At 36.0% G+C, this 144,179-nt stretch overlaps 1 protein-coding gene across 1 annotated transcript; it reads right to left on the reverse strand.

Moving 5' to 3' along the window:
• Window positions 1-17,145: 17,145 nt before the first annotated feature.
• Window positions 17,146-94,580, reverse strand: LOC149789652 (uncharacterized). The gene is made up of 14 exons (XM_089971673.1): window positions 93,795-94,580; window positions 90,574-90,648; window positions 82,021-82,109; window positions 71,313-71,394; window positions 66,432-66,698; window positions 65,122-65,706; window positions 64,399-64,613; window positions 62,130-62,378; window positions 61,350-61,471; window positions 53,276-53,439; window positions 50,606-50,733; window positions 30,597-31,166; window positions 28,421-28,439; window positions 17,146-22,708 (listed from the first exon to the last, which is right to left on the reverse strand). The coding sequence occupies exons 1-14, from the start codon at window positions 94,273-94,275 to the stop codon at window positions 22,071-22,073; spliced, it is 3,684 nt and encodes a 1,227-aa protein (XP_089827799.1). The 5' UTR covers window positions 94,276-94,580; the 3' UTR covers window positions 17,146-22,070.
• Window positions 94,581-144,179: the final 49,599 nt, after the last annotated feature.

Here is a 144,179-nt window from a genome sequence, read left to right on the forward strand (position 1 = left end):
AACCCGAAGATTACATCGATTTGAATAGCAGTTACTTGTACTTGAAAGTCAAAGTTCTAGATAAGGATGATGGTGGAATAGATGACACTGAGAATATAGCTCCCGTCAACAATTTCATGCATTCCTTGTTCAGCTCAGTGGACTTGTACTTGAATAACAAACTGGTCAGCAGCAGCATGGATACTTACCCTTACCGTGCCTACCTGGAAAATCTCTTGACGTACGGAATAGATGCCAAGGATACCCATCTCAATGCCTGTGTGCTGTGGGAACCTGACGAAGCGGGCAAGTTTGACCTTGTAGATGGAACCAATAGTGGCTTTGAGCAAAGAGAAATCAAAATCTTAGACAAGAGGAGTTTAGAACTGATGGATCGTTTGCATTTGGACATGTGGTTGCAAGAGAAGTATTTGCTGAACGGGGTCAATGTCCGCCTCAGACTGAATCGAAGCAGTACCGCTTTCCATTTGTTGGCTGATGCTACTAAGGCTCCTAAAAGCAAAATCGAAGAGGCCAAACTCTACGTACGACGCGTGGAAGTGTTACCCAAAGTAGGTAACGACATCAGTCAAACATTGAGCAGAACAACCGCCAAGTATCCCATACGACGTGTGGAAGTGAAAACGTTCACCATTCCAGCTAACCATCATTCCATGATCGAAGATCATCTGTTTCAAGGACAGTTACCCAAACGTTTAATCCTTGGCATGGTCGAGAATTCAACCTTCAACGGACACTTCGCTAAAAATCCTTTCAACTTTCAGCACTTCAACGTGAAGAAAATCGAAGTCAGTCGTGATGGCAAGACCTTGTGTACCAGACCTTTCGAACCCGACTTTGCCAAGAACAATTACTTGAGATCGTACTTGTCCTTGTACGAAGCCACGGGCCAGTTAGGAACCAACACCAGTCACGGCATTACGTACGACGATTATGCAGGAGGCTATGCTTTGTGGGCTTTCGATTTCACTCCAGACCAGGGCAGCGACGAGGGACATTTCCACCCTATAAAATCAGGCCAGATTCGTGTGGAACTTCAGTTTGCAAAGCCACTGGACGATACAGTGAACGTCATCCTGTATGCAGAATTTGATAATACCATAGAAATCAACAGTTTGAGAGAAGTCATTCTAGATTACTAGAAACCATGGAAGACTGTTATCCCTCTTTACCCAGTGGAGAAACTTTGGACATGGAATGTGAGGAGACCCTGGAAAAAGAAGAAGTAATCATGATGAAGTCGAGATGGCCAGAACAAGAAGCCCATTTAGTCTCCTGTTTTGCCAAACACTTGGTCGACAAAATGACGGAATTGATCAAGAAAAATTGTTATGGATGTCAAAACGATCATCCCAGTCAAATTCAACACGATAAATGCCTGATGTTAAGTCAAGAAGAAAAATTGGACGAGTATCTGGACGAAGCTTGGAGTCTCATCTCGAACAAAGACGTGTTGCACCAGTGGTATAAAGACTTGCGTGAACATTCTTGTCCACCATTAACCACTCAAGAGATCCATCGTATCGAAACTCTCCTGAATCAGAGTGAGGAAACAGAACGAATAACCGTTTATTCGTCAGACATTTTCAAGCAAAAAGTCAGGATCGAATTGACGACTTATTATTACCTGTGAAGAAGAAAAAAACACACAAAACAATGGATACCTGGGAACTTTATTACCTTTTGAACCACAGTTCGTATACGTCTTCTTGGAATCCTGTCGTCTGTGCTAAAGATGAACTCCCTCATCGCAAACCTAAAGACCATCAAGCTTACGTGATCAACACGGACGACAGTCATCTCCCAGGAACCCACTGGGTAGCCGTCTACTTTCCTCAAGAAGGATGTGTGGAATATTTCGATTCGTACGGATTGCCCCCTTTGGAAGACGATATCATCGACTTTATGAGAAGAAATGCTCAAACCACCCGATTCAATAATGTGAAATTACAAGGCACAGATTCCTTGGTGTGTGGACAATACTGTGTGTATTTTCTGCATCATCGCAGCCTGGGCTATTCCTTAGAACATTTAGTGACTCATTTCGATCCTCGTTCTTCTGCTAGAAACGATGTGAAAGTAGATCGATGGTTCTGTGACCATTATGCTTATCTTTTGTCTCAAGCTAGGAAACGTAGTGTCCATCAATGGCCTAATGATTTCCAACAGTGGAAATCACAATTTCATTCACAACGTTGTCAGCCTTGTTTAAAGTAGATTGTAATTGAAGAAAAAAATGTTTGTGATTTGAAAAAAATTGTTTGATGTTATAGTGTTGGATTATTATTAAAAATGTTGTTGTTTAGTTTTAAGTGATTTTTTGAATAAAAAATGTTGTGTTAAGAAAAAAATGACTTTGTGGTTTGTTTAGCTATAAGAATGTTGGATTGATGCTCTTTCATTTCTTACTATCCCTCTCATGAACGTTGCGGCTCGAAAACCGTGGGGGATGTTTTCCTTCACGTCCGCGCTTTCACTTTAAGAACCGGGTTGTTCCCAGTCTAGCTATCCATTGTCGACTCATCCTCCAAAGAAGATGTGCTCCAAACTAGCTAAACTCAACGAAGCCTACGTGAATTTGCATAGGGTCAGACACAGTCTGATACCGAAGCCAGAAGAGATAGAGAATGTGAGAATGTTAAAAATCACTGAAGACCTGATAGAAGAGCTCTTCAGAGAAGAAATGAACAGGGAGAAAGAAGAATGGACAGAGAAGTACAGACTTCAGAGACAGCAGCAACAACAACAACAACAACAACAACAGCAGCAACAGCCTGAAGCTGACAGAGGCTTTGTGGATTGTCGTATCGACACCAAAGAATTCTTCTTCTCTTTCCGAAGAAGCAGACCTATCGCCAGAAAGTCTATCCTCAGAGGACATCGCATTCTTAGAAACTAAAAAAGAATGCCATAGCAAAAAAAACAAAAAAAAACAGCCCTTTTCAGGGCTACCCAATACTCTAGAAAAGAAATAACTATTAATTTGCCAATGTGAGTAGGTAGAGTAGTGTGAAAATAAACACTAACTCTTTTATAAAAAATGTGAGAGCATGTGTTTGTGTGTTTGTAAGAGCTAACGTAAGTTGGTGAGGATAGTAGATTAAAATTATGTCTTTTTTGGTGTTTGAGGTGTATATTTGGGGTTAGATTGGATTGCTTTGCTTATGTGGATAGTCTATTAAAGTGATTTATAAAAAATTTTACAATAGTGATGGGTAGCATAAAAAGTGAGTGAGTGTTTCTTTTAGGTCCGCGCGTTGTTGTTGTTTTTTTTGGTCATGATCTAGGTAAGATCAATTTTATATTAGGGGGATGTTTTCCATCACGTCCGCGCTTTCACTATAAATTGAAACTCGTTCGGCAGTCCAGCTACCCTTGTTGATTGATCAAGACCAAAAATGAACACGAGACTTGAGAAACTGTTGGCGCTTCATGTGCATCTGGAATATGCCAGGCGCATATTAAATGAACTGGCCGCGGAAGCCATTGTCGAGGAGGGAAGGATAAGAGAGGAGGAAAGAAGAAACAAAGAAGAAGAAAGAAGATATAAAGAGGAAAGAAGAAACAAAGAAGTGGAGAAGGAAAAGGAGAGAAGAAATTTCAAAATCCCAGAGAGTGAAAATTGGGATTCTGAAGCAACATATCCTGCCTCTGCTCTCTCCCCCCAAAAGGTAAAAAGTAACTGGGGGATAAGATGTGTATGTGGCGCCAGGCCTGGAAGGTGCCACCATTAACCAGGTGCCCATGAAGTTCCAAACAAAACAGCCCTTTTCAGGGCTACCCAATACTCTAGAAAAGAAATAACTATTAATTTGCCAATGTGAGTAGGTAGAGTAGTGTGAAAATAAACACTAACTCTTTATTAAGATATTGTGAGGGTATGTGTTAATGTGTTAGTGTGTTTGTAAGAGCTCAGGTATGTTTGTGTGAATAGTAGATTATGGGTTTCTTAGCAAATGTGGAGAGTATAGTTAGGGTTATATTATATGAAATGAGAAAAGTGGGATGTTTTCCTTCACGTCCGCGCGATGTTGGGTCATCATCTAGGTAAGATCCATTTTATGTTTTAGGGGGATGTTTTCCTTCACGTTCGCGCTTTTCGTATAAGAACCCACAGTATTCGTCGTTCAAACCATTCTGCAAAGAATACAAAGAAGATGGCGTCAAACCAAATGGACAAATTACAAACCTTGCAAGACGTTTTAGACAACTTAGGAATAATGGAACAGATGCTATTAAGACTGGTTGAAGACCATTATTCCTATAGTCCCCATCGTGTAAAGATGGAAATTAACAATTTAAGGAAAGCAAAGGACAAGATTAGTGGTGTCATGAAAGAGATCAAGGAGGAGAAGGAGGATGAAGAGGAAAAGATAAGAATAAGAACATGGAACGAAAAAATTGAAAAAGAAGAGGAAAATGAGAAGAGGAAGAAAGAAGAAGAGGAGGAAGAGAAGGAGAAAAAAAAGAAGAGAAAGAGTGTTGGAGATAAAATAAGAAGTTGGTGGAGGAAAAGAAGAAATTAGAAGAAGAAAACCCAAAGGCCCTTTTCAGGGCCAGCCATATTTCTCGAAAAGAGATAGTCTTTGAATTGCCTACCCCTTTTTTAAAAAATTTTTTTAAAAAAAATTTAAAAAAAAATCCCATGTTCAATTTCCCTTGTCGCTAGAGTGACCCAGGGTTTTTTCCCATGTTAATTCCCCTTGTCGCTAGAGTGACCCACGATTTTTCTCCATGTTAAATTTCCATTGTCGCTAGAGTGACCCAGGGGTCTCTGTAATGCTAATTCCCATTGTCGCTAGGGTGACCCCTTTCACTACTCACACACACACACACACACACACACACACACACACACACATTTCATGTAATTCAACCTTACACACTTATTTCATATAATTCAACCTTTCACAACCACACACACACACACACAAACAGACAGACAGACAGACACACACACTTATATAATTCAACCTTTCACACACACACACACACACACACATACACTTATTTCACATAATTCAACCTTACACACACACATATTTCATATAATTCAACCTTACGCACACACACACTTTCATATAAATGAACCTTTCACACACACACACACACATTTTTCATGTAATTCAATCTTACACACACACACACACTTGTTTAATATAATTCAACATTGCACACACATTTCATATAATTCAATCTTACACACATATATGCACTTAATATAATTCAATCCTAAAAATACTCATTTCATATAATTCAACCTTACACACACACAAACAATTATTTCACACAGATGCACACTTATTTCATATAATTCAACCACACACACACACACACACACACACACACACATATTTCATATAATTCAACCGTACAATTTTTTCGTATAATTCAATCTTACACACATACTTATTTAAAATAATTCAACCTTATTTAATAGAATTCAACCTTACACATACACACACACACGTTCATATAATTCAATCTTAGACACATACACACACGCTTATTTCATACAATTAAACCATACACATACATTTACTTCATATAATTCAGCCTTACACACACACACACACACACACACACACACACACACTTATTTCATATAATTCAACTCCCCACCTGGCCTATGTCACAAAGATTTTCAGAAAATAGTTTTAATGGAAATTTACTCCTAATTGTACGTGTATTTAACTTTTGAACTTTTAGCAAATCAACCTGACAAATATCAGGTAGACTATGAATTTCCAATGGTTAAACCAATGTCCTGAACTAAAGTCCAAGTGTACAAATGTTACCATTAAAGTTTAAACTACGCCTCTTATGGACTAAAGTTAGCCATGTGTTATAACTTCTAGCGGGTATATAGGATAAATAACGAAGTTACGCATGCGTGGGTTCTTGAAATTTAATCAGATGCGATGATGACTAAATGAGTCACCAGAAGAAGACCTACAGCATATACACATGAAATATACACATGAAATATACACTTGAAATATACACATGAAATATACACTTGAAATATACACATGAAATATGCACATGAAATATGCACATGAAATATACACATGAAATATGCACATGAAATATACACATGAAATATACACATAATTAAAAGTAAGCGAAACTATCACACACGGACAATTCATCACATGCTAAGTCACGGAATTATATAATGTATTTACTAAAAACTTACCACCACCGTGTAATATTCTGATGTACAATAATTATTTTCTTCGATAGCATTTACAAAGAATTGAGTAACCTATTGTACCCAAAAGTGTTGAAGTTGACTCCTGGAGATCAGTTGGATGAGTGAATGGTGGAACAGGGTTCTGGTTAATGTAATCGGCGGTTGTACGTTAGGCACATGCAATGCAAAGCAACTCCCAAACTATTCACTCGCCATACGTACACCAGACCAACATATATTTGGACATTGGACATCACTGTATTGAATATGTAACACCAAAATACTAAATGTACACAGACACTAATACACACTGGTTTACATATGTAATATGTTGTTTTTTTTATTTATAAATATCTCTTACGATTTGCAATTTAGGAAAAACATTAAATTCTACACACACAATAATGTCTACTGGTGAGATGTCATCCAACGGTCGTATGTGAGATAAAGATAGAATTTGGGAATCCAGACGAAATCCCCCTTTTGCACGTATTGAAGACAGGATATAACTTGCAACCTCTCAGAGAGGAATGTGAGAGCGTTCTCAATGTGCTAACACAATTCATGTATACAAGAATATACCGACTGTGAAGCTGATATTCTATTTTACTTTGATATATCACAGTGTGCCTAATATTTTGATTTACTTTGATATATCACAGTGTGCCTGATATTCTGATTTACTTTGATATATCACACTGTGTCTGATATTCTGATTTACTTTGATATATCACAGTGTGCCTCATATTCTGATTTACTTTGATATATCACAGTGTGTCTGATATTCTGATTTCCTTTGATCACAGTGTGCCTGATATTCTGATTTACTTTGATATATCACAGTATGCCTCATATTCTGATTTACTTTGATATATCACAGTGTGCCTGATATTCTGATTAATTTTGATATATCACAGTGTGCATGATATTCTGATTTACTTTGATATATCACAGTGTGCCTGATATTCTGATTTACTTTGATATATCACAGTGTGCCTGATATTCTGATTTACTTTGATCACAGTGTGCCTGATATTCTGATTTACTTTGATATATCACAGTGTGCCTGATATTCGGATTTACTTTGACATATCACAGTGTGTCTGATATTCTGATTTACTTTGATATATCATAGTGTGCCATATTCTGATTTACTTTGATATATTAAAGTGTGCCTGATATTCTGATTTATTTTGATATATCACAGTGTGCCTGATATTCTGATTTACTTTGATATATCACAGTGTGCCTGATATTCTGCTTAATTTTGATATATCACCGTGTGCCTGATATTCTGATTTACTTTGATATGTCACAGTGTGCCTGATATTCTGATTTACTTTGATATATCACAGTGTGCCTGATATTCTGATTTACTTTGATATATCACAGTATGCCTCATATTCTGATTTACTTTGATATATCACAGTGTGCCTGATATTCTGATTTACTTTGATCACAGTGTGCCTGATATTCTGATTTACTTTGATATATCACAGTGTGCCTGATATTCGGATTTACTTTGACATATCACAGTGTGTCTGATATTCTGATTTACTTTGATATATCATAGTGTGCCATATTCTGATTTACTTTGATATATTAAAGTGTGCCTGATATTCTGATTTATTTTGATATATCACAGTGTGCCTGATATTCTGATTTACTTTGATATATCACAGTGTGCCTGATATTCTGCTTAATTTTGATATATCACCGTGTGCCTGATATTCTGATTTACTTTGATATGTCACAGTGTGCCTGATATTCTGATTTACTTTGATATATCACAGTGTGCCTGATATTCTGATTTACTTTGATATATCACAGTATGCCTCATATTCTGATTTACTTTGATATATCACAGTGTGCCTGATATTCTGATTTACTTTGATCACAGTGTGCCTGATATTCTGATTTACTTTGATATATCACAGTGTGCCTGATATTCGGATTTACTTTGACATATCACAGTGTGTCTGATATTCTGATTTACTTTGATATATCATAGTGTGCCATATTCTGATTTACTTTGATATATTAAAGTGTGCCTGATATTCTGATTTATTTTGATATATCACAGTGTGCCTGATATTCTGATTTACTTTGATATATCACAGTGTGCCTGATATTCTGCTTAATTTTGATATATCACCGTGTGCCTGATATTCTGATTTACTTTGATATGTCACAGTGTGCCTGATATTCTGATTTACTTTGATATATCACAGTGTGCCTGATATTCTGATTTACTTTGATATATCAAGTGTGTCTGATATTCTGATTTACTTCGATATATCACAGTGTGTCTGATATTCTGATTAATTTTGATATATCACAGTGTGTCAGATATTCGGATATACTTTGATATATCACAGTGTGCCTGATATTCTGATTTACTTTGATAGATCACAGTGTGCCTGATATTCTGATTTACTTTAATATATCACCGTGTGTTTGATATTCTGATTTATTTTGATATATCACAGTGTGCCTGATATTTTGATTTACTTTGATATATCACAGTGTGCCTGATATTCGGATTTACTTTGATAGATCACAGTGTGCCTGATATTCTGATTTACTTTGATATATCACAGTGTGCCTGATATTCTGATTTACTTTAATATATCACCGTGTGTTTGATATTCTGATTTATTTTGATATATCACAGTGTGCCTGATATTCTGATTTACTTTGATATATCACAGTGTGCCTGATATTCGGATTTACTTTGATATATCACAGTGTGCCTGATATTCTGATTTACTTTGATATATCACAGTGTGCCTGATATTCGGATTTACTTTGATATATCACAGTGTGCCTGATATTCGGAATTACTTTGATAGATCACAGTGTGCCTGATATTCTGATTTACTTTGATTGATCACAGTGTGTCTGATATTTTGACTGATTTTGATATGTCACAGTGCGACAGATATTCTAATTTATTTTATTTCGACGTATCAGTGTGCCATGCTAATCTGATTTCTTGTGATATATCACAGTGTGCCTGATATTCTGAATAAATTTGATATATCACAATATGACATGATATTCTATTTTACTTTGACGTATCACAGTGTTCCTGACATTCTGATTTCCTTTGATATATAATTATGTAACGTTTTATTTGCAGTAATATCGTAAACAAGAATAGTCAAGAAATTTTTACATCCGTTTAGAACAGTTTTTCCTTATTATTTTGCTCCCATTTTCGTAGAATCCCGTAAAATTGTATCATCCTTTAATGTTGATTACTCTAATCACGAAAAGCTCTACTATACTGCAATGTAGAATCCTATTAGTTACACCACCATTCAATAAAGAATCCTACAAGTTTTATCCCCATTCAATGTGCAATACCGTTATTATAAAATGTCCCATCCTTCAACGTATAATCCCGTAATTCCCAAATTTATTCCATTCTTCAGTGCATACTTCCCTAATTTCCAAATGTTAGACCACCATCTTTAAATGACGCATGATGCTGAGGAATTTATTTGGCATTCCTACTACATAATTATCTTCAATAAGTGAGAGAAAAAGATTCATTATTTACTTCATGTTAAGCTCCAATCAAGGGTAGATAACCCAGAATAGGGCTGACTGTTATCTCACTGCGCACGTGTAATCACAGTCAATACTATTACCATCTATGCAAGCCACGATGTTTAGGCATGACGGTGGTAGACACAGTCATTACTATTTCCATCCAATCAAACCATGATGTTTAGGAACGACGGTGGTAGACAAAGTCAGTACTATTACCATCCAGACAAACCATGATGTTTAGGCATGACGGTGGTAGACAGGCAGTACTATTCCCATCCATACAAACCATGATGTTTAGGCATGACGGTGATAGACACAGTCAGTCCTATTTCCATCCAATCAAACCATGATGTTTAGGAATGACGGTGGTAGACAAAGTCAGTACTATTACCATCCAGGCAAACCATGATGTTTAGGCATGACGGTGGTAGACACAGTCAGTACTATTTCCATCCAATCAAACCATGATGTTTAGGAATGACGGTGGTAGACAGGCAGTACTATTCCCATCCATATAAACCATGATGTTTAGGCATGACGGTGATAGACACAGTCAGTACTATTCACATCCAGGCAAACCATGATGTTTAGGAGTGACGGTGGTAGACAGGCAGTACTATTCCCATCCATACAAACCATGATGTTTAGGCATGACGGTGGTAGGCACAGTCAGTACTATTCCCATCCATACAAACCATGATGCTTAGGCATGACGGTGGTAGACCCAGTCAGTACTATTCCCATCCATACAAACCATGATGTTTAGGCATGACGGTGGTAGGCACAGTCAGTACTATTCCCATCCATGCAAACCATGATGTTTAGGCATGACGGTGCTAGACACAGTCAGTACTATTCCCATCCATGCAAACCATGATGTTTAGGCATGACGGTGCTAGACCCAGTCAGTACTATTCCCATCCATGCAAACCATGATGTTTAGGCATGACGGTGCTAGACACAGTCAGTACTATTCCCATACATGCAAACCATGATGTTTAGGCATGACGGTGCTAGACCCAGTCAGTACTATTCCCATCCATGCAAACCATGATGTTTAGGTCCTTATAATATGATGACTAACACATTTTATCTTTTCGTTTTCTACTACTTACAGACATAACTGGTTTTATAATTTCAATTCTCAGTCGTCATTTCAGCATTGCATTTCCAAGATCACCGGCTTCCAGAGTTTAAACGGAATTTATTTTAGCCATGCGCAGTCATGTCAAATATCTCACTTCCAAGAGAAGATAAGAAACTGAGCTTTTTAATTTTAAATATAGTGTCGTCGTTTCCAATATCACATTTCAGCGACTACCTACCAGACTGAGTTTATTGTAGAAATGAGTACTAGTCATTTCCAATATCGCATTAACAAGACCACTACCGAACTGAACTTATTAAAAAATACAGTCTTCATTTCAAATCTAACACATCCAAGACCACTACCGAACTGACTGAATTTATTAAAACAATACAGTCTTCATTTCATATCTAACACATCCAAGACTACTACCAAACTGAATTTATTAATAAATACAGTCTTCATTTCATATCTAACACATCCAGGACTACTACCGAACTGAATTTATTAAAAATTATGCATGATTATCATTTCCAATAGCTAAGTTTGTAGTCGTAATTTTCAATATATCAGAGCGTAGTTATTTCCAACATATCAGAGCGTGGTAGTCATCTCAACATCTCATTTGGAAGACCACCTGCCAAACAGTTTATTGTCGCAATGTGCAGTCGTCCATGCCAATTTCCACAAACCAAACTACAATAATTCATAATATTCTTAGAACACATAGAAGTTAGGCTTATGTTACGGACTCCTTATTAAAAAGTGAGAAATGAATGGCTAGCCTAATTTATGCTGTTATGTAAGACTGTATATATATATATATATATATATATATATATATATATATATATATATATGTATATGTATATAACAAGATGGTTGAGAGTGAACCAAAAGCATGTTAATCTCTTATAATAACAATTTACTTGTCATTGTAACAATGGATTTGAATAATTTATAATGCCCATATTACTTGTTATAATCACAATGGATTTGAATAATTTATAATGCCCATATTACTTGTCATAATAACAATGGATTTGAATAATTTATAATGCCCATATTACTTGTCATAGTAACAATGGATTTGAATAATTTATAATGCCCATATTACTTGTCATAATCACAATGGATTTGAGTAATTTATAATGCCCATATTACTTGCCATTGTAACAATGGATTTTAATAATTTATACTGCCCATATTACTTGTCATTGTAACAATGGATTTGAATAATTTATAATGCCATATAACTTGTCATAATCACAATGGATCTGAATAATTTATAATGCCCATATTACTTGTCATAATAACAATGGATTTGAATAATTTATAATGCCCATATTACTTGTCATAATAACAATGATTTTAATAATTTATAATGCCTATATTACTTGTCATAATCACAATGGATCTGAATAATTTATAATGCCCATATTACTTGTCATAGTAACAGTGGATTTGAATAATTTATAAAGCCCATATTACTTGTCATGATAACAATGGATTTGAATATTTTATTAAAGTTCAATATTGATTGTTATAATAACACTGGCCTTGTCGGACGAAAATATTCAGTACAGCTATTTACTGTTGGAAATAAACACAATTGAAGAGGGTTAAGGGTGGGTGTTTTTTTTTGCAGGGCAAAGGTTCTGAATTGTACCAAATAATTAACCTGAATACCTTTTAAAAATGATGCAAGGATGATTACAGCAGAAACAAATAGATAAATATAAAGAATGTGTTGATACACATTATCTTTTTGTTTGTATCTTATAATTATCATCTTATTCCTTTAATGTCATTTTCAGATGAAAATCTCTCTCTGAAAACCTGAATGAAAATCTCTCTCTAAAAACCCAAACTGTTTAGTGAGACCAAAGGATTTTTGAAACACCCGACAGCAATGATAATGTGATCCTTGTAGGGGAAACAACTCTTATCACCAAAATTTGTTAGCCTCGTTACGACTACTTCCCCTATTATTACTATGTTTTATTTTTATTTTTTTGTAAAACGTAATGGGATAATTAGCAACATGCCTAATGCTTAACTTAAAGTAGCATTTTTATAATCACCAATAATAATAATAATAATGAGAGTAATAATTTATTCATCTGATGAAAAGTCAGGGAAACTGCTAAAAAGATGGAGGGGTCCGATCGGTTGCGTGGAACGTAATGTTCGAGGAGGAATGCATCATGATATGTACTTAATTTTGTTTGCATTCACATATAACGTGCTCCCCGTGCTTCCCTTTCATTAAGACGTGTATTTCTTTCCTTATTTGAGCGATTCTACAGCGCATTTGCCATCAACTCCGTATATTTAAAACTCTGTCACTTGATGTTTTTTTTAATCCTATCAGGAATACATCAACCCACCAACCCAATGTATCATTAGATTAATAAGGGTAGTTTCCATCCTAGCAACAACACATGTATTTTTGGACAGATGTAGGTAGCTTCAATCCAACTAATAACACAACCATCTACCCCGTGTCCTGTTTGATTTATAAGGATTGTTTCCACCCCCTCCCCATATATTGCCGGATTGATAATGTAATTTCCATATGCCAATAATACCATTTTGACCGTTTACAGGCAGAGAGACACGTGGCGCGAGTGATCCAGTCATGCTGGGTATTCTCGTCGAGATGGAAAAGGCTGCAAAAAGTGGGCCAAACAGCCCCTAATTCGTACTACTCTGTAGTGATTGTAGAAACGACAAAAAGTCCTGCAGAGAGTGATATACTCAAACAGGCAAGTATATGGTAGCGATCAATATATGCGCATTGAAGAAATTGTCAGTGGATGTTTACGTACAAATATTAAGTGGCGACAAAAATATTGATTAGCAAACTATACTGAACAAATTCATATAAGTTAAATCTTCACAAAAAATGGAAAGTCAAGAATGTGACAGACAAATTGAGATCGCTGTGTTGTTTGAATGCATCATACCGGGCCATTCAAGAAGCAAAGATGTACGAATTCTTCTAAAGAAACCCCAAACACATTTATAAGTTGGTGAATCCAGGAGTGACGTTAGAGATAGAGCAAAACCAACTTGGACAGAGTTTTGGAGCAAATAAGACTAAAAACTAAATTTGCCGATGATAGAGCATGAAAGAATACACACTCTAAAAAAACCTTAATAACTTGTCTCCTGCATTTGAAGCAAGTGACGTTTATGATGAGGTAAGTGACGCTAAACTGCATTTGAAGTGAGTGGCTTTCATGATGAGGTCAATGACGCTGATTACATTTGAAAAGAGTGACGTTTATGATGAGGTCAGTGACGTCCACTGCATTTGAAGCGAGTGACGTTTATGATGAGGTCAGTGACGCCCACTGCATTTGAAGCGAGTGACGTTCATGATGAGGTCAGTGACAAAGAAGTTCAAGAGCAGGCTATTTAAAGAAATGTTATGGCGACATAAGTATAAAAAAATCGTCCGGAGCAACATGTTTTTGCATGGCAATACACAGCGAATCAGAAAAAGAAGCATCAGTATTATGTAACACAATTTTTAAGCACTTTCATCAGACACAAAAGTGGATGATATTAACGAGAGTTTTAACATTATTTGTAAATGCGACAGTTGCCTGCCAAACTTGATGTTGCTGTCCTACTCGATTATGACTCATTAGCTCTTACTGAGGCGGACCTGTTTTTGAAAGATGTTTTATTCAAAACCGCATTAGAATTTCGACATGGGTATTCTGAGATATGCATAATTTATTATTTTGCAACGAATGATTTACATTTTGGGTTAACAACCGAGTGCACTAGTGGGGTAATGATAACAATACAGAACAGAAAATGTAACAGTTCTTCCGCGAATTAGATGAACGCTAGCGCATATATGTAGAAGCTTCTTGGTATCGGGACGCAAAAAATGCAAAGTTGTTTCCCTTGAATTATTCGAACTCTCGCAAAACATTTCATAATGAGTACTGCAGGCATCACGGTACCAATTGTTTTTCTATAGACCTTAATGCTAATGTTTGGGGAAATAAATATATTTTCTTTTCTACTTAAGCGTGCACGTCACACGTTTCTAGAGAGCAGTGTTAGATTGTCAATTTGACAAGGACAAAACCAGGTACTCCATTGCATTTAAGAGAGATAACTCTGCTGGAACTAGACAAAGGTAAGAGTTATCAAGTCACAACAGACACAGTTTCAGACATATATGCCACATTTTAACAAAATCATAAAAAATACAAAATATCATTTAGATAGGAATTAACTTAATCTCACATGTTGCCAGGAGGCTCAACTTTTTTAAGCCTAACTGAAAGTACGACTCTTACATAATGCAGCAATCACAGCTAGTTTTGTTGTTTATTTCGAAATACAATGTTCCCTACACTTTAAGCTCAGCCCACCTGGACTTGCACAATTGGTTCCGTTATACCTGCAAAATACATATGCAAATATTACGTGATGGTCGAGGGGTAATATCCTGCCAGAAATATGGCATCGGAGTCAAATCACGTAACCAACTTTGTCAGCCTTATGGATCTATTCCCGAGTACTATCAAGCACGGGGAAAGAAATCAAAACCCCAAGCACCAGTGGCTGCCCAAACACAATCAATTACAAATGACACACACACACACACACAGCTAAATAAACCTAAACAAACAAACAAATCAGTAAAACAGAATTAGTTGAAATAATCATAAGGAACGAAGCGATGGCAGATTTTGATCCTGACAAAGTACCAAAGATAAAACAATCTATCACGAAATTTCCCAGTTAGAAGGATGCTTCACACCCAACCACCCCCATGCCCCATACAAACATGCCTAATATATCACACCTAAAACAGTTCGCACGGCAACATGGTATATATCGGTCTCACTAAATACACCAGGACACGCCAAGACTCTCCAAGAACACACTAAGACTTTACAAAATACCTACTTTAAATTACAATAACAACAAAAATAAACAAACAAATAAACAAAAGGTGTGCATATTTTGCGATTGTTTGTGTGACAGGAAAAATAGTGATGTCACGAGTTGCCAAGGTAAATAACTCCCGTTTTGACGAAGAGTGCTCGGGTACAGTAACGTCAATATTTGTCAACATTTATCAATAAGCAGCAATATCACAGATGGGCAAGACATTTCGATCCCAAGACATTTCAACTTCAGCCATGGGGCAATTCGACCCCAATTCATGCATTTTTAAACAATAATTAGCACTTTACTAATGATAACTCCCACTAATCACACGATTATTCATTGATGTCTGCAATTAAAGAAGATACCAAGACAATGCTAAGTTGCCGAAAAGGATGTCAACGGTTAATTATAATTAAGGTCACTTTTAGTCGGTTAATGAATGCACACTAATTTGAATGAAAAGACATCAAATTTACCACACTGCTAATGGCCATTCCCACTAATCATAAGGTTATTTATTGATGTCTGCAATAAAGAATCAAAATAAACCGCTAAATCGTCGAAAAAGATGTAAACAAATACACACACACACACACACACACACACACATATATATATATATATATATATATATATATATATATATATATATATATATATATATATGTGTGTGTGTGTGTGTGTATATATTTATGTGTGTGTGGGTATTTATGTATGCATGTATGTATGTATTAAGGGATCACGCTACCAGGCGAACTGGGCGACTGTCGCCTAAAAAAATGTAAACTTCGTGTTCTTCTGTTAGAAAAGCGAAAATGACTTCGCTCTGTGATATTTATAGAGCTACGTTGACTAACTATACTGTTTTCAATGACCCCCCCCTCGCCTTAGCCAGGTTAGTTGTAGTGTTGTAGCTAAATGTATTCATCAAGCCATCATTAGCTAGGCCTAGTTTTGATAACAATTACACTGGCAAACAAACTCTTGCACATTCACAGGCATGTGTTTTGATAGCTGATTGACCATGATCCCTTTCCCGAGTATGTTAGCAACTAGGCCCTTATATCACTGACCCGATTTACACATGTTATCCTTTGATCATATAAAACATACAACTTGTGTTTAAATACTTTAACAATAATATGTCAATAGCAATTTGTTTTTTTAAGAGCAGAATCGGTGATCTGGATGTTTTAACTGCCTCTTGTGTACACTATTTCGTCATAAAATTCACTTGAAAGTGTAAGTGTACCAGTAACGGAGAAATAATGGCGGACATCGCTATGTCTGTGAAGTACCTAGTCCTAAATTTAAGACATCGACGCTGATATTTATGTTTTGGGCATCTGACACTAAAACAAATAACACGTGATACATCTTACATTTTTGGACTAGGAAGTACCAGTTTATTATATTGTCTGGTTTCGTAAATCATCAGGCAAATATATTCAATAAAATATACAATTCACAGAAAGCAAAGCCTAGGTATTATGCTATATGAGAATGAACTTTAAAATGCAATTATGAAGGTCAGACATATGGGACGATGCTATGTCGTGAAAAGCGTTGCAAGGTCAAAGTTGTTTTCTGCTTGTCTCATATTTGTGAAAATACGGGGAAAAAAATTGCGAAGCAGACACTTTTTAATCAATGCCTACAAAAGTACGTAGACAAATAAATAAACCATAAATTTACAATCCTATCAATGGACTGATGTAATGAAGCTATATAAAATGAGTGATTACATTACGAGAACTCCTCCTTCTAAAAATAGATGTACTCAGGTCTGTGTTCATTCGGTTGGAAAGAAGGGTTTAGTTCATATACCATTATAAAGGAGCCATGTCTGTACTTTTAGAATGCTATGTATGAATAGTTACAGTAATGTTTTATCGTAACAAAGAAATGAGGACGAAAAGTGTTTTCTGAAGACGTGTGTAGTTACCCCATGTACATTGTACCGGGGTTGTTTCAAACACAATTAGAAATCTTAGAAAGTGCCTCATTGTGGACTTTTAGAAGGTATATAAAAAGTAAATACATAAATATAAAAAATGATTAAGGGTAGTTGATAAAGCATTTTTATTAACTTGAAATCACGATAATGTAATATGGTTAGTCAGTTAAAATTTGTTGCAATGTAGTTTCTATTATTCTCATTTAGAGTCATATGGCCAAACTAAATCAGAAAATTTTCTACTTTAAAAAAAGTATTGCTAAAATCCAATGTTAAATGCAAAAATGAATACAAGGAAATAAAGGGCATAATTCAAATAAGAGAACATGCGTCCACTTCTCCCTGTTGAGCTCTCACTTCTTCCTGCTATGTCTGTGTATCTAGGTGTGTTTATATAGGTGTCTGGCGTATGTACGTATGTATTTTTAACATCGTATTAGCAACACCCAGGATACATTGTGCCAATTAAATGCTATGTTTGAAACTTTTAAATTAAAGATAAAATTTGTCGATGGTATATCCATCCAAATGTATGTATGTATGTATGTATGTGTGTGTGTATACATGTGTGTGTATGTGTGTGTGTGTGTATGTGTATGTGCATGCATGTGTGTTTATGTATATATGTATGCATGCATGTATGTTATTTTATTGCATTTATGTGTGTGGATGGATGGCATGTCAGGACAATGCAGGCTATATGGTGCCATTTAAAAGGTAAGTAATGAGTCATACTAATTCACCTTTATTCATCATTCGATTGACATTAAAATTTATTTTATGAACACGTTATTGTCATGAATAAAATACGATAAAGCCTTACAAACTAAATATGACTACATCAAGACACTTCTGACCCCCTCCCAGTCCACTGAGACTTCAGACTGCCATATAACAAACCCTCATGTTTGACTAATTTCATCAATTGCACATACGAATGTCAAACACATTATATTTGTCTTGTCGAGTGGAGTTTGCATAATTGTCCCCAATATGAAATATGGTTTTAGAAATGACATAATTATTGTAATAGCACAAAAATAATACATAGCTCATCTCCATAATAAATAGCATTTGTCCGTAATAAATAAGATTTGTCCGTAATAAATAGCATTTGTCCATAATAAATAGCAATTGTCCATAATAAATAGCATTTGTCCATAATAAATAGCACTTGTCCATAATAAATAGCATAGCATTTGTCCATAATACATAGCTAATCTCCATAATAAATAGCATTTGTCCATAATAAATAGCACTTGTCCATAACAAATAGCATAGCATTTGTCCATAATACATAGCTCATCTCCATAATAAATAGCATTTGTCCATAATACATAGCTCATCTCCATAATAAATAGCATCTGTCCATAATACATAGCTCATCTCCATAATAAATAGCATTTGTCCATAATACATAGCTCATCTCCATAATAAATAGCATTTGTCCATAATACATAGCTCATCTCCATAATAAATAGCATTTGTCCATAATAAATAGCATTTGTCCATAATACATAGCATTTGTCCATATTAGATTACTTCAGCATGCCGTTTTCATTCCAAAAAAGTTAATCATGTAACGGCACAAAAATCAAAGCACAAGTAAATAATGGCAACAAATTACTTATGAACTGGACTTTGTAATTTATATGATTTATAAAGTCATAATGCTAAATCAAACAGCTGAAGTGAAAGCTATTAATACATAGTGTGTAATAACAAACAGCCACACTGAAGTGAAAGCTATTAATATATAGTGTCATATCAAACAACCACACTGAAGTGAAAGCTATTAATACATAGTGTGTAATATCAAACAGCCACACTAAAGTGAAAGCTCTTATTACATAGTGTGTAATATCAAACAGCCACATTGAAGGGAAAGCTCTTATTACACAGTGTGTAGTATCAAACAGCCATATTGAAGTGGAAACTCTTTATAGTGTGTAAACAATTCTCCAGCCTCATGAATATCACATTCAGACCTAATAATTACATATAGTTAATATTTTAATAACGAATCTTAATACAAAATAAAACAATATAAATATGCTATAACCAATGTCTGCAAGGATTTTTAAGTGGTAGAGGGCAACATTCCCTTACCCAAAAGTGACCATCTCCGGTCCACTAAGGTATATTAGATTGCATCTAGATAACCGGACTACAGAAAAGACCCCAAATGGTGCGAAGTGGCTTTGAAAGGAAAATGCTTTTCCCTCCCACAGACAAGTCATACAAAATACAAATCCCAAAACATTAGAAGTAAATAATAACTAATCACGTTAATATGTGACAGAAGTTACTACAATATGGGCATTACCACAGCAATAATGACATTATGAAGAATAAACAAATAACAATAAAAATGTTGATTCCAGCTATATCACAAAAACCAATAAAAAAGCCCAAAACAAAATGTACGAGATTGTCCATTTTGAGAGAAATTAAACATAATGGAAAGTAGGTAAGTGTTCATATAATTAAGAGGTTGCTTTCTAATATAATGGAAATCAGGTAAGTGTTCATACAATTAAGGGGATAATTTACAATACAATACTATATAAAAAGAAAAAAGGTTTGCTTAAATAATTTATCGTAGATATTGATAATGTTTACAAATGAAAAATACACACTAGTCAACTTCCATGAATGCCAAATTCACGTGATAACAAAAGTTAAAAATAATATGCCCCAGTGCCGCTGCTATGTGAAAAAGGTAATATATGCCAAATCATTTGAATAATAATGAATCTCGAAAGATATTGATCATCAACATCCATGGATTCCAGTGAAACCAGAAAACATCGATGTTTCATCACATTATGAGAAATGTATTTTGTCCTTCAAAATCGGAAATCTGCCATTTTTCACATGCATACGAATAAATCGGATGTTGAAGTTGATAGGTGACATTCATAGGTAAATTGATTTCAGTCGAAATCTAGAACTCAAGTCTCAAAGACAAAACTGTTGTAAACATAGGAAGTCAACACCACGCAATAGTGGGTTTTCTTCAGCCCAACGACACGCTTCACGACGGCATTTGTCAACTTTTATTACATCACAACTTTTGAAGCACTTCCGAAAATGAACTGAATTATGAGAGACTTCTTTGACTGCATTAAAGGGTGGCATCTCTTAATTCTAAACTGAATACCTGAATGTTGTTCAAACCTAACATTTTAAATATTTCAAAGAATGGTTTATTCAGTTGTTTGATTAACAAATCATTTCTGTCCATCCAAACTTTAGTTAGATTGGAAGAATGTTTAAATATTTGATAAACAGCGGCACTGAGGCTTTAAGATGTTGAAGATGGTCACTTGGTAGCCATATTGAACATCATATCAATATTTTATTTCTTTCAGGACCAGCTAAATATTTATTAGAGGTCTTTTAATGAAAGTCTCTTATCAATATGACTTTTCCATCTGAACGCAGCAACAAGCAAGAATTTCACAATGGCTTCTGTGGTGGCCATATTGGACATCATTTTGTCACTATCGTATTTCAGGACCAACTAGATATCATAAAAAGGCCTTTTTGTGAAAACCCTTACTGACATGACCAGCAATTCAGGAGGAAAAGTGATATGATTTTCAAAATAGCCAGTATGACAGCCATATTGGATTTCCGTGTAGCACCATTTTAATTTAGAACCAACTAGATCATGGAATAAATGTGTCAGTAAAACATTATATAAATCCAGCAAGAAGTTTTATAGTAACGATATCAAACTTCTATTTATGGACAGATGGATATCTAAGCATGGATGACTGATGATGGACAACACACTATGACCTGTGTCTAAGCATGGATGACTGATGATGGACAACACACTATGACCTGTAGAGCTAAAATGAATGAAAAATACCACTGTATACCTAAAATGATACAAGGTCGTGGTGGAAGATCATTGTTAAATTCAAAGCATTAACTGAACTAACTACACTGTGGATATGAACTAATTACACTGGATTATAGGAACTAACTACACTGTGGATATGAAAATACGCTCTACTGATCATAAAAGCTCTTTTACCAACTGTAACTTACCAGCCGGAGAAATACCAGTAATCATCTCAAATTGATACCCGTGTATTGGTATGGTTATCACAGATGTGGAATGTGGCTGATTTATTCGACTATGCATATTCTAGTTTTGAAACTCGTGTCGGCAACTGAAATATTCCTACTGTTTGAAATGTCTGTGCATGTAAATATGAAATGTGATTATTTATTCAAGAACATGAACCATTTATGACTCACATAATTCTGAGACTTTTCTTTTATACACATGTATGTTTAAAACGTTTATATTGTCAGAATGTTCTTTCAAGTCAAACACTTTCATGTCTTATTCTCTTTTTTGTGGCAGATGTTTCATTTGATTTTAGTCTTTGCTCAACTCTTTCTATCCTGCTAAACCATGCTTGGAGAATACTGAGGTAGGATGCATCTGGAACTCGGGTCTGCTGAATTTCTTTGAGCATTTCATTCTCAAAATTGGGGTCTCCACATTGCTGACTGAGTGTTATCAGTGTTGAGCTGATGTTACTCCAACAGGTTTGGAAGTCATTGGCATTCATCATGCATGACTTTGTATGCCCATATAATTTGTTCCTGTCATCCCGCAGACCTTTGACCAGATTCATTTCCTGATGACCCAGAGATGGCACGATGTTGTTAAAAAGTGCTGACAGCAGGGTGATGTCATAGTCATCCAGGTTTGTGTCATCTCCGTTTGGAGGGAACATGACGTCCATCTGGGAAGTATTCAACACTCTTTTCTTAAGAAGACTGTCTATGGTACTCATGTTATTGGCCAGATGCTGGTCCAGAGTGCAGGTGGGAGTAATGACCATATGATGGAAAAGTTTTCTCAAAACCTTTGACCCAACATCATTCAACAGATATGCAATGCACATGAACCTGTCTGTGTCACTGGTTGGTGGGGATTGCATGGGACCAGCAGAGGCTGAAAGACAGAAAACAAAGGCTACATTGATAACAAACGGAAAATCAGGTACGTGCCTTGTCAAATTATACAATCACATTCCCAAATGAAATATTACTTTGCATTAATAGACTTATAATACACCTACGACTTTAACATTTGATTTTCTAACATAAAATATTATGTAATCACCAGCCTTGCCTGCTGGTCACAATAAACACAGGTATGTATCAACTATAGTAGAAAAATTGCTCCAATCCTATTTTATAGTTCTATATTGAGAAAATTGTTTTAACTGTTGATTAATTCAATATTCTGCTCCATTGCACTTCATCATATAAAACTACAAAGACCACCAAACCTAAGCTCATAATTATATAAATACTATGATGGCTTTAATATACTGACTTTCATTTATGTATGCAGACTTCAAACGGCTGTAAGGGCCACGAGTGGCCGAGTGGTCTAAAGCGCTCTCCGTTATGGATCACTGCCATCTCACCACTGACTGTGTGGGTTTGAGTCTAGGATTCGGCCTATGTGGATATGTGAGAAAGCTTGCCAGTAGCTTCTCGTGGGTCGGTGGTTCTTCCTGGAGTTTTCCCAGGTTCTTCCTCCACCATTAATACCAGCCGCTATGCATATCATGTGCTGAAAAATCGCGTTAAACCCAACAACATCAAACGGCTTTAATATACTGACTTTCATTTGTGTACACAGATTTCAAAGGGCTTTAATTTACTTTCATTTGTGTATACGGACTTCAAATGGTTTTAATATACTGACTTTCAGTTGTGTATGGAGACTTCAAGATGCTTTAATATACTGACTTTCATTTGTGTATATGGAGTTCAAACGGCTTTAATATACAGAATTTGTTTGTGTATACAGACTTCAAGATATGTTTTAGCTTGTTCATATGCAAATCATCTTTTGCTGTGACATGAAAGTCATTTGTGTATAACAAAAACTTACAAATGATCACGTCGGTTATAGAAATGTTAACATCTTAAAATTATATGCAAGTGTTTGACATGATTTGCACAGCTGATGATTAAATACCATGCATTTTTTAAATGCTGCACTGTGATCGGTAATGAAATATGTATAGAAAATACATATCTTTCAACAAAACATATCATATGATTTTACTCATAGCAAATCATTTGGGTTTTCAGCAAAAATATATGTAGCCCTAATCCTGGTACTGAGATGCATACACTCATCTTGTATGCTAATTCTAGCATAAAAAAGGGGTTGATAAATAACATTAAAGACACATTAAACACAAGTTAGTGAAGCATGAATTATTGGTCACAGTGCCCTACTTTTATGCAAAAAGTGTAGTACATATAAATGCATTCTCAAAAGTTTCATGAATCTAGGGATCACAGTATATATTCAGGGTCATAAACCACACACAGCATTTAATTACACAAGTAAAATGTGAAATATTAGCCTCAGTGATATTTTTACATTAACCATATAATGGTAGTAACAGAGATGTTTAACGACTGTATTATGAGAAAGGTTTGAGAAATCAACTTAAAACAGATCATATAGCCAAGCACAAAGTACAGCTAATGTCAGCGAAGCATGAAATATATGTCAGAGTAACCTACATTTGTACTGTGGGATGATCTAGATGTGACTCTTCACTAGTTTTCATGAAACGGTATAACAGTTTGCATCAAAGTGCTAAAATACTATTTGGTCATGTACTACAGACAAAACTCTAACCTAAATTTGATATGTAGGTCACAGTGACCTTCAATTGAGGCAAGAGTATGCTACTAATAGAGATCATATAATTATATCATGAACAGAGCTTGAGATATAAATGTACTAATATAACCAAAGTCAGAAAACCATAAAATGCAGGTCAGTGTGTGATGAAGGTGTAGTAAACACCAAGATGCATCCCTTATCAAGTTTCATGATTCCAGGTATAACAGAATGTATACACTGTGTGATGAATGTGTAGTACACATTTGGATGCATCCCTTATTACATTTCATGACTCCAGGTATAAACTAATGTATACACTGTGTGATGAATGTGTAGTACACATTAGGATGCATCCCTCATCACATTGCATGACTCCAGGTATAACATAATGTATACACTGTGTGATGAATGTGTAGTACACATTAGGGTGCATTCCTCATCACATTTCATGACTCCAGGTATAACAGAATACATACATTGTGATAAAGCCTGTGCTAAATGTAACAATGATCATGAAGGTACAACCAATCTACTCCAGTTACCTAGCCAAAGTGGTTGGAGCATCCACCTCAGATAAGGGAGGTTGCAGGTCCGAACCCTGGCTGATTCATATCAAAGACTTATAAAAATGGTACTAGTAGCTGCCTCGCTTGACGCTTGACATCAAGAGGCTATTGCTAGGACTGGTTGTACAGGTGTCAGGGTTATGTGAATGGTGGGAAAAGATGCAACCTGTTGTGGCATGATGCCGAGTGCTAGATATCATTATAAAGTGCCATGCCATAATGCAGACATCATAGAGATATGACTATAATTGTTAAAGCGAAGCTATAACTCTAATTCTAGGAATTAACCCTAAACAGTATTAACAACCTCAAGTGACTTGAGAACTAGAAGGGATTGTGTTCTTTTCTTTCTGGCTGTCTTAGTAATTGGAGGAAATGTTAAAATTGAACTAGGGACTTATTGTGCTAGGATCATTTTGATTCCAAATTCAATAGCTTTCTTCCTTACAATAAGTACATCCCTTCCTCAAATGGTGGTAACTGAAGATGATGGAATATTCAAGTTATTGTACGAAAACCATTTTTCTTCCTTCAGTCAGATGAAGGTGTAGTAGTCAACCCTGACCTATTGAACCTCAAATCAACAGAGCTCTTCCTTGCTTCAAGTGCAAGCAATACACAAAGATTAGGAAATGTTGATGGTGGACATCTCAAATTAATGTGAGGAAACCATTTTCCTTCTTTCAGCTATGAACCTTGACCAATGACCATTTTGTGCTGAAAAATATATCTCTTTATGAAAGTGCACAATGATCACAAAATTTCACATTCATAGGCTGTGGAAAATTAAAAGCTGTTGTGCAAGAAACTGTTAACATATTGACAGATGGACAACATCATACCATTCAGCTTTATGTTTGGCATAATGATAATGATAGTAATAGCCACAACAATAACAGAGTTATATCAATGTGATAAAACCCTGCCAATGTGGTCAGTTACTTACAAACTATGCTGCAACAGATGTGTAAGATGTATAAATGTGATGGTAGAGTACTGGTTTGGAAATATTATTTTGTTCAATTCAAAATAAAAAATTGTTCAGATAGTGTTACCAGTGATAAAGTTGACATTACAGGAGGCTATTTACAGCTACTTCAGGGGCCCAGGGTGGTTTAAAGCACTCTCCGTTACGGATCACTGCCATCTCAACCCTGTCTGCGTGGGTTCCAGTCTCGGATTCGGCTAATGTGGGTTTGAAAGAAAGCTTGCCAGTAGCTTCTCGTGGGTCGGTGGTTCTTTCTGGGGTTTTCCCAGGTTCTTCCTCCACCATTAATACTGGCCGCTAGGTATAGCATATCACGTGCTGAAAAATGGCGTTAAAGCCTACAACAACAACAACAAACAGCTACTTCAACCAGGGTAATGTTGTCGATGTAAAACAATCTGATCCTTCATTATCTTGGGAAAGTGCTTTTGATTGTGAAAATTCAGTAGCAGCTTGAAAATAATTGTAAAGTCCATTCACGAATAACATTTGCATTTTGTTCTATTTTTATTTTTCATTAACCATTCTGGATACTGCATTCTGTATCTGTGCTCTCCATGTCATCAAAATGCACTCATCATTTTTATTGTGTTCATTCGACATTTTATTTGTGTTCATTCTGCATTTCATAGGATTCATTCTTCATATATACAATTACCTATGTCAGGGTCCGTACCTTTTTCCACTGTCTCTTGATTGTAATATGATTGTAATAGGTTCTTCAAAACAAGAGGCCTCAGTAGGCTGAAGTCTACTCACATTGTTGATATTTACCTCAAAGCCAATACCTTACAACGGTTGTAAGCCAAAAAATCTGGATTATTATGTTGTCCATCATTGCAAAATGTTTCTTATTTTAGTAATGGTAAGATAACTGGATGGTGGGTTGGCAAGACCTTTTAGAGGAGGAGGATGCCATTCTTGGTTAAAATTATTTGAGACATTTTTGTGATGTTGAAATAAACAATCATTGTTGAAAGACACCTGCCTAATGACAGATGATGCCAGATACATGCCAGCTACATAACCAAAATTCAACAGAACATACACTTACAGCCAGATGAAATAACATAACCATAATATGACATGAACATATGGCCTGCAGAATTATCATAACCAGAATATGACATGAACATATGGCCTGTAGAATTATCATAACCATAATATAATATCACATAAACTTATGAATGGTGACCTAACAATAAAGAAAGGGATGGTATTTGGAAGGTGACAACATTTAATAATTCAGTCTGGGATTGTTGTCATTTTCTTCAACAAACAAAAATATTTGCCATCTAGCCACAGATTTCATATATGTAAATTAGATTAAAAAATCTATCTTACAATAATTTGTTCATTATGTCCAGAATCTCCTTTGCTAAATAATGACAACAGGAAGAGACCAATAATGTAAATAGTATAAAGCAACCACTGGAATCACATTTGCTTGAACACAACAAAAGTTTATTTTATACAGATCACATCCAGAAATCGGTCCTGTAGAAAATGTTTTAAGATCAATATGCAGATTGCTCCCACCCATGAAGTCCATGTACAATTCTTGGACTAGTATATAACACAATACAACTGTCCTCTTTTAAATGAAATGATATAAATGCATGCAGTACAAGAAATGGTTGCTATAATTATGTACACTTTAACAGACACAAAAATGTTGTTTTTCAATAGTATAATAAAGTCTGGAAAATGACCAGCCTGAAAAGGTTTTTCTCTAACAGACCATCCATTCCAGGGACATAATGATACCAAAAATTTCAATATGGCTACTGTGGTAGCCATGTTTGATGTGCAAACATAACCATTTGTGTCTAGGATGAACTTGAGCATGGGATGAATTTTGGTGCATCATAAGACATAGTTACAATAGTGATGTGACCGTTGAGTAGGACTAGCAATACAATGACCTAGAGCATGGGATGAATTTTGGTGCATCATAAGACATAGTTACCATAGTGATGTGACCGTTGAGTAGGACTAGCAATACAATGATTCACTGCTGACTAATGAACTCACGATAGTCACATCACTTAACTTTATGACAATGATGAGGAGGAATTAGAAAAGCAAAACAAACTAACTTTAAATGAAATTACTGTAAAATAAGAGAAAGAAGATTCTTAAGATAATCTCATAAATTATTGAATGGTTAAAGTATACAATGAGAATATATACTTGCATCTATCAGTAATCTCAAAAATTACTGAATGGTTAAAGTATACAATGAGAAGAATATATACTTACATCCATCAGTAATCTCATAAATTACTGAATGGTTAAAGTATACAATGAGAATATATACTTACATCCATCAGTAATCTCATAAATTATTGAATGGTTAAAGTATACAATGAGAATATATACTTACATCCATCAGTAATCTCATACATTATTGAATGGTTAAAGTATACAATGAGAAGAATGTATACTTACATCCATCACCAGACTGTTCCTGGAAAGTAAAGAAAATAACATTACAAAGTTTATTATCCATTGCTGTTTATGTGCCACCGTGTGTAATATTGGGACCCTCACTTACATAGAAGCAGGAGTTAATAACCTCTGATGATACGAGATGAATGTAGTGATGTGGTGGAACGAGTCTACCATTTTTCTAAGGCTGATGATCCAGGCTAAATGTAGAGGTTATGGTGGAAGGAATCTGCCATAGTTTTCCGAAAGATTGCTGATATGGGATAAAAAGAACACATTAAGCAACATATGATATAGTATGTGAGGACTACATTGGCATGGGAAAAACAGTGGTGATCCTTGTTGAATTTTATCAAACGTGACCGTAAAGTGAAGTGCATGGATTCATTGAAAAGTTTATATGGCATGTATTTTAAATTATCATATACATTAAGAAGTAACAAGGGTCCCTTGAAGGATCTGATGCTCTACTGGGCAAACATAAATTCCAGGAATTCAAGGTCCATGTAAGACTATCTCTTAATTTTAACTGCCGAGTGTTGAAACCATCTTTGTTATACTTTAATTAGCTACTGTGGTACACATACTGCATATAAGCATTACACTGTTCATTAGAACAAAATAAACATCATAAGAACACTTCTGGTGAAAACCATGTCATTATGATCATCAATTCAGGGAAACTGACAACAAGACATTTATGAAAGTCATCATGGCAGCCATACTGGATGTATGACTGGTGCCAGTTTAATTTAGGACCAACTAGGTATCATAAAAAAATCTCCTGGCAAAATCCCCTTGTTGAAATAATCATCCATGCTGGAAAGGATTAAAAACCAGTATTTTCAAGATGTGACTCTCCTTTCAGAAGAAATAACAAGATTTACAAGATGCCAACTGCAGTGGCCTGAGGGAACATGATATTATCACCATTTTCATTACTGACCAACTGAACTTCGTACCAGTATGACTTGCTGCTCAAACAGAAGTGTGATAAGATTTTTAAGATGAGTGCCATGGCAACCATATTTGATGTCAGACTGGCATCACGTTTTTTTAGGCTGGCTAACACTACAACGTCTTTAGTAAAACCTCTACGCCGATATGACCAAGCATGCAGAATGAATAACAATAATATGATTTTTATAATGATCACTGTGGCAGCCATATTGGACATCAGATTGGTATGATTTTCATGAAGGACCAATCAAATATCATAAGATGTCTTATAGTTAAAACCCCATCTTGATGTGACAATCCATTCAGGAGGAGTAGATAAAACAAGATTATGAAGATGGCTGCCATGACATAAATATTCTACATCAAACTGGCACTATTTTGTTCAGGACCAACTAAACGTCACACAAAGTCTTTGAGTCAAATGCCCATTTTTTAGTATGACCATCAATTAATGAGGAGAGGAAATAATGAAACTTTAAAGCTGGTCACCATATCCTACATAAGATCAGCACCATTTACATTTAGAACCAATTAAAAAATTATACAAAAGTATTTTAGCGACATTTCCTTGTTAACAAGACCATAGACTCAGGAAAGTAGCAACAACAGGATTTTGATGGCCACATTGGATGTCTAAGCATAACCATCTTCATTAAAGTCCATCTTGACCTTCAGATGACCATGTGTGCACAGTTTCATGGCAGACCTCCAAATAATTTAAGAGAAGTTGAGATAACAAGCTTATGCTAATAAATTGACAAACAACAGAATACATATGATGGATGTATGAAGGACAACAGATCATCCAATAAGCTCATATTGTCTATGACCAGTTGAGCTAAATATCAATATATAACACACCAACATTGTAGTAAAACATCCATGATGTCACATTTCTGCATATCTGACCGGAAATATTTCCAGTAATTATTGATGTAACATTCATACATGTATCTCTATGTGTTGTTTTAAATCTATAAATTATCAGTCAGTGCACTTATGGTGAATATCAACTTTAGCGTTACAGTAAGAAATGTGTTGTCTACAAGCATTAAAAACAATTCAGATTTAATAACGGATTTCCTACAACATTATTATAATATCAAATATTTCCTCTAATCAATCATCAGGGTACAAAATCTGATTCTATTTAAAAGACATGTTCTGTCTGAAATCAGCAAGCTAAAATCCAAAGAACTCATCTGCTCTTACTCACCTCTTCCTGAAACCAGAACTTTAGTACATCATGGGAAATAATCACATGGCTCATGTCATGGAAATGGCAGGGAACATCTACATTCCCCTGCAGAGTGGCAACAGGGATCTGATAGTCTACGCTGTATCTGTCAGACTGAGGACACTGTATAGACAACTCAAATTGCAAACTCTGTCCTAGACATCCAATGATACTGCGCAGAGTCGTGGTTAGGAATTCCCGAACCTCGATACATAGTTTGTAAGATAGGGTGTTCTCACTAGTCCCTATCATTGTCACTCGTGCAAATATGCCATGTTCCCTGAATAACAAGGTCAGTCTATGATGAAGGTCAAGGCTGAAGAGACAACAGCCACAGAAGATTAGATTTTCCATCTTCCACCTGGCAATGGGCCACTGAGCTACACATGAAGCAAGAAGCCTGTGGAAGACAGGCGTGGGTAAAAACTTCCCCGTAAATACAAAGCAAATGACTGATGTATTTCTCTGCTGAGAATTTGGTCCAAGGGAGATGAGATCTTTTGGTGCTGCCTGGCGCAGCATGCATGGAGCAAGGAAGTAATCCTCCACCTAAAAGACAAAACATCTGAACTTGATTAAACTCTTACTTAAATACAGAGTTCTCAACAAAAATTACCTTAAAAGTAATTATACATTGTGTATATTTGTATGCACAAGTTAAACTTAACCTTGCAATACAGAACTTTGGAGGCTTCTATTATTTGCATACACACATTAAAACAGCCTTAAAATAGAGGATTTTACTGGTTTTGCATTATTTGTATGCATGAAGGTGTGTCTTATATGTATGCATAAAGGTGTGTTATTTGTATGCTTGAAGGTGCGTCTAATATATATGCATGAAGGTGTGTTATTTATTTGCATGAAGGTGTTATTTATATGATGTTGTTGTTATGGGGTTTAACTCCATTTTTCAGCACAAGATAGGCTATACATGGCAGCCAGTATTAATGGTGGAGGAAGACCCTGGAAAAGCCCAGAAAGAACCACCGACCCACGAGTGTTATTTGTATGCATGAAGGTATGTGTTATTTGGATGGCTGAAGATGTATTATTTGTATGACTTAAAGTGAATATTAGTCGGATGTATGAAGATGTGTTATTTGTATGCATGAAGGTTTCTATTATTTGTATGAATTATGGTATGTGTTACTTGTTTGCATGTATGGAGGTGTGTATTATTTGTAAGGATGAAAGTGTGTTATTTGTATGCATGAAAGTGAATATTATTTGGATGTATGAAGACGTGTTATTTGTATGCATGAAGGTTTCTATTATTTGTATGCATGATGGTATGTGTTACTTGTATGCATGAAAGTTTGTGTTATTTGTATGCATGAAAGTTTGTAAGAATGAAGGTTTGTGTTATTTGTATGGATGAAGGTGTTTGTTATGTGTATGCACAAAGGTGTATTTTATTTGTATGCATGAAGGTGTGTGTTATGTGTATGCATGAAGATGTGTATTATTCATAAGTATGAAGGTGTGTACTATTGATATGCGTGAAGGTGTGTATTATATTGTATGCACAAAGGTATGTATTATTTGTATGCATGAAGGTGTGCATAATATGTATGCATGAAGGTGTGTTATTTGTATGCATGAAGGTGTGTTATTTGTATGCATGAAGGTGTTTATTGTATGTATGAAGGTGTGTTATTTGTATGCATGAAGTTGTACATTGTGTGTATTTTGTGTATGCATGAAGATGTGTATTATTTGTACGGTTGAAAGTGTGTTATTTCTATGCATGGAGGTGCATTATGTGTATGCAAGTAGGTGTGTATCAGTTATGTACATGATGGTGTGTATTATGTGTATGCAAGTAGGTATGTATCAGTTATGTACATGATGGTGTGTATTATGTGTATGCAAGTAGGTGTGTATCAGTTATGTACATGATGGTGTGTATTATGTGTATGCAAGTAGGTGTGTATCAGTTATGTACATGATGGTGTGTATTATGTGCATGCAAGTGATGTGATGTGATGTGATTTTGATTTTTAACGTAGTTTTAACAATTTTTCAGTCATATTGCTACGATGTCTGCAATGTGGCAGTTTATAGTGATGTCTAGCACTGGGGCATCATGCCGCAGACATGTAGCATGATGTCCCACCCAGTCACATTATCCTGACACCAGGCCGACCAGTCCTAACACTACCTCTTAATGCTGAACGCCAAGCGAGGCAGCTGTTAGTACCATTTTTAAAGTCTCTGGCATGACTCGACCGGGGATCGAACCCACAGCCTCTCACATCCGAGGCAGATGCTCTAACCACTAGGCCACTGGAACGGTGTTGCATGCAAACAGGTGTGTATCAGTTATTTACATGATGGTGTGTATTATGTGTATGCAAGTAGGTGTGTATCAGTTATGTACATGATGGTGTGTATTATGTGCATGCAAGTAGGTGTGTATCAGTTATTCACATGATGGTGTGTATTATGTGTATGCAAGTAAGTGTGTACCAGTTATGTACATGATGGTGTGTATTATGTGTATGCAAGTAAGTGTGTATCAGTTATTTACATGATGGTGTGTAATATGTGTATGCAAGTAGGTGTGTATCAGTTATTTACATGATGGTGTGTAATATGTGTATGCAAGTAGGTGTGTATCAGTTATGTACATGATGGTGTGTATTATGTATATCAGTTATGTACATGATGGTGTGTATTATGTTTCTCAGTTATGTACATGATGGTGTGTATTATGTGTATGCAAGTAGGTGTGTATCAGTTTTGTACATGATGGTGTATAATATGTGTATGCAAGTAGGTGTGTATCAGCAGCAGACAGGGTGAACAGACCATAGAATTCCGACAAAACAAATAAAACAAACAAATAAAATCATCTCGTAGAAAGGTCCAGATTTTTACAAATGAACTTTTCCTTGAGATGTTTTATTTCTGTAATGGCCGATTATACTAATGAAACCCCAGTTGGAAATAGTAGCTGAAAAAATAAAGTACTCTACGTGTTTATTTATTCTTGTTTATTTTTTTGACGACCAACGTTGGTAGGTACCCTCTCTGCTGCTATTAATTTACCACCATACCAAGTTTGATGAATATTTTTCAACGCGTTCTCGCTGTCGTTTTTCCTCATCTGTTTCATCTTTATTTGTTTCATCTTTATTTGTTCTTTGTTTCATGTAATATTCAAGTTCTGATGGTGGTTTTTCTATTTTTGGATTTATGTTCTTTTTGTGTTTATAATATATCATCAAACTTCTGTATCGATCTCCACCGCAATTTTTGCAAATCTGATATAATCTTCTAACGCCGTTGTTACAACCAACACAACTTCGTGGACCAGCATGAGGGTTTTTCTTTATAAGATAATTATGTTTCTTGCAATATTCTCCACGGCATTTTTTATCACATTTGTTAGTGGTTCCCTGACGCAGCCACGCACAGTTGTTCATTATATGAACTATATCTTTCTAATTAAATTTACACCCCTTCTGCTGATATTAATTAAATCATTATGTTATAATAAAATGGTACATTCGGAATCTCATACTGCAAGAATAGCTCGAGAACGATTAGAAGCAATTAAAAAATTTCTTCCTGTCAGAGACTCATTCAGAAAAAATCTGCAAGCGCAGCAAGAAGCACAAGTTGAGTACGAAGAAGAAACTAAAAAACTATTTAAGCCCGTCACTGCAGCTACTGAGAAAGTTACAACTGTCATCAAAGAAGATCTTCTTCCGGTATCAAAACAAACTGCAGCGCAGACTGAAAAAATAGCAAGAAGAACTAAACAGGCAAAGAAGATTTTACAAGATCTTCCAACTAATATAGCTGCAGCTCAACCTCCACCTGTTGTTGAGGAAATACCTGAAGAAATTGGAAAACTTCGTACTGAAGTCGCCGACGTTCAAAAAGAACACGTATCCAAACCAGCAGGAGAAAACTTAGAATTAATTGCAAGATTTAACGAAGGGGTTGTTGATGTTATTAGAAATACTGAAAGAGAGAAATTACCTGAGATGATATTAAAAAATATATCTGATAAATCTAGTATTTTAAAACCCCGTCATGAAAAAACAAATGATGATAATTTCATTAAATGGATATATCGCGTATATTACAACAAAAAACAAGCTAGAGGTCTAGAATACGAAAATCTTGATAGAGAAGTAAAAAGACTTTATAGAGAGAGACTGAAACAACTAGAACAAGAAGAATTCTCCCAGTATCAGCTTCCTCCACCTCTGCAACAAATAGAACAACAGCAATCTTCTTCGCCGCAGCAAAGGTTGAAGTCGGAAATTAAAAGGGCTAAAGAGTCACTTAAAAAATCAACAGAAAAAAGATCACCCTCCTGGAAGAAAATTCCTTTACCCTTACGTAAAATTCCTACGTCGGAAATAACATTTACACCGGTAGATACACCACCTGGATTTCGAGGAAGTGACTCACCTAAAACACCCCCGGTCACCACTGAAGTACTTACTCCGGTAATGCAACCACCAGTATTTAAAACACCTCAAGATGAACCTAAAACAGGATCTGGTTTATGTCCTGATAATATCATCAATGACGTGTCACGGTTAGAAGTTTTCATGGGAGGAAAACGTGCCGGAAATAATTCACCAGAAATAATTAATGAAGCAGTTGATATTTGTCGGCGATTATTTCAAGGTGGTATCATGGATATCGGAGTTTACCGAGAACTTATCGATGAACTTGTTGATGACTAGTTGTTACATAAATGGTAAATAAAAATAAGATGATAATACATAATAATCATCGCAAACCTGCACAGGTCAGAGCGGTAAACTCACGATTACCAATCTATAGAGCTACTTACGGAGATGGACTTGGCGATGTTATTCAGGGATTATTTGGATAGCTCCAAAAGTAGCACCTGTTGCAAAACAATTATCGATGAAGGCTATTGATATTGTTCGTGATAAAGCTCCTGGTGCAATTGTCAATGTTGCTGGTAAGGCGTTCTCGGCGATCAAAGAAAGACTAGCACGATTATTGCGACGAAAACAACAACCGGTAAAATTACCAAGTACTGAGGTGATGCCTGCAGATGTCAGTAAAATAATAAATCAAGCTGCAAATCAAAAACTAGCGGAATTATCTGAAGAAGCGGAAAAAAATATAACAGCAAATTTAATAGCAGGAAGCGGTCTTCGTCGACGATGATCACCATTTGGAAAAATGGTAATTATAATAAAAATGTTCAAGCGCGAATCAGACCCAGCATTTGATATGGAGGCACCTGTCCTTAAGTATGAATCTATACGTGATTATCAGTTTCATTTTTATGACGCAATACAACCAAATCTGCGGGGGAGAATCGAATTACAGGTTCATGATACAAGTAGATATTTCTTGCCCGCTGAGGCGTTTATTGAAGTAGAAGGTAGACTTGTAAAGGAGGATGATACGGCATATGGTGCCAATGCACGAGTTGGTTTTGTCAACAACGGGATTATGGCGTTGTTTGATAGCGCCACATACATGATTGATGGAAAAAATATTGAATCGATTCAGAAGGATGTTGATGTTGCTACAACAATAATTGGTCTAGCGAGATATTCTGACGACTTTACAAGATCAGCCGGTCCAACAATGATGTTTGCCAAGGATATTACTGACAACGCTGATTATGTTCAGTATACTAAAATACGGACACCACAAAATACTGCATCTGATCCACAACCAGCTGATTTTGAACACGAAGACAGACCGGGTGCTGCTTTTGATATTATAAAAAGTGTTAGTGCGACTTACAACCTGGGATTTGCAACACGCCGAGCAGCGCTGTCAGGAGATAATAAAAATTTCTCATGTGCAATTCCATTATCTCATATCTTTGGATTTTGCAGAAATGTTAGAAAGGTAATCTTTGGAGCTAAACACACAATTGTGCTCGTAAGAAAAGGTGATGATAATGATGCAATCTGGCGAGGTGCTGGTGCTGCTGATGCTGGTAAAAGTAGATATAACAAAACTTTCATTGTGGATGCCAGTAATGACACCATCAATTACTGAGGAACAAAAATTACTCTCTTTTATGGATCAAGGCGGTAAATCATTGCTATCATGGTTAACAGTAACCACAGATGCTGCTCAAAGCAATATTAATGGTTTATTTACATGGAATATAGCATCACAACAGGACGTTTCTGCACCACGACATATTTTTATTGCGCTGCAAAATAATAACCGGATAAATAATCAAGAACGTTCACATATGATATTTGATAACCTTGGAGTTAATGACGTTTCCTTGCGGATAAATGGACATCAAGAACCGGCTGAGGATATATTGTTAAATTTTAATCAAAATCATGTAGCGCGTGCATATCATCGTTTGATGTCATTTATGGGACGTGATCAAAATGTTGATACTGGGTTGCAAATATCACAACATGATTTCAGAACTTTATATCCGATTTATTATTTTTCATTAGAACATCTTGATCTATCAAAACAATCTGTCGTTGATATACACTTTCGAGCTCATGTTACTAACCCGCCAGGTGGTGGTGCCTTCTACAGAGCAATCGCGGTCATACTTAGCGATAAAGCCATGTTACTTGAAGGTGGTAGTGGTCGAATGAGAGTCGTTGATGCACCAGTGGAAAATCTTTAATTATTCAGAAAAATATTATTTATATAAAAATGTCGTATAGTCATGTTAATGTTACTCTGACTCCCGGTCAGGTAAAAAAGCTTCAATCAAAAACCGCCAACAAATGCGGAACTAAAATATCACTAAAACGAGATCAGATTGGTGGTGGTCCAAACAAATTATCGTTGACAAATAATCAGATTAAACATTTCAATAAAGCCCTAGAATCAAAAACTGGAGTTCAATTTCATCTCTCTCCGAGCGCCATCAAAGACATGGTAAAAACAGGTGGTATTTTTCCACTTCTTGCGGCTATTCCGGCATTAATAGCTGCTGCTGCTCCAGCCGTAGCAAAAGCAGCCGCGTTAGGTGCTGTTGGAACAGCTGCTGGAATGGCTCTAAATAAAGCAACAGGAAATGGATACAAAAAAAGGGACGCGGCTTAAGATTGCCAGGATCTCGTTGGGGGAGAGGCCTAAGGCTTCCAGGATCACTTCGTTAGACGTTCCAGCATCAAATTTTGATTTACTTGATGCTGCTAAAAAATTAAAAATAAAAGCCTTTAGAGGTGTTTTTATGCGAGATCAATTACCGAAACAACCAAACAAACTCGAAACAGGTATTAGTAATCTAGACTCGAATTCAGGACCCGGTACTCATTGGGTATCATACACGGTTGATCCACGTGGAATCGTTTATTTTGATTCGTATGGGTTAGCTCCACCCGTTGAATTTATCAAGTATGTCGCACCACTTCACGCAACAACCTTTGGTTGTAAAGTTTGGTATTCAACGCTACCCTCACAAACAATGACAGATCCGCCAATATGCGGCCGTGAAGTAATTAATGTACTTAACGCTATATCAAAATCATCCAAACCACCACATAAAGTTGTGCATGATTACACAAGTAACCGATTCGTTGCGCGTAAAGCGTTTTAAACAACAGGTCTTATTATAATGGTTGACATTTACGGAAGATCTTCTACTAGAAAGAAAATAAAATCCGACGTTGATCTGTCGAAGTATGTGACTAAAGATGACCTTGCTGATATCATGAACCTGGCTGGAGTTGACCCAGATGAGGTTGTTATTTTTCAAGATCGATATGGTAAACTAAAAACGAGTAATATCAAATGGAATGATATAGTTCGGCGAGTACTTGGTGCAGTTACGGATAATATTCCCGTGTTTACTGACGGTGGTAGAATCAGAGATTCAAGTATATCGTTTGCAACAATTAGAGATGAAATTGCAAAAAGTGTTGCTAATCGCGTGAGAAACACCGGTGACACAATGACGGGTGAACTCAGCATGAACGGAAATAAAATAGTAGTTTTAAGAGATCCAACATCTGACGAAGACGCAGCAACAAAAAGATACGTCGACAACGTGGATGGAAAACTATCCACGCTGCGGGCCGAGTATGATGTTCACGTGGGCGCTTTTACAAGACTTCGAAGAAATTTTCAAAAAACCGATGATGCCACGGATAAGTTCTTTGGAACTCCTCCCGTCATCGACATAAAACTTTCTGATATCAAAACTAACCTAGCCACGATCAAACAAACACAGCAAAACATCGTAGCGGGAATTCCTGAGATTGTCAACAAAACCAGTCTGATTAAAATTCCAGCTGGAATAACTCCCGGGCATATCACAAACATCGTATGCACGGTATCATCGGGATTTGCAACATGGTCCAAACAAAATAATACTATCAAATATACCGCAACAGTCACTGGCGTGTATAGGCTGTCTGTGTTTAGTGCTGCAAAATTTGAAATATTTACAACGTTTCCATGGCGTCATTCCACCGACAGGTTTTCCGGGGTTGTATCTATTATATTAAATAGCGGAACCGAAGAAATTTTTATTCTGGAAGCAGCTGATAAGAAATTAACCGCAACATCTTACTGGTGGTGTTTGGAATTTGTAGCTGAAACACCTCAATTGGTTACTGCATAAAAATATATATGGACGGTGCACAATACAGGTACAATCAAGCACGTGAATGGCAGGCGGCGCTAAAAGATCAAGTCGAACAATATACAGTAAAAGTAAAAAAATATCGACGACGATTAGTTATCGTCGACGTGATTGTTTATTCAGTATCCGCTGTTGTTGCTGGAACCGGTGTAATATTATCAGTGTTGACAATGATGGCACCAGTAGCTGTAACTATTTGTATTTCAGCAGCAACAACTATTGCAGGTGTGCTTAATATCATCGCAAAAAAAAATATGTACTTGCACGAACGAAAAATTATCCGATTACATAATAAAATTACACACAGCGACGGTAGCATACTCGAAATTATCCTCGTTGTTATCAGCGAGTCTCAGTGATGGAATTATATCTGATTTCGAATTTTCAATGATGACCAAAATATACGACGAAGGTATCGGTATTAAAGATACAAGTATTAATAATGACAGAATTACTCCAGCAGATCGTGACCAACACAACTCCGCCAAAGATAACGATGATCTCGGTAAGTTCGTCTAATCCTGAATTTAGTGTTAATTTTCCTACTGCAATTCCAGTAAAAGAAATAACACTAGCGCAATTACGAGTATATTACAACTGGCCAAATATCAGATCAAAATCATTTAATGGTACACCAGCAAATAATTCGCTTGTGTTTGCTAGTAAAAATAAACCCGATGGAACACCTGACTGGGTTGTTGTTGGAATACCAACTGGCAGTTACGAGATGGAAGAGATCAATGAGGAATTTCAACGTAGAATAAAATCAATAACGGGAAAAGAAGCAAAAATATAAATTAATGTTCATGAACCGACCCCGTCCTCGACGGTTGAAATACATTCTCCCGATTATGCCGTTGATATTTATCAGTCCACGATAAGATCCGTGCTAGGATGGCCTGAAATCCCCCCGGTGTATGAAGAACCACCAGAACCAACGAGGGGTGATTTTACGTCAGAGAACAGTCTTCATCATGATATTAAAATGAAATTTAATTGGTCAGATTACATAGAAGAAAAACCAAAACAGAGGTATATACCTGTATATAATCCTAGAGCTCCTTTTAATAATCTTAATAGACGTATTGTTACTTTGAATATTGATTCTATATTTGCTTCAATAAACTCAGAGCATGAAATACACGTAAATAATTTACGTGATAGTTTTCAAGAGTATTTATCTGATTTGACATCTGCGCGCGATAATATTATTAGGTACATAGAAGTTTTAAATTATATAGTTAATTCTTCTGAAGTTATCTATAACAGAATTAGAGATTCGGTTCTTAAGTCATCAAGCAGTATAAAAAAAATCCTTCGCAGACAAGTACAAAATATCCGAAGCTGACATTGCAACGTTTAAGTTTCCTGATTATAATCCGGATAAATTAAGAAAATCTGTCAATGATGTCATTGATGAGTTTTTTCCTAAAATACTCGATGCGTGGAGAAAAATAGCACCACCTCCAACTGTTCTTAGATATGATAATGATCCACATGGCGGCGGAAGACACGTATCTCCGGGAATCGTTAATATAACGCCGACGGTCGCGGTCAATCTGGTTTGTGACGTAATCGATGGCAGCTATCAAATAGATCTCGGAAGATCAAATCAGGCTCAACAAGGATACATCTTGTACACGTTCACACCACAAGTTTCCCCTGGAAGTTTAATCGTGCAAGAACCAACTAATCCTGTGTATTTGCAATGTCACAGTAATATATTAACACGAATAAATTTTAAACTCACAGACCACCTTAATCGCTTAATTGACATACGTGGAGAAGAACTTGTGATAAATCTGTATGTGAAATCTTAATTATTATGTAATGGAGTGTTTTTATACACGAGGATTTCAGACTCAAATTCGATCAACTTAAAAAAAATAAATAAAAAAATATTTTATTATTACTGGTACAAATTAATCAGATTGTGTGTTTGGTACAAATTAATCAACCTTGCAAAAAAAAATATTTTTTTTTTCTGAAAATTTAATTCTAGCCCACACGTGGTCAGCGTTGACAGGGACCCCAGTTACCAAAACTTTCATTTTCATTATCACTCTGGATCGTTTCATCAGTGACGGGGTTACTTTGGATCGTTTCATCAGTAACGAAGTTACTCGCTGACATAATTTTTCTTAATTGTCTTATACGAGTACTAATCGTTTTCTTCGTACTCGTGGGATAATAGCGATTTAATTCTTTCTACGGCGGCAGAGAGAGGAATGAATTCCTTCACCTGATTATCTTCTACGGTAGCTAGCGACTGAAACATTGCCGCCTGAATCCGTTTCATGAGCTTGTATTCAGATGATAGTGTGTGTGTTCCCTGGTTTTTACGTTCTTGTAAAATCTCAAAATCAGAAACTATTTTTTCAGGATTTAGTTCATCGGATATATTAATTCCATCTTTTTTCAATTTTTTAATAGCAACAATTACATCATTGATATTTTCATGGTTCATTATATAATATATAAATCTTTAAAATAAAACAAAAATTATCCCTAGAACCCCTATCGAGTCTTTAGCGAGTTCGTCGGGATGTTTCAAGGACAGCACAACCAAGAACTCGTAGCTTGCCACCGCAATCTACCAAGTTCATTAGGCAAATATTCCCTCTACGAGAGCCCCTAACCCGCCAAACAACGGTCTAGAAGGCCCAAGAGGGAGGACGGCACAATCCTCATTAAACTCGTAGCTTGCCACCGCAATCTACCAAGTTTTGAGGATATACACATAACATTCAATGAATGAAGGACAGTACAAACATATACGCTCAGCAAAATCCCACCCACAATAATTAATCCAGTGGGTGATACGAAAATATGTATCAACCACCATTCAATATGATGGTTGAATTTTGCTGAGCGGGGGGTTTTACGGTTCCCCCATTATTATAAAAATCGCAATTATGCGCACCACCGACAAATTGTCAGCCATGGGGATTCGATCCTGGACCGCGAGCGTCACAGTCCAATACCATACTGATTGAGCTATCGAACCTTGTTACGAACATATGTTTCGGAAGTTAATATATAGCTAAGGAACCAATATTTACACTAAAACAGCTGTTTCTGAATAATAACAGTTTCTGTATTATAACAACAGTTTCTGTATTATAACAACAGTTTCTGAATATAAAACAGCGTTTTTCCTAAGCAGACTGCGAATCAATAATGACAGCAGTCCTAAGCGGCATGAATACACCTGCAGATCGATTTATACCATAACAACGGTTTCTGTTCTGTACCTATATTACAGCTTCCTTGCAGATCAATAACATTATCATGATTTCTCGTAATGTTGCATGATGGGAAATATTTAAAAACCATAAATAATACTTCTACGAGTAATTAATTACGACGTAATTAGTTAAACTGACTAATTACGATCATAAAAAATCAAAAATTTACGAAGAAAACTATATATTACAAAGTAATCTCCCTTTTATATAATCAAAAATTCAGTAGTATACGATCAGACAGTACTGAATCCCCTCAAATAATGATATAATTCAATGTGGTGATGATAATTATTGATACTGAAAGGTGATTTTTTGTTTATATTTTTTCGAGAAAGTAGATCTGGTTATATTTTCTGCGACGTATTTTACCACACGCGGGTCAATATCAAAATATTTTGCAGCAGCATGCATAGACTGAAATATTATTTCTTCACCAGTTTCTGTGTTTGTGGAAATTACCGCCCTCTTTCCGATTGTCTTACATCTTCCTGTATTATCACATGCAGAGTTCACGCTTCGTGTGACAACTCGAAGGTTGTGCAGGGAGTTGTTCTGACGATCCCCGTCAATATGATCAATAACAAGACCGTCTTTGATCAAACCCTTGTGACACTCGTAAATGAAACGATGACAGAAATAATGTTTCTTTCCCGCCTCGCATGTGAACCTTAGATAACCTTGATTATTAATACAACCAACTGGTCTCTTCAACTTGCATTGTCTGATGACACCATTAATATCTGATTCGTAATTCTTAATGACAGGATGTGGGACAAATTTATTTTGCTCCATTATAATACTATTATTTGTTTAAATCATTGTTTGTCTGAAATCTTGATATATAATCCTCCACGGATTTTATAGCGTTTTCACCGTTATTATTTTTTTTGTCATAATATCTTTTAAGTTCTCTGAACCGTTTTCCACCGCACTTTCCACATAATCCTGTTTTTCCTCACACTCCAATACCACACCGCAGACATGGTATTGGTCCTAGACTTCCTCGTCGTATGTTTTGTGAGTGCATCCAACAAAATTCCTTTCTGCAGGATTTGTTGCATCGATTTACTGAGCCGATCATCAACCATCTGCATTGAGACATTGCATATATAATATTTTTTATTTTAAATATTTGTTTTAATTATATGAACGAGTTTGAGAGATTATCCCAAACTAGGCCTGTTAAATATAAATTCAACCTCGACAGACTATCTCCAGACTTGCCAGTGCGAGATTTGGTTGATCCAAAAAATAAAAGTCTGATCTCGAAAATTCACGACGCCAAGAAGGAATTTTACACGGATGGTGCATCTCATACATGGTCAACGTTCAAGATTATATGCAACACTGACTTTGTCACGGACGCCACAATGAACGACAAGCGAGCGGCAACTATCATTAACTACATCGCTGAATACGAGGGTAATCAAAAATATTTCTTCAGAGTAAAATTTATTGTATTAACAGAAACAGGTAGTTGGATTATCCGTGACAAATATGATCCTGTCCTTGGCAATAATAAAACTGTCATATTAAGTAAGAATTCCAGACCGGGTCTACTGACGGGTATTGACAAACCGTATTATGAGTGAGCGTATCCTGTAACAGCGGTTATTTATGGAATCTATGAGATAAATAAAAAACCCAACGTTGATAAACTAGCGCCGATGAAATTTTCAAGGTTAAATTGTGTAGCCGAACGAGTAATAGAACACTTTACAAACGCGATGCGTGGAAATGGATTAACTGATTTAAGGCGTGAAAAAATAAACTCGTGGGCTGATTCAGTTAAGGATACCGGTGCTACAATAAAAGATGTTGCTGAACTAGGAAAACTATTAAAATTTCCAATAACCGTAGCGACAATAACGGGAGAGGTACTGTACGAATCTAAATATAAATCGAAAGGAGCTCCAATAAATATTATCGATCATAGCGCGCACGCATGGACTAGTGCAGTAACAATATTTCCACGTGATCGAACTGTTAGATTTTACCCCCCAGATAATTCTGGGGGAGGTATGTTTGATTTTATTAACGAAATAAGTAAAAACGATCCTGTATCGGTATGGTTATTTAAAAGTAATGAGGAAGCTGAATTTGATCAGTTTGTTAGACCAAACGGTGAAATATATCGAACAGAATCTCTCCATGACGAAATGAAAAATCTCGCGGAGATGTTTTTAGAGTGCAAGCACGCGGAAAATACTGAAAAATTACTAACTAATTGTTTTACCGTTCCATCTGTTGCGGCTCATTTTGCTAGAGAAAAAAATTCATGGAAACCAACACGATTTGATTTACTCGAGGACGTACGCGCAAGTTGCGTCGAATACGGACACGGCGGATTATGGAATACCAAATATAATTACAATGATGTTATTTCGGTTGATATGGTTGCATGTTATCCGGTAAGTTTTCTAGGATACGGAGATTGTTCTGTATACTTTAAAAGATTTGGTCACCCTACAAACGAGATGACGCGAGTGGCAATTAATGGACCATTACCTGATTTTGATCTGACTGGATTCGCCTGTATTGAATCATTCGAGTTTAACGAAAATCTTCACAAGATTTGTTATGTTTGGTTTGGTAGACATTTTTGTGAAAAACGTTGGGCACCTATAGTTTTATTACGATATATGCTAGATTGTGAGATACTGACATCGTTGGTGGTCAGTGAGGCGATTATATCATATCATGCACAGACCGAAGTTTGGTTGCCCATGTCAGATTCTGAAGTTATTAGCGAGTTTAAGGAAAAATATCCTGATGTTTCCGAAGATGATATTCCTAATAAACTCAAAACCGCAAAAGATCTCGGTAGAAAAAATTATAAGTAAATTTACTCAAGGTGGTGCATATGATTATAAAAGACATCACGCACGATTAATTTTAGATGATGCCGAGTACGATTTTATAATTGCTGATACAACAGCGAGAAATATATTTGTAAATCGAGAAAGTGTTTATTTATCCGACGGAACAAAATTAGGTACGATCGTTAGTTACATAAATGATGTCTCCCCACAGTATACTCATCTAAGATCTTCCATGTTGGCTTATGTTTCTATAAATTTATTATCGATGATTAATAGATTTCCTGAGACCGCAGTCAGAGTCGCAACAGACTCGTTTTATTTTTCAAGTAAATATTTAGAACCTGTTATGAAATTTACAAGTAATGATGAACGATGGGGTTCGTGGAGAATAAAAAAGGAACTATTACACAATTATACAGGAACAGCAGATGTTCCAATGAGAGATTTTTATCGTAAGGGTAATAAAATATCAGAAATGTCGAAAGCACCATCGTTGAGTGATCCAATAACCAGATATAAGACAGTATATCTCAATGGACCTGATGGATGCGGCAAAACGACTCGAGCGATTAATGTTTTTAGAAATTCAGATATTATCGTGCTGACACCCACACATAGACTCGCACGCGAGATGAAACAGCGGCAAGTACAATCGTGCACGTATCATAGTTTATTTCGGTGGCGCGGGGATACATTGACTCCTGAACGAATGGGAGAAAAATATATACCTAGAATAATTATTTGGGACGAGATATGTACGGTGTCATTGGATACATTAAAAACGTTTCTTGATTGGTTGTTGACGAAAAATACCGCTATAATAATGTGTGGCGATCATGGTCAACCGCCGCCTTTTGTTGGACCATCTCCACAAGATTGGTTAAAAAATTTCGTTGATTATTATGAAGAAATAGATGATGATCATAGAGCTCTTGATGCAAATTTAAAGGAGTTTAAAAAATTAATCAGATTACAATCAAACAAAATTCAGTGTGAAATAATACGTGGAGTGATCTCAGAGACATCAATGGGTGATTTTTTAGATTTATGGAGACCCACCGATTTGATCGTAGCAAGTAGAAAAATAATCAGAGATGCTTTACAACAACAGTTATTTCAGCTGCATAAAGAAAAATATTCAGAATTACCCGTACCGTTGTGTTATAGACCATCAGATACACGAAAACAGAATATTAATGTTGATATTCCAGGACAGACTGAAAAACAGAATCTCGTATTAAATGATATTGTCGCTGTTCATATCAGTGTGGTCGAAGATGCAATACACGCTGACAAATCTCCATGGGTGTTGGGATACGCTATGACGATCCACTCGTCTCAGGGATTAACTATTTCTGATACACGAGTCTGGATTGTAGACGATCGTATCGAGTGGTCAAATTTAGTTTATTTGGCGGTATCGAGGGTCAGAAAAATATCTCAATTACGTAGAATTATAATTCCTGAAATCGTTGATAAATTTAACATCATCGATGATGATATAATAAGAAAAAAATTAATCGGATACAAACAATCTGACAAAAAAAATAAACGTAACTTTGATCTTGATGTTGAATTTATTATTGAGTTAAAACAGCAGCAGAATAATCATTGTGCCAGTTGTAATTGTATAATGTTATGGCGGTATTCGAGTAATGATTCAAGACAATTTACCGTAGATAGAAAAGATAATAGTCGCGGTCATATACGAGAAAATATCATGTTGACCTGTCTTGAGTGTAATCGACGTAGAGGCGCTAGTGCTAGTTAAGTGATCGAAATCACTGAAGTGATTTTGGCGGTAGTTGTGTATCCGTGGGAATTATTTGTAGTTGTTCACGTACAAATCCACGTTGAGGAGCAGCCGAATCTAATCTGTAGATTGCAGGTCTACCTGAGGATCTTGTCACGGTAGATATTTTGTGTGTGGTAACACTCTAAATAGGATCAGTCGCTCTCGCGCTACCACCTTCAAGTTCACCAGGCTCATATAGATATCTGACTGTAACATCACCCAATATTTTTTGTTTTTCAACATCTTTTTGTTGTGTTGTTATATTTTTTTTTGTAATTGCATTAATGGGTTTCATGTTGGTTGTTCGTGTGATCTCATTATTTAATGCAGCTATAATGCTTGGTAATCTTGCAACCCACTCGCGAGATCTTTTATCCTGAATAAATTCCCTCACGTATTGATATCCAAATAACCGCTCAGCAAGTGTTCGATTAAATTGCTCAACAATTGCCTGATCACGATGAATTGCAGTATGACCTCGTCGTATTTTGGTATTATGTCGTTTCATCAACGATGATACTGGACCAAGAAATTCCTTACCAGGATCAACGTGTAGCAGCTGTGGCCATCGCAGACCACCTTGTGGTCCGAGTCCTCGTTGATAAATTCGTTCAAATGCATCGGCTACTTCAGATGATGTTTTCACTGATAGCGGCTCTGCTTCTTTATATCTACTTGCAACATCAACTACGGTTAACGCGTATTTGTATGTTTTTCTACGTACAGTATCATGCGGTAAAAACAGAATATCAGCTTGATGAACTTCATTAGGAACACTGACATCGAAATACGCGTACTGAATTCGTTTCGGTGGTGGTAGATAAATTTGCCATAGTGCCTGTTTGGATAACCACGTTTTAGCAGTAGAATGTTTAACCGCTGCTGTATCAGCAAGTTTACCAATTGCTGCTTTGCATCTCCAGTATCCTCTTGGTGAATAATAAATCAATTCCATTATTAATTACCAGCCCCAAGCGCTAATTTACCTTTCATCGAGGATCTTACTAACCAATTAGCTAATGATTCTCTAATATTTTTATTTTTTATGGAATTTAACACGTGAATTAATTTCACATCTGCAATATGTCTATCTTGTAGATTTTGACTTTTATAAGCTACATCATGAGCATGACAAGCTCGATCAATAGCGTTTATTGGTTCCTCGCCTGGTTTTGGTTGATCTTGATTATCGAGCCTGATATCAAGTCTAGTACCAGGACCGCAATAATTATATTCTGGTAGATGTTTTTCTCCGCTGTATTTAGCCCATGGAACACCTGGAAACTTTGACATCAAATTAGCAATATCACCGCCCTGCTTATTAGGTAAAAACGAAAATTTCTTTTTGCCGCACACAGAACATTTTACACCATACGCTATTTTTTTATTTTTTGTTGTAACCGTAGCTAAATCAGTAGTTGGAGTTTTAACTCTACAACGTAAGCAATATAAATTCATGACATAATATATATATGGATATAACTGATTTCTCAGCAACAAGAAAACGAGAGCCAGTTAAACACCACCCTGTGTTACCAAATTCAATCAGAATGATTATCATAGGACCATCTGGATCAGGTAAGACGCAGTTATTACTTAATCTGATAATGAGATGGTTGAAATGGGATAAATTGTATTTAGTAGCACCATCCGCTGATGATCAACGATGTTATGATGTACTTAAAGATTTCAATGAAAACGCGCGATTACTGGATGAAGGTAATGATGTTATAGAGTTTATAACCGATATTGATGAAGCACCATCCGTAGATTCCATAGACGGATTTATTAATAATTTAGTTGTATACGACGATGTGATGCTAGATAAACAATCAAATCCAGCCAGAATATTTTCCCGAGGGAGACATAAAAATACAGACGTGATCTATGTTACTCAACGATACACACAAATTCCGAAGGTGATTAGAGACAACTGCAACATTTTAGTTGTGTTTAATGGCGTGGACACACACACACTTAGAAATATTCATCAAACTTGGTGTGGTGGTGACATGGATATAATTAAATTCAAAAATTTCTTCTCACGAGCGCAAGCTACTCCGCATGGATTTATGACAATAAATTTACATGATCCAAGAACAAGATATCGTGTGGGTCTTGATAAAATATTTGCGTAAATTTAATTAAAAAGATATCGTTCATATAATGAACAACTGTGCGTGGCTGCGTCAGGGAACCACTAACAAACGTGATAAAAAATGCCGTGGAGAATATTGCAAGAAACATAATTATCTTATAAAGAAAAACCCTCATGCTGGTCCACGAAGTTGTGTTGGTTGTAACAACGGCGTTAGAGGATTATATGAGATTTGCAAAAATTGCGGTGGAGATCGATACAGAAGTTTGATGATATATTATAAACACAAAAAGAACATAAATCCAAAAATAGAAAAACCACCATCAGAACTTGAATATTACATGAAACATAGAACAAATAAAGATGAAACAAATAAAGATGAAACAGATGAGGAAAAACGACAGCGAGAACGCGTTGAAAAATATTCATCAAACTTGGTATGGTGGTAAATTAATAGCAGCAGAGAGGGTACCTACCAACGTTGGTCGTCAAAAAAATAAACAAGAATAAATAAACACGTAGAGTACTTTATTTTTTCAGCTACTATTTCCAACTGGGGTTTCATTAGTATAATCGGCCATTACAGAAATAAAACATCTCAAGGAAAAGTTCATTTGTAAAAATCTGGACCTTTCTACGAGATGATTTTATTTGTTTGTTTTATTTGTTTTGTCGGAATTCTATGGTCTGTTCACCCTCTCTGCTGCTGTATCAGTTATGTACATGATGGTGTGTATTATGTGTATGCAAGTAGGTGTGTACCAGTTATGTACATGATGGTGTGTATCAGTTATGTACATGATGGTGTGTATTATGTGTATCAGTTATGTACATGATGGTGTGTATTATGTGTATGCAAGTAGGTGTGTATCAGTTATGTACATGATGGTGTGTATTATGTGTATGCAAGTAGGAGTGTACGAAGTTATGTATATGATGGTGTGTTTTATGTGTATCAGTTATGTACATGATGGTGTATGTTATGTGTATGCAAGTAGGTGTGTATCAGTTATGTAGATGATGGTGTGTATTATGTTTCTCAGTTATGTACATGATGGTGTGTATTATGTGTATGCAAGTAGGTGTGTATCAGTTATGTACATGATGGTGTGTATTATGTGCATGCAAGTAAGTGTGTACCAGTTATGTACATGATGGTGTGTATTATGTGTGTCAGTTATGTACATGATGGTGTGTATTATGTGTATGCAAGTTAAAACTTAGCCTTGCAGGAAAACAGGATATAGGATAAAGCCTTTCCAAGACTCCATCTATGACTGTATTAAGTCCCAACAGAGTCCTTTCCAAGACTCCATCTACGACTTTATTAAGTCCCAACAGAGTCCTTTCCAAGAACACTGCTTGCTTTATAACTTCAATTAGCCACTGGTGAAAAAGAGCTCACAAAATATACTTGTTTGAATTAACTGACCTTGACTTCTTTTGCATCTGGACTGTAAAACCTTGGTCTGGCCAAAATGTTTAACTTTTCCATGAGTTGTAAAATAATCTCCTTGTTGTGATGGAAGTCTGGGTGTTTCTCTTTTGTCCAGATGGCATCTATAAATAGATATTGTATCTCATAAAGATATTCAAGCCAATAAAACAACACGTTGTGTTTATTGGTATATGGTGTATTTATGCTTACATGTATATTTGTGTATGGTGTATTATGTTTATGTGTGTGTGTGTTTGTGTGTTGTTATGATGGAAGTCTGGGTGTTTATCTTTTGTCCAGATGGCATCTAGAAATAGATATTATATCTCATAAATATATTCAAGTCAATAAAACAACACAGTGTGTTTATTGGTATATGGTGTATTTATGCTTACATGTATATTTGTGTATGGTGTATTATGTTTATGTGTGTGTTTATTGTTATGATGAAAGGCAGGGTGTTTATCTTTTCTCCAGATTGCATATAGAAAGAGATACTGTTTCTCATAAAAATAGTAAAGCAAATAAAACAGCACACTGTGTTTATTTGTTATATAGTGCATATTGCTTACATGGTGTCCAAGGCAATGATGATTGAGGCATGCTACAGCTGACATGGTGTCCAAGGCAATGATGATTGAGGCATGCTACAGCTGACATGCTGTCTAAAGCAATGATGCTTGAGGTATGCTACAGTTGACATGCTCTCCAAAGCAACTAAGCATAGGGATGGATACCGTAAGAGGCTGACACACCCCTGTCAACCTTGGGTCCGACTGAAACTGTGACTGACCTTTCATTGATAATTCATTCAAAGTTTTGGTCAAAACATTTCTGAGATTTCATTGAAAATTTGGCAAGTTCACAAACAAATATCACCTACACTTTAGTGAGATTTAACTAAACTTTTGACCAAAACGTTCATTAAAATTTCGTTAAATCACCAGTGTATGTGACCTTGACTTCTTCTGCACCTGGACAGTCCTTGATAAATACAACCATCAAATTTCATGACTACACCTGTCTGTGATTGGTAGTATCCTCCTTGATAAATACAACCATCAAGTCTCATGACTACATCTGTCTGTGATATGTAGTATCCTCCATGATAAAGACAACCATCAAATCTTATGACTACACCTATCTGTGATATGTAGCATCCTCCACGATAAATACAACCATCAAATCTCATGACTACATCTGTCTGTGATTGGCAGTATCCTCCATGATAAATACAACCATCAAATCTCATGACTACACCTATCTGTGATGTGTAGCAGCCTCCATGACAAATACAAACATCAAATCTCATGACTATACCTGTCTGTGATTGGTAGTATCCTCCATGATAAATACAACCATCAAATTTCATGACTACATCTGTCTGTAATGTGTAGCATCCTCCATGACAAATACAACCATCAAATCTCATGACTACACCTATCTGTGATGTGTAGCAGCCTCCATGATAAATACAAACATCAAATCTCATGACTATACCTGTTGGTGATTTGTAGCATCCTCCATGACAAATACAACTATTAAATTTCATGACTGTACATACAATTGTGTCTAAGAAAGAAGTGGTAAACTTAATATTGATATATATGCTTATAAACAAAATACCGGTACCATTTAACGGTAACTTGTCTTGCCTATACATCCTAATTGATATAAAAGGGAAATAACTCTAGGGTAAATATTGATGCAAAATAACATTACAACATAAGTTCAGTTGATGTCAATAATGTTGTCCATGTTTCAATACAGAGCATAAAGAGATAAATTATTTTTTAACATGACTTTTAACACAGTATTGGAATACTGAACCTGCGACCCTTGGAGTTCAAGTCTGAATCTGTACTAACTGAGTTACCATGGTTGCAGGCTGGATGGATAGGACTAATGTGATATGCACTACCATATTCGGAGTGTAATATTGATGACTGAAAGGAAGTGTAATATTGACTGGAACTAAAATATAACAATCACATCATTCACTTGTGTGACATATTTCCATAAGGTACAACAATCTTGTCTTTCCACAGACCCAATCACATTTCAATAGGGTATTATAAACAGAAATAGTCTTGAAAAGTGCACTCTGTGTGTAATATAGAGCACTATAAAACTTGTCTGGAAAACTGCGCTCTATGTGTAATATAGAGCATTATAAAAATTGTCTGGGAAACTCCACTCTGTGTAATATAGGGCATTATAAAAATTGTCTGGGAAACTCCACTCTATGTGTAATATAGGGTATTATAAACATAAATAATCTGGAAAACTGCACTCTATGTGTAATAAAGGCACTTTAAAAATAGTCTGGAAAACTGCACTCTATCTGTAATAGAAGGTATTATAAACAGAAACAGTCAGAAAAACTGCACTCTATGTGTAGAATAGGGGACTATAAAAATAGTCTGCAAGACCCCACTCCATGTGTGGGGTAGTAATATTTGGACTGTAATTTCCATTGTCAAAAATCTCAGAGTACATCACATGTAGTATGATATCACTTATACGCATGAATGTAGTGACATCAGCCTCCAGCTATTAATGACTAAATACAAATACTGCAAACAATTTACCAACGCTTAATGTAGGAATGTATTACATTACAAGGGGACCAGGTGTTTGTAAACAAGTTAGAAACATACACACCTATCAGTTGAGAGGTAAGTTTTCCGTTCTCCTTGAATTCAAACCACATGCTCCGGACTGCAGGGTAGTTGTTAAGAACAAATGTCTCGGCAGTGATGAGGGACTTCAGGGCATCAATCAACCATTTTGGATCAAGCACAATCCAATCCCTCAAACTTTCCACACTGAAAATTACAATACAAATGTTTATTATTAAACAGAAACTGGATATGACTGTTCCCTTATCTATGAAGCAGGCTAAATACTTTCATCAGATTTAAGAACAACTATTGGTGAATGAGGGAGTTAACTGAACTACTTATTTTCAAGCTGACTGTAATGGGGACACTCTACATATGTTAGGAACCTATAAGAGAGTGGATGGAGCAAGGTGAAGTTATTTACATTTGTAACATGCACGATGGAGAGAATGTTGGTGTACCTACATGTTTTTTCATGCTTATTGGCTGCAATTTCTTTGGATATTGTACTTGTGGAAATTGTGCATGATCTAAGCAAACAGCTAACAAAAATGACTGCTCCCTTAGCAGCTATTATAATTGGGAAACAATATTGCCAGACATGGAAATGTCAGTGTTTGAAAGTGCAAAGAATGAATTAACAAGCATATAAAATATAAGAAAGAAGTTATCTGCTTTTTTTTTTAAAAAACAATTTACCTCTGAAGAAAAGGAAGTGAAAATGACTGAGCAAAGCTAGCAGTGTTTTTGAAGATGCACATCTTAAGTAAGGCCAACCTGTATACTATGTGATTCATACTACACACATCAATCATATCACAAAAGAAAGGAGGGTAGGGGCCCCCGAGTGGCCGAGTGGTTTAAAGCACTCTCCGTCACGGATCACTGCCATCTCACCTCTGTCTGCGTAGGTTCGAGTTTTGGACTCAGCCAGTGTGGATATGTGAGAAAGCTTGCTGGTAGCTTCTCGTGGGTTGGTGGCTCTCTCCAGGGATTTCCCGAGTTCTTCCTCCACCATTAATATTGGCCGCCATGTATAGCCTATCTTGTGCTGAAAAATGGCGTTAAACCCTATAACAGCAACAAAAGAAAGGGAATTTGGTTTGGATTTGTATAACATAACTTAACCAATTATTCAGACATATTGCAGCAGTGTGGCAGATTACTGAGACGTCTAGCATTGTGCCATCATGCCGCAGGCATGTAGCATAATGTCCCACATGATAACATTATCCTAACACGAACCTCTTAACACTCGACGCCAAGCAAGGCAGCCAGACTTGCCAACCCTAACAAGATTGTCTCAGTGGGGCAACCGATTTTTTCCTGTAAGTTTGACCACTTTTCCGTAAGGTGCAACACAATATCATGTACTGCTGCTGGTAAGTTGGAAAATGTGTATTTAAAACGTTCGTTATTCCAAACCACAGGGACTCATATTGGTGCTTACAATTTACCTGTTGTACATGTACTAATATAACAGATACATGTGTATGACTGCTAGTTAAACTGTAAGCACCGATGCAAGCCCCTTTGTTCCAAACTGATGCATCAACGGTAAACATTATGTTCATCTAAATAGTGTGTCAAGTACACATACACCTTCAGTTCTAAAGCCTTTTCAGTTCAATGGCTTGTTGCTATCTCTCAACAAGAAGCAACTCTTGGAATTGTTTTCTTCATTTCACATGATGGCAATCATATCTCCCGCCATGTGACACACTCAAATCGACATGTGATGTCCAAAAAAAACATAATTGTGTTCCTTCTTGATTTTATTCAGAACAATCTAAATATTCCTTTTATTCGACAGTACTGATTCTTAAAGCTTTTTTAAGAGGCTTTTTTTTTCCTATCGCTATTAACATGTATCGGAAGCTGGATATCATTTTTTGTTAAAATTAAATATGATATATACTCGCGTATCAGACCTGCATACTGAACAGGTATAAACACTAAAAAGTGCATGACCCATTTATTAGCTGACCTACAACTCCAAGACATCTCAAGATGCATGAGGTAAGTTCTAAATCCATTTATTTTGGCAAACTTATATTTAAAAAATCAAAAACAACATATATACTTATCTCGAGGTTGCCGTGCATGATTATTAAAAAGAAATGGTATAAACTTGTTTGGAAAGTAATTTATTAAATTTTGTTTCCGTAATGTTTCTGCCTAATTTAGATTTGTGTATAATTGTATCTAGCAAATTGTATCTAAATGTCGAAGGTGTAATCCAGAACTTAACTTTGCCATAAATTTAAAATTTCTTTAGCTGTAAATGTATCATGTGCTTGTTTCTGGACAGTATTTGGGTGTATTTGGGCTGTATATGGGTGTATTTGGGCAGTATTTGGGTATATTTGGGCAGTATTTGGGTATATCTGGGTGTATTTGGGTAAATCGTGCCGCCGCACTGACTTGATTATTGTTTGTTTATGCATTATTGCATTGGACATTTTATATCAGTGTACCGGTAAATACGTTTTTACTTTGCTTTGAAAATGTAAATACCTAACTCATTAAAATGTAATCCCAGTAGGCCAACACAATGAACAAACAAAATGAATATGGTTTGATTCAACCCTCGCAACTAGGCTACTGAATGTATTTACATAATGGCATGTGACATACTCAAATCGACACTTGATGTCCAATAAATATAACTGTGTCACTTCTTGCTTTTTTGCAGAACAATCTAAATATTCCTTTTATTCTAATGTACTGATTGTTAAAGCTTTTTTAAGAGGTTTATTTTTTATCTTTCGCTATTAACATGTATCGGAAGCTGGATATCATTTTAAAAAATTATATAATTGACAATTTGATCATGCTGATGCTTAGCACTGAAATATATGCATAGTTTGAAACATCTGAGGTACTACTATAAAGTTTATCTAGTTCTCTGACTAAGATCACTAAAGCTAATCTGAAATCCTGATCCAAAGCAAACATGGCCAATTACAGTATTATCATTTAATTTCATTGGGCTCAATTTTCGTCGTTTTGTAAAAACAAGGCATTTTCTTGAATACTTAAAATCGTAGTTCTGCCTGTCAATGTTTGCATATTAGTAGGTATTTGATTTCATGGTTTAACCTCTACAAATACCCAAACTAAAGAATACAAAAGAATAAAACTATGCCAACAGAAAACGGTGGTTTCTTTAATGTTTAAAGCAATGTTTTTACCACCTGTATGAGCACAAATTAAATACCTGGCAAGTTCAATATTTACACTGTGTTTTTGACCAAGTGAATAAAACCTGTCAAAGCCGATGCAGCCAAAAATAGTATAAAAGTACTTCCATCTCTATAAGCACAAAGAAAACACCTGTCAAGATTAATCACTTTCGCCATGTTTTCGTTTGAGTGCTCAACATCAAAGGAAGCCAACGCAGCCAACAACACTATGCCAATCGGTTATTAAAGAATAATTAAAGCCACAGTTTCATGAGTTATTGCTAAACAGGTCATGTATGCCATTACGGTAAAAGCTGTTACTGGTCCACACAATGCACAATATTAGTACCCCTTGCAATCACATTAATCAAGCCAATTCATGCTGAATGGATAATTGCAGATCACGCGACAATGAGTGAAAGACCTAATTACCAGTGGTTTTGAGATAGATGGAGTTGTTTAATTCAGCAATTTGGGATTAAATACCTGAAAAACATTTGTGAGTACAATGAGACTCGATTGAGACAATGATGATATAGTGGTTTTGTCAGAAAATCTGAAGTGTGAGCTTGAATACTCTGCTGTAATTAGTGTATATACTTAGTGTTTCATAAATAATAGTGTTTCAAGTTTCAAAAAATAGTTATAGTATTTTACATGATTGTTGTTCTTTTGGATTAAAAATGAATGGATAAAAAGAAATGTGCTTTCCGATGGATTTAAAGGTTTCAAAAACAGTTGTTCTCAAATGAAGGATCGATTTGAATAAGTATTAAATTTAATTTTCATATAGTTATTTTTTTATATATTTCATTTTCAGTATTACTATTGTTTGAATACCTTATGCTTTTTCTCTATTTTCTCTCTATCCTTACATATTTCGCATATCAATTTAAGGCAGGGAGTGTAAAATTACAGCTATCAGATACTTTATCGAAAGTGTGCATTGAAACAATAACAATGATTTATAATTCTTGTTTCAAAAGTTATAAAAAAAATAAAAAAAACAAACGCATGTAAAAGCAAATATTTAATTACCAGATTACAGTATTGACCTTGATTTATTAAATACTACCAGTTATGTTAATCTCTAGGAATAAAACACTAAGAAAACGTGGAAGGGTCATCATCATACGTGGCTCAATTTTCATTGGGGATTTAGGTTCGTGGTTTGGGGTAACAAAGAAAACCATGAAAATTGGTCCACCATGAAAAGTGATTTACTACAGTATGCAGATTTTACCGCAACAATTATATTTCCGTATTTTTTAATTTTATTATGTAAGTCAGTACTTTAAGGATCATTGTTGAAAGACTTAAGCAAAATCATAAGGGTTGGTAGATCCGGGCAATTATTAGTACCATTTTAATAAGTATCTTATATGACTTGGCCAGTGTTCGAACCTGTGACCTCTGGAATATGAGGCAGATGCTCTAACCACTAGTTGAAAGGGAATAAAATGTTCTTTGACAATATCTAAGATAAGCATGATTTGTTTTAAATAACCAGTATAAACAATGACGAAAATGGGGAAAATTATATTTAAATTCAAACCCCTGCAAAATACAATACTGAAGAGCATGACCCTCAAAATGCAAACAGTTTTCTTAGTTTTAGAACATCATGTATAATGTTCTGAATAAAATGCTACACTAACATTGATATTATGCATGAAAATAAGTTAATTATGCTTCTTTTGCTTACACAATATGCCTTGAGGTAGTATTACATGTGTAATGACCTTAATAATGGGGGAAATTAGAAGTCTTAGAATGCAGGAATGAATTCAACTTGCATTTAAGCAAAGGAATATATAGTGAAAAAGTTTATTTTCATTCATTTGTAATGATATTTTTAAAGAAATAAATGGTGACAATGCACTATCACTTTTTTCCATATTCTAATGTCAGAACAATAAGTAAATATTTTAACCTTTGACCTCCATGAACCTCATCTGTTCAATTCCTTTTCAATCTAAAAACTTTATTGTTTACATCTCAGGAATAACTGTGGCAAATTTCATGTTCCTGTCTTTCAGTATAACCTAGGTTGCTATGATGATAAAAAAAATGCAATGTTCATTTTTAAAATAGCTCGCTTTTTATCAAAAGGGGTAGGGATGGGGGCTGGGCTTATGAGGCACATTGACACTAATAAATACAGTTCTATCGGGGAAAATACAGATGAATTATTCAAAATGACATTGATGCTTGCCACTTATTTTGGCCATACCAAAAACATTAAAACATACAATAAATAATTAATGTGTTCTTTATGGGGTTACTCTACAAATATGAAATTCTGGGAGAGTAGCAAGGTTAAGGTGAAATTGTTTACATTTGCTTCCTTGTGTTAAAAAAATCAGCCTGAATTATCATCTTTAGCAGTAATTCAAATTGAGAAATAAATTTTTCCAGGCTACACAATACCAGCTTCTGAAATCAGTGAATTAATTTACCAAAAATATAAAATGTAAAAGATGTTAACAGCTCTTTGTATTTTACAATTTATCTCTGAAGTTGAGGAAGGGTAAATGACCATGTGGAGCTAGCAGTTTTTAGAAAGCTGCACATCTTAAGTAAGGCCAAGCTGTATACTCTGTACAAAATTTATTACAAATCAAACCCTATGCAAAGTTCAAAACTATAGAGCACCACCAATAGTTGGTTTCACTACAATAATTATTAAGGGAGTTAATTGGTCCAATCAATATCAAGCTACCTGCAATGTCTATTTGAAATCCGATAATAATCAAGGGAATTAATGAGATTTTTCAGTGTGAAGCTGTCTGTCTAATGACCAATGGCAATCATTCTGCTAAATGATGCAGAATAACAACAGTGAAACATGGACACGGTTATTGTTTGACAATGACACTTGGACACGGTTACTGTATGACAAAGAAACTTGGACACGGTTATTGTATGACAATGAAACTTGGACACGGTTATTGTATGACAATGAAACTTGGACACGGTTATTGTATGACAATGAAACTTGGACAAGGTTATTGTATGACTATGAAACTGGGACACAGTTATTGTATGACAATGAAACTTGGACACAGTTATTGTATGACAATGAAACTTGGACACGGTTATTGTATGACAATGAAACTGGGACAACTTCGTCTGTATCCAGCAGCATAAACAATTCAGTTGGAATCATCTAAGATCTCATCATTATCCATTAGCAAAACAAATTCAGTGGAAATCATCCAATGCCTCATCATTATCCATTAGCATAACAAATTCAGCAGAAATCATCCAATGCCTCACCATTATCCATTAGCATAACAAATTCAGTGGAAATCATCCAATGCCTCATCATTATCCATTAGCATAACAAATTCAGCAGAAATCATAAAATGCCTCATCATTATCCATTAGCATAACAAATTCAGTGGAAATCATCCAATGCCTCAGCAACATCCATTACTGTAACAAATTCAGTGGAAATCATCCAATGCTTCATCATTATCCATTAACAAACCAAATTTTGTGGAACTCGGACAACAATCATGGGGGTTATTCATTCTATAGAAAATAAAGTGGGTGAGTTTGAAAATTAGAGGCAATAACTTTACTTAAATACTGACAATCAAATTCCATAAGAATCTCATCACTACCACCATGTAAACAAAACTTGGTTTAAAGTAATCAAGGGAGTTTATTACAACTATAAGGACTTAAAAAGTAACTGTTTATGTGTGTGTGTGTGATTTGGATTTTTAATATTTAAAAAAAAAAATTCAGTCATATCGCTATGATGTCTGCAGTGTGACAGTTTTAAGTGATGTCTAGCACTGCGGAATCATGAAACAGACATGTAGCATGATGTCCCACCCAGTCACATTATCCTGAAACCAGGCTGACCAGTCCTAACACTAAATGCTGAGCGCCAAGTAAGGCAGCTGCTAGTACCATTTTTAGAAGTCTTTGGTATGACTCATCCAGGATCGAACCTCCCACATCTCCTTTCTTAAAGTAATAGAAAAGAGTGAAAGCCAGACAAGTTTAGCAAAATGCAACAAATAATTTATCTGCATAAAATATAATGTGAAACTTTATGAGGAAACTACTGTAATGTAAATTAAATCCCAAATAATTCTAAAATTTCTATCTCAAATCTAAAAGGATGGATTATTTCCAATTAATTCCAGTGCTGTAACGAATGAATTCCAATCTTGAATGTGCTGAAGTACCAACAGCCTGGAATAGTGCTGATGTACAAACAGTCTTGATCACAGTGATATAATCCAAACTGTCACTAAATAAATTCACAATAACCCACAAAATGTTATTTAGTTTGAATGTATTACTGAGCACTTTGTAATTTCAATGTATAATTTAAAAAAATAGATCCTGCCACATAATAACTGAAATACAACTAAGGGACTGATTCCACTCGAGATGTTAAGATAGGAATAAATAATATTTATGTAACCAACTTTCATTTCAAAATCTAAGACACAAAAAGAGGTCAAGGATAGTCTGAAATGATGTGTAAAAAGCATTATGAAATTTCGACCTTGCAGCCAAACTTATTTTCTTTTGCCAAAACTTATGGATTAACACTCGTACATCAGTTGATAATGTTTTGAAAGCAAGCAAATCTAGCATCAATGCAATAATAAATGCTGGGTTCAAATTAAACACTACGCTCAGCAATACTTGTCAAGTTTATAACACACCCTTTCACAACGCATTATAAAGAGGGTTATAGAAATTTAATGTGATACACAAAACTGGTACAATAATCAGTGGCCCAAAAGTCCAAGAAGCCTTTCTTCCTTACACAAGACTGGTAAAATAATTATTTATCCAAAGTGACTTTCTTTTAACTTCAAGTAAAGAATATTGCCAGTCTTTCTTTCTTAAACAAGACTGGCACAATAATTATTTACCCAAAGGGACTTTCTTTTTTACCTAAAGTAGAGAATGTTGCCTGTCTCATGCTGAAACCTAAGAAACAGCTCAAGTTGTTCTGTGGTCTTGATCGGAACAGCTCCTCCCTGATTCAGTTTCTCAACTAGACTGTGTGGAATGACCTGACAAGAATCAATAAAAATAGTTTTGCTCAGGCTAAAGTTTGTCATTAGAGAAATTCCCCATGTGATTTTATTATCTTTTGCAAGACAGGATCACTTTATTTTTCATGATGACTTATTATTGTTAGTTTTAATTACATTCAACACATTTTATTTGTCTCTTTCTCACTCTGTCTCTCTCCATGTGACAATATCACAATTAACATAAGAACTGTAAGGATGATAACATACAAAATTATAACAAGAGGCTCAACATGGTCTTAGATCACTCATGTAGCTGAATCTGTTCAAGAACCAAATACATGATGTTCAACAAATATGACTAAAATTTTAAGAAATGTTCAAAACATATGACTAAAATTTTTAGAAATCATATAGTGAAAACCTCATCTTCATACAACCATCCAAGTGGAGTAGCGACAACAACGTTTTCTAGATGGCTGCTAAAACAGTCATACTGGGCATCATGTCAGCACTCCTTATATTTAGAACCAACTAAACATCATATGAAGTTATTTAGTGAAAACCTCATGTTGATCGGACTCTGCATGTAGGATATCTTGCTTGCTTATCATGCACACAAACAGTAGACATCATATACTTAAATTGGTAGAAAGATTACAGTATTTGGTAGAATATAATTTTCCCTTTCTTGTACCTTGATGCCAGAGGCTTTAAGCTTCATGAGTGCTTCTTCCAAGGGAAGCCAATTAGCAGGTAATTCCTCTCCCCAATATGGCTGCCCTGAGGCCAGTTGCAAAATCTGTTTTTTCAAGGTCTCTAACTGTGGGTCAAGCTGGGAATTGTCAATAGCAAGAAAACTCACAAGGTGTTGTAAGCTTGGTTTATCCTTCAAAATGCGGCAAATCTGCTGAAAATACTTGTTGACAACCTTTTCACGCATATCCTAAAAGAGACAGAATGTATAATATGGAAAAAACACCTGCTGATATAGTAAATAGCATGTCAAGGTTGCAAGATACATGAAATGAATCAGATCTGAGACTGGGATATGAATATACAATTGGTATTGACAATATAATTTTCTGAGGTTTAACAAACAAACAATACCCCTCTGTGTGTAGAAAGCATGCTACTTGTGTATGGATTACAATACCCCTCTGTGTGTAGAAAGCATGCTACTTGTGTATGGATTACAATACCCCTCTGTGTAGAAAGCATGCTACTTGGCATATGGATTACAATACCCCTCTGTGTGTAGAAAGCATGCTACGTGGCATATGGATTACAATACCCGTGTGTAGAAAGCATGACACGTGGCATATAGATTACAATACCCCTGTGTGTAGAAAGCATGATACGTGGCATATGGATTACAATACCCCTGTGTGTAGAAAGCATGATACGTGGCATATGGATTACAATACCCCTGTGTGCAGCATGGCATATGGATTACAATACCCCTGTGTGTAGAAAGCATGATACGTGGCATATGGATTACAATACCCCTCTGTATCCAGAATTTCATCAATATTTACAAAATTCAAGGACTTTTTACAGTTGGGGAAAAATATATCATTTCTCCCAACTTTTCCCACTAGCGTGGGAACCGTGCATATGGACCGCTACAGCCAACACATCAAGCCATGGTGACAATGTATACAAAAACTAAGTGTGCTACTGCATACTGACCTCTACAGCCAACACATCAAGCCATGGTGATAATGTATCCAAACACTAAGTATGCCATTGCATACTGACTTCTACAGAAACACATCAAGCCAAGGTGACAATGTATGCAACCTAAGGATAATGTTGCATACTGACCTCTACAGACAACACATCAAGCCATGATGACAATATATCCAAACACTAAGCATGCCATTGCATACTGACCTCTACAGACAACACATCAAGCCATGATGACAAAGTATGTAACCTAAGGATAATGTTGCATACTGACTTCTACAGCAACACATCAAGCCATGCTGACAATGTATGTAACCTAAGGATAATGTTGCATACTGACCTCTACAGGCAACACATCAAGCCATGCTGACAATGTATGTAACCTAAGGATAATGTTGCATACTGACCTCTACAGACAACACATCAAGCCATGATGACGTTGCATACTGACTTCTACAGCAACACATCAAGCCAAGGTGACAATGTATGTAACCTAAGGATAATGTTGCATACTGACCTCTACAGGCAACACATCTAGCCATGCTGACAAAGTATGTAACCTAAGGATAATGTTGCATACTGACTTCTACAGAAACACATCAAGCCAAGGTGACAATGTATGTAACCTAAGGATAATGTTGCATACTGACCTCTACAGGCAACACATCTAGCCATGCTGACAAAGTATGTAACCTAAGGATAATGTTGCATACTGACTTCTACAGAAACACATCAAGCCAAGGTGACAATGTATGCAACCTAAGGATAATGTTGCATACTGACCTCTACAGACAACACATCAAGCCATGATGACAATGTATCCAAACACTAAGTATGCTATTGTATACTGACCTCTACAGCCAACACATCAAGCCATGATGACAATGTATCCAAACACTAAGTATGCTATTGTATACTGACCTCTACAGCCAACACATCAAGCCATGATGATAATGTATCCAAACACTAAGTATGCCATTGCATACTGACCTCTACAGACAACACATCAAGCCATGATGACAATGTATCCAAACACTAAGTATGCTATTGTATACTGACCTCTACAGCCAACACATCAAGCCATGATGACAATGTATCCAAACACTAAGTATACTATTGCATACTGACCTCTACAGGCAACACATCAAGCCATGATGACAATGTATCCAAACACTAAGTATACTATTGCATACTGACCTCTACAGGCAACACATCAAGCCATGGTGATAAAGTATGTAAACTAAGGATTATGTTGCATGTTAAATAACTGAATATACCTGTTGTATTTTATCCACATGTGTACCAACAAGAATCACAGGTGGATTCACTGGGATGCCAGAATCTAATGATGACACTGGGGTACTAGCTCCATGGGATTGCAGTAGAGTGTTAGCAGCTGGGGATGTCACTGCATTATCAGATTTAGAATCTGTACCAGTTGCAGAGGACTGTGAACAGCAATGTACTGAATTGAGCCAAACTTCAACCAGGTCTGAAAGTGAGCAAAAACAAATTTAATTATATTTTACATTCCATTACTCTGCAAGTATGACTCCAAGCCACATAGTAACATTAGAAAGGATCAGGGATCTTTCTTTCTTTAGTAGCATTTCAGTTAATAGTGGATTCACATCAAAGGCTTTGTTGTCTGAATGCATTATATTAAACTTAATCTGATTTAACTACTTCCTTAATGTTTAATGATACACTCTGCTTGTCAATTATTTAAGCTTGAATTACATAAAATAAAGTGGATAACTAATCTGAAACCAAATCTTTCTCGGGTTATGTTCCTTTGATAATCTCTGGTCTTGAAGCAATTAGCAATTTTTTCATTACTGGTACATATAATAATCATTAAATTTCTAGAATACTGAATAATGTAAGCTACAATCTTACTATCAGTTAACTGGAATGGATTAACATTATCTAGAACTTGACACAGACTGTTTTTTATGTTTCCTAGAAATGGATTAATATTACCATGAAAATGACATTACCTTGGACTTGACACAGTTTTACTCCCTCTATATCAAAGAAGCATTCATCATCTTTCACAAAATCTGTGATGTGCTTACTAAGATCTGTGACCAAGAGGTGTATAGCACGACATGTGAGAAAGGTCTGGTGTGTAGTGTAGAATACATATTGGCCTGCAAAGTCCCATATGGCCAATGCTGCATAGTCTACTAAACTCTTCTCCAGCTTGTCTGCCTTCTCAACAACCAAATGAAGGAATTCCATTGTTGTATCAACTTTATTGGTTACATGTCTTTCACCCTCCTGAATGGTAACACCACTTGAATCCTTAGCTGGAGGACTCTGATCCACCTTGAATGAAGAGGATTCTCCTGGTTGATGCTTGGTATTATCAGCATCTTGCTCCAAGTATGACTCGGAAATGCTGGCTGATGTATCATCATCATCACTGTCACTATAATGGAGTGGACCACACAAATCTTCAATGGTCTCCCTTTGATAGATAACCTCTGTTTGACCTCTCTGCTCATTGTGGACTTCAGGCCTTTCAGTTTGATGGGTCAGGAGCTTCACGAGACGTTGAACTCGAAACAACTGTTCTGAATCTTTCAGAAAAACAGAAAGATAGATTAACACATATCCAGTCATTTTTGTAAACATTGATATTGGTACATTAGGAAGAATTATGCATTAGTACTCATGTACCTCTGGACAGGCATAATCATAACACGCTTGTTTTGTTTCTTTATAAAGCTTTGGGATATGTACACTACAGGAAGATTTATGCATCATAACCCATGCACTTTCAACAGGAAGAACCATATAACTCCTGTCTTTGCATAACTTGGCGATTTCTACACAACAGGATGAATTATGCATCAGTACTCATACACTTTGGACAGAATAAACATACAACTCCTGTCATTTCTTTGTACAACATGGTGATTTTTATACTATACAAATTATTTATCATCATTACTCATACACTTCTGGACAGGTAGAATCAGAAAACTCCTGTCTTATCTTTGTAAAACAAGGCGACTAGAAGGGGATTTATGAATCATTACACATGGACCTCGACAGGCAGAATTATAAAATTCCCATAGGTTCTTTATAAAACTTATGAATTTGAACAATATATGAGGAATTGTGTATCATTAGACATGTACTTTGGACATGCATAATTATAAAACTCCTGTCTTTCTGTGCAAAGCTAATGTTTTGTACACTGGGTGAGGAATTATGCATTATTACGGATACACTTATGGACAGGCAGAATCACTAAACTCCGGTATTTTGTTTGTAAATCTCAGAGATAATGATGGCCTACCTTCATGCTGTGCTATCCATTCCCCAGTGTCCAGAGCGATTTTGCAACAGTGTTTATATACATCGATTCCCTCTGTACTTGTTCTCTTGGATATATCAACCTGCTGTCCAAGGAGGCGCTTTGTTAGTGTTGTCTTTCCGACCCCATAGTGACCAACCACCATGACTCGGATGTTATAAACCTTCTCCTTTCCATCTTGCAGAGCTTCTTTGTATAGCTGACGAGATTTATCATCCATACGAAGGATCTCCACAGGAATGACAGAGCCTGAAATCAAATAATTTCAAAAACTAATGTAAGACAAATTTTACAAAATTTTTTTTTAACAAAGAGACAAACTGATATTTAAAAGGAAAGTATCACATGTGTGCCATTTTATCTTTTGCCAAACTTTTAAAAATTAAAACACCTGAAAATGAAAGGTTCAAATTCATTAAATAAAATGTTAAATCATTTTGTAATGATGTTATGTATATTTAATTTGTATTGTATGTTGACTTTTCTCCTTGATTATATGTTATGTATATCTCTATTGTGTGAGTGACCTTGGTCAGCAATAGAGTTCATAGCCTTCCTGACTAATAGTATGTTGTAAACAAAAGTTACATAGTTAATACATCTTTATGGTCGAAAATTATATATTAAGATCATTAATACTAGAGGTAAACAAGTTTACATGTATCAGTGTTCTGGACATCACTTGAGTTTGTTGACAACTTTGAGAATGTTCTAGAAATGAACTGTTGACCCTCATCCTTGTCCTAGTATTGTTATAGGTTTTTATATAAGATAATTATAGAAGCAAAGACAAGTAATCATTCCTATTTTAACATCAATATTTAGAGGATGAGTCAGCTTTAGTTAATATCTGAGAGAATTTATTTTATTTTATTCACTAGAATTACAAAAGTACTCAATAGTTTTGGAGTTAATCACTATTTTTGGAAAAACTGAATCGTTATAATGACATTTAGGATAGTATTAGTGTGATACATCACAATTGTCAGTACATAAGCACTTTCTTTGTTATTGACACATAAACGCATTCAGAACAGGAATTCATTTGGAACACAAGTGAGTCAATTCAAAACTCAATGCATTGGAATCTGTGAAAGAACTTTTAGGATTCCTTGGGATTTAATTTACATTACTGTAAGTTCTTCTGAAATGTTCTTTTTGTGTTCTAGGAACAAGTAATCACAAAAATCTAAGAATTTCTTAAAATGGGGAGCTATAACCAAATGCGCATACTCCAAATTTATTAGACTATTTACTGTAACTTTGTAACAAATTTTGCTTTTTTCATTGGTAGTTTATCTAACCTGGCATTAGACATCACTTATGAATTATTGCCTGCATATGGTGAAAAACTAAAAATTCTACACTCTTTTCCTTCTGCCGTTTAATTGTACATGTAATATGCACACCAGCACTGATTATACATAGGTTTGCCTGTTGTTGAAGGGTTTAATGCCATTTTTTCAGAACAGGATAGGCCACACATGGTGGCCAGTATTAACTGTGGAGGAATAACCTGGTAAAATCCCGGAAAGAACCACCAACCCATGCGAAGCTACTAGCATTCTCACATACCCACACTGGCCAAATTTGAGACTCAAGCACACATAGACAGAGGTGAGATGACAGTGATCCGTAATGGTGAGTGTTTTAGACCACTCGGGGCCCCTGGTTTTCCTCTATAAATAATTATCACAATTTCAAGTATTATTTTGTATTAAACTATATCTACATAATTTATGATGAACAGTGGTATTGCAATTCAGTAGCATGCTACAAGTGGATTCGCAAATTAACAGGGTAAAATTATTGCAATTCAAGAAGTAACCCTACTTTTTAGTTTTTGTTTAGATTCTTACTTTTTCAGTTTATCTTAACAGTGAAATAAAAATTTTATACTGCACAGTGTACTTTTAAATGTGCAACTTTGAACTAAGTTTGCAAGAGTTCTAATGCATCACTGCTTTCCAAGTGCACAATGTCAAAACACTTTTGCACAATTGTTTTGAGATTTGCACACTGTGATAGCATTTCTGCAAAATTTGCTTGAGCAGTGCGGATTGTTAAATGATGAGGAGGAAGAAGGGCTTTCAACTTTCAATTAATAACATGGTGACTTCAGAACAAAAACTAGAGAATAATGCCAAAATTCATGTTAAAACCAAGAAGAAAGATGATTCTTGATTGGTAATTCTGCATGTATCTAATGTGTGTGGTATCCAAGTAAAATAGGATATTATTCTGTATGTGTGTTGTGATGCTGGAGTGAGACTGTTGTGATGCAAGATTGAGACTGCTGTGAGGCAGGAGTGAGACTGTTGTGATGCAAGATTGAGACTGCTGTGATGCAGGAGTGAGATGGATGTGATGAAGGAGTTAGACTGTTGTGATGCAGAGTGAGACTGCTATGATGACGGAGTGAGATTGATGTGATGCAGGAGTGAGACAGATGTGATGCAGGAGTTAGGATGATGTGATGAAGGAGTTATACTGTGTGATGAAGGAGTTAGATTGTTGTGATGCAGGAGTTAGACTGATGTGATGAAGGAGTTAGACTGATGTGATGAAGGTGTTAGACTGTTGTGATGCAAGAGTCAGACTGCTGTGATGAAGGAGTTAGAAAATTATAATGCAATAGTCAGACTGAAGACTGTTGTGATGCGGGAGCCAAACTTGGGATGCAGTAGTCAGACTGCTGTAATGATTCAACCTGTGCTGTAATGAGTCAGACTGTTGTGATGAAGGAATCAGGTTGTTGTGATGAAGCGAGATTGCTGTAAGATAAGAGTAAAGCTGCTGTTTTGCAGGAGTCAGACTTATGTGATGAAGGAATCGGGCTGTTTTGATCCAGAAGTCAGACTGGTGTGATGCAGGGGTCAGACTGATGTGATGAAGGGATCAAACTGTTGTGATAAAGGAATCAGACCAGTGTGATCCAGAAGTCAGACTGTTGTTATACCCAGGTCAGACTGCAAATGGTTGTGATGCAGGGTTCAGTCTGCTGTATTGAAGAATCATACGCCTGTGATGCTGGAGTCAGATTATTATGATAAAAGAATCAGACTGCACACTGCTCTGATGCAGACATCATATTTATGCAGGAATTAGATTGGTGTAATGAAGGAGTCACATTGCTGTGAAAAATAGAGTCAGATGGCAGTCTGCCATGATGCAGGAGTCAGATTGATGTGATGGAGTCAGACTGCTGTGAAGTGAGAGTCAAGCTGATGTTATGCAGGAATCAGACTTATGTGATGCAGGAGTCAGACTGTTGTAATGATTGAATTAGACTGCTGTGATGCAGGAGTCAGACTGTTGTAATGATTGAATTAGACTGCTTTGATGCAGGAGTCAGACTGTTGTAATGATTGAATTAGACTGCTGTGATGCAGGAGTCAGACTGTTGTAATGACTGAATTAGACTGCTGTGATGCAGGAGTCAGACTGTTGTAATGACTGAATTAGATTGCTATGATGCAGGAATCCGATGCTGTGATGCAAAATGTTATCCTTGACTAGATGGTTTCCCTCACAAATCTAAACATGATCACATAATTGTCCTTCAAACTCCATATCCCTATAATTATAATATCTATAAGCAATACATTTATGTCATAATGGAACAGGGTGCCTCTTCTAAAAAAAGGATTGAAAGGAATTTTTTAAAATAAAAAACAAGGAAAAGTACAGCCATATTCAGATCCAAACTAAAGAACAATACGGGAAAAATGGAACACTTGGTAGATATACTCAAATCATGACCAGGCATTTTTTCCAATGATCCTGTTAAGTCTGAATATTTTTATTATTTTCATAATTTCCGTCTTTGTCGGACCTGCTTTTCTGATGACCTGTATTGCAACACATCTTGAGGCAGACAAATTCTCTGTGGTTGATTCTTGCCTTGTGCCAGTAAATACATACTTGAATAAACTCTTAGCATCTAGAACATTAGTAATCCGATACTACTGATGCTAAGATTTAGCTATGTAGAACAAACTTTTGATCAACAAGGATCAGGCCTAAGCCTAGCGGTCAGCATATTGCCTAATAAATTTGCAGATTTCCAGTGATATTTTACAACACTAGCCTCTCACTATGGCTCAACTTCCTCTTGTATCGGTGCTCTTTTTTAAAATCATTTCAGATGCTTTAAGGATTAAGAAGCACATTATCTTCAATTATCGGAGCAAATAAGAAATTCAAAGGTCCAATGAACTAGTGTTGGTTACGAATTACCAGTCAGCAGCTAAACAGAATCAGTCAAGGACCTCAGACCAGCGTAATGTTCAGGTCCTGTGGGAGTTGAAATCCTCCTGCTCAGGCACAGATTCCCTTTAAGATTTTGGACATTCAAGTCTACATTTTACCTTTACTTTGGGGAATAACTACAGGTGATTTTGCTGAAGATTTAATATTTTCTTCCTTACATTTTCTATCAATAATCATCAACCCTATGCTCTTCACTGGTGCACACTCCAATCAAAATCAAATTTCTCTCATCCAATCAAATCTTAAAACAACCACATACCTTGAAATATGAACAAGCCAAATGTGTAAATTCCTAAATGACTGATGCTTAAATATTTTATGAATGGTTACATTGCCACTTTAATTTTATCTACTGTTCTATAAGGCAGCCACAGTTGTGGGGTAGATAATATGTCATACACACAACCAGCGTATGTAGCTGTGCCATAAAGCACCAAATAAAATGAAATCTAATGGTCTATATCTACTGGTCTTATGTAAGAATCAGAATTCTATACATCAGTATATATTGCCTAATGTACCTACTATAGGAAAACCTCACAATACTCAATTTATTACTACACTTGTTACAATACATGTAGTTACCGTTACCTTGGTTATCAACAACAGAATCCACTGGGACCTGTACAACTGGAGGAACCTCTCTCTCTACGCTTGACTGCCCTTGATCTACCTAGATGACAAAAGAGAGATGAATTAGCTGACATGCACTTACAAAGAACCATAAATAACATTGCTACATTATGGTGTCTAGTCATGCCTTGACCAATCTCTCCATTTGCACTATGCCCTAATCCAATGGGCGGTAACATTGGCCAAGCTGGTAGATGACACTTTAGCTTGAGACAGAGACCAGGAGCCAAGGCATACAATAGGAGACAGCAGACCAACCCTACTGCTGCCTGCTGAACTCTTGTGTTGTCTTGTCTCTAAGGAAACTGTGCAAGTTCCCATCCTATTGCCAAGTGCAGATGGAACAGAAAATCTGGACAAGATTATGCCCAGGGAAACTCCTCAGCCTGGAGAGAATTGTCTCATCTGCACTGTCAAAAAGGCTTGAGATAGCTCTGGGTGAACATAGCAGTCAATTTTGTCCAAGCCTCCTCCTCCATCACCTAACCTGACTGGTGGGAAGGAGTCAGAAACCCTAATGGAAAGGAAAGGACCACTGCCACTGGTTCCTCTGGGAACTCAACTGAGTCCACTATGATGGTGATGAAATCATCGTCCTTAACCCTCACCAAAGGCAAGAGGGGTTCCATTGTCCCTGTCTAAATGGGGTTGTTCTCAACTTGAAGATGCTCATTGTGGTCATGGGACTAACCTAACTAGTTGGCCTCCTAGGCTAGTGGTATAACTGAACCCTTAATTGATAATCTATGCAGCAAGTTGTTCATCCTTCCTTCTTTCTGACTCCAGCCGGAGCTGACAGAGCAGGCATGTAGCCTAGTGCCACATCTACTTAACCCTGAAACTAAGTGTTACCTCTAGGGGCTTAAAAATTGCGTAAAACAGAAGAAAACAACGAGCATTCAAGTTTTCCAAATGTAAAAATTTAAATAAAACACAAAATCAAATAAAGTCCAAGAATAAAAAAAATGTACAGCATATGAATCATTAGACTGTAATTCTAATTCTACTAGAATTATCAATTTCTCACTAATCTGAAATCTGTTCCAAGGTATTCCGATACTAGAATGCTTTTGTGTTGCCATGACAGCACAACAAAATTTAACACAATTATTGTTTTTCCTTCAATGAAATCTTGTAATAAAGAATATCACTTAATACTGGACAGTTTCACTTAGTCAAAAGTAATTCACTAAATATTCAACTCCTTCAATATAATCACATAATCCCACAGTACTGATTGTTAAATCAATGGCTGGGATTGATCACAATTAGCAGTTTAGAAAAGTTTTTGTTGTGACCAGTGTCCTCTCATCCATGAAATCTGAAGGTTTCAGAAATCAGAGATAGATATCCTCTGATCAAAGAGAAAGAAGCTGGCCAGTTGTGGAACATGAGCCAATAGGGCTGCGACATATTAGTGACACCTAGCCGTGAAACCTCATCACCTTTCCTTAAATGCATTTTGAGTGTATGGTCATCTATATTACAAGATTATCTCCATAACTGCATCATCAACTTCTTTCTATTCACTGCATGCAGGAAAATAGCCATGCATGAAAGCATACTTGTTATCGATATGGATGGGAGATCAGTAATTCATCTGTTTGGGCAGCATTAAGATCACTAAGACTTGTTTGTGTATATCTATCACCAGTTACCCATTATTTGCCACCTTAAGTAACACCCAGTTGAGTGCTAGAGTTGATGGCCCAATCAGTCAGGTCTGGGAACAGCTAGAGCATTGATGGCCCATACAGCCAGGTCTGAGAACAGCTAGAGCATTAATGGCCCATGCAATCAGGTCTGGTAACAGCTAGAGCATTGATGGCCCATGCAGTCAGGTCTGGTAACAGCTAGAGCATTGATGGCCCATGCAGTCAGGTCTGGTAACAGCTAGACCATTAATGGCCCAATCAGTCAGGTCTGGGAACAGCTATAGTATTGATGGCCCATGCAATCAGGTCTGGTAACAGCTAGAGCATTGATAGCCCATGCAGTCAGGTCTGGTAACTGCTAGAGCATTGATGGCCCATGCAGTCAGGTCTGGTAACAGCTAGACCATTAATGGCCCATGAAGTCAGGTCTGGGAACAGCTAGAGTATTGATGGCCCATGCAATCAGGTCTGGTAACTGCAAGACACAGGTGGGCAGTTTATTTTTCCACCTTGTTGCAAATAAATCCACCATCAGTCATCTTAGACCACACTGTGTGAAGCAGTTGTCCTCTCATTTAAATACATCTGCCTTCCACAGACTGTATCATTAGTTTTAAATCTTAAAGGTTAACTATCGCAACATTAAAGTCTGTAAGAAGCTGAGTTATTTTTTCATACACTTATGGTCCCTTATCCCTGCCAACTCTGATCATTAATCCAAGCAGTCACATTTTGTTTCATAGCCATTAATCCAAGCAGACACATTCTGTTTCATAGCCGTTAATCCATGCAGTCACATTCTGTTCCATAGCCATTAATCCCAGCCGTCACATTCTGTTTCATAGCCATTAATCCCAACAGTCACATTCTGTTCCATAGCCATTATTAAGAGCAGTCACATTCTGTTTCATAGCCATTAATCCAAGCAGTCACATTCTGTTCCACAGCCATTAAGCCCAGCATTCATATTCTGTTCCATAGCCATTAATCCAAGCAGTCACATTCTGTTTCATAGCCATTAATGCAAGCAGTCACATTCTGTTTCATAGCCATTAATCCAAGCAGTCACATTCTGTTTCATAGCCATTAATCCAAGCAGACACATTCTGTTTCATAGCCGTTAATCCAAGCAGTCACATTCTGTTTCATAGCCATTAATCCAAGCAGACACATTCTGTTTCATAGCCGTTAATCCAAGCAGTCACATCCTGTTTCATAGCCATTGATCCAAGCAGTCACTTTCTGTTTCATAGCCATTAATCCAAGCAGACACATTCTGTTTCATAGCCATTAATCCAAGCAGACACATTCTGTTTCATAGCCGTTAATCCATGCAGTCACATTCTGTTTCATAGCCATTAATCCCAACAGTCACATTCTGTTCCATAGCCATTATTAAGAGCAGTCACATTCTCTTTCATAGCCATTAATCCAAGCAGTCAAATTCTGTTTCATAACCATTAATCCAAGCAGTCACATTCTGTTTCAAAGCCATTAATCCAAGCAGTCACATTCTGTTCCATAGCGATTAATCCAAGCAGTCACATTCTGTTTCATAGCCACTAATCAAAGCAGACACATACTGTTTCATAGCAGTTAATCCATGGTCACATTCTGTTCCATAACCATTAATCCAAGCAGTCACATCCTGTTTCATAGCCATTGATCCAAGCAGTCACTTTCTGTTTCATAGCCATTAATCCAAGCAGACACATTCTGTTTCATAACCATTAATCCAAACAGTCACTTTCTGTTTCATAGCCATTAATCCAAGCAGACACATTCTGTTTCATAGCCGTTAATCCATGCAGTCACATTCTGTCCCATAACCATTAATCCCAGCAGTCACATTCTGTTTCATAGACATTAATCCAAACAGTTACATTCTGTTTCATAGCCACCAATCACGGCAGTCACATTCTGTTTCATAGCCATTAATCCAAGCAGACACATTCTGTTTCATAGCCGTTAATCCATGCAGTCACATTCTGTCCCATAGGCATTAATCCAAGCAGTCACATTCTGTTTCAAAGCCATTAATCCAAGCAGTCACATTCTGTGAAATAGCCATTAATCCAAACAGTCACATTCTGTTTCGTAGCCATTAATCCAAGCAGTCACTTTCTGTTTTATAGCCATTAATCCAAGCAGACACATTCTGTTCCATAGCCATTAATCCAAGCAGACACATTCTGTTCCAAAGCCATTAATCCCGGCAGTAACATTCTGTTCCATAGAAATTAATGCAAGCAGCCACATTCTGTTCCATAGCCGTTAATCCAAGCAGTCACATTCTGTTTCATAGCCATTAATACCAGCAGTACACATTTTGTTCCATAGCCATTAATCCAAGCAGTCACATTCTGTTCCATAGCCATAAATCCAAGCAGTCACATTCTGTTTCATAGCCATTAATCCCAGCAGTCACATTCTGTTCCATAGCCATTAATCCAAGAAGTCACATTCTGTTCCAAAGCCATTAATCCAAGCAGTCACATTCTGTTTCATAGCCATTAATCCCGGCAGTCACATTCTGTTCCATAGCCATTAATCCAAGCAGTCACATTCTGTTCCAAAGCCATTAATCCAAGCAGTCACATTCTGTTTCATAGCCATTAACCCGGGCAGTCACATTCTGTTTCATAGCCATTGATCCAAGCAGTCACATTCTGTTTCATAGCCGTTAATCCAACCAGTCACTTCTGTTTTATAACCATTAATCCAAGCCCACGCATTCTGTTCCTTAGCCATTAATCCCGTCAGTCACATTCTTTTCCATAGCCATTAATGCAAGCAGTCACATTCTGTTTCACAGCCATTAATCCAAGCTGTCACATTCTGTTTCATAGCCATTAATCCCAGCAGTACACATTCTGTTCCATAGCCATTAATCCAAGCAGTCACAGTCTGTTTCATAGCTATTAATCCAAGCAGTCACATTCTGTTTCATAGCCATTAATCCAAGCAGACACATTCTGTTTCATAGCTGTTAACCCATGCAGTCATATTCTGTTCCATAGCCATTAATCCAAGCAGTCACATTCTGTTTCATAGCCATTAATCCAAGCAGTCACATTCTGTTTCATAGCCATTAATCCAAGCACATTCTGTTTCATAGCCGTTAATCCATGCAGTCACATTCTGTTCCATAGCCATTAATCCAAGCAGTCACATTCTGTTTCATAGCCTTTAATCCCAGCAGTCCCATTCTGTCCCATAGCCATTAATCCAGACAGTCACGTTCTGTTCATAGCCATTAATCCAAGCAGTCACATTCTGTTCCATAGCCATTAATCCCATCAGTCACATTCTGTTTCATAGCCATTAATCCCGGCAGTCACATTCTGTTCCATAGCCATTAATCCAAGCAGTCACATTCTGTTTCACAGCCATTAATCCAAGCAGTCACATTCTGTTCCATAGCCATTAAACCAAGCATTCACATTCTGTTCCACAGCCATTAATCCAAGCAGTCACTTTCTGTTTCATAGCCATTAATCCAAGCAGACACATTCTGTTTCATAGCCGTTAATCCATGCAGTCACATTCTGTCCCATAGCCATTAATCCCAGCAGTCACATTGTTTCATAGACATTAATCCAAACAGTTACATTCTGTTTCATAGCCACTAATGACGGCAGTCACATTCTGTTTCATAGCCATTAATCCAAGCAGACACATTCTGTTTCATAGCCGTTAATCCATGCAGTCACATTCTGTCCCATAGGCATTAATCCAAGCAGTCACATTCTGTTTCATAGCCATTAATCCAAGCAGACACATTCTGTTTCATGGTCATTAATCCAAGCAGTCACATTCTGTTTCATAGCCATTGATCCAAGGAGTCACATTCTGTTTCATAGCCATTAATCGCAGCAGTCACATTCTGTTCCATAGCCATTAATCCAAACAGTCATATTCTGTTCCATTGCCATTAATCTGCAGTCACATTCTGTTTCATAGCCATTAATCCAAGCAGTCACATTCTGTTTCATAGCCATTAATCCCAGCAGTCACATTCTGTTCCATAGCCATTAATCCAAACAGTCACATTCTGTTCCATAGCCATTAATCTGCAGTCACATTCTGTTTCATAGCCATTAATACAAGCAGTTACATTCTGTTTCATAGCCATTAATCCAAGCAGTCACATTCTGTTTCATAGCCATTAATAAAAGCAATCACCAGAAGATATAATTCTCCCTACTTAATTTAGATTATAAAATCCTTAGCAAAATTTTAGGCAACAGAATAAAAGAGGCAATGGAAGAAATAATTAATCCCCAACAAACATGTGGTGGGAAAATAGTGACATTTTAAATAACACACTTTCAATCAAAACCATTTTTGACTACATGGAGGAAAATAAAATAGGAGCTGCTTTCATTTTATTTTACCAGGAAAAGCCTTTGATAGGATAGAAATAAATTATATTATAAACGTTGTAAAAAAATTTGATTTTGGCAAAGGTTTTATTAATTGGATTTTGACACTTTATAAAGACATAAGCTCCCAAGTCCAAACAAATGGTGCTAAAACTAAGTCTTTAAAAATATCAAGGTCAGTCAGGCAAGGCTGCCCCATATCCATGTTGTTATATGTTTTAGGAATTGAAGCATTACAAAGAGCAATACAACAAGATGACAAAATAAAAGGAATTAAGATACTTAACATGAATACATAATGTAAAACTTTTCAACCTGCGGATGATTGCTCTCATATTACAACTACCAAATCATCATATTTTCATCTTATCAACCAATATACTAATTTTGGAAAAGCCTCTGGCTCAGAAATTAATGCAAATAAAACAGAAATCCTACTAATTGACAATTGGAAAAATAATTCACATGGACTAACCGATGAGCAAATAAGACACCAAGTAAAAAAAAAAGTGCTGAGAATAATTTTAGGAAAGGAGAATAAAATACTTTATTTTGCACAAATTAAAAAGAAATTAGAACATCATAAGGAAATCTGGACAGACAGAAATCTCAGTTTTACACACAAAATTCAAATAGCTAAGTCATACCTTTACAATTCAATATGGTATGAACTTCATGTAATAGACTTTGAAAAAATATACCTGGAAAAATTGGAATCAATAATATTGAAATTTATTTGGAATAAGGTTTATAGAATATCTAAGGACACACTACAAAAACAAAAAAAACAGAATTAGGAGGGCAAGGACTTTCCAACTTGATACAAAAACAACAAACTAATATAATGTACCGACTAAATATTTTAACCCCTAAACCTACCTACTTTTGGCAAGGACTATATTTTACTGGTTAGGAAAATCACTTACTAATAAAATTGATATCCAAAAAATTAAAAATCTAAAAATATCAGTTAAACCCCGCAAATGTACATACAACATAACCTTGACAATTAAAAAATTTCAATCAAATAAAGATTTATGGCAAACTACTGATAAAAAGATGATAGAAAAACAAATAACAGGCACAACTAATTACAAACCCAACCATATTGAAACCAAAGTAACAAATGTAGATTGGCCAAGTATATGGAAACATTGCAAGGGGATCAAAGAGCCCAACAAACAAGCAAACATATATCTTTATTTACACAATGTGTGGTGGACAGATGAAGAAGCCTACAATAGAAACACGATACCCCACTTATCTAAATGCTTTCTTTGCAAAACTGCAATTGACAGTAAAAATCACATAATACTAAATTGTACACATCTCACCAACCAAAGACAAAAATTAATAAATACAATTATTGGAAAACAAGGTAATTTCAATCCACTTAAGCTACTATACACCAACCAAATTAATGACAAACAATTATACATGGAAACAATAAACTTTATATTTATGGCAATAAATGAGAGAAGGAATAAAAAAGGTTACTAAAACCCTATTAAAAAAACACATTAGAACAGTCTGGATAGCCTAAAGGCTAGTTCAAAAACACCAGACTTACACCATATATGCACTAGGAAATTTAATTATAGAAAAACACATTAGAACAGTCTGGATAGCCTAAAGGCAAGTTTAAAAACACAAGACCTACAATCTCATTTTACGATGTTTTCCATCACGTCTGCATGATAGAAGATTTCAATCCCTTTCTAGCTGTAAGCTAGAATACAGTTGTAGAACTAGGTGGCAATCATTAGACGAATCACATGTAACACATACTTCTTCCTTCAAGAAAAAGAGGAAAAATACATCTGCAGATTTTGGGAATCCGCCGCTGTAGCCTCTCTTTAATACATGAATTACACATGTATTACAAAAATTTAAATCAACAACCATAAAATAAAACAATCTGACAATTCTTTAAAAAAAAAAAAAAAAAAAATTATTTTAACGACGGGGTGTGGTGATGGGAATGTGAAAAGTGACACCTTAACAGGACACACACTGACCTCTCCATTAATAACCAAAAAGAAAATAACAAATACGGCTGAACTTTAGAATTTATTTCAAAATTTTTAACTGTAAAATATGAAGTCTTGCGTACTTCAAAATTACTTAAATTTTATAATTCGTATGAAAAAAGAAAAATCACGACGGGTCCGCACTGGAGATGTCAACCTTGACACCTAAACAGGACTCTAGCTGCGGGCCCCAAGTGATTTAATGCTAGATACATAGACATCAACAACTCATTATAAACAAAATTGTACAAAATTAGAAGATAGTGGCATAGTAAAATAGTGGGGATGTCATAACCTGACACCTTAAAAGGACCCACATTGACACCTCCAATAACAACTCAAAAGAATAGCAAACATGACCTGATTATATAAATCACATAATATTTTAACCTTAAACTTTTAAGAAAAAAATATCTTTGGCTATTAAGAATACAAAACAAAAAATATAATGTTGAAAAAATATGATGGAGATTTCAAGCAGAGAGTTTCAAATAAAAATTCTGGTCTTGGACTTTCCACCATAATATAAACATTCAAAATTTCAACTCAAAATTTTAAATTAAAGTCATTGAATATGTCTTTGAATTGAAGACAACAGTCTGGTGTCAAACCACCTGCACCCCTGTGCATTCAGATGTACACCATCTAGGTCCATGTAAACACCATGGAATCCATCTGTCCTACAGAATGTAATTCGGCTACTGGCCGACAAAACTCGACATAACTCCAAATTCATTTGGTGGACCCTCCATCCTTACTGAGAACAGGTCATCCCTCATGGATGGAACCGAGGCAATAATGCTCCAATTAAAACAAACTGGACAACACGATCCAAAAACTGTCTACTCAATTGCAATAACTGATTCACCACTATGTTGGGCTCAAGGGCCCCTATACCATTTTCACCCAGTTTGATAAAAATAATATCCGGCAACGGATCCAAAATTGTTGGCCATGAGATAAAGTTCACCACTCTTGCCCCCAGGCGTCCATCCATGGTGACCAAAATATTACTTGGCTGGCGACATAACAAAGACAGATTTGAATACCGATTCAATCGGGCAATGAAACTGTCCAATAACATGAACATTCATTCTCTTTGTAATGAACACAACTGAATGTCCAAAATACGACTGGATTTAAACCCACCAATCAAAAACAAGGATACATCTCATTATTGGTTACGCACCAAGGTGCAATAGGATAGAAAATTTTATAACAACTGAACAACCAATTTAACATATTTACGTGCTATAGCACAACCAAGTAAAACTTAAAATGTCTGAAATTTTGGGTTGTAATGGAAAATTCCAAATCCAAATGGACAAAATAATATGCTAAGGCATATACAAGTAAAACTTAATTAAGACAGAGTTATACCTATACAAATATAGAAAAAATATCCTATCCCCCTTTTCTATGCTAAGGCATAATTTATTATATATATGCATAACATACACTCACCAAATAGAAAAACTGCTTTTAGACATTTATTCTTCTTGGGAAGTTTTAGATAGGATATAAACAACTCTTAGATTTGACCTAGCTATGCTATCCAAAAAATAATGCACGCATACATTACACAAACAAAAGAAGAAAGAAAAACACATACTCCGACAAAACGACTCTAGCAAAGTCACTTTTAAATTATTATAGGGAGAGGGAAGGAAAACTATTCCAGGGCTGTAACTAGCCTTTGGAGTAATACAACAACCCTAAATCTGAAGCAACAATGGTAGAAATCAGGCCCACTGTCAGCACAGACAAAGGGAAGAAATTATACCAATGTCTACTTCTTCTTGGGATAAATAAAAAACTAATAATCTGATGGATAAAAAAGAAATCAACCCTGCAAAATTTTATATCACATTACTGTTTTTAAACAATAACACCTACAGACCTCTAAGGGTGACAGGGGAAACCCATACCAAAACACACCTTCAGAGATTAACAGGGTGTCACTTCAAAGTTCTAACCAACTATATATGCTGGGATGGAGCTTAGGAGTGTCAACAGAGCAAGGATAAAACTCAATCCAAATGTTGTCACATGAGATAAAAAGAGGGTTCTGTCTTTACAAGTCAAAGGATTAAAATCAAACATTCTCAGGAAGCTGTGGAACTCTACTTGGCACTAATCAAGTTCATGTTTTGAATTTGTCACTCAATCAAAAGTATTGTGAAACTGAAAACAGAGTTCTGTCTTTACAAGCCATGGGCTTATCAAGCCATGTGCTCTGGCAGAAAACTTGGAAAATATCACTTGGCAATTAAATCTAACATATGGGAAAGAAAAAAATACAAAACTTGTAATGTATCAAACACTGTTTATATAAAGCAAACCACAAATATTCATTTGAATGAAAATAGAAGCAATATTTGGTTCATGATTTTTGTCTGTTGTCAAAAATGTTTGTTCAGGAAAAACAATAACCCAACATAAATGTTTCATTTTCTTCCATCATGAGAATCTGCAACACTATGATATATCCACGAATCATGTTTGATATCTTAATGCTTAAAATTGTTACTATGACAACATTACAAATATTGAGTGGGTGAAAATCTGTACATGGTCCATGATAAGGAGTACTTACATCTCCCTGTTCTTTGACAGCTGAGGTTTTCTCAGTAACAGGCTGTTTTCTTTCATCACTCACCAGAACTTTAGGAACTCTGTGCTCTCCTACACAAAAGCAGAACAAGCTGTCAGCTTTACTGATAGGGACAATTTAAATGAAGATATTAAAATATGAATAAACAAGTCTGCAGTCAAATTAGTTTGTGACATATGAATATTTCAAATATGTTCCTTTCTAACGGAATATCAAATCAAAGTTTCCTCATACATGTAATAATTGTGGACTACCACAGGGCTCTATCCTTGGACCTCTGTTATTCATTCTATTTATCAATGATTTACCTCTTAGGATTGGAATTTCAATCTCTTCGACTGACTTCTATGCAAATGATACTACACTGTCTGGGATGGGTAAAACCAAAATGATACTTCAAAATAACTTACAAAATGCTCTCAACAGACTTCAAGTATGGTGCAAGGAAAACAATATGATAATAAATACAGAAAAAAAAAAACGAAAGCTTTACTAGTTACAACACAACAAAAATGAGCAAGGCTAGAGAGGGACAAACTCCATGTCCTATTTGACAGTGTGAGCCTTAATATGACCTCTCAAGATATAATTCTTGGTGTATTCGTAGATAACAATCTTACTTGGTCTATTCACTTGTTCAAAAAAGGTTAATTCTTATCTTTGGCTACTGTGGAAAATAAAAAACATACATTCCTCTTCAGTATATGGCCATCTTTTATAAAAGTTATATTCAGCCATATCTGGACTACTGTAATGTAATTTGGGGTAATACCTCTAATTCAAACATAACAACACTCTTATGACTCCAAAAAGAGGGCTTGCCATTTAATTCTAGATCAACTTATAGACAATATTCAGGATGCAGTGAATAATATAAAGGGAACTTTAACAATACATGAAAAAATATTTCTTAGAAAGGCCAAATATATGTATAAAGTATCTAGAAAAAGTAATTCCTGTCTACCTAAGCAATATCTTTCACCAAAGTGATGCTGATGGTACTCCAAATTTAAGGTCCGTAAGAAGTAAGAATTACATTATACCAAGGCCAAAGAAGGAATTGTTTAAAAAAAGCTTTCAATATACTGGTCCACCAGTATGGAACGACATTCCCAGTGACATAAGGCAGGCTCCTATCATTTCGTCTTTTCCTAATCAACGTCTTAAATGGATGAAATCTTTAGAAAATTGAACAGTTCTAATACAAAATGTACCGCCTGCTTTTCTGTAATTCTACATCATTTTCATAGTTGAATTTTTCAATGCAGGATGATATTATGTTTTCACAGATCCCTGTGCATGTGTTCCAAGCCTGATAATTTGAAATTTTAAATTCCTTAATTATTTAATGTCAAGCCAGATTCTTCACATCATGTTGTATATGCTGTGTATATTGTACATAATTATTACCGTGTTTGTATGGGAAAATATAAATTTGTTTTGTCGGATGGATATAATGCATTCCCAAGGTTGTGCAGTATTTATATATGAAAACCTTGTTCATATTTTCCCATAAAAATGCAGTAACCTATATATATTGTATAGAATTTCCAGAATAATTTTGTTAATTGCAAAGTCAGTCATGTGATTGGAGCATTCTAATAATTATGTCCATCTGTACATCAACAAATCGCTTTACGTGGCTTAATCAAGTTTGGGAGGTTCTTTAAAACAAATTCTACAGTTCTTTTATATCAGTCGAAACTTGAAAGTGATTTTCAGTTTTCGCTGTCATCATTTATATGTTTATTTTGACTAAGTCTGAAATTGGGCAACATGCAGGTATATAATTATCCCCTCCATACCAAGGACACTAAGATCAGGAACATGTATATATACCAGTATATATATATATATATATATATATATATATATATATATATATATATATATATATATATATATATGCACATGACACTAGAATCAAGCGATATGCTATGCATATGAATACCTCTTGAATGCACATGATATTAGGATTGGGCAACTGGGTAGGCACATAAACATTCCACTCTCTACATGTACCATAATGATTGGACAACAGGTCTGGCATTATACATATCCTGTATATACACATGATACTAAAATATGAAACGTACTAGGTATATCAATACCCTATGCCTGCATATGACACTAAGACTGGACAACAGGTAAGCATATATACACTCCATCCTATATACGAATCTAGAGTGCTATGAATATAAATATGCTATGCCAGCACAGGACTGGGCAACAGGTAGGCATATAAACACTCCCTCACCTACATGCATGACACTAGGATGATATATATATATATATATATATATATATATATATATATATATATATATATATATATATATATACTCTGTCTGCATGACACAAACACTGAGCAATAGGTTAGGCATATAAACACCCCCTCTCCTATAAGTTAATCTGACTGGGCATGATGCTGTACATGAAAGCTATACACATGCTACTGAAGGACATCACAATAATGCTGATATTCAATTACAGATGCAAATACAGTATAATTGTAATTAATTACTTAATTATACAAATTACATTATATCTGAACCCAAGTCTGCTACATGTATCTATGACTGGTTCCTTTATTCATGGGATATATGTCACCTGCATGTGTACCTGGTGTAGAAGTATAACATCAAGTCTGGGCTAATGGATATTTATTGGATATTAGTGTCAGTGCATTTTACTGTGTGGGAACATGACAAACATGATAAACATAAGATGCAGTGACTGACAATAAAAAAAGATACCTCTAGTTTTTGTATTCTCAATTTCATTCGCTGTATATCTATGTAATCTGTTCCACATTTAACCCACCCCTGGAACCACACTGGTGGCCGAGTGGTCTAATGCTCTCACCTTTATAGATGACTCTGCATGAACTGGTCTCAGCTCAGCCAATTTAGGTGTGTGAAAAAGCTTGTTGGCAACATACCATTATTCCTCCACCAAATATACTGGCCAGCAAGTATATGCTATCATTACTGAAAAACAGCGTTAAAACCCACAAGCCAAACTAATCATGTCTTCCTCTAACCCGAACCCCCAGGCCCTGTACTAGGTTTCCTGGCTAATGGCTTATATGGAACAGATACCACTCACCATGCAGTTATGTTACAAAGCAGGTTAGCATGAAACAGAGGGTGATTAAAAACCAAAGGATGCATAAGAAAGTAAAAAGCAAGCGTGTTGTAAATTGCATATAATTAGCATGGTGTTTATTTTAGATGCAGAAGTGGTTAAAAAAATGAATATGATGCAAACAAAACCCAATTTATAGTATACATTGTGAGATCTGCTAACTACGTGTACAAACAATGATATATTTACCATAAAACACACGCTTAGCTTTTAATAAAGCAAAATGAATACATGTTTTAAATACCAATAAGTCTATCATATTGGCAGACAAAAATCAAGTCACACTCTTTAGTTGTATCATATTGGCAGACAAAAATCAAGTCACTCTCTTTAGGAAAGTATATACAGAAAGATTTTGCAGCATTTCTTTCCATGAAGTTTGTCCCAACCATGCACTGTAAAATAATTTCCAATGGTTGAGTGATAGATAACATATAATTCTCTGCAAAAAGTAAATTGTGGAGTTTACTACAAGAGCAAATGTGCTTCAGTTGCTTACACCAGTCTAGATTTGTATCAACAAAATAACTTGCTAAAATGTCAGGTTAGCCAAACCAAAATGGCAAGCTTATTTTTAAGATAGTGGCAAGCATGCAATACAACTTTACTGCAAACTCAGACTTGAAACTGCAGCAAGCTTGCAGAAGCTTAATTTGTTCATTTTAAGTTTGCATAATCTTACTAATTACAAGCTTGCATAATCTTACTAATTACAAGCTTACACAATCTTAATTATTACAAGCTTGCACAATTTTAATAATTACAAGCTTGCATTATCTTACTAATTACAAGCTTGCACAATCTTACTAATTACAACCTTACGCAAGCTGGCAAACAAAGCTGGCCTACCTAGATGCATCAGAACTAATATGGCATCAATTTAATTATTCTATACATGGTCACATACATCCATTTTCTAACTCTTGATGTCCGAAAAGTATCAGTAATATCCCAAATTAAAATGAAAATGTTAATATATGGTGTACATTAATTGGCAAGAGATCTTTCTGTCACAATGAAAGAAAGAATACAGTCATCATCAAATCATTTACTAATATTTAATCAGAGAAAAATAAGAACATGTGAATGGGATGTGTGGGGAAACTCTCTATATTTGTGTTCTGTATGGCCTTTTAAATGTCTTTACTAATAATTCACTTCCATATAGAAATCCATTTGGGGGAAGGATAGTGTCAAATGGTTAGGATCTCTCTCTCTCTCTCTCTCTCTCATCTGTCAAAATCATCTCTCTCTCTCTCTCTCTCATCTGTCAAAATCATACACTATTAGCTGAAGAACAAGAATGTTAGCCATTTGAATTACACTGAATCACCTCTTCTAAACAAAATCCTTTCAGCAAAAAATTATGCATCCTCCTCTGCTTCTGGTATGATTCAGGTATCATCCATTGAAAATGATTTGATTACAGCCACATTGTACTATGTAACCAGGAAAAATACTGACTATTTACCTCCTTGGCAAAATATATTTCGTTTCTAGTTCAATAATGGTTCAATCTGATATGTGAGAGGAATAAAATGATCACAAGAATAATGTAAATATGATTAACAAGCATGTGTAATTTTATAATCTCGTAACCCTATTGTCGATAAGTGACAGCACTGCACTGATTACGGTACTGCAGTTTGGCAACCACATCAGTAAATAATAATGATCTTTATAGTTGTCATCTCAAAGATTGTTAAAGATACATTATAAAGTCATTATTGGACGCATTTAAATTGTAAACGTGAAACTGCACTTTCGCCCCACCGTCACGTAGCTCAATTAGCACGAGATCGTAAATGCAAAATACAACACACTCTTTAAGTTTACTCACCAACATGATAACTCCATGATTTCAAATTATTTTTGGTTCTAGAATCGGTTGCTGCATATATATTGGTTCTGCTTACAATGAAATTTCCCAAATTAATGAGCTACATTTAAGACGGTTCAATCTTGAAAATTCCACCTAATTTAAACACAAGACTAACATGGTCATTTTGTGTTTCTTGTGCCTCAAATATTTTGTGCACATATCTGTATATTCGTAAACCAGTCTCCTGACTAAAATAAGGGAAGTAACTGCCATTAGGCCTCGGTACTGAATCAAGTCTCTGTCACGGAAAACTCGCATTAAATCTTGCATGCCTTTTATTACCTGAATTCTTTCTACAAAAAAAATCAAAATTCACAAAGATCAATTCTTTATTGAATGCTGGCAGAATGGGATGGATCTATACACAACTGTATGTATTTTAATTTGTATGTAGTGTCTAAATAACTGACAAAATTATTTTTTTTCTTTTGGCAGCAGACTGTCATTGAAACAGATATAGATCCATTCTTTCAAAAACTTAAGTAATCATTACAAAACTACAGAAAAACTAGTTGATGGTGCATACATTGTCGGTATAAGGCATTTACAAGCACATGAAAATTTTGTACAGGATGAGTTATTCACAAATTCCATATGGATTATTCACAAATTCCATATGGAATTTTAATTTTATTCCTTATGGACAACCTACATATCTCATGAACTAATTTGCATATTCCATGAGATTTTCCATACGGAGTATGTAAGGAATCCATAACATTTCCATATGGATACACTGAAATCCATAAGAGTACTTCAGCAACAGAATAAAAATGTCCAAATGGATATCTCTGTAAAAGTACGTGTGGATTCCGTATCCAATCCATGTGGAAAATTTCATATGGGTTCCCACATCTGTTGCACTTCTGTGGTGGATACAGCCTTTGTACCATTATTTTGTTAAAAATCGATACAAAAAGATGGTTGCCTTTATTTTCTGTAGCTCTGTCTTCTCAATCTCCAGTATTCTTATCCCATTTAGAACTGGGCCTAATGGGTGGGTGCCCATTCTGGCTTTGGTCACCTTTATGTTAAATTTTCTATCAAATCTCTCCACTATTGCTTGCAGAGGTATTTCTAGAGGTTTATCTGATAAATGTAGCTCGTTGGTCTGTTTTTTTTTATTTTTCTTAATGCTGGTGACAGTTTCTTGATGTTTACTGTCTCTCTTCCAATGATTAATTCTCTGAATGGCTGGTTCCCTTTAGGTCTTAGTATCTAGCCTTGAAAGCACTTCCTCTTGAGGGATTGAGTTAGGCTTACAAAATCTGTATTCATTATTTGTAGCGATGTCATCACTGAGACCATTCCCAGTCTTCTTTCCATTTCTTGTGTATCTTCCTTGTAGGCACATTCAAGAAAGGATCCTTCCTCTGTCTCTATTTTGCTTGTCTTGAAATATTTTTCTAACTCTGATTTTTTGTATGCAGCAGCCATTTTGATTTTCTTCTTTCAGCTTGTGAGCTCGTTCACTTTTCTTCTTTGGATTATTTTGATTATATATTATTTGTAGTATTTTTTCTTCAAATATTCATCAGATTGTTGCACAAACATTCCAAAAATGTAGTTGCTTTGCCTATGTAACAAAAATGAGTTTCAGAAGTGTAAGACTTTTAGGCTGTTTTTATACATGTATTCATGTGTTCTTGTTTATAATAAGAATAACATGCCTTGCCTCTGTAACACAAATTATATTAAAAAATTATTTGCATAATACTGACATTAACAGAAATAAATAAGTAGTTATACAATAAATAACTGTTATAATATAATTTCATTAAACATAACTATTTATAACCAAGTTATTAAAAGTATTATGATAATGATTTTATCACTTTTTCATCCTTTATGTTTATTATATAAGTTTGAATAATATTTAATTCTTTTTAAATAATGGTACCAAGGGACATTACTCAAATTTCACTCTAGCATTTGTTTTTGAGGTCTCACTGGATAGTTTCCTATTTTGACACCCCCCTAATTTTTAAGGTAGAAGGCATGAACCTAATTATCACAAGCCTAGCGTTTATAAATTCACACATAAGCTAAATCTATAATGTGGTTCAGATTTACTTTGAGTTAGGCTTGGAAATAGGTTGGCTTGTTGGTGACTGCCTGTCACAGTTAGATTTGCATTGGAGATCAAATGCGTAACTTGGGCTGCAAATGAGCTGTCGACTTGGCTTACGTATTTATGTGTGTCTGCTACAGAGGTAAATATCTAAAAATCTAGATGATTGAGGGGTGGTGAAAAGTATGCTAATTTGTTATAGTACTAGTGAACTTTATTCATGCATAAGGCACATACTGATTCTTTTAGCTGCCTTGTCACAGAAAAATATTCACAATAGCTATTTCTTGTCAAAAATGAATGTAAAATTTAGGGGTTGGTGGCAGTGTTGGTTCAGTATAAAAACCACCAGTTGCATCAGGAATTAACCGGATTACTGCAGTCAAAATCTCACATGTATGCTTTCTACAAAAATCATTAGTTTGTTTTTATTTGCATCTTCAGTATAAAATTATTCTCATTTTTCTGTAATTGGTCATCGTCGGATGAAAATTCACCAGATAAACTGTCCAGTGAGACCTGAGGGTTGTTAGTGTTTTAGGGTTTAATGCCATTGTTCAGCACAAGATAAATACATGGTGGCCAGTATCAATGGTAGTGGAAAAACCTGAGAAAACCCCAGAAACAACCACTGACTCACAAGAAACTACTGACAAGCTTTCTCGCATACCCACACTGGTTGAATGCGAGACTTGAACCATTGCAGACAGTGGTTTGTAATGACAAGTGCTTTAGATCACTTGGCCACTCATGGCCCCAGGTGGTTTGTAGAAACACATTTTGTATTTAAAAACTGGATACTGACGCAGCAATTAAACAATTAAAAACTTTGAAATTTACATGATTATCTTTATTATTTTAACAATTAAAAATATAAATAAATACATTATACATAATAATATAAAGTAATCAAACTATTTATCTTTATTTCTTCATAAAGTTCTATCAATCAAAAGCAAATCTTGATTCCCTAAATTTCCATTTATGATTAACACAGCTAATATCCTAATATGAAAACATAGATCAGCATACATGTGCTTTAGTAATGTTATCAATTGGCATTTTGATAAATCCTCCAAGGATTTTTCACAAGAACCACACTGACAAAAATAGCTCAGCAATATTATACCCAACCCCCACCCCACTTATATCCAATCTAACAGTAATATTCACAAACATTTCACTGAAATTCAAGTGGACATCACAACATAATATGGACAACACTCCCACTTAAATTCAAATGGACAGTACAACATATATGGGCATTCTTATACATGTAGTTTTGACATAACAAATATTGATGAATGGATGATAGGCAGAGTACAATACACAAAGGACGCATGGTCAGAACATAAGCTTGACTGGCCTTTAGCAATGTGATCTATGGTTAAAAATAGCTTTTTAAAACAAAACTACTATCTCATGCAACCCTTACCTTGACTGTGCTGTTTGGCAAGTTTCTTTTGGGAGCGACCAAGACCCAAAGAATGCATCAACCTACGTATCAACCCTTCCGAAAAAATTAAACACAATTAGGTTGGACTGTTTCTTAAAAACAACTAGATTGGACTGTCTCTTAAATACAAAACTTAACTAGATTTAGTATATGCAGTTGATTGCTGCCAGAGATAGATACCGAAACAATTTCTGGCCATGACAAAATATACAAACAATTTTCAAATATCCTTAACCGATTAAAAGAAAATAAGAATAACTCATATAACAAGTTAATTTTCAACATCTATATACAAACACATATTTTGTATGGGAAACAGAAATAGATAAGTCTCTCAAAGACGGGACAGACTGTGCCATGGAGACATGCAGCTACGTACAGGTGTTTTAGTCAGCTGTAAAATTCCCCATTTTCTTGAGTGAACGTCTGTATTATTTTACCTAATTTGATGCAGATCCTTAACGTCTGTATTATTTTACCTAATTTGATGCAAATCCTTAACATCTGTATTATTTTACCTAATTTGATGCAGATCCTTAACGTCTGTATTATTTTACCTAATTTGATGCAAATCCTTAACATCTGTATTATTTTACCTAATTTGATGCAGATCCTTAACATCTGTATTATTTTACCTACTTTGATGCAAATCCTTAACATCTGTATTATTTTACCTAATTTGACGCAAATCCTTAACGTCTGTATTATTTTACCTAATTTGATGCAAATCCTTAATATCTGTATTATTTTACCTAATTTGATGCAGATCCTTAAGATCTATATTATTTTACCTAATTTGATGCAGATCCTTAACGTCTGTATTATTTTACCTAATCTGATGCAGATCCTTAACATCTGTATTATTTTACCTAATTTGATGCAAATCCTTAACATCTGTATTATTTTACCTAATTTGATGCAGATCCTTAACGTCTGTATTATTTTACCTACTTTGATGCAAATCCTTAACATCTGTATTATTTTACCTAATTTGATGCAGATCCTTAACATCTGTGTTATTTTACCTACTTTGATGCAAATCCTTAACATCTGTATTATTTTACCTAATTTGACGCAAATCCTTAACGTCTGTATTATTTTAGGTAATGATTTCCCTAATAGATTGGAGTGAGTGAAGTACACTTACCTGACAATCTTGATATAGGTAATGATTTTCCTAATACATTGGAGTGTGTAAGGTACATTTACCTGACAATCTTGATATAGGTAATGATTTCCCTAATACACTGAAGTATGTAAGTCCATTTACCTGACAATCCTCATATAGGTAATGATTTTCCTGATACATTGGAGTGTGTAAAGTACATTTACCTCACAATCTTGATACAAAAATAGCAGTGTGAAAGACCATGAAACCTAAAAGATTGGCTTAAAGGTAGGAAAGGTCTTGACTGGAGATGTAGCACAAGATGAAAATTCTGAACATATTAAAAGTCTAAAGGGACAAATTTTATGAGTTCTATTTAGTTGTAACTGTCGTACGTCATCTAAAGGGACAAATTTTATGAGCTCTATTTAGTTGTAACTGTTGTACGTAACTGTTATACGTCATCTAAAGGGACAAATTTTATGAGTTCTATTTAGTTGTAACTGTTGTACGTCATCTAAAGGGACAAATTTTATGAGTTCTATTTAGTTGTAACTGTTGTACGTCATCTAAAGGGACAAATTTATGAGCTCTATTTAGTTGTAACTGTTGTACGTCATCTAAAGGGACACATTTTATGAGCTCTATTTAGTTGTAACTGTTGTACGTCATCTAAAGGGACAAATTTTATGAGCTCTATTTAGTTGTAACTGTTGTATGTCATTTTCGTTTACAGGTTAAAGTTGTCATGTGTTATACTAAATATCTCTTACAATGTTAAATTCTGTAAAATGGTTCAGTCTGTTGTAAATGAACTTTTAAGTTTGTTATAATTTCTCTAAGAGAGCAGATTGTGTATTAATATGATTTACAATATCATAGGGACTATGCAGTTGTTACATCTATTCTTTAAGCAGCGGAATAATTCATTTAGTATCTTCATTTCAAACAAATTATTCATTTATTAGATAAAATCATGAGCAGTATCTAAACAAGTTTATTATTTATTTGTGTAAATCAAAATGAATTTAATTTTTAAAAATATTTCCAGATTGAACCAATATAAAGTTTTAGTATTTCATCACTGCTGTAATAACTAGGAAAGACAGAAAAATCATATTAAGTCATTAATACAGTTTATACAATTTACTACATGTACATTGTACTTAGAAAACATTTTATGAAATTAAACTTCACCATCTGTCTAAGAGTTCACTCGAAACTGATGAAATTGTCCTTTAATTTTGCTAACTTCGCCAGTAGCTGCAAAAACCTGACACTTCTTTAGGTTTCCCACCTTATAGTATATAATGTGATATTGTCAAAATCACTTGTCAGAAATGTATTTGTTTTATTATTCACGTATTTTTCCCTGCAGAAAATAATAAAAAAAAAATGTATCTATTAACATGCGTCACTGAAAAGGCACTAATGGAAGTGATACAAAATCACTTACTTATCTGTAATTTCCGACGTGTGCGAAAATTCGTATAATTACACAAACCAGCCGCTCTGTCTATTTATATTACTAGACATGAACGTGCAATTTCCGAATTGTTGCTTTATTCCAATTTGGAGCGTTATAAATGCAATAAAACTAACACGTAATAATTTAAAAAAAAAAAAAAAAAAAAATCATAAAACCTTATATAGAACAATTGAATACATCAAACGGCCATCTTTGTAATCTATATTTAACCAGACTGAATGGCACGCGCTTGGAATGAAAGCGACACCTGGTGGATACACTCGGTATAAAATGTCGTCGTCCTTTTCAATCGTTGATAAATTATGTCTATAAAATGTGTTATTTTTATTTACATATAAATAATTATATTATAAATAAATAGTATAAATACATATAAATCACTTAACAATATCAAAGTGAACTTAATGTAAATTGTATAACAACAACTATTTATAAATGTGTAACTTCATATCAACATGACAACTATGCGCGGCGAAACTGTCATGTTGACATTTAAATTTAAAATGAAATCTTTGAGAATTTTCAATAAATGAAGTTTGTAATTTTATTTGTGACGTCATTTAAAGTTTTTTATGTCAATAAAATATAAGAAATATGAATTACCTTGATACACGGGACGGAATACAGTAATGTCACTACTCTTATAGCGTGTGGCATACAGACGTCCATTGTCCCAGAATATGGCTTCGAGACGCCATGGAATTCCCTGTGTGAAAATGGCGACAAGTTGACATGAAGCTGTAAGTTGATGAATACAGGAATCATCAAGGTATCCATAGTTACATACGAAAATATTTCCGTCTTCATTTATAACGATTGATGTCGGCCATTGTAGACGTTGATGTTTGTATGTATATTTACACTGACTGGGATTCAAAATGTCGAATCCATATACACCAGTATTAGGGGATTTATAACCAGCACGACACGAGACATAAATCATGTTGTCTTTTGTTGTCACTCTACTCCAACTCAATCCGACCCCTTCACAAATCCGGTGAATTGTGTCAACATGTCCGTCATCAAGAGACAACACACCAGTACATCGTGTCCTGTCTAATACCAGTGACAACAAGACTGTCATTCAATCTGACAACACCATGATATTCATCCATTACTCCCTTTAGACGTAAAGTCCTGGTCGTTTTAATATCAGGTGACATGTCTGTAGAATGAATGGCCATCATTTCTATCAGACCGTCTTGATGAAGGACACAAATTGTTATGGCGTCCATCAGACACATGTCACGTGGTCCTGACTCCAGTCTGTCTGACGATGCCAGGAATTTTCCATCATGGAGTCGATGTATCTGGACTTTCCTCGTCTTGAAGTCTAGGACGACTATCTTGTCTTGGCAGACGACAATAGAGATGTACCAGGGGGACTCGTCGGCTGTGGAAATAAAGTGATATAAACATGAATACACATCTAAACACAAATATTAAACATATATAATTATATTAAAATAACTTGTATATTTGCAGTGTGTAGGTACTAATACATTAATAATAATTTAAATAATTATATTTATGACTTTAAAATGTAACTCCTGTTAAATTTATTATACTTATTCTATTGTTCTAAATTTAACTCTCACAAAAATGCAATGGTCGTGGTGGTTATCGTAGTATATTTGCTAAATTTGCATATATATATTTATATTAAAATACTAAATTAACTTGTATATTTACGTGATAAAAACATTAAAATAATGCATGTTATAAACGTTGACGCACATCTACACAAAAATACCATACATGTAAAATTTAAATACTAAATAACTGACCATTACAATCGTCGTAATGGCGTCATCATTTTATTATTATTACAAGAGAGATTTACAGCAGACATCACACAGACCCAGTAATCACACTATTATAGTTCTGTACAGTATTTTAGTAAACTGAAGATACCAATAATAGTGTGTTAACAGGTTCTGTGTGGAAACTGCTATCGTCTCTCACTTTTAATCATGTTACGTACGTGCATTCGTACGTGTGTATTACTCGTATACTCCTCCAAAAATGGACAAGACAAATTCAGACACGGAGTGAAGGTCTTCATCCCACTACCACGTAATAACTGGACACAAAACATGGGTATAAACCAAAATGGGGGGGGGGGTACATTTTTTAAAATAAAAAACGGGATTTTAGTCAAAACAAGGAAATAAACGGCTAGGCCAGTTTTGCAAATAGAATAACGGCTGTCAATTTTAACGAGTAGAACTATAAAAAAGCATGATATCACACTAAATTAAACACAGCCAACTTAACTTCCATTTGTTAACAAAACCATAACAAATTCAGAAACACTTCGTTAGTTTACAACTATAATCACAGGGGCTCGTTACAAAGAAAATCAAGGGATGGGGGTTCTAACCTGTAATAATATAACACAGGTTAGAACCCCCATCCCTTGATTTTCTTTGTAACGAGCCCCTGTGACTATAACAGTTAACACTTAAAATTTCAATTCTGTTTCAAATTCCATTAAAAGCCGAAAAAATATAGAAAATATAAAGAATTTAACCTGATGAATGTCAATTTTTTTCATTCTTTGAAAAGTTGTTTAACCATATTATTGGCGTTGGCCATGCAAACGGGAAATCGCGGAGAAGGGCAGGTGAACGAAACTCACTAGATAATAATAATAATAACATCATAATAATAATAATAATAATAAATCATTCATCGAACATTTCACTGTCATACTCAACATTCAGTCGTTACCCTATATGTATATACTACCCTAAGTATTTCAATGAAAGTTCAATGAAAGTCCATGTTAATAAACGTCTTCATTTGTTTATTTGTCTGCTGCATTTTCTTACATTGGGATGCCTGCCTTGGATTATGACGTGTGCACTGACAAGAACGCTGGCGGAAACATGCAACATGGAGAAACGTACTTACATACAAATCCGCGAAGCCCGATGTACTAAAGTTTACATGACACAGGGGTCAAAATAGCGGTAGCGATTTATTCTGACAGAGTCTGAGTATCGAGTTTTGACAGAGCGCCTGTCTTCAACTGTCACACAAACTCCGCCTACTAAATAATTCCCTGGGAAAAATAAAAAAAAAGTCAGACAAACATAACGGAAAACAGATTTTACACAAGTTTATGTTTAAAAGATTGCATTTATTGTTACATTAGGCTACTTTATAATATAAAAGAAGAATACATCGTCAGATTTTAACCAAACGGTAATCATGGTTGTTAATGTTGTTATGTGCAAACTCCTGGCAAACATTTGCAGCGATGGAAGTAATACTTTTTTTAAGATATTTAAACATGGGCAGTGTAAATGTGTCTGGGGTTATCACTTTTTTGTATAGTAGTTCTGATGTTAATTTATCATCTTTTTCAAGAGAAATATTTACCAAGCCTGAAGATTCGAACTCCATATATATAATTATCGAAGTTGTATTTCCCTAATGGGTCTTGCACCATTTCATCATGTTCAAGAATAGTAAAGAATCAATCATGTCAGATGTCGTGCATGTAATTTCCGTTGTGATTTTTCACGAAGACAACTGTCTGCGAAGAAAGTGGCTATTTTGGGGAGGAAAGTAAAGGCATTTTTAACTTTAAACGCGTGTATCATGGCCATATATATATACATATATATATATATATATATATATATATATATATATATATATATATATATATATATATATATATATATATATATATATATATATATATTCTCATGGAGAAATTATTATGACGAGTTCCGTATATTCACGAAAATAAATCACTGGTCTTCCATGACAAATACACTTTCGTATCTGATGACGTGTGTTTTACTAACAAAATTTATATACTTTTCTTAGAGTTTCCCTTATCTTTTTACGTAACTTCACGGCAAATTTCTGACAAGCTAAAAGAAGTGTCTGTAATTTTTTTTTTTGGGGGGGGGGGGGGCGGGAGAGAGAGAGAGAGAGATAATTTTTTTAGATGCTCCCTGACATTACAAAATACCGTTTCCCAGTGGAATGTTCTGCAGCAATCTTACATTGTGTATATTTTTACACAACCTCTTTTAGAGAAACCGTAAACATTCATATATGTGATTAACACACACACACACACACACACATACATATATATATATATATATATATATATATATATATATATATATATATATATATATATATATATATATATATATATATATATAGGTATCATACATGCCATTTATAAATTCCACTTGGATATTACACAATATTTTATTTGAACATAATTATCCAATTGAGAAGATAGCATACTCATTTCATTAAAGTCCAAATTTTTACAATAATTCCATAAAACTACAAACATTGTGATTAACAAACTTTATACTGACATTGTTCATTCTAGGTTAAGCTTTATAACTGAGCAAACTATTGTTACAGCAAATTATAATTTATTTTGTTATACATGTAAATTTTTGCAATATATTGCAGAGTACATATTACAAAACTTCGACTTAAACAAATTCAATTGCAAATTAAAATATAATGTCCAAATAGGCAAAAGCCTCTTCCAGACACTTAAAACAGCGAAGGAAATTTACAGCGAAGCGAACACGCTTTGTCATTGTTGTCGTCATTTGAAATGAATGTGTAATGTCCAATCCCATAACTCAGAAACTATAGGTAATGATAAAAACTGATTCGATTGAGTTTACGACGAGCAGCAGAGAGGGTGAACAGACCACTTAGGGGAATGGTCACCCTTGTGTTTGACCAAAAAAAAATAGTGACCACTCATAGAGGTCAATTACCACGTCTACGATTATTGTTTGTCCCAAACAGAATTGTAGACGCCCCTCTCTGCTGCTATCAATATTGGGAATCATCATCTGAATCATGGGAATCTTCATCTGTTTCATCTTCATCTGAATCTTCGGAATTTGTTCTATGTTTCAAGTAATATTCAAGTTCTGATGGTGGTTTTTCTATTTTGGGATTTATGTTCTTTCTGTGTTTATAATATATCATCAAACTTCTGTATTCCTCTTTTGCTGATATTAATTAAATTATTATGTTATAATAAAATGATACATCCAGAATCTCATACTGCAAGAACAGCACGAGAACGATTAGAAACAATTAAAAAATTTCTTCCTGTCAGAGACTCATTTAGAAAAAATCTGCAAGCGCAGCAAGAATCAAAAGTTGAGTACGAAGAAGACACTAAAAAACTATTTAAACCCGTCACTGCAGCTACTAAGAAAGCTGCAGCGGCTGTTGAAAAAACTATATGGGGAGATATTAAAGAGGAAGATGAGAAGAGGAAAAAGGGTATTTTTCCGGTATTAGAACAAACTGCAGCGCAGGCTGAAAAAATAGCAGCGAGAACTAAAAAAACAAAGAAGATTTTACGAGACCTTCCAATTGACATAGCCGCAGCTCAACCTCCACCTGTTGATGAGGAAATACTTGAAGGTATTGAAGAACTTCGTGCTGAAGTCGCCGATGTGAGAAAAAAACTTGCATCTAAATCCAAACCAGCAGGAGAAAACGTAGAATTAATTGCAAAATTTAACGAAGGAGTTGCTGAGGAAATTAGAAAAACTGAAAGAGAGAGATTACCTGAAGCAATATTAAATAGTATATCTAATAAATCTAGTATTTTAAAACCCCGTTATGAAAAAACAAATGATGATAATTTCATTAAATGGATATATCGCGTATATTACAACAAAAAACAAGCTAGAGGTCTAGAATACGAAAGACTTAATGAAGAAGTAAAAAGACTTTATAGAGAGAGACGGGAACAACTAGAACAAGGAGAGTCCTACCAGTATCAGCTTCCTCAACCTCTGCAACAAATAGAACAACAACAATCTTCTTCGCCGCAGCAAAGGTTGAAGTCGGAAATTAAAAGGACTAAAGAGCTAATTAAATTACTCCCCTCGAAGAAAATTTCTGCACCGAAAATGACATTTACACCGACAGGTTCACCACATGGATTTCGAGAAGGTGACTCACCCCCGGCCACCGCTGAAGTACTTACTCCGGTAATGCAACCACCAGTATTTAAAACACCTCAAGATGAACCTAAAACAGGACGTGGTTTATGTCCTGATAATATCATCAATGACGTATCACGGTTAGAAGTTCTCATAGGAGGAAAACGAGCTGGAAATAATTCACCAGAAATAACCAATGAAGCAGCTGATATTTGTCGGCGACTATTTCAAGGTGGTATCATGGATATTGGCGTTTACCGAGAACTTATTGATGAGCTCGTTGATGACTAGTTGTTAGATAAATGGTAAATAAAATAAGATGATTGTGCATGATAATCATCGTAAACCCACACAGGTTAGAGCGGTAAACTCACGATTACCAATCTATAGTGTTATTTACGGAAATGGACTTGGTGATGTTATTCGGGGATTATTCACGAGGATAGCTCCAAAAGTAGCACCTGTAGCAAAACAATTATCGATGAAGGCTATTGATATTGTTCGTGATAAAGCTCCTGGTGCAATTGTCAATGTTGCTGGTAAGGCGTTCTCGGCGATCAAGGAAAGACTAGCACGATTATTGCGACGAAAACAACAACCACCGGTGAAACTGGCAAGTACTGAGGTGATGCCCTCAGACGTAAGTAAAATAATAAATCAGGCTGCAAATCAAAAACTAGCGGCGATATCTGAAGAAGCAGAAAAAAAATATAACAGCAAATTTAATAGCAGGAAGTGGTCTTCGTCGACGATGATCATCATTTGGAAAAATGGTAACTATAATAAAAATGTTCAGGCGCGAATCAGACCCAGTATTTGATATGGAGGCACCTGTACTTAAGTACGAATCTGTACGTGATTATCAATTTTATTCCTATGACGCAAGACTACCAAATCAGCGAGGGAGAATCGAATTACAGGTTCATGATACAAGTAGATATTTCTTGCCCGCTGAAGCGTTTATTGAAGTAGAAGGTATACTTGTAAAGGATGATGATACGGCATATGGTGCTAATTTACGTGTTGGTTTTGTCAACAACGGGATTATGGCACTGTTTGATAGCGCCACATACATGATTGATGGAAAAAATATTGAATCAATTCAGAAGGATGTTGATGTTGCTACAACAATAATTGGTCTGGCGAGATATTCTGACGACTTTACAAGATCAGCTGGTCCAACAATGATGTTTGCCAAGGATATCACCGACAACGCCAACCATAATCAGTATATCAAGTTACTTTCACCACAGGGTGTTTCTGTTGCTAATCAGGCAGAAGCTGCCAACCCCGATCGTGAAACTAGACCAGCAGGTGATTTTGAAATCATAAAAGATATTGCCATGACTTACAACTTAGGGTTTGCAGCACGCCGATCAGCGTTGTTGGGAGATAATAGAAATTTTTCATGTGCAATTCCGCTGTCTCACATCTTTGGATTTTGCAGAAATGTTAGAAAAGTCATCTTTGGAGCTAAACACACAATTGTGCTCGTAAGAAAAGGTGGTGATAATGATGCAATCTGGCGAGGTGCTGGTGTTGCTGATGCTGGTAAAGTAGATATAACAAAACTTTCATTGTGGATGCCAGTAATAACTCCATCTATTACTGAGGAACAAAAATTACTATCTTTTATGGATCAAGGCGGTAAATCATTGCTATCATGGTTAACAGTAACCACAGATGCTGCTCAAAGCAATATTAATGGTTTATTTACATGGCATATAGCATCACAACAGGGTGTTTCTGCACCACGACATATTTTTATTGCATTGCAAAATATTAACCGGATAAATGATCAAGAACAATCACATATGATATTTGATAACCTTGGAGTTAACGAAGTTTCCTTACGGATAAATGGACATCAAGAACCAACAGAAAATATACAACTAAATTATGCACAAAATCATGTAGCGCGCGCATATCATCGTTTAATGTCATTCATGGGACGTGATCAAAATATAGATACTGGTTTGCAAATATCACAACTAGATTTTACAGGTCTATATCCGATTTATTACTTTTCACTAGAACATCTTGATTTATCCAAACAATCTGTTGTTGATATACACTTTCGAGCTCATGTTACTAACCCACCAGCTGGTGGTGCCTTTTACAGAGCGATCGCGGTCATACTTAGCGACAAGGCCATGTTACTTGAAGGTGGCAGTGGTCGAATGAGGGTCGTTGATGCACCGGTGGAAAATCTTTAATCGTGTTATTTAGAAAAATATATTTTATATAAAAATGTCGTATAGTCATGTTAATGTTACTCTGACCCCGGGTCAGGTAAAAAAGCTTCAATCAAAAACCGCCAACAAATGCGGAACTAAAATATCACTAAAACGAGATCATATTAGTGGTGGTCCAAACAAATTATCGTTGACAAATAATCAGATTAAACATTTCAATAAAGCCCTAGAATCAAAAGCTGGAGTTCAATTCCATCTCTCCCCGAGCGCCATCAAAGACATGGTTAAAACGGGTGGTATATTTCCACTTCTTGCGGCCATTCCGGCATTAATAGCTGCGGCTGCTCCAGCCGTAGCAAAAGCGGCCGCGTTAGGTGCTGTTGGAACAGCCGCTGGAATGGCACTAAAGAAAGCAACAGGGCGGGGATACAAAAAAAAAAGGGACGCGGTCTAAGATTACCGGGATCTCGTTGGGGGAGAGGCCTAAGGCTTCCAGGATCATTTCGTTAGACGTTCCAGCATCAAATTTTGATTTACTTGATGCTGCTAAAAAATTAAAAATATCTGCCTTTAGAGGTGTTTTTATGCGAGATCAATTACCGAAACAACCAAACAAACTAGAAACAGGTATTATTAATCTTGACAAACGTTATGGACCCGGTACTCATTGGGTATCATACGCGGTTGACCCGCGTGGAATTGTTTATTTTGATTCGTACGGGTTAGCTCCACCTGTTGAATTTATCAAGTATGTCGCACCACTTCACGCAACAACCTCTGGTTACAAAGTTTGGTATTCAACGCTACCCACACAAACAATGACAGATCCGCCAATATGCGGCCGTGAAGTAATTAATGTACTCGACGCTATATCAAAATCATCCAGGCCGCCACATAAAGTTGTGCACGATTATACAAGCAACCGATATGTTGCGCGTAAAGCATTTTAAACAACGGATCTTATTATAATGGTTGATATTTACGGAAGATCTTCTACTAGTAAGAAAATAAAATCCGACGTTGATCTGTCAAAGTATGCGACTAAAGATGACCTCGCTGATATTATGAACCTGGCTGGAGTTGACCCAGATGAAGTTGTTATTTTTCAAGATCGATATGGTAAACTAAAAACCAGCAATATCAAATGGAATGATATAGTCCGGCGAGTACTTGGTGCAGTTACGGATAATATTCCCGTGTTTACTGACGGTGGTAGAATCAGAGATTCAAGTATGTCACTTAAAACCATCAGAGATGAAATTGCAAAAAGTGTTGCTAATCGCGTGAGAAACACCGGTGACACGATGACAGGTGAACTTAGCATGAACGGGAACAAAATAGTAGCTGTAACAGCTCCAAAATCTGACAACGACGTCGCAAACAAACTATACGTCGACGACGTGGATGGAAAACTATCCACGCTGCGGGCCGAGTATGACGTTCACGTAACCGGTTTTACAAGGCTTCGAAGAAATTTTCAGAAAACCGATGATGCCATAAATAAGTTCTTTGGAACTCCTTCCGTCATTGACATGAAACTCGTTGATATCAAAAGTAACCTAGACACGATCAAACGAACACAACTAGACATCGTAGCGGGAATTCCTGAGATTATCAATAAAACCAATCTGATTAAAATTCCAGCTGAAATAACTCCCGGGCATATCACAAACATCGTATGCACGGTATCATCGGGATTTGCAACATGGTCAAAACAAAATAATACCATCAAATATACCGCAACAAGCACTGGCGTGTACAGGCTATCTGTGTTTAGTGCTGCAAAATTTGAAATATTTACAACGTTTCCATGGCGTCATTCCACCGACAGGTTTTCCGGGGTTGTATCTGTTATATTAAATATCGGAGCCGAGGAAATATTTATTCTGGAAGCAGCTGATAGGACATTAACCGCAACATCCTTCTGGTGGTGTTTGGAATTTGTAGCTGAAACACCTCAATTGGTTACTGCATAAAAATATATATGGACGGTGCACAATACAGATACAATCAAGCGCGTGAATGGCAGGCGGCGCTAAAAGATCAAGTCGATCAATATACAGTAAAAGTAAAAAAATATCGACGACGATTGGTTATCGTTGATGTGATTGTTTATTCAGTATCCGCTGTTGTTGCTGGAACCGGTGTAATATTATCAGCGTTGACAACGATGGCACCAGTAGCTGTAACTATCTGTATTTCAGCAGCAACAACTATTGCAGGTGTGCTTGGTATCATCACAAAAAAAATATGTACTTGTACGAACGAAAAATTATCCGATTACAAAATAAAATTACACACAACGACGGTAGCATACTCGAAATTATCCTCGTTGTTATCAGCGAGTCTCAGTGATGGAATTATATCTGATTTCGAATTTGCAATGATGACCAAAATATACGACGAAGGTATCGGTATTAAAGATACAAGTATCAATAATGACAGAATTACTCCAGCAGATCCTGACCAACACAACTCCGCCAAAGATAACGATGATCTCGGTAAGTTCAATTAATCCTGAATTTAGTATTAACTTTCCCACTGCAATTCCAGTAAAAGAAATAGCACTAGCACAATTACGAGTATATTACAGCTGGCCAAATATCAGATCAAAATCATTTAATGGTACACCAGCAAATAATTCGCTTGTATTTACTAACAAGAACAAACCCGATGGAACACCTGACTGGGTTGTTGTTGGAATACCAACTGGCAGTTATGAGATCGAACAAATCAGTGAGGAATTTGCGCGTAGAATAAAATCAATAACAGGAAAAGAATCAAAAATATCAATTAATGTTCATGAGCCGACGTTGTCCTCGACGGTTGAAATAAACTCGCCTGATTATGCCGTTGATATTTATCAATCTTCAATCAGATCCGTGCTAGGATGGCCTGAAATATCACCACCGATAACACCGATACCATCTGAACCAACTCGGGCTGATTTTATCACAGATGAAAGAAAATTTATGATATTTCCTGAATTTAGAGGTAAATATCCGTGGAGCTGGGGGGGCGGCATTTCCTTTTTTATAAGTGCTCCTGATGGTGAAAACATTCCTAGAATAATAGATAATGTACGTAATGCTCGTTCAGGTGCTAGAGTATATCCACTCGTTGATGAAGAATTTATTAAATCATATTCTGATCCTGTTAATTTTGAATTTAAACAATCAATCAACAAACTACGAAATTTCTTTACTGATAGCTACAGCGATGACGTAAAACAAAAAATCATTGAGACGATAAAACATCTAAATCAGGTCATATCAGATATTAGATACGCTAATAAAACTATCATTGTGAACATGGTTAAATACGGTGATGAAATTATTGATAATTATAAAGCTAAACCATGGTTTCTCAATCATTACAAAATAACTGAACAACAATTACCAACATTTGTAATACCGGGGATTGATGCTAGAGAACTAGTAAAATTATTAAACGATCTTATCGACGAAAACTTCCCTAAAATACTCGATGCATGGAAAAAACTAGCACCACCTCCAACCGTTCTCAGATATGATAATGATCCACACGGCGGCGGAAGACACGTATCCCCGGGAATCGTTAATATAACACCGACGGTCGCGGTCAATCTGGTTTGTGACGTAATCGATGGCAGCTATCAAATAGATCTCGGAAGATCAAATCAAGCTCAACAAGGATACATCCTGTACACGTTCACACCACAAGTTCCCCCTGGAAGTTTAATCGTGCAAGAACCAACTAATCCCGTGTATCTACGGTGTCACAATAATATGTTAACACGAATCAATTTTAAACTCACAGACCACCTTAATCGCTTAATTGACATACGTGAAGAAGAGCTTGTAATAAATCTGTATGTAAAGTCCTAAGACTTTTGTCTTAAGGATTTCTGTCTAAGGACTTCCGTCGTAAGGATTTCTGTCTAAGGACTTTTGTCGTAGATCTTCATGTAATGGAGGGTTTTACACGCGAGGATTTCTTAACAGTTAGAAGAACATTTGTAACAGAGATCAGACTCAAATTCGATCAACTTAAAAAAATAGTTTATTATTACTAGCACAAATTTGTGTTTGGTACAAATTAATCGGCCCAGGCAACTAAAAAAGCTAGTCGATGAAAGTAAAATTAAAATTTCTATCACAAAAAAAAATAATATTTATTAATTTTCCTGATTTTTACTGAAATTGTACAAATTACTTGATTTTGACTACCAACTACCCCCTCAGAAACATAAAAATGCACGAACTACTTGATTTTGACTACCAACTACCCCCTCAGAAACATAAAAATGCACGAACTACTTGATTTTGACTACCAACTACCCCGTCAAAATCAAGAAAGTTCTAACCTTGTCAAATTGTTCCTAATAAATTTTATTTATTATAAATTAATTTTATTTATTAATAATATTATTTTTACTGAGATTTTTATTTTTTTTTTACTAAAATACAACGAAATTGCTCAATTTTCCTGATTTTGACTACCAACTACCCCGTCAGAAATCAAGTAGTTCGTGCATTTTTCTTTGATTTTGACTACCAACTACCCCGTCAGAATCAAGTAATTCGTGCATTTTTCTTGATTTTAGTAAAAAAAAAATAAATCCTCAGTAAAAATAATATTATTAATAAATAAAATTAATTTATAATAAATAAAATTTATAATAAATAAAATGTATTAGGAACAATTTGACAAGGTTAGAACTTTCTTGATTTTGACTACCAATACACGTGGTCAGCGTTGACATGGACCCCAGTTACCAAAACTTTCATTTTCATTATCACCAGTAACGAAGTTACCTTGGATCGTTTCACCAGTAACGAAGTTACCTTGGATCGTTTCACCAGTAACGAAGTTACCTTGGATCGTTTCACCAGTAACGAAGTTACTCTGGATCGTTTCACGATCTAACATAATTTTTCTTAATAGTCTTATGCGAGTACTAATCGTTTTCTTTGCCTCATACTCGTGGGATAATAACGACTTAATTCTTTCTACGGCGGTAGAAAGAGGAACGAACTCCTTCACATGATCATCTTCTACGGTAGCTAGCGACTGAAACATTGCCGATTGAATCCGTTTCATGAGCCTGTATTCAGATGATAGTGTGTGTGTACCCATGGTTTTACGTTCTTGTAAAATCTCAAAATCAGAAACTATTTTTTCAGGATTAAGTTCATCAGATATATTAATTCCATCTTGTTTTAATTTTTTAATAGCGACAATTACATCATTGATATTTTCATGGTTCATTATATAATATATAAATCTTTAAAATAAAAAAAAATATCCCTAGAACACCTATCGAGTGTATTAGCGAGTTCGTCGGGATGTTTCAGGGACAGCACAACCAAGAACTCGTAGCTTGCCACCGCAATCTACCAAGTTCATTAGGCAAATATTCCCTCTACGAGAGCCCCTAACCCGCCAAACAACGGTCTAGAGGCCCAAGAGGGAGGACAGCACAACCCTCATTAAACTCGTAGCTTGCCACCGCAATCTACCAAGTTTATAGGATATACACATAACATATAACTAACTAAGGACAGCACAAGGACAGAACAGTCCTCATTAAACTCGTAGCTTGCCACCGCAATCTACCAAGTTTAGAGGATATACACATAACATATAACTAACTAAGGACAGCACAGTCCTCGTTAAACTCGTAGCTTGCCACCGCAATCTACCAAGTTTAGAGGATATACATATAACATATATACAATGAAATGGTTATATACAATGAATGAAGAGCCCCTATCGAGTGTATTAGCGAGCTCAGATTATGAATGAAACGGCAGTAACTAAGGACAGCACAAGGACAGCACAGTCCTCGTTAAACTCGTAGCTTGCCACCGCAATCTACCAAGTTTAGAGGATATACATATATACAATGAATGGATATATACAATGAATGAAGAGCCCCTATCGAGTGTATTAGCGAGCTCAGATTATGAATGAAATAGCACTAACTAAGGACAGCACAAACATGTACGCTCAGCAAAATCCCACCCACAATAATTAATCCAGTGGGTGATACGAAAATATGTATCAACCACAAGTCAATATTGTGGTTGGGAATTTGCTGAGCGGGGAGGTTCTTGCAGTTCCCCCCACTATTATAAAAATCGCAATTATGCGCACCACCGACAAATTGTCAGCCATGGGGATTCGATCCTGGACCGCGAGCGTCACAGTCCAATACCATACTGATCGAGCTATCAAACATTGTTACGAACATATGTTTCGGAAGTTAATATATAGCTAAGGAACCAATATTTACAGTAAACAGCGGTTTCTGAATAATAACAGTTTCTGTATTTATAACAGTTTCTGTATTTGTAGCGGTTTCTGAATAATAACAGTTTCTGAATAATAACAGTTTCTGTATTTGTAGCGGTTTCTGAATAATAACAGTTTCTGTATTTGTAGCGGTTTCTGAATAATAACAGTTTCTGAATAATAATAGTTTCTGTATTTGTGGCGGTTTTCCTAAGTAGACTGAGAATCAATAAACAACAGTTTCTGTATTTGTAGCGGTTTTCCTAAGTAGACTGAGAATCAATAATAACAGTGGCATTAATGCACCAGTCAAAGAACTTTCCAGAATGTAAGTTCAGTGAACACACAACTGCAGGTCGATTACAATGAGCAACGGTTTCTGTTTCACACACAGTTTCCTACGGATCAATAACATTATCATGTGTTGTATGATGGGGAAATATTTAAAAAACATAAATAATACTTCTACGAGTAATTAGTTACGATGTAATTAGTTACGATGTAATTAGTTAAACTGACTAATTACGATCATAAAAAACCAACCATCTACGAAGAAAACTATATATTACAAAGTAATCTCCCCTTATGTTTTCAAAAATTCAGTAGTGTATGGAGGACCGACTGTGACATAAATTAAAAAATTAATTCAATGTGGTGATGATAGTTAATGATGTGGTGATGATAGTTAATAATGTGGTGATGATAGTTATTGATACTTAAAGATAATTTTCTGTTTATATTTTTTCGAGAAAGTAGATCTGGTTATATTATCTGCGACGTATTTTACCACACGCGAGTTAATATCAAAATATGTCGCAGCCGCGTTCATAGACTGAAACATAATTTCTTTGCCGGTTTCTATGTTTGTGGAAATCACCGCCCTCTTTCCGATTGTCTTATATCTTCCTGTATTTCCACGTGTATTATTCTCGCTGTATGTGACAACACGAAGGTTGGATAAATTATTGTTTTGAGTATCCCCGTCAATATGATCAATAACAAGACCGTCATTGATCAAACCCTTGTGACACTCGTATGTAAATCTATGACACAAATAATGTTTCTTCCCCCCTCGCATGTGAACCTTAGATAGCCAGTATTAGAAACAACGCCAACTGGTCTCTTCAACTTGCAGTGTCTGATGATACCATTAATATTTGATTCATAGTTTGTTATGACAGGATGTGGGACAAATATATTTTGCTCCATTATAATAATATTATATGTTTAAATCATTGTTTGTCTGAAATCTTGATATATAATCCCTCACGGATTTTATAGCGTTTTCACCGCTATTATTTTTTTTGTCATAATATCTTTTAAGCTCTCTGAACCGTTTCCCGCCGCACTTCCCACATAATTCTGTCTTTCCTCGCACTCCAATACCACACCGTAGACATGGTATTGGTCCTAGACTTCCTCGTCGTATGTTTTGTGAGTGCATCCAAAAAAATTCCTTTCTACAGGATTTGTTGCATCGATTTACCGAGCCGATCATCAACCATCTACATTGGGACATTGTATATATATATATAATTTTCTTTATTTAAATATTTGTTTTAATTATATGAACGAGTTTGAGAGATTATCCCAAACTAGGCCTGTTAAGTATAAATTCAACCTTGACAGATTATCTTCTGACTTGCCAGTACGAGATCTGGTTGATCCGAAAAATAAAAGTTTGATCTCGAAAATTCACGACGCCAAGAAAGAATTTTACACGGATGGTGCATCTCATACATGGTCAACGTTCAAGATTATACGAAACACTGACTTTGTCACGGACGCCACAATGAACGACAAGCGAGCGGCAACTATCGTTAACTACATCGCTGAATACGAGGGCAATCAAAAATATTTCTTCAGAGTAAAATTTATTGTATTAACAGAAACAGGTAGTTGGATTATCCGTGACAAATATGATCCTGTCCTTGGTAATAATAAAACTATCATATTAAGTAAAAATTCCAGACCGGGTCTACTGACAGGTATTGATAAACCGTATTATGAACGAGCATATCCTGTAACAGCGGTTATTTATGGAATTTATGAGATAAATAAAAAACCTAACGTTGATAAACTAGCGCCGATGAAATTTTCAAGGTTAAATTGTGTGGCTGAACGAGTAATAGAACACTTTACAAACGCGATGCGTGTAAATGGATTAACTGATTTAAGGCGTGAAAAAATAAACTCGTGGGCTGATTCAGTTAAGGACACCGGTGCTACAATAAAAGATGTTGCTGAGTTAGGAAAAATATTAAAATTTCCAATAACTGTGGAGACAATAACGGGAGAAGTACTGTACCAGTCGAAATATAAATCGAAAGGAGCTCCAATAAATATTATCGATCATAACGCGCACGCATGGACTAACGCAGTAACAATATTTCCACGTGATTGAACTGTTAGATTTTATCACACAGATAGTATGTTTGATTTTATCAACGAAATAAGTAAAACCGATCCTGTATCGGTATGGTTATTTAAAAGTAATGAGGAGGGTGAATTTGATCAGTTTGTCAAACCGAACGGTGAAATATATCGCACAGAATCCCTCCATGACGAGATGAAAAATCTCGCGACGTTTTTACAGAGCAAGCACGCGGAAAATACTGACAAATTACTAACTAATTGTTTTACCGTTCCATCTGTTGCGGCTCATTTCGCCAGAGAACGAAATTCATGGAAACCAACACGATTTGATTTACTCGAGGACGTACGCGCAAGTTGCGTCGAATATGGACATGGCGGATTATGGAATACCAAATACAATTACAATGATGTTATTTCGGTTGATATGGTTGCATGTTATCCAGGAAGTTTTCTGGGATACGGAGATTGTTCTACGTACTTTGAAAGATTTGGTCACCCTACAAACGAGATGACGCGAGTGGCAATTAATGGACCATTACCTGATTTTGATCTGACTGGATTCGCCTGTATTGAGTCGTTCGAGTTTAACGAAAATCTTCACAAGATTTGTTATGTTTGGTTTGGTAGACATTTTTGTGAAAAACGTTGGGCACCTATAGTTTTGTTGCGATATATGCTAGATTGTATGATACTGACATCGTTGGTGGTCAGTGAGGCAATTATATCATATCATGCACAGACCAAAGTTTGGTTGCCCATGTCAGATTCTGAAGTTATTAGCGAGCTTAAGGATATTTCCGAAGATGATATTCCTAATAAACTCAAAACCGCAAAAGATCTCGGTAGAAAAATTATAGGTAAATTTACTCAAGGTGGTGCATATGATTATAAAAGACATCACGCACGATTCATTTTAGATGATGCCGAGTACGATTTTATAATCGCTGATACAACGGCGAAAAATATATTTGTAAATCGAGAGAGTGTTTATTTATCCAACGGAACAAAATTAGGTACGATCGTTAGTTACATAAATGACGTATCCCCGCAATATACTCATCTAAGATCTTCCATGTTGGCTTATGTTTCTATAAATTTATTATCGATGATTAATAGATTTCCTGAGACCGCAGTCAGAGTCGCAACAGATTCGTTTTATATTTCAAGTAAATATTTAGAACCTGTTATGAAATTTACAAGTAATGATGAACGATGGGGTTCGTGGAGAATAAAAAAGGAACTATTACACAATTATGTAGAATCAGCAGATGTTCCAGTGAGAGATTTTTATCGTGAGGGTAATAAAATATCAGAAATGTCGAAAGCACCATCGTTGAGTGATCCAATAACCAGATATAAGACAGTATATCTCAATGGACCTGGTGGATGCGGCAAAACAACTCGAACGATTAATGTTTTTAGAAATTCAGATATAATCGTGCTGACACCCACACATAGACTTGCACGTGAGATGAAACAGCGGCAAGTACAATCGTGCACGTATCATAGTTTCTTTCGGTGGCGCGGAGATACATGGACTCCTGAACGGATGGGAGAAAAATATATACCTAAAATAATTATTTGGGATGAGATATGCACGGTGTCATTGGATACATTAAAAATGTTTCTTGATTGGTTGTTGACGAAAAATACCGCCATAATAATGTGTGGCGATCATGGTCAACCTCCGCCCTTTGTTGGACCATCTCCACATGATTGGTTAAAAAATTTCGTTGATTATTACGAAGAAATAGATGATGATCATAGAGCTCTTGATGCAAATTTGAGGGAGTTTAAAAAATTAATCAGATTACAATCAAACAAAATTCAGTGTGAAATAATACGTGGAGTGATCTCAGAGACATCAATGAGTGATTTTTTGAATTTATGGAGACCCAACGATTTGATCGTAGCAAGTAGAAAAATAATCAGAGACGCTTTACAACAGCAGTTATTTCAACTACATAAAGAACAATATTCAGAATTGCCCGTACCGTTGTGTTATAGACCATCAGATACACAAAAACAGAATATTAATGTTGATATTCCAGGACCCTTGACAGAGTCAAGGAAACAGAATCTCGTATTAAATGATATTGTCGCCGTTGATATCAGTGTGGTCGAAGATGCATTACGCGCTGACAAATCTCCATGGGTGTTGGGATACGCTATGACGATCCACTCGTCTCAGGGATTAACTATTTCTGATACACGAGTCTGGATTGTAGACGATCGCATCGAGTGGTCAAATTTAGTTTATTTAGCGGTATCGAGGGTCAGAAATATATCTCAATTACGTAGAATTATAATTCCTGAAATCGTTGATAAATTTAACATCATCGATGATGATATAATAAGAAAAAAATTAATCGGATACAAACAATCTGACAAAAAAAATAAACGTGACTTTGATCTTGATGTTGAATTTATTATTGAGTTAAAACAGCAGCAGAACAATCATTGCACCAGTTGTAATTGTATAATGTTATGGCGATATTCGAGTAATGATTCAAGACAATTTACCGTAGATAGAAAAGATAATAGTCGCGGTCATACACGAGAAAATACCATGTCAACCTGTCTTGAGTGTAATCGACGTACAGGCGTGGCACCCTTGGCGCTAGTGCTAGTTAAGTGATCGAAATCACCGGAGTGATCGCGGTGGTAGTTGTGTATCCGCGGAAATTATTTGTAGTTGTTCACGTGTAAATCCACGTTGAGGAGCGGCCGAATCTAATCTGTAGATTGCAGGTCTGGAAACGCCTACATTTCTTCCAGTGGATCTTGTCACGGTAGATATTTTGTGTGTGGTAACACTCCAAATAGGATCAGTCGCTCTTCGTTTACCACCTTCAAGTTCACCAGGCTCATATAAATATCTGACTGTGACATCACCTAATATTTTTTGTTTTCCAGCATCTTTCCGTTGTGTTGGTATATTTTTTTTTGTGACCGCGCTAATGGGTTTCATGTTGGTTGTTCGTGTGATCTCATTATTTAATGCAGCTATCACGCCTGGTAATCTTGCAACCCATTCGCGAGATCTTTTATCCTGAATAAATTCCCTCGCGTATTGATATCCAAATAACCGTTCAGCAAGTGTTCGATTAAATCGCTCAACAATTGCTTGATCACGGTGAATTGCAGTATGACCTCGTCGTATTTTGGTATTATGTTGTTTCATCAACGATGATACTGGACCAAGAAATTCCTTACCAGGATCAACCTGTAGTAGCTGCGGCCATCGTAGACCACCTCGTGGTCCTCCACCTCGTTGATAAATTCGTTCAAACGCATCGGCTACTTCAGATGATGTTTTCGCTGATAGCGGCTCTGCTTCTTTATATCTACTTGCAACATCAACTACGGTTAGCGCGTACTTGTACGTTTTTCCACGCACAGTATCATGCGGTAAAAACAGAATATCAGCTTGATGAACTTCATTAGGAACACTGACATCGAAATACGAGTACTGAATTTGTTTAGGACGTGGTAGATAAATTTGCCATATTGCCTGCCTGGACAACCACGCGCTAGCAGTAGAATGTTTAACCGCCGCTGCATCAGCGAGTTTACCAATTGCTGCTTTGCCTCTCCAGTATCCTCTCGGTGAATAATAAATTGATTCCATTATTAATTACCAGCCCCAATCGCTAATTTACCTTTCATCGAGGATCTTACTAACCAATTAGCTAATGATTCTCTAATATTTTTATTTTTTATAGAATTTAATGAATGAATTAATTTTACATCTGCAATATGCCTATCTTGTAGATTTTGACTTTTATAAGCTACATCATGAGCATGACAAGCTCGATCAATAGCATTTATTGGTTCCTCGCCTGGTTTTGGTTGATCTTGATTATCGAGCCTGATATCGAGTCGAGTACCAGGACCGCAATAATTATATCCTGGTAGATGTTTTTCTCCGCTGTATTTAGCCCATGGAGCACCTGGAAACTTTGACATCAAATTAGCAATATCACCACCGCGCTTATTAGGTAAAAACGAAAATTTCTTTCTACAGCACATAGAACATTTTCCACCGTACGCTATTTTTTTGTTTTTTGTTGTAACTGTAGCTAAATCAATAGTTGGAGTTTTAACTTTACAGCGTAAACAATATAAATTCATGTTATAATATATATGGATATAATTGATTTCTCAGCAACTCGGCAGCGAGAGCCAGTTAAGCATCATCCTGCGCTACCGAACTCCATCAGAATGATTATCATAGGACCATCTGGATCGGGTAAGACGCAATTATTACTTAATCTGATAATGAGATGGTTGAAATGGGATAAGTTGTATTTAGTAGCACCATCCGTTGATGATCAACGATGTTATGATGTACTTAAAGATTTCAATGAAAACGCACGATTACTGGATGAAGATAATGATGTTATAGAGTTTATAACCGATATTGATGAAGCACCATCCGTAGATTCCATAGACGGATTTATTAATAATTTAGTTGTATACGACGATGTGATGCTAGATAAACAATCAAATCCAGCCAGACACAAAAATACAGACGTGATCTATGTTACTCAACGATATACACAAATTCCGAAGGTGATCAGAGACAACTGCAACATTTTAGTTGTGTTTAATGGCGTAGACACACACACGTTGCGAAATATTCATCAAACCTGGTGTGGTGGTGACATGGATATAATTAAATTCAAAAATTTCTTCTCACGAGCGCAAGCTACCCCGCATGGATTTATAACAATAAATTTACATGATCCAAGAACAAGATATCGTGTGGGTATTGATAAAATATTTGGGTAACAGGGGTGATGATAAAATTAAATTGAATTAAACAGATATCATTAATATAATGAACAACTGTGCGTGGCTGCGTCAAGGAACAACAGATAAATGCAACAAAAGGTGCCGTGGAGAATATATATATATTGTGACGTTCTGTCGTATTGGGGTGGGGTTCTCCCAATATAATTTAATTAAATTAAATTGAAAGTTCCACCCTGGCTCGTTTTGTTTGAAAGTTAAATTAGTGATGATGTAGATTTACAGCTCTGAGCCCCCAGTCAGCAATGCCGACGGTTAAATTATAGAGAACACGAAGATGAAATTCAATCAATAACAATTTAATAAATGTGATAATTTAGAACGATAACTTCCAATCACTCGTCTTTCCCTCGACCAAGTGACAGCCTAATTCATCCCGTGATTTACAGTGTGAGTTCGATTTTCCCCCTGTCCTTGCATCTACTCATCTATTTCTTCCCGCTGATTCTTCCTTCTTTCCGTTCCTCTAACTCCTTCTTTGTCTCTGTTTCCTCTCTACTATCTCCTCCAGCTTCGCTCCAGACTTCAGCTTCTCCTTTCTCCTCCTTTTATTATCTCCTCCTCCAATTCCGCTCCCAGACTTCAACTTCACCTCTTCTCCTTCCTTCCTTTCCTCCGTCTCTCTATCCGAGACAACGGGACCAAACTTTAACTGGTCTGTCCCTCAAAGCTTCCTTTTGAAGTTTTCTGTACTTAGACCTTCCCGCTCTAAGATTTTCCCGCCAATAACGAATGGCTATTCGGAGTTACGCTAACCTCTTCCCTGGGTAATTTCTCTCAGCGAACTAACTTTTGCCGGAAAACGCAGGGATATCATTCTACCCAAATCAAGGTCTCCCCCCTATCTCGATTCTGATTGGGTGGCGCTGTGCCCCTGTCCAATCGTCTCAGCGGCCAGTTCAACCTGTCTGTCTGTTTGCAGGGGAAAGAAGTTAGGACACTCCCACTTCTTCAGGCAATTTCTTTTGATCTTGGAAACATTTCGACACCTAGGTGATAATTGGCTGTCTGTGACTTCGCAACTCCAATGTCCGGTCCTTCGATTCTAGCCACAACAATCTTACGTAACGGATTAGTGCTAGCCTTCGCCAATGTTCGACATCAAACAATGACCCGTCAGAATTACCTTGATTATACATGTTTCAAACTGGGCTACTCTGGGTCGGGGTAAACATGACATATATATATATATATATATATATATATATATATATATCACGATGTTCCACCCAGTCACATTATTCTGACACCAGGCTGACCTGTCCTAAGAATAGTCGATCTATCGAGAAAAGTTGCAAAACACAGAGAGAGAAAAAAAAATCCATAAAATGGAGCTTAGCAGATATTTTTCCCGTGGCGTGCTACGATGTATGTAGACCTATAATGAAGAAACTGACCAAACAAGCAGGCCACCAGAGAGAGAGAGAGAGAGAGAGAGAGAGAGAGAGAGAGGGGGGGGAGGGTGTAAAAACCAGTCTGAATGTAATTAGCAATAGTAAGTAAAGCAAGTCTTGTTTCCATTTATTGAACCATGTATATACATCACTTTGTACATCAAAGATAACAGGTTACATACATACATACATACATACAGACAGACCGAGACAGAGATAGATTGTGTGTGTGTGTGTCTGTATGTGCGCGCTTTATCACTGATATACCACGAGATGTATAAATTTTCCATTAAAAGGAATCAAGGCTTATCCTACATCAACAGCTCTATTTACCCTTTCCATTGGTCGGTTTGATTGATCGTGCTCATACGTCGAACAGAGCAGACACACTTTGGGTGGGCTCTAAAACAATCGATTAACAGCTGACAATTACGCACAAGGAGAGTTACTATACTTTTGTATCTAGAGTGATGGCACTAGATACAACATCATTTTTTTGTATTTTTGTTACTCATATTTAACCTTAATTTTTAATTTTCATCATTATTCATTGAACCTAATTAGATTTTCAAATATTTGTGAATTCATATGTGTGGGCAGTATACACTGAATACAACTCATAGCATTGCTCACCGCCTTTATTCTTTAGCAATTACACAGTAATTAGTAATCTTTTGGACTAATAGTAGTGTGAGACTCTTCAATAGCAAAGACATTGAACAATGAGTTTATCGCAGAAATATGGAAGCAGAAAACAACATACCATTTAATATACAACGGGGGGGGGGGGGGGACGAAATTAAGCACATATTTCAAGACCAAGATAGAAGACCGAGTGCTTCTAGCATTCCATCCCATGGGATATCAAACCTTAGACTTTGCCAATACGTCGAGCGGACCAAGGCAGACTGAAATTCTGACCGCCCTCAAAATCTTAGGGGAGACGTTGAACAAATAGATGGCCTGCAAAATGCAGGCTACAACAACTATGTTCTGTACCCTAAGGAATTCGACACACCTCTTTTAGAGATAAATCAAATGGAAATTAAAGCGAACAACGTCAGTATCAACAAAACTGCGCCCCTGACCAGAGAGTTAGAGGCAAAAACGATTGATGTTTCGATCTCAGGCCTCCCTCTGGAAATTGAAACAATAGAACTGACGAAAAAGATTGAGAGAAAACTCAAAACAAAGGTAGTGAAATCCAAAATGGCCACAGTCTGGGGTTTTGGCAATGTAAAAACAGGCGCCCGTATCGTCACTGTGGCCAAAGAAGATTCTCCTAAGTTCCCAACGTTTTTCTACGTAATGGGATTTAGGTTAAAAAGCTGGTACAGATGGTGTGAAAACCATAGAAAGTGCCCCAAATGCTAACAAACCAGCAGGCACCAGTGACAAAAACAACAACCTATGCTAGTAAGGTAGCGGGAAAAAAAAAAAAACAACAGAAATAGACATCGACACACAAATAGGGATGATATTAACTGAAATAAGAAACGAGGAAAATAAAGGGGGAGACATAGCCGAAACCACATCAAACAATGAGCTAATGTCTCTTCCTGAAATAGACCTAACGGAAATAAAGGGAAACGCTCTAACCCCGGAGTTGGAGAAAATACTCAGCCCGAATAAAACATGGAATATCCAATGCCCCTTAAAGGGGCAGTCCGAGTTTCATCTGACCCTTGCCCCTCCATTTGTGATATTTTGGCATTTATGTTGGGGTTGCCTTAGTCCGAGTTTCGTACACCCCAACGTAAATGTCCAAATATAAAAATTGGGGTGGCAAGGGTCAGAGGAAACTCGGACTAAAGGGGCCTCAGATTACTTTGACCAACAGGTTTTCACTTCTACAAGAAGAAGAAAACTCAGTAGTAGAGGACAATGACAAAATTGAAGGTGTGGAGTCAGATGTGAGTTTGAAGCATCTGACCTCTACTCCCTTGCCAAAAATAAGGATAAAAAGAATAAACAAAAGGAAAGCACTCTCCAGGAGAGGGGCAGTAGCGACACAGAACGAGAGAGCCCTTTAACTATATATGAAATTAAACAGGACAAGACGATAGGGACAAAACAGCTGAGACAGGTGAATGACAACAAATACAGCGACAGAGACAAAGACATTAGCGAAAACGACAACATTACAGAAAACGAAACGGAATCGCAATTAACGGAAAACGACAACGGAAAACACCAAAGACCAAACGAGCATAGATAAGACCGAAGACATCATTTAAGAATTTAGGGGGGATTCAGTGCCCCCTCAAATAAACAATACAAATTAAGTAAATCAAAACATACACATATATTCAATTTGAAACTAAGTTAAAAATAACCATGTATAACCGAAATGCGGCAACCTGAAAGGAAAATGAAATATGGAAAGACAAAATTTCCGCGTTTCATCTATAAATGCAAATGGGATCAACAAAGAAAAATTAACAAAACTATGCAATGAAACCAACAATGATGTCTTGTTTATACAGGAAACACATAATAGTTTCACCAGCGAGCTAAAAGCATTATACGAGGATAAAATGAATGGAGTTTTGATTTTAAATGATTTTAAGGGAGAAGATGTAAGAGGAGGGGTAGCAACTTTCATAAAAAAATAAGGGGGGGGGGGGGTGAATTGGAAAAGGAAAAAAAGGGGGATTTTTTTAAAGGGAGATTGATTCACATTGTAATGGAAGAAGTTCACTTTTTAAATGTATATATGCCAGCGAATAAATAACGCAAACAACAATTTTTGGAAAATGTATCTAAATACATGGAAAAATACACCATGGAAAATTTTATTTTAGGGGGAGATTTTAATTGGGTGGGGGAAAATACAGATAGAGATGGGGAATTAACCACCAACGACATTAGGTTTAAACCAGAGTTCGGATTCTTTTTTTTAAAAAAATCATAAAATGGTAGACATATGTAAAATTTTTAATTTACTAAGGAGGGAGTATACATATAATTACAAAATAAATAAAGGAAGCAGATTAGATAAATTTTAGTGTACTAATGTTGAAAAAGATATTTATAAAGAAGCAGGCATCAAGGACTTCAAAATTTCAGATCACAATTTAATATATCTAGAAATAACTTTGGAATATAAACACAAATGGGGCATAGGGAACTGGAAATTAAACAACACAATTTTAGATATAAAAAAAACAAAGAGAGGGAAATAAGGGCTGGAAAATACAGTGCTATACATAAAAAAGCGGAGGGACTGTACAAAAGAGTGGAGTTAATGGGGGGGGGGTCAAAAATATGTTGAAACTCTTAAAAAATAATGAGGGAAAGGGGGTAACTTACAGGAAGGAAATTTTAAAATACATCGAAGAGTTTTACATTAATTTATATATGTCACAACAAATTAATACCAATATAATAGAGGATTATTTACAAGGGATAGATTGCGAGGTGATATCATCAGAACACAAAAACTTGTGTGATGATTTCATCTCAAGCGAAGAAATTCTAAATAGCATAAATAATCTGACCAAAAGAAAATACCCAGGTAGAGATGGACTCACCTTGGATTTTTACATGAAATTCCGCGGTGAGTTGTCGCCCATTCTGGAAGGTTTATGCAATAATATTCATTTGAGAAATGATACTATGACAGAAAGCATGAGGGAAGGGATCATAACACTTTATATATATATATATATATATATATATATATATATATATATATATATATATATATATATATATATATATATATAATGGTGAGGGAGATAGGGAAGATCTAAAACATTGGAGGCCCATCTCCCTCCTAATACTGATTTTAAAATACTAAGCAAAATTTTAGCCGCAAGAATAAAAAAGGGAATGTTTAGAACTGTAAGCATAAACCAAACACGTGAGGCCACGAGGAGGGATATACAAATTAGTGCTCTAAGTACAAAAACAATCATAGAGTACGTACAAGAATGTGGGCTAAAAGGTGCTATGGTATTTTTTGACCAGGAAAATCATTTGACAGATTAGAACACAACTAAATACAAAAAGTCTTGAAAAAATTTGGATTTGGAGAAAATGTTCAACAATGGACTAAAATCCTGTACAACAAAATAACCTCAAGACTACAGGTAAATGGGGCGAACACGGGAAAATTCGACATACAAAGATCAGTGAGGCAAGGATGCACAATATGTATGCTATTATACGTAATAGCGATTGCGATCCTAAGTATAAGAATAAGACTGAACAGTAAAATTGAAGGTATAAAAGTTCCAAACATAAAATATGAAATCAAGATGCTACAACATGCAGATGATTGAACTAACTTTATAAAACACCCAAACTCCTTTAAACATCTGGAAAAAGAATTTGAAATTTTTTTGAAAAGCCTCAGGTTGTAAAATCAGCAACGATAAAACAGAAATTCTAAAGATAAGGAACTGGTGGGGCATTCACCCCGGGCTGCCCCCCCCCCCCCCCGCCCCATTGAAAAAACGAGTTAAGGCACTGGGAGTCAACTTCAGGAGGAGAGACGAACGGGAAATTTGAAAAAAAATATGTAAAAGAAACAGAAGAAAATGTACATATCTGGGCACTAACACCACTATGCATTATGTGGTGGTCAAAACATACATGTATTCAAACATAAATTATATTTTAAAATCTACAGAAATAGAAAATGGCATATTAAACAAAAAAGACAATGATATTATTAATTTTATATGGAATTATAAAATGCTACGTAAATAAAGAAACTGTATATAGAGCGAGGGAAGGAAGGGAATTAGCACTACCATATCCCATTTTAATTCAACATGCTAATATTTTAAATAGGTTTAAAAACTATAATCTGAACCCAACCTACCGTGGGAAGTGATATACATATATTGGTACGGTTTTACCATGAGAAATAGGAGAGAGATATACCAAAATAAAATTTACAAAAAAAAATTGAAATGCTTAGGAAATGTAGACTTGTTAAGGAATTATTAATTAAATATCGTGATAAAAAGGAGTTATGGGAAAAATAAGAGAAAGATACATGCCAATGGATTAGAGAAGAGACAACAGAAGAAAAAAATCCAAGATCAAAATAGAACAAGAACATTTAGGAGTTAACTGGAAAAGGGCCTAGGGGCACTGGAATAAACTAGTATCTCCTAACATTCAAAGCCTCTGCTTCAAATACATGCATACTGCATGGTTGACAGGAGACGTGGCAGTGAGACGGCACATGACCAGAGTATCACAAAAATGGCCACTGTGTAAAAATGCCCCCTTTAGAAAGTACCACACTATGACACAATGTGATAAGAAAAAAGAAGATAGAATAAAATTAATTGGGGATATATGTAAAAAGGGGATATATAAAAGAGAAAGTATTTTATTTTTAGACAGGAATTTCGATAAAAGCACACTATAAAATTACGGATTATATTATAGGAATAATGAGGGCCTGTGGGCAGATAATTGTAATAGGTAGATAACAATGAATTGTTTTAATACAAAGACTGGTACCTGGAGGGGAGGGAGAATGTGGAGGGAAAGGGCGATGGGAGGGGGAGCTCTAGTTAGCTACCCACTAGGGTGTGATACTGCCAGTGAGCAGGCCAGAGCCTCCAACTCATCCCTGGACCCGTACATGGAATCTACAAAACCCAGGATCCAATTCAAATATTAAAATTTAAAAAAAATAAAATAAGAAAAAATATAATAATAACGTCTCTAAACCCCCAACCAAAATAATATTAAATAGGAACCTAAGACAATTTGATTAAAAACTACATAGAATTTAAATTTCTAAATCAGCAATAATTTTTGGGAAATGATATAAAAATAAAAGTAACATCTTTTCCCGAGATATCAATATGATTTAAAAATTTTAAAATTTCTTTTCAAATAAAAAAAAATATTAAAAAATATACAATTTTACATTTGAATTAAAAAATTCTTAATTTATAATATTATAATATATTCTAAATAAGAGCCCATACTTATTAAATCTTCAATTAACACTTGAAAATTCAAAACACTTATATGATGTCATACTTTGGAAAAATAAAAAATAACTACTATCTGAAATAAGGAACTATAGGGATCACTGCCATCTTACCTCTGTATGCGTGGGTTCGAGTCTCGGATTCGGCTAATGTGGGTATGTGAGAAAACTTGCCAGTAGCTTCTCGTGGTTCGGTGGTCCTTTCTGGGGTTTTCCCGGGTTCTTCCTCCACCAGTAATACTGACCGCCATGCATAGCCTATCGTGTGCTGAAAAATGGCGTTAAACCCAACAAGAAACACAAATACTTACAGTATTACCCCCTCTGATTAAGGTCCTGTTCTCTTACCCTACAAACCGCTCCGATGGCCTAGTTGTTAGAGCGTCCGCCTCGGATGCGGGAGGTCGTAGGTTCGATCCCCGGCCGAGTCATACCAAAGACTTACCAAAACGGTACTAACAGCTGTCTCCCTTGGCGCTCAGCATTAAGAGGTTAGTGTTAGGACTGGTCGGCCTGGTGTCAGGATAATGTGACTGGGTGGGACATCATGCTACATGTCTGCGGCATGATGCCCCAGTGCTAGACATCACTATAAACTGCCACATTGCAGACATCGTAGCGATATGACTGAAAAATTGTTAAAGCTACGTTACAAATCCAAATCACACACACACTCTTACCCTACAGCTCCCTCACTGTATGGTCAACCGACCTACATTCTTGTAGTGTCTTAAACAATTTTGGAAATTTCTAAGAAATAGTTTGAATAATTAAAGGATGTCTAACTCGAATCAGGAGAAATACAAGGAGAATAAAGAAATGTGAATCGAGCACAGCCTACCTATTTAAAGAACATACTACGAGGAACCACACAGATTAACACTTGAATTAAACAATATAATTTTTTTTCTTAAACTAATATAGCACACCGTTCCGATCGCTAAAATTCTAAATTGAAAATAAATTAACGGATAAATAATATAAAATATATTATGATGTATTCTAAATCCAAAAAATTGAAATAAGATAACTGGGGAAAAATTCTGACTTATACTTGCTGTCTCAAACATACAGAAAATATAGCATACACACAATATAGCATTAACACAAATAGCAAACACTGAGACTTAGGGGACCTGTAGCAAAGGTCACAAAATTTTCAGGGACGGGACTCCGAGCAAGGTGAATAAGACCAGGCTCGGAAGAAAAACCCCATAGATAACAATAGGGAAAAATAAATACCCCATCAAAATTAAAACTAAAATTTGTAATAATAAGATTCTTTTTACGAAACAAAACAAAACTTACAAATCTGAGGGGGAAACATACAAACATACAATACATTTTATATTTTTTTTGGAATGGGGGGCATCTGTCTGGTGCACCCCCTCAAAAAAAAAAATTGCCTGACCAACCAAAGCAGACACACTAGATGGGGGCACCTCTTGGATATTTTGATATTTAAAAATAATTTTGTTTTACAACCTAATTATAGTTTTAAGAAAAAACAACAGCAGTAAAAGCAAGCATTAAATAAATTACAGTGTGTGTGTGTGCCTCATAAACAAATAAATTACCTTATAATTTCTACAGATTATTGCGAATTTGTATTACTGATATTATGAACACTGTAGATAAATCCCATGGAAAGTGTACACATACCGTTACAACTATCCAAGTTATAGTAGGCTACTTGGTTACGGTTCAGTTTCAAGGGTTTCATCAAGCCCAAATAAGTTTTCTTTTTCATTCCAGATTCCTGCGTACCCTGTCCTGTATGAATGAGGTGGGTGTGTGGAAATTCTTAATATTTGTATCGTTATTTTCTTACGTCACTAGTGATTCATCAGTGATCAATGTAAATTCTTGACTGGTCTGTAGAATTGATGACAGAGTCGAAACAATGTTTAAAAATGCCAGAGGCGGATCAAACTTTAATAAACAATAACTTACACACGCACGTGTGTGTGTGTGTGTGTGTGCGATATGGTCCAACCACAGGAGTCTGACGTTCTGGCTGACGATAAGACGTCAAACTTCTGTGGTCCAACCGACATCAAACTGGCTGTAGGTCAAGGTGTTAAATGCGTTTATGAACCTAGGATTGCACGACTCAAGAGTGTGCTTGACCAGTCCACAATGACGGTTTGTAACCCTGGTTGATGGTTGCGCGAGTCTAGTGATTATTAAATCGCTAACTTTCTTAAAATGTCCAAATAATAACATGTACTGTGGTGGACACAACCCATGGTTGACGGTTTGGTGGGTGGGAGATTATTCAACCTCTAACTCTACACATGTCAAAATGAAAGCATATTTTTGTACTGGATAATAACCCTGGTTGACGGTGGGGTGGGTAGGGCAATTACTGAGCCATTGTCAAACTAATATCGTTTTTATAATATCCATAGATAAATCTAAATATTCTGATCATCGAACCATATTAGACCGAGTAATATGAGGCGCCATTTTACCCTTTTCCCTTATTCTATGATATTATATTTATCATGTGATATCATTTCATTTTATTATATCAATTAACTGAATTTGTAGTTAATATTTGACGAGCATAAAATCTTAATTAGTGTACATGAAATTTCCAAATTGAAGTTTTAGTCGCGAGTTATTTCTTCAGACTTGAATTCTCTTTTTAATATTGGGAAATAACGCCTATATCCAACACATTTCATTCATTTCGGACGTCAATGTAAATCATTCATTACACAAATTTAAGATATGCATCTAATTTTATAAAACAATAAATTGAAAGAAATATTAATATAATGAATTTGAAGTTATGCTATCATACACGAGACTATGTATATCATACACCGAATGTATTATACAGCATACAATAATAACAGGGCACCTCATATGATTACACGATCAATGCAGTCTTATGTTGCCATCTTGCGGACACATGTTTGTGATAGATAAAAATATTAATAACAATACAATTTTGAGATTTATGCCAACAAATTAGACTATAGACTAAATTATACTGGATTTGGATGACAGGATTTCTTTTACGCACGATCTTGCAAAACATGTTCTTGAAGACCTTAACTAGAACATTATTCCTCAACGTAATTCTACTCAAATATGAACAAAATGAGACTCTTTGGTTTAGATGTTTGTTAGCTGAAAACATACAAATACAAAATTTTATTCTTGTGACGTCTAATTTCCAAACTTTTAATAACGCGCATGCATAAAATCTGTATGTTTTCTTGAATCTACTTTGTGCCAGAGACAAACAACACATCTGTTTGGGGATGCTTTATCAATAAAATTGTCGTCATCGTTACAAGTCTTCTTTGTGTTCATAATATCTATACTCCGTAAGAACAGCTTCTAGATAGAGATCAACCCCAAAAAGGTAGTCTGAACATCGTCCGTGCGAGAAAAAGGATACATAGATATTTGACCCTTTTCTTACAAAAATCTAATACCTCTCCACAGGACATATTTTGGGGGGGCCCCGAGTGGCCGAGTGGTCTAAAGCGCTCTTCGTTACGGATCACTGCCATCTCACCTCTGTCTGCGGCGGTTCGAGTCTAAGATTCAGCCAATGTGGGTATGTGAGAAAGCTTGCCAGTAGCTTCTCGAGGGTCGGTGGTTCTTTCCGGGGTTTTCCCGGGTTCTTCCTCCACCATTAATACTGGCCGCCATGTATAGCCTATCGTGTGCTGAAAAATGGCGTTAAACCTCACAACAACAACAACAACAACAGGACATATTTTGGCGTTATACATAAAGGTAAATAATTATTTAAGCTCGCTAAGAACAAAACCTAGCATTGCGGTGGTAAGATTACCTGCCAACAGTGACAGGAGCATGTTCATAGCTGTCACCACGTAGTCACAATCGCTATCGGTCGGTTCATATTGCATATGAATAAACATTATTTAGGAACACACTACACTGAACAAAGAGAGTAGTTTCAGTTACTGACCTCTTTTATATGTGTATGTATAGCCATCAGACTATGTCATCTTACAGAAAGCCAGTATAATAGGTGTCATGGTGAAAGCTTACACGTATAACCAATGAAAAGACTTGCATTGCAGCCAGTTGGAATATCGAATTACCAAACAATGAGCTTATGGTTTTACATTATAGTTTTAAGGTTTATAGTAATTCCATATTTAGGCTTAGCCAACTCTGATGTGTTTCCCACTGGCTGTTGTATTGTTAGTACACACAGTCATTCCTGTCTTTCCTTTCTAATATATGTATTAAAAGCATCTGTATGCAGGGTATGAAAATATTTACTGACAGATTCCATTAAGTATGCCCGACAATAGGTAAGGATAAAGTATGAAACTAAGATCGAAATTCAAAGTATTCACTTAAATATTCGAATAAATATGCCAGACTTATGTAACAAAGACTACAAAAATATGAAAGTATTAACTGTCATATTCCATTAGGTATGTCAGACCTTAGGAAACAAATGAGTATAAAATAGAAACTGACATTTTCCACCATGTAATGAATATTGTACAAGTATCCTTATGCAGATTATGAAAATATTCATTGACAAACTCCACTGGATTTTTATATGTAACTTATAGATCACTTACTGGTTTCTTCTAGTGTCAGAGTCCCAACCTTGACAAGACTGTAACCAACTTGTTCCTCTCCTCCTGTAGCCATTTTATCTTTTTTTATATGATTGTGCTTCAGGGTTATACACTCCAAGTGAAATGAGTTTTCAATCTAACACAATGCTGACAGGATGACTGGGCTGCAAAAGATAGACAGGACTATTCTAGCCGTGTTGATGTAATATAAATAACTAATATTTAGTTTTTTTACACACAAAATATAATGACATTTATATTCCCTATTCATCTTAGTGTTTTATGATATTAGTGACATAGTGCCATCTTAGAGGTGTTGTGTAATCTTAGCAGTTTTGTGTGATCCTAGAGGTGTACTGTGACCTTAGTGGTTTCGTGTGATCTCAGAGGTGTACTGTGATCTTACTGGTTTTGTGTGATTTTGGATGTGTTTTGTGATCTTAGAAGTGTTGCGAGATCTTAGAGGTATTGTGCGATATGTGATCTTGTGCCATCTTAGAGGTGTTATGTGATCTGTGATCTTGTGCCATCTTATAGGTGTTGTGTGATCTTAGTGATCTTCTGCCATCCTATTTGTGTTGTGCGATCTTAGAGGAGCTGTGTGATCTTTGAGGTGGTATGTGATCTTAGAGGTTTTGTGTGAATTTAGAGGTTTTGTGTGTTCTTAGGGTTTTTGTGATCTTAGAGGTTTTGTGTGATCGTAATGATAATGTGCCATCTCACAGTTGTCGTGTGATTTTAGAGGTGTTGTGTGACCTTAAACGTGTTGTGTGATCTTAATGGTTTTATGTGATCTTAGAGGTTGTGTGTGATTTTAGTGGTTTCGTGTGATTTTTGAGGTGTTGTGTGATCTTAGTGATGTTGTGTGATCTTAGTGATCTTGTGCCATCTTAGAGGTGTTGTGTGATTTTATTGGTTTTATGTGATCTTAAAAGTATTGTGTGATCTTAGTGGATTTGTGTGAGTTTAGAGGTGTTGTTTGATCATAGTGATCTTGTGCCATATTAAAATTGCTTCTTCTTAGTGGTTGTATGTGATCTTAGAGGTGTTACGTGATCTTAGTTAATTTTTGTGATCATAAAGATGTTGTTTTAGTGGTTTAGGTGATCTTAGTTATCGTGTGCCATCTTAGTGATGTTGCGTTTTCTTAGTAGTGTTTTGTGATCTTAGTGGTTTTGTCTGATTTAGAGGTGTTGTGTGATCTTAGTGGATTTGTGTGATCTTAGAGGTGTTGTTTGATCTTAGTGATCTTGTAACATATTAAAGGTGTGACATATTAGTGGTTTTCTGTAATCTTAGAGGTGTTGTGTGATTTAGTTGATGTTTGTGATTATAGAGGTGTCATATGATCATAGTGGTTTTATGTGATCGTAGTGGTTTTATGTGATCTTAGTGATCTTTAGCCATCTTAGAGGTGTTATTTGATCTTAGAAGTGTTGTGTGATCTTATTGGTTTTGTGTTACCGTAGAGGTGTGTGAATTTATTGGTTTTATGTGATTTTTGAGGTGTTGTGTGATCTGAGTGATTTTGTGCCATCTTAGAGGTGTTGTGTGATCTTAATGTTTTTATGTGATCTTAGAGGTGTTGTGTGATCCTAGTGGTTTTGTTTGATTTTAAGGTAGCTGTGTGATCGTAGTAGTTTTATTTAATCTTAGAGGTCTTGTGCCATCTTAGAGGTGTTGTGTGATCTTAGTAGTTTCGTGTGATCTTAGCAGATTTATGTGGTCTTAGAGGTGGTGTGTGATCTTAGAGGTGTTGTGTGATCTTTGTTGTTTTATATGATCTTAGAGGTGGTGTGTGATCTTAATTGTTTTATGTGAACTTAGAGGTGTACTGTGATCTTGGTTGTTTTATATGATCTTAGAGGTGGTGTGTGATCTTAATTGTTTTATGTGAACTTAGAGGTGTACTGTGATCTTGGTTGTTTTATATGATCTTAGAGGTGGTGTGTGATCTTAGAAGTCTTGTGCCATCGGAGAAGTACTGTGTGATCTTAATAGTTTTGTATTATCTTAGTAGTCTTATGTGGTCTTAGAGGTGGTGTGTGATCTTAGAGGTGGTGTATGATCTTTGTGGTTTTGTGCGACCCTAGATGTGTTGTGTGATTTTAGTTGTTTTATGTGAACTTAGAGGTGTACTGTGATCTTAGTGGTTTTATGTGATCGTAGAGGTGGTGTGTGATCTTATAGGTGTTGTGTAATCTTAGTATGTTTTGTGTGATCTAAGAGGTGTAGAGTGATCTTAGTGGTTTTGTGTGATCTTAACGGTGTTGTGTATTTAAATTATCTTGTACATATTAGAGTAGCTAATTGTTACAATGACTGGACGAAGCATTGTGCCTTTGTTTTGGGGGAGTTATTGGTTAGTGTTAATAATGTAGGTGTGGAGTTATTGGTGAGTACATATACTGTAGATGGGGAGTTAGAGGTGGGAAAATACTATATATTTGGAGTTAGTGGGTGTAAATGATGTGGATGGCGAGATCAGTTTAAGGGGTAAATACTGAATTATATGAGTTAATTAGCGGTTGGTAGATGAGGAGTTAGTGGGATATGTAAATACAATGAATATGGTGATAATGGTGGGTATAGATAATGTAGATTAGTAGTTAGAGGTGGGAAAATACTATATATTTTGAGTTAGTGCGTGTAAATGATGTGGATGGGGAGATTAGTTTTAGAGGTAAATACTAAATTATATGAGTTAATTAGCGGTGGGTGTAAATGATGTAGATGAGGAGTTAGTGACATGTGTAAATACAATGAATATGGAGCTAATGGTGGTGGTGGTGTGTGTGTTATTTGGATTTTTAACGTAGCTTTAACAAATTTTCAGTCATATCGCTACGATGTCTGCAGTGTGGCACTTTATAGTGGTGTGTGTAAATAGTCTAGATGGGGAGTTAGTGGTATGTGTAAAAAGTGTAGATGGGGAGTTAGTGGTGTGTTCAAATAATGTAGATGGGAAGTTTGTAGTGTGTGTAAATAGTGTAGATGGTGAGTTAGTGGTGTGTGTAAATAGTGTAGAGGAGGTTAGTGGTGTGTGTAAATAGTGTAGAGGGGGTTAGTGGTGTGTTTAAATTGTGTAGTTGGGGAGTTAGTAATGTGTGCAAATAGTTAGATGGAGATTTAGTGGAGTGTGTAAATAGTGGAGACGGAATGTTAGTGGAGTGTGTAGATAGTTAAAGAGGGAGTTAGTGGTGTGTGTAAATAGTGTAGATGTTGAGTTAGTGGTTTGTGTAAAAAGTGAAGATGGAATGTTAGTGGAGTGTGTAAATAGTTAGAGGGGGAGTTAGTGATGTGTGTAAATTGTGTAGATGGAGGGTTAGTGTTGTGTGTAAATAGTGCTGATGGAGATTAGTTGTGTGTGTCAATAGTGTAGAAGGGAGTTAGTGATGTGTGTAAATAGTGTAGATGGAGAGTTAGGGTGTGTGCAAGTGGTGTAGGTGGAGAGTTCGTGGAGTGTGTAAATAGTGTAGATTGAGAGTTAGTGGAGGATGCTAATAGTCTATTTGGGGAGTTAGTGGTGTTTTGAAATAGTGTAGATGGTTAATTAGTCGTGTGAGTGAATAGTGTAGATGGAGAGTTAGTGGAGTGTGCATATTGTGTTGAGGAGGAGTGAGTGATATGTGTAAATAGTGTAGATGGAGAGTTAGTGGAGTTTGTAAATAGTGTAGAGTGGAGTTAGTGGTGTGTGTAAATAGTGTTGATGGGGAGTTAGTGATATAAGTGCAGCTGGGGAGTTAATGGTGTGTGCAAATAGTGTAGAGGGGGGTTAATGCTGTGTGCAAGTAAAGCAGATGGAGAGATAGTGGATTGTGTAAATAGTGTAGATGGAGAGTTAGTGGTGTGTGTAAATAATGTAGATAGAGGGTGTAAATAAAGTAGATGGAGAGCGAGTGGAGTGTGCGAATAGTGGAGATGTGAAGTTAGTGGTGTGTGTATATAGTGTAGATGGAGAGTTAGTGGAGTGTGTAAATAGTGTAGATAGGGAGTTAGTGGTTTGTGTAAATAATCTATATGGAGAGTTAGTGGAGTGTGTAAATAATTTGGGGTGAGTTAGTGTTGTGTGTAAATAGTGTAGATGGAGAGATAGTGGAGTATGTAAATAGTGTAGATCAGGAATTATTGGTGTGTGTATATATTGTATATGGAGTGTTAGCGGCGTTTGCAAATAGTGTAGAGGGGTTGTTGTTGTTGTATGGTTTAACGCCATTTTTCAGCACAAGATAGACTATACATGGCGGCCAGTATTAATGGTGGAGGAAGAACCCGGAAAACCCCAGGAAAGAACCACCGACCCACGAGAAGCTACTGGCAAGCTTTCTCACATAACCACATTAGCCGAATCCGAGACTCGAACTGTAGAGGGGTTGTCAGTGGTGTGTAAATGGTGTAGATGGAGAGCGAGTAGAGTGTGTAAATAGTGGAGATGTGAAGTTAGTGGTGTGTGTATATAGTGTAGATGGAGAATTAGTGGAGTGTGTAAATGGTGTAGATAGGGAGTTAGTGGTTTGTGTAAATAATGTATATGGAGAGTTAGTGGAGTGTGTAAATAATTTGGGGGGAGTTAGTGTTGTGTGTAAATAGTGTAGATGGAGAGTTAGTGGTGTATGTAAATAATGTAGATGGGGTGTTAGTGGTGAGTATAATAATAGTGGAGGTTAGCAATCCATGTAAATACCGGTAATGATTTCTTTTAAAGAATCTTCATCTGCTCTTATTGACCTCATAGTCACAGGAAATGACAGGAAATGACGTGCACATGATAATTTTACCTTATAATCGCACTCACTAAAAATAAACAACTTTTGTGCATTAAATAACCTACGTGTAAGTTAACCGGGATTTAGTATGTGAACATCTGTCACTGAGAATGTCCAACTCTCTGTATCATCAATAACATATGTTTGAAAACTTAAAAACTCTGTGAATTTAATTGATGATGTATCATTAATTGAACAACTCTTGGAGAGACTAGTGTCAGTGACCTTGATTTGAGTAAATGTAGGACTCTGCACATTCAGTAAAACGTTATTCCATTTTCATGCATTGACTCAATATAAATTAATGTTTCATAAAAAATAAATAGTAGACTGATACTTACAGAATATCTATAAATCCTTTAACATGCAACTTTCCGAAGTTCACCAGTCGGTGTTCTATGTAATGATTGTACTTGTCTCCAAGTAAAGACGTGTTATCATACACAAAACCAACCAATCATTGCGTGACAACAAACCATGTTATTAAGTGTTGACCTTATCTGGCAAGCTATTGGCGTGCGCAGACAAATGCCACAATGGATATTCAGCTGACTTAGTTACAACATGCGTATCTCTTTCTTAAGGTTTACTTGAGTGAACAACATGGCTGATAGAGAGAATAACTCTGAAAAAATAAACAAATTCTAATAATAACGGAAATGTGTAGTGCTGGCATGCAAGTATCAGTGTGTAATAGTAGTTACCTAAGTCTAGGTTTCCGTCAAGTTAGTTATACAGGTAGGTAGCTCAAGGGAGTGTGTTTTGGGTTGTGGAATTTTAATGTAGATTTATCGATTTTAGTCATATCGTATCGATGTCAGCAGTGTGGCAGTTTATAGTCACGTCTAGCACTGGGGCATTACGCCGCAGACATGTAGCAGGTGCTGGTGAGAGGCAGCTGCTATGTACCACTTTTATAAACCAATTGTATGATTCTGCTGGGTTCAAACCCACGACCACTAGTATCGAGGTACTGTAGCCATGTAGCTAGCTCACAATCATCTGTTTACTACTAACCACCACCACTACTACTACCGTATTCCTACTTATGGTGGTGCCCTACAGTTTCGTATTTTGCGGGGTGGGTGGGTGTAGAATTGTAAAGAAAAATAATTTCCCTGGCTTTCCTCCCTGGTTATGCTGGCTATTTAAAAAAGACCTTGTGTACCTTAGGTACAGTTTTAAAAAAAAACTTTAATTCCCTTTGTTTTGGTGTATGATTTATAGGTGTAATATGGGGTTATAGGGTATACAGCTTGGCCTCACTCCAGATCTGCACCTTTCAAAAAAGTTGCTAGCTCCACTTGGTCATTTTCACTTCCTGAACTTCAGAGGTAAACTGTATGAAGAAGAGCCGATAACTTTTTTAAAAATACTACTACTACTACTAATACTACTACTACTAATAGAACTACTGCTATCTTATTGCTGCTACAACTACCGTACTGCTACCATTACGTCAGAACTATTACTACTACTACTGCTACTACTGCTACCGTATTGCTACCCTTATGTCAGAACTATTACTACTACTATTATTAATTTATTGATACTGAGATGCTGTTGCAGCTGTTACTAGTACGAGTGACATATAGAAATTAACAAGCCTCACATGCATATAAAAGGAAATATGACCTTCCCTTACTGGGATGATGGAGCGAATAAGGCAAAAATCACATATGACGGCATTAGACTGTAATTGTAAGGAATTTATTAAATATCCATTCTTTGTTATATCATCCTAATTTTGATGGCGGTATCTTTATATAAAGCATTCATTCGGATTCTTAATCGCAGGTCAGCTGGGTTATCTTTATATAAAGCATTACTTTGGATAAGTAATCGACGGTTAGCTAGGTTATCTTTTATATAAATCATTCATTCCGATTCGTAATCGAAGGATAGTTAGGGTGTTACCAACTTGGTAAAGCCGGGTGGATTACATCTCCTTGAGAAGGGAATTTAGGGGTCTCGTCGCTTGTGAATCGATTTGTTCGATGCAAAATCGAAAATTCCCAGGCCTTAAATATTCTACAGTCAGAACTTAGCTAAGGCTTGGAATTTAGATGTCTTTTGGAATAAGTGAACAATATTGGACAACTTGGAAAAAAATTTAAAATCCTAAATCATCATAAGACGATAAACGTATGTAAACAAGATAATTATTTACACCAAAATGGATATGACATTGATACCAGGGAAAAATACTTTATCCACAATTTATCCACAATTCGCTGCTTAACCGGAATCTGGTAACTTGTGCCGCCTTCCATACAGGCTTATTAGTCTCGACCTGTCCTGCGCATGCCCATTGAGTTTTAACAGCGCGATCTAGGACGGGTTCATTGAGTGATGGATATGACGACGTCCAGTATTTTGTATAAGAAGCTGTGACATCTATTAAATATCATCGCTCAGTGATCACACGTTGTCTCCGCAATCGGCTTCCATCTAGAAAATGTCTCCTTATCATGTCAAACTTGTGTCTTTCGAAATCATCAGGAGGCTACACGTACATGTATACGCATCTGTAATCAGCTGATCTTTGCTTCCGGCAGCCTTTGTTAGGGTAATTTTAACTGTTTTTCTTCCCATCAGGAAATTGTATATCGTTTAAAAAAAACAAAAGCCAGTTTAGGCATCCCCATTCCCGTATGACGTGCAAGTCAAGTCATATTCACTTGATTCCGTAATTATTATCAACGTATTCATTTTGAATCAATTGGGTCATTCTGATGATTACGGTATCGGTTGACTCGGGTTTTGCTGACCGTATTATTCCGGGTTTGGCGACGGATTCATGCTATTTCCAAATCGCTTGTATGTAGTAGTGTATGGTGATCTTGCAAGTCGTTGATTGTAGTAATTGATAAAGAGACTTGGTCCTGATTTTGAAGGATGCAATTACCGTAAAGACTAGAAAACTGCCTGTTTCATTACTCTCTATGTTGTGTGCAGGGTCCTTGCAAAACCTTAACTCTGATTAAGAAGATGCGTCTACCTTTTATTTTTTAAATTTATTTATATCTTTTACTGAACAGTGTGTACTACTTTTTTATCATAATATGGCAGCTAAAAGGAAATCATTGCAAACTATTTCTGTCCCCAATATTCTCTTGATTTGTGCATAATATTCGTGTTAAAAAATAATGACTTGTAATAATGTATTCATTTCGAAAGGTAAATACTAGCTTAAAGTACATCATTAAGTGTGGCACAGGTTGATGCGGAATTGAATTAATTGTAAAAGAGAAGAATTATTATCAAATCTCCCAATTATATTTAATTTGGATATTGATGGAGTGCAGCAAGCCTTCTTGTGACTCCTCAAATTTAACAAGCTGCATAGAAGTTAATATGTGGTAAATGTCATTGATGGCACTAATTCCTGTTGTGGGTCTATGGTCTTAAACTAAGTAATGGAAAAAATCCATCATGTTATGAGCTAATGGTCCTAAACTAAGTAACAGAAAACAGTAAAACCAATAAAGTATTATTAGATTTAGCAAATGATTTATTTCCATACAATACAAAGTGAAAATTTAAAAAGCAACTTACAATATTGTGATTTAAATCTCAAATAGTCCTAAAATATTATGTCACAGTACCAAAATTTAGATTATTCTTAATGAATTTCATTCGTGTTCCAAATAAATTCCAGTCTTGTATGTGTTATATGCCATTATACTGGAATAGTGTTGATTTGCTAACAGTCTTGATGTATCACAGTGATAAAATCTAAAATGTTCATGAATGAAATCACAATAATTCCAAGAGTATAATTTAGCAACAGATATTAAGATATGGAATGAGTAATTCTGAAGTAAACAACTTTTTATAAAACACTAAGACACAACAACAGAACCAGGATAATGTCCAATTTTTCATCAAATTCATAACTAACTTGCTTCTAGAATATACTTGATTTCTAAAACAAATAGACTTTAACCTCAGTAAAAATGTTCATCTCAAAGTAATAATTATTTTAATATGTAAGTTAAAATCATAAACACGTTAAAGAATAATTACTGATGTTGCTAATTGGGCATAGGGCTGTATAATTATTTTGCTGATGTTAGGAATTAGTTGATTTCTAAAACAAATAGACTTTAACCTCAGTAAATATGTTCATCTCAAAGTTATAATAATTTTAAGATATCAGTTAAAATCATAAACAAGTTAAAGAATAATTTCTTTGCTGATGTAGTAAATTAGGCATAGGTTTGTATAATTATTTTGCTAATGTTAGGAATTAATTAGACCTAGGACTGTATCATTATTTTGCTGATGTTCAAAATTACTTATGCATAGGGCATTATGATTATTTTGCTGATGTTAGGAATTAGACATAATGCTTTATAATTATTTTGGTGATATTTGAAAATACTTAGGCCAAGGACTGTTTGATTATTTAGCTGATATTAGAAATTAGTTAGGCAAAGGTCTGTGTAATCATTTTGCTGATTTTAGGAATTAGTTAGGTACAGGACTGTATGATTATTGTACTGATGTCAGAAATTAGTCAGACATTGGGTACAAGGCACAGGACCCATAGTTGCCATTCATGCACAAGTAGTAATGATGATGTGGTCCTGTTCATTAACCAGTAATAACTATGTTGTAGTTCTCATTCATTAACCAATAACAATGATGATGCATTTACGTAAATTGTTATGGTTGTCATGGAAATATTATGGTTTAATTAGCAGTGAAAGAAAAGACCGGTATAGAATTTCATAATTTTATGTGGATTTTATTTTGGGCTTGCGAGTATTCAGTACAATTAAAATAAATTCTAAGATGAGTGGACAACATTGATTATCACCTCTGAGAAATGTGACCTAGAAACCGTTCATACGGCATTGATGGATAATTCAGATTTGATGAGTCAGTAGAGGTCTTTTCTCAGTGTGGTATGATATGTCAAAATATTTTGATTTATTCCAGTGTTAATTATAGGAACTATTTTCCAGGCTGAAGGTTGATAATACTTACGGCGTAATTTAATGTCTGTGTGTGCTTATTGCTTGATTTAATGTCTGTTTGTGCTTATGGCATGGGTCCATTCCATGTCAGTGTTCATATGGCATGGTTTCCATGTATGTGTGTGCTTATGACATGGTTCTATGCCATGGCTGTGTGTTTGTATGGCATGGTTTATATGTATGTGTGTGCTTGTGACATGGTTCCATTCCATGTCTGTGTGTTATTTATGGCATGGTTCCATGTTTGTATGAAACCACTCCAGTGGGCTAAGTGGTAAAAGTGTCTGCCTTGGATGAAGATCATGAGTTGATTTATACAAATGGGACTGGCAGTTGCCTTGCTTAGCGTGCAGCATTAAGAAGTTAAAGTTAGGACTGGACGGCCTGGTGTATGGATAACTTGGTGACTGGATGGAACATGATGCTACATGACTACTGCATGAAGCTCTGGTGCTAGACATCACTATAAACTGCCACACTGCAAACATCATAGCTAAAAATCCAAATCACACACACTCTATGTCTGAGCATGCTTATGGCATGTTTCATTGTCTTTGAGCTGATGGCATGTTCAGTATCTGTTTGTGCTTCTGGCATGGTTCATTGCCTGTGTGCGCTGATGTCATAGTTTCCATGTCTTTGTATCCACATAGCATGGTTCAATGTTTTTGTGTGCTTGTGGCATGGTTTCCATGTATGTATGTGTTTGTGGAATGGCTCATTGCATGTGTGTGCTTATGGCATCTTCAGTACCTGTGTGTGTTTATGACATGCCTAAATGCCTGTGTGTGCTTATGGCATGGCTCCTTTCCATGTCTGTGTGTTCTTGTGGCATGGTTTCCTTGTATGTATGTGTTTATTGCATGGCTTAATGCCTGTGTGTGCTTGTGGCATCATTCAGTGCCTGTGTGCTTATGGCATGGCTCAATGCCTGTGTGTGCTTATGGCATGGCTCAATGCCTGTGTGTGCTTATGGCATGGTTCCATGTATTTGTGTGCTTGTATCATTGCTCAGTATTTCTGCTTCTGGCATGGTTCGATGTGTGTGATTATGGCATGGCTCAATGCCTGTGTGTACTTAAGGCATGGCGCATTGCCTGTGTGTGCTTATGACATGGCTTAATGCCTGTGTGTTCTTATGGCATGGTTCTATGTCTGTGGGTGCTTATGGCATGCCTCAATGCCTAATTCAATGGGTGTGCTTATGGCATGGCTCAATGTATGTGTGTGCTTATGACATCACTCAATGATGGTGCCTATGGCATGGCTCAATATCTGTGTGTGTGCATATGATATTGTTCAGTGTCTGTGCTTATGCATGGCTCAGTATATGTGTGTGCTTATGGCATGTTCAGTATATGTGTGTGCTCATGTCATGGGTCAATGCCTGTGTGTGCTTATGGCATGGCACAATGTTTTATGTGTGTTTATGGCATGGCTCAATGTCTGAATGTTTTTATATCATGGCTGAATGTCTGTGTGTGTATTGCATTTCTTGATGTCTCTGTGTGCTTATGACATGGCTCAGTGTCTGTGTGTGTATATGGCATCATTCATTGTGTGTGCTTATGGCATGGCTCGATGTCTGAATGGGTTTATATTATGGCTAAATGTCTCTGCGTGTATGGCATGTCTTGATGGCTGTGTGTGCGTGTCATGTCTTGATGGCTCTGTGTGCTTATGACATGGCTCAGTGTATGTGTGTGCTTATGGCATGGCTCAGTGTCTGTGTGTTTATGGCATGGTTTCTATTTCTCTGTGTGCTGATGGCATGTGCAATGTCTGTTTGTGCTTGTGACATGGTTAATTGTATGTGTGTGCTTAAAGCATGTTCAATGTCTGTTTGTGCTTGTGGCATGGTTAATTGTATGTGTGTGCTTAAAGCATGTTCATTGTTTATTTGTGCTTCTGGCATGGTTAATTGTATGTGTGTGCTTAAGGTGGAGCTATACACTTTCGCATTTTCCTTTGGGTTAAGATTTTAAAGAAAAAGTATTTCCCCGGTTTTCCTCACTGGTTATACTGGCTATTTAAAAAAGACCTTATATATCTTAGGTATGCTTAAAAGAACCTTTAATTTCCTTTATTTTGGTGTATGATTGATGGGTGTACTCTGGGTTATGGAGTGTACAGCTTGGCCTTACTTCAAATGTGAACCTTTCAAAAAAGTGCTAGCTCTACTTGGTCTTTTTCACTTCCTGAACTTCAGAGGTAAATTGTATGAAAAAGAGCCAATAACTTTTTTTTACATTTGATATATTTGGTAATTCATTCATTGCACTTTCAGAAGCTGGTATTGTCTAGTCTGGCAAAATTCATTTTCCCTATTTTAATAGCTGCTATGTATAGTGTAATTTAGACTAATTCAGGCTGATTTTTTAACACAAGGGAGCAGTCATTTTGGTTAGCAGTGTGCTTAAATCATGTAAAATTTCCAAAAGTAGAATAGCCAAAGAAATATCATCCACATTACATTACTGTAGCATATAGGTATGTGAACATTCTCTCCATTGTGCATGTTTTAAATGTAAACTACTTCACCTTGCATACGTCACTCTCTCTAAAGTACATTTTAATTGGTTAATTGTATGTGTGTGCTTAAAGCATGTGCAATGTCTATTTGTGATTGTGGCATGGTTAATTGTATGTGTGTGCTTAAAGCATGTACAATGTCTGTTTGTGCTTGTGGCATGGTTAATTGTATGTGTGTGCTTAAAGCATGTGCAGTGTCTGTTTGTGCTTGTGGCATGATAAAAGTGTCTGCCTTGGATGAAGATCATGATACTTCATGTCTACTACATGAAGCTCTGGTGCTAGACATCACTATAAACTGCCACACTGCAAACATCATAGCTAAAAATCCAAATCACACACACTCTATGTCTGAGTGTGCTTATGACATGTTTCATTGTCTTTGAGCTGATGGCATGTTCAATATCTGTTTGTGCTTCTGGCATGGTTCATTGCCTGTGTGTGCTGATGTCATAGTTTCCATGTCTTTGTATCCACATAGCATGGTTCAGTGTTTTTGTGTGCTTGTGGCATGGTTTCCATGTATGTATGTGTTTATGGAATGGTTCAATATTTGTGTGTGTGTTTATGGCATGTTCAATGCCTGTGTGTGTTTATGACATGGCTAAATGCCCTTGTGTGCTTATGGCATAGCTCCTTTCCATGTCTGTGTGTTCTTGTGGCATGGTTTCCATTGTATGTATGTGTTTATTGCATGGCTTAATGCCTGTGTGTGCTTGTGGCATGGTTCAATCTGTTTGTGTGCTTATGGTATAGCTCAGTGCCTGAGTGTACTTATGGCATCACTCAATGCCTGTGTGTGCTTATGGCATGGCTCAGTGCCTGTGTGTGCTTATGGCATGGCTCAATGCCTGTGTGTGCTTATGGCATGGCACATTGCCTGTGTGTGCTTATGACATGGCTTAATGTCTGTGTGCTCTTATGGCATGGTTCTATGTCTGTGGGTGCTTATGGCATGCCTAAATGCCTAATTCAATGGGTGTGCTTACGGCATGGCTCAATGTCTGTATACGTATGGCATCATTCAATGGGTGTTCTTATGGCATGGCTCAATGTCTTTGTGGGCTTATGGCATGGCTAAGTGTATGTGTGTGCTTATCACATCACTCAATGTGTGTGCTTATGGCATGGCTCAATGTCTGTGTGCATGCTTATGATATTGTTCAGTGTCTGCTTATGCATGGCTCAGTATATGTGTGTGCTTATGGCATGTTCAGTATGTGTGTGCTCATGTCATGGGTCAATGCCTGTGTGTGCTTATGGCATGGCTCAAAGTTTTTTGTGTGTTTATGGCATGGCTCAGTGTCTGAATGTTTTTATATCATGGCTGAATGTCTGTGTGTGTATGGCATTTATTGATGTATGTGTGTGCTTATGACATGGCTCAGTGTCTGTGTGTTTATGGCATGGTTTCTATTTCTCTGTGTGCTGATGGCTTGGTTTCCAAGTCATTGTGTGTTATGGCATGGTTCAATATCTTTCTGTGCTTTTGGCAGCTTAAAGCATGTTCAATGTCTGTTTGTGCTTGTGGCATGGTTAACTGTATGTGTGTGCTTAAAGCATGTTCAGTGTCTTTTGTGCTTGTGACATGGCTAATTGTATGTGTGTGCTTAAATCATGTTCAATGTATATTTGTGCTTGTGGCATGGTTAATTGTATGTGTGTGCTTAAAGCATGTGCAATGTCTGTTTGTAGTTGTAGCATGGTTAATTGTATGTGTGTGCTTAAAGCATGTGCAATGTCTGTTTGTAGTTGTGGCATGGTTAATTTAATGTGTGGGCTTAAAGCATGTGCAATATCTGTTTGTGCTTGTGGCATGGTTAATTGTATGTGTGTACTTAAAGCATGTGCAATGTCTGTTTGTAGTTGTGGCATGGTTAATTGTATGTGTGGGCTTAAAGCATGTGCAATATCTGTTTGTGGTTGTGGCATGGTTAATTGTATGTGTGTGCTTAAAGTATGTGCAATGTCTGTTTGTGCTTGTGTCATGGTTAATTGTATGTGTGACTTAAAGCATGTGCCATGTCTGTTTATAGTTGAGGCAAGGTTAATTGTATGTGTGTGCTTAAAACATGTTCAATATCTGTGTTCTATGTCTGTATATGCTTATGGTCAAGTCCCATATCTGTATGTACCTATGGCATGTGTTCTATGTCTGTGTATGCTTATGGTCAAGTCCCATATCTGTATGTACATATGGCATGTGTTCTATGTCTTATATGCATTTGGTCAAGTTCCATATCTGTATGTACCAATGGCATGTTTTCTATGTCTGTATATGCTTATGGTCAAGTCCCATATCTGTATGTACCTATGGCATGTGTTCTATGTCTGTGTATGCTTATGGTCAAGTTCCATATCTGTATGTACATATGGCATGTGTTCTATGTCTGTGTATGCTTATGGTCAAGTTCCATATCTGTATGTACCTATGGCATGTGTTCTATGTCTGTATATGCTTATGGTCAAGTTCCATATCTGTATGTACCTATGGCATGTGTTCTGTGTCTGTGTATGCTTATGGTCAAGTTCCATATCTGTTTGTACCTATGGCACATTTTCCATGTCTGTCAAGTTTATCTTTTGATGAACACTTTAGCAGACAAGGAGATTAAAACAGCTGTTATTTGATTGTTGGTTCCTGATGATAATTTAAGATGCGATCACAAGAGTGAACAACCAGTGGCTAAGTGAGATGACATTACAAGGGTGTACAAGCAATGATTAAGTGAGATGACATCACAAGAGAGTACAACCAATGATTAAGTGAGATGACACCACAAGAGTGTACAACCAATGGCTAAGTGAGATGACATCACAGGAGTGTACAACCAATGGTTAAGTGAGATGACATCACAAGTGTGTACAGTCAATGGCTAACTGAGATGACATCACAAGAGTGCACAACCAATGGCTAAGTGAGATGACATCACAAGAGAGAACAAAAAATTATTAAGTGAGATGACATCACAAGTGTGTACAGCCAATGGCTAACTAAGATGACATCACAAGAGTGTGCAACCAATGGCTAAGTGAGATGACATCACAAGAGTGAACAACCAGTAATTAAGTGTGATGACATTATGAGAGAGTACAACCAACTGCAAAATGAGATGACATGACAAGAGTGTAAAACCAATGCCTGAGTGAGATGACATCACAATAGTGTACAACCAATGATTAAGTGAGATGACATCATGAGCAAGTGTACAACCAATGGCTAAATGAGATGACATCACAAGAGTGTACAACAAATGGCTAAGTGAGATGTCTTCACAAGAGTGTACAACCAGTGATTAAGTGAGATGACATCACAAGAGTGTACAACCAATGGTTAAGTGAGATGACATCACAAGAGTGTACAATGAATGATTAAGTGAGATGACATCACAAGAGTGTACAACCAATTGTTAAGTGAGATGACATCACAAGAGAGTACAACCAATGGCAAAATGAGATGACATCACAAGAGTGTAGAACCAAAGGCTAAGTGAGATGTCTTCACAAGAGTGTACAACCAATGATTAAGTGAGATGACAGCACAAGAGTGTACAACCAATGGCTAAATGAGATGATATCACAAGAATGTACAGCCAATTATTAAATAAGATGACATCACAAGAGTGTACAACCAATGATTAAGTGAGATGTCATTACAAAAGTGTACAATGAATGATTAAGTGAGATGACATCACAAGAGTGTACAACCTATGATTAAGTGAGATGACATCACGAGAGAGAACAACAAACGGCTAAATGAGATTACATCACAAGAGTGTACAACCAATGGCTAGGTGAGATGACATCACAAGAGTGTACAACCAATGGTTAAGTGAAATGACATAACAATAGTGTACAACCAATGATTAAGTGAGATGACATCACAAGAGTATACTACCAATGATTAAGTGAGATGACATCACAAGAGAGTACAACCAATTGTTAAGTGAGATGACATCACAAGAGAGTACAACCAATGGCAAAATGAGATGACAGCATAAGAGTGTAGAACCAATGATTAAGTGAGATGGCATCATGAGAAAGAGTACAACCAACAGCTAAATGAGATGACATCACAAGATTGTACAACCAATGGCTAAGTGAGATGTCTTCACAAGAGTGTCCAAACAATGATTAAGTGAGATGACATCACAAGAGTGTACAACCAACGGCTAAATGAGATCACATCACAAGAGTGTACAACCAATGGTCAAGTGAGATGCCATCACAAGAGTGTACAATGAATGATTAAGTGAGATGGCATTATAAGAGTGTACAACCAGTGTTTAAGTGAGATGATATCACAAGAGTGTACAACGAATGGTTAAGTAAGATGACATCACAAGAGTGTACAACCAATGGTTAAGTGAGATGACATCCCAAGAGCGTACAACCAATGGCTAAGTGAGATGACATCACAAGAGTGTACAACCAATGGCTAAGTGAGATGACATCATAAAACTGTACAACCAATGGCTAAGTGAGATGACATCACAAGATTGTACAACTAATGGCTTTGACAGATTAATTTAAATAGACATTAGCTTGCTAGATCTATTTTACCAACTGTTTAAATGCTTACCATTTCCATGCATCCCATTTTTATGCAGGCCATTTACCTGCATGCCACATGCATGCCATTTACATGCATACCATTTACATCCATCCCATTTACCTGCAGACCATTTATGTATACCATTTACATGGATGTCATTTACATGCATGTCATTTATTTGCAGACGATTTACATGCATACATTTACATACAAACCATTTACATGCATACCTTTTACATGCATGCCATTTACATGCTCTGTATTCACCTTGCTGAGTACATAAAAATGAGGATTCTTTGCTCTGCAGTCATCTTGCAGAGTACTTTTGTGCAAGGGTACTCCATTTAAAATTGTCACATCTATGTGGTCCAAGTTATGTTTTACTGTTTTGTAAGAATAATACATTTGGACATCCATTAGTTTCACAAATACTGGGGCTCAGCACTGTTTTAATGCTTGGCAAGGAACTAAGTATCACGAGTCAGGAATACTGTTCTCCTGTTAGTCACAGACACTATTTTGAAGTGTCATGATTCATGAGGCGTAATATTGTTTTACTGTTAGGCATCAACAC

The sequence above is a fragment of the Sinohyriopsis cumingii genome, chromosome 10, assembly GCF_028554795.1.
Source record: "Sinohyriopsis cumingii isolate HCF-2022 chromosome 10, ASM2855479v2, whole genome shotgun sequence".
In the NCBI taxonomy this organism is placed as follows: Eukaryota; Metazoa; Mollusca; class Bivalvia; order Unionida; family Unionidae; genus Sinohyriopsis; species Sinohyriopsis cumingii.

Bases quoted from the DNA above. Each gene is read 5' to 3' on its own strand.
- LOC149789652 (XM_089971673.1), bottom strand. From the start codon at position 94,275: ATGACAGTCTTGTTGTCACTGGTATTAGACAGGACACGATGTACTGGT. The intron at 82,110-90,573 runs GTAAGGGTTGCA...GCTTTTGTGTAG, and splicing joins TGCCAAACAGCACAGTCAAG to GAGAGCACAGAGTTCCTAAA. The intron at 71,395-82,020 runs GTAAGTACTCCT...TTTGTCATCTAG, and splicing joins CTGTCAAAGAACAGGGAGAT to GTAGATCAAGGGCAGTCAAG.